At 34.9% G+C, this 121,050-nt stretch overlaps 15 protein-coding genes and 1 non-coding gene across 17 annotated transcripts; 7 read left to right on the top strand and 9 right to left on the bottom strand.

The window, feature by feature from the left end:
• Positions 1–6,365: 6,365 nt before the first annotated feature.
• LOC145603668 (uncharacterized) lies at positions 6,366–9,343 on the top strand. The gene is made up of 3 exons (XM_081659617.1): positions 6,366–6,505; positions 7,311–8,138; positions 8,844–9,343. Exons 1-3 carry the CDS (start codon positions 6,486–6,488, stop codon positions 9,154–9,156), a joined length of 1,161 nt encoding a protein of 386 aa, XP_081515743.1. The 5' UTR covers positions 6,366–6,485; the 3' UTR covers positions 9,157–9,343.
• A 259-nt stretch (positions 9,344–9,602) lies between these two features.
• Positions 9,603–25,557, bottom strand: LOC145603667 (uncharacterized). Its single transcript, XM_081659616.1, has 8 exons — positions 25,136–25,557; positions 22,583–23,302; positions 21,524–21,619; positions 21,351–21,434; positions 12,573–12,807; positions 12,315–12,475; positions 10,224–10,502; positions 9,603–10,118 (listed from the first exon to the last, which is right to left on the bottom strand). The coding sequence occupies exons 1-8, from the start codon at positions 25,457–25,459 to the stop codon at positions 10,062–10,064; spliced, it is 1,956 nt and encodes a 651-aa protein (XP_081515742.1). The 5' UTR covers positions 25,460–25,557; the 3' UTR covers positions 9,603–10,061.
• A 2,305-nt stretch (positions 25,558–27,862) lies between these two features.
• Positions 27,863–31,316, top strand: LOC145605007 (zinc finger CCCH domain-containing protein 24-like). The gene is made up of 2 exons (XM_081661012.1): positions 27,863–28,377; positions 28,748–31,316. Exon 2 carries the CDS (start codon positions 28,817–28,819, stop codon positions 30,929–30,931), a length of 2,115 nt encoding a protein of 704 aa, XP_081517138.1. The 5' UTR covers positions 27,863–28,377; positions 28,748–28,816; the 3' UTR covers positions 30,932–31,316.
• A 6,592-nt stretch (positions 31,317–37,908) lies between these two features.
• LOC145606190 (putative pentatricopeptide repeat-containing protein At3g01580) lies at positions 37,909–40,512 on the bottom strand. Its single transcript, XM_081662239.1, has one exon. It carries the CDS (start codon positions 40,510–40,512, stop codon positions 37,909–37,911), a length of 2,604 nt encoding a protein of 867 aa, XP_081518365.1.
• A 482-nt stretch (positions 40,513–40,994) lies between these two features.
• Positions 40,995–44,272, bottom strand: LOC145605390 (putative pentatricopeptide repeat-containing protein At1g26500). 2 transcript variants are annotated; one of them, XM_081661432.1, is made up of 3 exons: positions 44,118–44,272; positions 41,819–43,488; positions 40,995–41,433 (listed from the first exon to the last, which is right to left on the bottom strand). In XM_081661432.1, the coding sequence occupies exon 2, from the start codon at positions 43,481–43,483 to the stop codon at positions 41,975–41,977; it is 1,509 nt and encodes a 502-aa protein (XP_081517558.1). In that variant the 5' UTR covers positions 43,484–43,488; positions 44,118–44,272; the 3' UTR covers positions 40,995–41,433; positions 41,819–41,974. The 2 variants fall into 2 exon arrangements, 1 of the variants encoding a protein (XP_081517558.1); XR_014105066.1 differs by lacking the exon at positions 41,819–43,488.
• Positions 44,273–47,186: 2,914 nt separating this feature from the next.
• Positions 47,187–51,151, bottom strand: LOC145603577 (protein DETOXIFICATION 42-like). The gene is made up of 13 exons (XM_081659502.1): positions 50,466–51,151; positions 50,151–50,272; positions 49,563–49,769; positions 49,294–49,475; positions 49,002–49,137; positions 48,817–48,913; positions 48,624–48,724; positions 48,380–48,543; positions 48,126–48,197; positions 47,884–48,000; positions 47,693–47,788; positions 47,485–47,606; positions 47,187–47,377 (listed from the first exon to the last, which is right to left on the bottom strand). Exons 1-13 carry the CDS (start codon positions 50,540–50,542, stop codon positions 47,335–47,337), a joined length of 1,536 nt encoding a protein of 511 aa, XP_081515628.1. The 5' UTR covers positions 50,543–51,151; the 3' UTR covers positions 47,187–47,334.
• A 2,756-nt stretch (positions 51,152–53,907) lies between these two features.
• On the bottom strand, positions 53,908–57,654 carry LOC145603560 (dicarboxylate transporter 1, chloroplastic-like). The gene is made up of 3 exons (XM_081659483.1): positions 56,370–57,654; positions 55,303–55,524; positions 53,908–54,506 (listed from the first exon to the last, which is right to left on the bottom strand). Exons 1-3 carry the CDS (start codon positions 57,471–57,473, stop codon positions 54,144–54,146), a joined length of 1,689 nt encoding a protein of 562 aa, XP_081515609.1. The 5' UTR covers positions 57,474–57,654; the 3' UTR covers positions 53,908–54,143.
• A 3,055-nt stretch (positions 57,655–60,709) lies between these two features.
• Positions 60,710–65,577, bottom strand: LOC145606189 (protein neprosin-like). Its single transcript, XM_081662238.1, has 5 exons — positions 65,518–65,577; positions 61,906–62,064; positions 61,669–61,722; positions 61,432–61,569; positions 60,710–61,081 (listed from the first exon to the last, which is right to left on the bottom strand). Exons 1-5 carry the CDS (start codon positions 65,575–65,577, stop codon positions 60,710–60,712), a joined length of 783 nt encoding a protein of 260 aa, XP_081518364.1.
• Positions 65,578–68,349: 2,772 nt separating this feature from the next.
• LOC145606188 (protein neprosin-like) lies at positions 68,350–71,042 on the bottom strand. The gene is made up of 6 exons (XM_081662237.1): positions 70,944–71,042; positions 70,701–70,790; positions 69,899–70,054; positions 69,416–69,574; positions 68,869–69,006; positions 68,350–68,727 (listed from the first exon to the last, which is right to left on the bottom strand). Exons 1-6 carry the CDS (start codon positions 71,040–71,042, stop codon positions 68,350–68,352), a joined length of 1,020 nt encoding a protein of 339 aa, XP_081518363.1.
• A 3,431-nt stretch (positions 71,043–74,473) lies between these two features.
• LOC145605577 (transcription factor MYB83-like) lies at positions 74,474–77,991 on the bottom strand. The gene is made up of 2 exons (XM_081661648.1): positions 77,403–77,991; positions 74,474–75,871 (listed from the first exon to the last, which is right to left on the bottom strand). Exons 1-2 carry the CDS (start codon positions 77,717–77,719, stop codon positions 74,998–75,000), a joined length of 1,191 nt encoding a protein of 396 aa, XP_081517774.1. The 5' UTR covers positions 77,720–77,991; the 3' UTR covers positions 74,474–74,997.
• An 8,714-nt stretch (positions 77,992–86,705) lies between these two features.
• LOC145604957 (uncharacterized) lies at positions 86,706–92,279 on the top strand. The gene is made up of 10 exons (XM_081660951.1): positions 86,706–87,126; positions 88,137–88,211; positions 88,306–88,359; positions 88,482–88,560; positions 88,689–88,816; positions 88,933–89,016; positions 89,403–89,486; positions 90,285–90,436; positions 90,904–91,054; positions 91,563–92,279. Exons 1-10 carry the CDS (start codon positions 86,758–86,760, stop codon positions 91,899–91,901), a joined length of 1,515 nt encoding a protein of 504 aa, XP_081517077.1. The 5' UTR covers positions 86,706–86,757; the 3' UTR covers positions 91,902–92,279.
• Positions 92,280–92,873: 594 nt separating this feature from the next.
• LOC145603789 (uncharacterized) lies at positions 92,874–101,873 on the top strand. The gene is made up of 12 exons (XM_081659773.1): positions 92,874–93,367; positions 94,028–94,098; positions 94,431–94,514; positions 94,606–94,899; positions 95,479–95,618; positions 96,358–96,445; positions 96,711–96,893; positions 97,669–97,830; positions 98,633–98,826; positions 99,894–100,044; positions 101,024–101,189; positions 101,321–101,873. The coding sequence occupies exons 1-12, from the start codon at positions 92,956–92,958 to the stop codon at positions 101,401–101,403; spliced, it is 2,028 nt and encodes a 675-aa protein (XP_081515899.1). The 5' UTR covers positions 92,874–92,955; the 3' UTR covers positions 101,404–101,873.
• A 303-nt stretch (positions 101,874–102,176) lies between these two features.
• LOC145603790 ((S)-8-oxocitronellyl enol synthase CYC2-like) lies at positions 102,177–103,730 on the bottom strand. The gene is made up of 2 exons (XM_081659774.1): positions 103,534–103,730; positions 102,177–103,399 (listed from the first exon to the last, which is right to left on the bottom strand). Exons 1-2 carry the CDS (start codon positions 103,570–103,572, stop codon positions 102,254–102,256), a joined length of 1,185 nt encoding a protein of 394 aa, XP_081515900.1. The 5' UTR covers positions 103,573–103,730; the 3' UTR covers positions 102,177–102,253.
• Positions 103,731–108,067: 4,337 nt separating this feature from the next.
• Positions 108,068–112,165, top strand: LOC145605866 (aldehyde dehydrogenase family 3 member F1-like). Its single transcript, XM_081661931.1, has 10 exons — positions 108,068–108,247; positions 109,115–109,183; positions 109,386–109,482; positions 109,587–109,793; positions 110,197–110,321; positions 110,443–110,547; positions 110,658–110,824; positions 111,119–111,209; positions 111,321–111,470; positions 111,743–112,165. The coding sequence occupies exons 1-10, from the start codon at positions 108,068–108,070 to the stop codon at positions 112,001–112,003; spliced, it is 1,452 nt and encodes a 483-aa protein (XP_081518057.1). The 3' UTR covers positions 112,004–112,165.
• Positions 112,166–113,832: 1,667 nt separating this feature from the next.
• LOC145605062 (origin of replication complex subunit 1B-like) lies at positions 113,833–120,481 on the top strand. Its single transcript, XM_081661077.1, has 16 exons — positions 113,833–114,732; positions 114,997–115,132; positions 116,123–116,275; positions 116,354–116,506; positions 116,592–116,743; positions 116,817–116,916; positions 117,014–117,136; positions 117,213–117,374; positions 117,457–117,514; positions 117,661–117,839; positions 117,953–118,067; positions 118,302–118,372; positions 118,605–118,700; positions 119,013–119,089; positions 119,720–119,803; positions 120,127–120,481. The coding sequence occupies exons 1-16, from the start codon at positions 113,915–113,917 to the stop codon at positions 120,188–120,190; spliced, it is 2,541 nt and encodes an 846-aa protein (XP_081517203.1). The 5' UTR covers positions 113,833–113,914; the 3' UTR covers positions 120,191–120,481.
• On the top strand, positions 116,183–116,260 carry LOC145606481 (small nucleolar RNA snoR28). Its single transcript, XR_014105347.1, has one exon. It is a non-coding gene; the product is annotated as a small nucleolar RNA snoR28 (small nucleolar RNA).
• Positions 120,482–121,050: the final 569 nt, after the last annotated feature.

Here is a 121,050-nt window from a genome sequence, read left to right as displayed (position 1 = left end):
GAACGACAATATTTGTTCAAATTGTTCAAACTTTGTGCTTTTACATTACAGGAGTGGGTGAGAGTGAAGCATATCTCAAGTGATTAGAGCTTCCCTCCTAATTTCTAGAGACTTTGGGATCGATTCTCACCCTGCCTTTGTGGCTCTCTAAACACCCATATTACAGGAGTAGGTTCCTTCACTGTTACTTAATTGGTCAAATCGGCTTAAAATTACGAATTTGGTATCTATGGTGCAATTACTTATAAAAGCATTTAATTGATCCATGTATGTTCAAAAATTGACATGTATGTTCAAAAAAGTGGCGGGTCAAAAATTTACAAAATTGAAGGCTATAATCCACGCTTTTTGAGGAAATTTTGAGGTTTCGGGGTACGATGGCAAAAAGCCGTGAAACCCTAAGGGATACATCTCGGGGTCATATAATGCCGTTTGAAACCATATATGATCATTATATGTTGTCATAAACGTCTTTGGTAGGCTTGAGTTAATCACTACGAGTTGTGAACAGGTAAAATGATCGTTTAAGGACATATTGGATGGGTCCACCGACCGAATTTGACTCCCGGAGGATATAAGGGACCAAGGCTAACATCTCGGCAATTTTTATTTCTGGGCGAAAAAAGTCAAAAAATTACAAAATTGAAGGCTATAATCCACGCTTTTTGACGAATTTTGAGGTTTTGGGGCCCGGTGGCGAAAAGCCTTGAAACCCTAAGGGATACATCTCGGGGTTATATTATGCCGTTAGAAACCATAAATGATCTTTATATGTTGTCATAAATGTCTGTGGTAGGCTTGAGTTTACGAAACTACCACAAGTTGTGAACGGGTAAAATGACCGTTTAAGAGCATATTGGATGGTTCCACCGATCCAATTTGACTCCCGAAGGATATTAGGGACCATGGTAAACATCTCGGCAATTTTTATTTTCGGGCGAAAAAAGGTCAAAAAATTACAAAACAAAGGCTATAATCCACGCTTTTTGAGAAAATTTTGAGGTTTCGAGGCACGGTGGCGAAAAGCCTTGAGACCCTAAAGGATACATCTCAGGGTCATATAATTCCATTTAAAACCACATATGATCATTATATGTTGTCTTAAACGTCCATGGTAGGCTTGATTTTACGAAATCACTTCAAGTTGTGAACGGGTAAAATGACCGTTTAAGGGCATATTGGATGGTTCCACCGACCCAATTGGACTCTTGGAGGGTATTAGGGACCATGGTAAACATCTAGGCAATTTTTATTTCCGGGCGAAAAAGGTCAAAAAAATTACAAAATCGAAGGCTATAATCAACGCTTTTTGAGGAAATTTTAAGGTTTCGGGGCACGGTGGCGAAAAGCCTTGAAACTTTAAGGGATACATCTCGGGGTCATATAATTCCATTTAAAACCACATATGATCATTATAGGTTGTCTTAAACGTCCGTGGTAGGCTTGATTTTACGAAATCACTTCAAGTTGTGAACGGGTAAAATGACCGTTTAAGGGCATATTGGATGGTTCCACCGACCCAATTGGACTCTTGGAGGGTAATAGGGACCATGGTAAACATCTAGGCAATTTTTATTTTCTGGTGAAAAAGGTCAAAAAAGTTACAAAATCAAAGACTATAATTCACGCTTTTTGAGCAAATTTTAAGGTTTTGGGGCGTGGTGGCGAAAAGCCTTGAAACTTTCAGGGCTACATCTCGAGGTCATATAATGTCGTTTGAAACCATATATGATCATTATATATTGTCATAAACGCCCGTGGTAGGCTTGAGTTTACGAAATCACTACAAGTTGTGAACGGGTAAAATGATCGTTTAAGGGCATATTGGATGGTTCCACCGACCAAATTGTAATCCCGGAGGGTATTGTGTACCATGGTAAACATCTTAACAATTTTTGATCCTGGGCGAAAAAAGGTCAAAAAATTACAAAAATGAAGGCTATAATCCACGCTTTTTGAGGAATTTTGAGGTTTCGGGGCCCAGTGGCGAAAAGCCTTGAGACCCTAAGGGATACATCTCGGGGTCATATAATTCCGTTTGAAACAACATATGATCATTATATGCTGACATAAACGTCTGTGGTAGGCTTGAGTTTACGAAATCACTACAAGTTGTGAACGGGTAAAATGACCGTTTAAGGGCATATTGGATGGCTCCACCGATCCAATTTGAATCCCGGATGGTATTATGGACCATGGTAAAGATCTCGAAAATTTTTATTTTTGGGCGAAATAAGGTAAAAATATTACAAAACTGAAGGCTATAATCCACGCTTTTTGATGAAATTTTGAGGTTTCGGGGCCCGTTGGCGAAAAGCCTTGAGACCCTAAGTGTACACCTCGAGGTCATATAATGTCGTTTGAAACCATATATAATCATCATATGTTGTCATAAACGTCTGTGGTAGGCTTGAGTTTACGAAATCACTTGAAGTTGTGAACGGGTAAAATGACCATTTAAAGGCATATTGACGGTTCCACCGACCCAATTGGACTCCTACAGGGTATTAAAGACCATGGTAAACATCTCGACAATTTTCATTTCCGGACGAAAAATGGTTAAAAAATTACAAAATTGAAGGCTATAATAATCCAGGTTTTTTAAGACAATTTTGAGGTTTCGAGGCCCGGTGGTGAAAAGTGTTAAGACCATAGGGTATATATCTCAGGGTCAAATAATGCCGTTTAAAACCATATGTGATCATTATATGTTGTCATAAACGTATGTGGTAGGTATGAGTTTACGAAATCACTTCAAGTTGTGAACGGGTAAAATGACTATTTAAGGGCATATTGGATGGTTCCACTGAATCAATTTGACTCCCGGAGGATGTAAGGGACCATGGTAAACATTTCGGCAATTTTTATTCCCGAGCTTAAAAAGGTCAAAAATTTACAAAATTAAAGGCTAAAATCCACGATTTTTGAGGAAATTTTGAGGTTTCGGGGCACGATGGCGAAAAGCATTGAAACCTTGAGGGATACATCTCAGGGTCATATAATGCTGTCTGAAACCATATATGATCCTTATATGTTGTCATAAACGTTCGTGGTAGGCTTGAGTTTACGAAATCAATTTAAGTTGCGGGTAAAATGATAGTTTATGGGGCATATTGGATGGTTTCACCGACCCAATTTGACTCCCGGAGGATATTAGGGACCAAGGTAAACATCTCGGCAATTTTTATTTCCGGACGAAAAAAAGTCAAAAAATTACAAAATTGAAGGCTAGAATCCACGTTTTTTAGGAATTTTGAGGTTTCGGGGCCCAGTGGCGAAAAGCCTTGAAACCCTAAGAGATACATCTCGGGGTTATATAATGTCGTTTGAAACCATAAATGGTCATTATATGTTGTCATAAACTTCTTTGGTAGGCTTGAGTTTACGAAATCACTACAAGTTGTGAACGGGTAAAATGACCGTTTAAGAGCATATTGGATGGTTCCACCGACCCAATTTGACTCCTGAAGGGGATTAGGGACCATGGTGAACATCTCGACAATTTTTATTTTCGTGCGAAAAAAGGTCAAAAAATTACAAAATCGAAGGCTATAATCCACGCTTTTTGAGAAAATTTTGAGGTTTCGGGACCCGGTGGCGAAAAGCCTTGAGATACTAAAGGATACATCTCGGGGTTATATAATGTCATTTGAACCATATATGATCATTATATGTTGTCATAAACGTCAGTGGTAGGCTTGAGTTTACGAAATCACTACAAGTTGTGAACGGGTAAAATGACCGTTTAAGGGCATATTGGATGGTTCCACCGACGCAATTTGACTCCCGGAGGATATCAGGGACCATGGTAATCATCTCGGCAATTTTTATTTTTGGGCTAAAAAAGGTCAAGATATTACAAAATCGAAGGCTATAATCCACGTTTTTAATTAAGGAATTTTTTGAGGTTTCTAGGCCCGGTGGCAAAAGCCTTGAGACCATAAAGGATACATCTCAGGGTCATATAATTCCATTTGAAACCACATATGATCATTATATGTTGTCTTAAATGTCCGTGGTAGCCTTGATTTTACGAAATCACTTCAACTTGTGAACGGGTAAAATGTCCGTTTAAAGGCGTATTGTATGGTTCCACCTACTCAATTTGACCCCCGGAGGATATTAGGGACCATGGTAAACATCTCGGCAATTTTTATTTTCGGGCGAAAAAAGGTAAAAAAATTACAAAATCAAAGGCTATAATCCACGCTTTTTGTGGCCAGGAAATTTTGAGTTTTCAAAGCCCGGTGACGAAAATCCTTGTGACCCTAAGGATACATCTCGGGGTCATATAATTCTCTTTGTAACCACATATGATCATTGTATGTTGTCTGTAACGTCCGTGGTGGGCTTGATTTTACGAAACTTCAAGCTGTGAACAGGTAAAATGACCGTTTAAGGGCATATTGGATGGTTACATTGACCCAATTGGGTTTTGGAGGGTATTAGGGACCATGGTAAACATGTAGGCAATTTTTATTTCCGTGCGAAAAAGGTCAAAAAATTACAAAATTGAAGGCTATAATCCACGCTTTTTGAGGAAATTTTAAGGTTTCGGGGCACAGTGGCGAAAAGCCTTGAAACTTTAAGAGAAACATCTCGGGGTCATGTAATGCCGTTTGAAAGAATATATGATCAATATATATTGTCATAAATGTTCGTGGTAGGCTTGAGTTTACGAAATCACTACATGTTGTGAATGGGTAAAATGACCGTTTAAGGGCATATTGGATGGTTCCACAGACCAAATTGTACTCCCGGAGGGTATTAGGTACAATGGTAAACATCTTGACAATTTTTGGTTCTGGGTGAAAAATGGTGTAAAAATTACAAAATTGAAGGCTTTAATCCACGCTTTTTGAGGTTTCGGGGCCCGGTGGCGAAAAGCCATGAGACCCTAAGGAATACATCTCGGGGTCATATAATTCCATTTGAAATCACATATGATACTTATATAATTACATAAACGTTCGTGGCAAGCTTGAGTTTACGAAATCACTACAAGTTGTGAACAGGTAAAATGACCGTTTAAGGGCATATTGGATGGTGTCACCGACCCAATTTGACTCCCGGATGGTATTAGGGATCATGGTAAACATCTCGAAAATTTTTATTTCCGGGCTAAAAAGGTCAAAAAATTTACAAAATTGAAGGCTATAATCCACGCTTTTTGAGGAAATTTTGAGGTTTCGGGGCATAGTGGCGAAAAGCATTGAAACCCTAAGGGATACATCTCGGGGTTATATAATGCCGCATGAAACTATATGATCCTTATATGTTGTCATAAACTTCCGTGGTAGGCTTGAGTTTACGAAATCACTTCAAGTTCTGAACGGATAAAATGATCGTTTAAGGACATATTGGATGGTTCCACCGACCCAATTTGACTCCCGGAGGATATTAGGGACCATGATAAATATCTCGACAATTTTTATTTTCGGACGAAAAATGGTCCAAAAATTTCAAAATTGGAGGCTATAATAATCCAGGCTTTTTAAGGAAATTTTGAGGTTTCGAGGCCCGGTGGTGAAAAGTGTTAAGACCCTAGGGTATATATCTCGGGGTCAAATAATGCCGTTTGAAACCATATATGATCATTGTATGTTGTCATAAATATACGTGGTAGGTGCGAGTTTACGAAATCACTTCAAGTTGTGAACGGGTAAAATGACTGTTTAAGGGCATATTGGATGGTTCCACGACCCAATTTGACTCCCGGAGGATGTAAGGGACCATGTTAAACATCTCGACAATTTTTATTTCTGGGCTAAAAAGGTAAAAAATTTTACAAAATTGAAGGGTATAATCCACGCTTTTTGAGGAAATTTTGAGGTTTCGGGGCACGGTGGGGAAAAGCATTGAAACCATAAGGGATATATTTCGGTGTCATATAATGCCGTCTGAAACCATATATGATCCTTATATGCTGTCATAAACTTCCGTGGTAGACTTGAGTTTACGAAATCACTTCAAGTTGTGAACGGGTAAAATGATTATTTAAGGGCATATTGGATGGTTCCACCGACCCAATTTGACTCCCGGAGGATATTAGGGATCATGGTAAACATATCGGCAATTTTTATTTTCGGACGAAAAAAGGTCAAAAAAATTACAAAATTGAAGGCTCCAATTTCGTCTAATTTAAGTTCATAGTTCATACGGAGTACTACTCATCGATTTTGTTTTGAAAACAACTCATGATTAAACTTCAAAAACAATTCTCGTTTTATTTTCTTCAAAAGTTCAATTGAAAGTAAAAATATTTTCATTGGGTCAACCTTGCAAAAGCCCATAACTTTTGTTAACATAAAGCCCATAACATTGAAACTTAAAGCCCATTCAATTAATAAAGACTCTGAAGAACACGAGCTCCTGGAAAACACCCTAGAAATCAGCAAGAAATACACAGGAGAGAGAAACTGTTAGAGAATAAAGAGAGAAAATTCAAGGGTTTCAGACGACAAATTCCCAGAAATCTAATTACGATGTTTTATAACAGAGGAGGGTAAGTCTATTTAATTTGATTTATTTTTCTGCGAAATATTTGATTTTAATACTATATGATTTTTAATTTTTTTGATAATCTTGCATTGATTTTTGCTTATTTTACATTTGATTATGTTCTTAGTGTTTTGTAACTTAAAATTTGAGTATTTCGTAAGATTTTTCTTGCTGTTTAAAGTTGGGTATCTGAATGATGTTACATCGATGCAATTGATATATGATAAAAAGAAAAGCTTGGGAACTTGATTGATAAAATTAGGGTTGATTTATTGTTATTATGGTTCTTTTTTGGGTATTTTTGAAGCTGAAATATGGGAAAGAAGCTACCATTTGGTTTTATTTTGGTGTAATTTGATTGATTATGATCTAGGGTTTTAGCACTGTTATGTGCTTATAATTGAAATTGCAATTTATTGAGATTGAAATGAGAGGTAACAATTAGCTGTTTTTGTGAGAAATGCGATTTCACGGTATAAATTTGTGCGATATATTTTGGGGAATCTGTAAAAAATACTTCGTTTCTGAAGTAGTAGCTTACTTCAATTTAGATATGTAAGCGCGACTGTGACTTCTATAGTTGAGGAAAAAGATTTGATTGTTGTAGGTGATTTATATGTCCTCAGTGAAGATGGAAATGTCCTTGTGTAGTTATATTATAGGTAACGTTGGCTGGTAATGAGTTGATAGCTAGATCCCTGTAATCTGAACTGGAGCTACTTTGGTAGCTTACTGAAGTCATGGCGAAATTTGAATGTATGTCTTGTTTCTTTCTCCGTTGCTTATACATGGGTTTAAATAATGATTAGATATGGAGATTATGCTGATGGTCGAGAAATGGGTCCAAAGAGACAACGGTTGATGGAGCAAGGATCTTCATATTACGGTGCATCACCTGGCTATGGGGCTTCACCTGGTTATGGGGCTTCACCTGGCTATGGGGCCTCAACCCCCTATGGAGCTTCACCTGGCTCAAGTATTATGTATAACCCTCCTCCATATGCTGGATACGTCAGCCAACTTCCCCCATTCCCTGTTGTCCGACTCCGTGGTCTGCCCTTTGACTGTACTGAGGCAGATGTTCAAGAATTTCTTCGTGGTCTGGACCTTGTTGATATCCTATTTGTTCATAAAGGGGGTCGCTTTTCTGGGGAAGCATATTGTGTTCTGGGCTATCCTATGCAGGTGGATTTTGCCCTCCAGAGAAATAGACAGAATATTGGCCGGAGATATGTAGAGGTTTTCCGAGGTAAGAGGCATGAATATTATAAAGCTATTTCAAATGAAGTTTCAGAGGCTAGTGGTGTTTCTCCACGTCGTGGTTCTAGAGCAAAGTCATATGATGAAGGAAAGGAACAGTTGGAACACACAGGAATATTGCGATTGAGAGGTTTGCCTTTTTCAGCTAGAAGGGAGGATATCAAGAACTTCTTTAAAGATTATGTTCTTGCAGATGATGCTATTCATATCACGTACAATTCTGCTGGTAGGCCATCTGGGGAAGCTTTTGTGGAGTTTCCTGGTCCTGAGGATTCTAGGGCTGCAATGGTTAAAGACAAAATGACTCTTGGCAGTCGATATGTTGAGCTATTTCCTGCACTTCGGGAAGAGATGGATGACGCAATTGCTAAAGGAAGGTATATATATTATCTTTTCTTCCCCCTCAACTTCAGTTTGCATGCATGATCTATGTGTTTCTTTTTAACCAACCTATGCCCATCATCCTATATGATTTGTGTTAATGAAATCTCTAATTACAATTTAACGGCAGCCTTCCAGACCGCTTTGAAGGGTTTTTTTTTTTTTTTTTTTTTTTTTTTTTTTTTGCAAATTGCTAATTTTATTCACTTTGGCTATCATCCTTTTGGAAATGGACATGTCCCCAAGATTCTAAGAATCCCATTTAAAGTTGTTTTTTGATGGAAAAGTATGTACTTCCTCTCTTTCTTAAAGATGTACCCATAATTTTGAAGGGTTTTTTATTTTTATTTTTATTTTTTATTATTATTATTTTTTTTTTTATGATGTACCCGTTACAATATTTACACTTTCTGTCTCACTCTACACCCACCATTTTTTTATTTTCTCTTAATTTATTCACCTTTTTCTTACACCTACTTAACTCTCTTAGAAATAACAGTCCGCAACAAATAGGTACATAAAATATGGAGGGAGTATAACCGAATTAGTGACTTCACATGTCATCTGGTTTGATTTGAATTTTGGATATTTGTGTTTGCTGTAAGCTTCTGTGTAATAAACCCATTATTGTTTGAGGGTTTACTCAATACAATGTAGTTCATAGGTTGATCAAAATCTTCACTTGTTTCTTTAACAAGCAGGGCAAATTCTCAAGATGACCTAAATGAGCCAGTGAAACATACTGGAGTCTTAAAATTGAGGGGATTGCCTTTTTCAGCCACAAAGGAGGACATAATAGAATTTTTCAACGGATTTGTATTGTCAGAAGATTCAATCCATATTACATCTATGTCTGATGGGAGGGCAACCGGCGAGGCTTTTGTGGAGTTTGCTAGTGCTGAAGATTCAGAGGCTGCAATGGAAAAGGACAGGAAGTCCCTTGGAAGTCGCTACATTGAGCTCTTCCCCTCATCACAGGAAGACCTGAACGAGGCACTCTCGAAGGGACGGTGATTTTACAGTCAGTTAGTCATGGCTTTTCTTTTTTTTTTTTTTTTCTTTTCCATTTTATGACATCTTCCAGAATCCAGAATAATTTAGGGGCACTTTTAGATGCTTTATATGTGTAATATTTCAGATTAACTTTGTATTATCAGAGCATGTATTTGTGAATCTAATTTTTGTGAAAACTATTGAAGCACATTTCAGTCTTAACTTCATGTCAGTTTTTGTTAAACTTCCTCACTCTCATTACCAGCTTTGTACCAGGTCATAATCTTCCACACTAATTTAAGAAAAGACAGCCTGATAATATCCCCAAGTTAAGGCTTCAATGCTCACAGTTTTACATGTTTTAAAAATTAAGATTTGATCTATCATAATTACAATTTTTCTCATGTAAATCCTCATTGAATGAATTGATTCAAATCGGATGATACAGATTAATAAAGCAACTTGCGGGCAAAAAAATATAAATCCTCTTATTGCAAGTACAACCATTACAATTATTATAAATTACAATGGCAAAAACCTCATTTACATGGCCTGTAATCTTAGAACAATCTGTCTCACATGGCTCAAAATACAGCTGAGATTAATCTCAAGAATCTAAGCAAAACAATGTCTAATCTACAACAATTTTCTATAATAGACCCTATTCAAAGCAGTACTGAAATTCTAGGAGCTTTAACCTAGAATGCTGCAATGCCTTTGCTACTTCTCAACTATGAACCGCCCCATCCCTTTTGTTTTTCAGATACATTGCATTCTCTGTGCTGAGATTCAGCAAATTTCGAGGTCTGAGGATGGATGTATCGTCTGTTCTCCCAAATTACTGGACATAGGGCTACAGACTGTTACTAATGAATGTGCAAACTCTTGAGCTCTTACACCAGGGCCTCTTCGTAGCCAAAGAAAGGCTAGGTAGAGTTGTCACAAAACGGCTTAGATTGCAGCAATGCAGTTTTGACACGAAGCTGCAAAAAAAGAAGGGGGGAAACATAAAGAACATAAGTTCACATAAAAATAATAGAAAATGTAACTTGGCCCAGATGCTTGAAGTTGTGTTATATATAATTCACCTTGACATCAAGGCAGGAATCATTTGCCATGTTTTTTATCGAAGTATATACACCAGCATTACGTAGCTTGACAAGCCGACCATAAGCACCAGGGCTGCTGGGAAGAGTTAGATTTACAACAGTCCAAACAGTCGCTGTGCGTAATCTATTGTCATTGCTCTGCAAAAGCTTGATCAAAACGGATGGATCATCGCTACCAGCTGGTGGGAGGAGTTGCTGCAGTACTGCTTCTTTGTGGAATTCATTTCCAGTTGCCACATTGGCAAGTACATACATTCCCTAGCAGGAGAAAGCAATTTATGACATTAATAGCTAAAAAAATAAAACCGGTTGAAGGAGATAGTCTGAGGAAAAGTATATCAGTGCCAAAATTAACAAAGGCTCTGTCAGACCACAATGATACTATATGAACTTAGAATTTGATCCTTTTCACAAATTGCTAGTAAATATTCAGCAAGTTCTACCATGAGCAGCAACTACAGGGAAAGGACTCATACACAAGCAACATCTATGTATCAGAAAATGAAAGGATGAACCATTCTTGCCAAAGTATATAAGCGGGTGAACAAAAAACTGCAAGCAAGCTAAAGTGAATTCATGCAGTACAATTTACCCAAGCTCCAAACTTGGAATACAAAGCCCTTTCAGTGAGTGCAGTAATCATCTACATTCATGCCAATTGGTAAACTGCCCACTTTCTTTTACTCTAATCAACACAATTTGTAACAATTACTGTCATTCAAGAAAGAACAGTGAAACTGATACATAATTTCTGAGATAATATACTGTAGTAATGTAGTCATTAACTGAATTACGCTATGGTCCATAGCAATTTCAAAAGTTCTTCCGCTTCCTTCTATCAGTACCCTTCCAAAAAGAAGACTCTTAAGACAACTTCTTGGGTTGTGGGCGGAAAAAGCGGACGTTACTCCCTCAACCCATAATATAGTACTTTCTCTTTGCAGGTGTCCCAAAATGGTGCACCCTAGGAAGCTCGGACTCGGGTACGGGTGTCGGACTCGGGTATGGGTCCAAGTGTCAGACTCGGAATATTATAAAATTAAGGATCCGCAGACACGTTTTAAAAGAGTCCATATTTTAAATTTGGACTCAGGGAAACGGCAATTTAAAAAATATTAGAGTTGAAGGTAAGTAAAAATAGGTCAAAGTAGAAGTTTAGAGTAGTACTTATTGTTCAGCTTTTAAAAAAAATATAATAGTAGTACTGTAAAAAAGAAAAGAAAGAAACAGTAAATAAGATTGTAAATCACGTGAGTTTTCCACCCACCCCCACATTCACTATTTCAATTTTCAAGACTGCCTACCCCACCCACGTTTAAAAAAAAAATAAAAGAAAACAGAAATTGCAGTTGAAGTTGAATGGTCGAGAACTCGAGACTCAAAGAACCAGTTTTCCGTCGCCGGCAAAGAAATCCAGCAACTTCTTGGTGTCAAACTGCTCGTTTTTCACTTTCGATCAAAAACCTTAAGGTTTAGGCTCTTGGTTTGGTGAATCTGTCCTCCTATTTTAGATCTAGGGTTCACAATTGAAGAGTCCACTTTTTCACGCAAGGGTCCGACCCAGATTTCGTGTCCGCACCCGGGTCGCGTCGTGTCGACACCGATACGGCTGGGTGTTTGGCCGAGTCCAAGCTTCGCAGGGTGCACCTATTTGGAATCATTCCTAATACATCACACTATTTTGGACAAACTTACCCTCATAATTGACCTAACCTCTGAAAAATACCACACTTTTATAAAAATAAATAAAAAAAAAAAAAAGAAAAAATAAATAAAAAGTCCCACTATTTAATAATCAATAGTATACAAAGAAATATGTACCAGAAAACTACTTCATTTGATGCAGTTTAAGGAATCTTGCTACTCCCTCCATTCTCCTTAAATTCCCATAAATAATGAGAAATGGACACAATATATTGTGGGACGGAGGGAGTACTATTTTTCTTATGAAGGATAGCATTTTAAAAGGTGATTCATCCATCAGCCTAATAAGTAAATAACATATCAAGAACAAGCAAGGAACATAAACCACATTTTGTCGATATCCTTACAGCTTGCAAGATATCTAACCTGAATGCAGACTTCAGGATTGGATGTGTTCCTCAGTAGTCTTACAATGGCATGTAATATGATAGCTTCTTCAGTGAATATATACTCAATAGAGTCAACACATCCGTCAACAAGATTGCGAACAAAACAGATGGCTTGCTCTTGGACAGACGACTCATGATCTGAATGCACATATAATGTGGTGAATCATAATATGTAGATTTAACTATTATCTTATGTGAAAATTTTCTTCAATAACTAGTTAACAGCAATTATTACCACATATGAGACTCCACAATGTGGCAGGTGACAGCTCCAAAAATATATCCCCTTTAAACTGTTTTTCGGCCAGGAAAATCAGATTTTTCAGAGCCCGTACGGCATTTAACCTGACAGTAGAATCCATTGATGTTGACAGATGAACAAGTTGTTTGACACCTCCATGTTGAAGAAAGATGGATTTACGCGTTGTGAATTCCACCACTACATTACATAAAGCACTGAGTGCTGCAATCTAAACAATAGAGAAAATAATAGATTGAGTCATGTAAACATAACTATTAATAAGGAAGACTCCACCATGGCGTCCACCCAAAGTTCATCCATAAGCAACAAATTAAAATAAAACACCCCTGATAATTTAGTCTGACTTTTGTCAAAAACAGAAGGCACAATCAGATTCATATTAGACCCCATTAAAAAGACAAATAAACATACTTCATATGCAAGTAGGCATTAACAGCTTCCACTTTATTTAAAAAGTCAAAAAAATGATTTTGAGTGTTAGCAATAGGCTGGAAACAGCATGTGTTGAGATACAAACATAGTCATACCACACCCACTTTATTTAATTTCTCAAACCTTAAGCAAAGAGATACTGCCTAAACATCTAAGAAGATTGTATGTATTCCCACGTTATTTATTGATGTTGTAGTAGGTTTATCATGGTTCAAAATCAACTTACATGACCCCGGAAGAAACCCTACCAACTCACTTCATTTTTGAAAAATTCTTCCAAAATTAGCTACTTTTCAAGACTAGGAAAAGGTGCTTCCCATAGACCCAACAACACCTTGGGTAACTACCAAATTAACCATATAACTTGTGTGTTCCTTTATTAACTCAAGGCAAACACGGGACTTTATACGACCGACTAGTGGTTATATATGGTTGCAAACATTATTATATCACATTAGGATGCATCCACTTAAACCCCAAGAGTTTTCGACACCAGGTCATGAAACCTCCAAAATAGGTCAAATTTTATGTATAGAATTAGGTTTTGAACAACTTTTAACTATTGGGACCAGAAAAGGAAACAAGTCATGGTGCTTTTCTCATGGACCCCAAAACTCCGGGAGACCATTTGCGTGGTTGAAACCATCCACTTAGCCTTCGAAGTGTCAATCCAGTTTTTTATGCACACGCCTCCCTCAATTACTCAAGGCCACTACATGTTTTTCTGTGACCAACTGCTGGTCAAATATACTTCGAAACAATGTAATATGACCCTGAGAAGCATCCATTAAAATTTCGGTAGTTTTCAACACCCTGTCCCAAAATTTCCGAAAATGATCAAATTTTGAGTATATAATAGCTTAAGGTTTTGGACAATTATTTAGTATAGTAGACACAAGTTGAGGAACTTCCAATGGAACCCACAACATGTCGAGAGGCTGTTTTTAATGGTTAGAACCTATGTTACTCGGACACTCCATTTTTGGCCTCATACACAGGTCGGTACGACCCGACACGGACCCGGGTATGAAATCCGTTCCGAATACTCCGATTGGCTCTCGGGTACGACTATCTTGTGTAGAAGCAGGGAAGAAGATGGAGTCACAGGAGCCATTGAAGAAGGGAAGGTTCCAGAGAGAGCATGGAGGGAAAAACGATAAAAGACTGAAAGCAGCCATTAAAGAAGATGAAGGGTTTTATTTTCTAGTTTCCATAACACCCCGTATTTTTGGTGGAATCCAAAGAATGGGTATTAATCTACATTTTGACACTTTTATTTTTTCAGAAAATATTTTTGTGAGCCCCAAAAAGGGAAAATACAGGAAAAAAGACGGTAATTGGAAAAATATGAAAATTTGCTGAAATAGTGCAGAAGATGGGGAAAAGGTTGGAAATTAGAGAGGGATGGGTTTTTAACACTTTTTACATCCTATATTTCACTTATTGTGCTTTTTTCGAGGTTCGGGACCGACACCAAGAATATGGTGATTGACCCCAAAACAGGGTGATTGGGGACAATTTGAGTTGTTGGTGATTGTTTACATGATATAAGAGATATGATACATTACAAATCAACACACATGTGAATAGTAACAATGAATAGTCACTATTCTCCATTACTATTGTCAATCAACACACATGTGAATAGTAACAATGAATAGTCACTATTCACCATTACTATTGTCAATCAACACACATGTGAATAGTAACAATGCATAGTCACTATTCATATCAATCAACACGCATGTGAATACTAACAGTGAATAATCACTATTCATGTTTGTAATGTGTTCATTTCCATTACTATTGTCAAATCACATCATTATTATGGTTAGGTTACATTACATCACATCACATCACTATTTTACCCATATTATATCACTTATGTAGCATAATTATACTTTTATGACATCATTATTGTAAAATCATGTCATATTATGACATCACATTATTAAAATTTATTTTCATAATGTGACATCATTATAGTTATATGACATCATTATAAATATATGACATCATTATAGTAAAGTCACATCACTTCAATATACTTAACATCATTATAAATGTATGACATTACTATAGTCAAGTCACATCACATTATTACACTAACATGACATCACTATAGTCAAGTCACATCACATTATTACACTAACATGACATCACTATATTTCATGAATTTCAAAATAGAGACAAAACTCATTCTTGGTACTTTATGGACATCTTTATCGGTGTCTTATGATATCAAACCTCCTTATATGACCCCAAGAGTCATCCAACACATTCAGTTCATTTTTTAAAAAAATGTCAAAAATTGATCCGAAATCATGTATTATAGCCTTCAATTTTGGACAATTTTTCACTTATTTTGACCCGGAAATAAAAATTGCCGAGATGCTTACCATGGACCTTAATACTCCCCGGAAGTCTATTTGTGTGGGTGCAAACATCCAATATGCCTTTAAACAATCAATTTACCCATTCGAAACTTGCACCGATTTCGTGAACTCAAGCCTACCACGGACATTTAAGACAACATATAATGGTCATATATGGTTCCAAACAGCATTATATGACCCTAAAATGTATCCCCTGAGGTCTCGAGACTTTTCGCCTCCGAGCCCCGTAACCTCAAAAAAACCTCAAAAAGCGTGGATTATAGCCTTCAATTTTGGAATTTTTTTGACCTTTTTTCGTCCGGAAATAAAAATAGCCGAGATGTTTACTATGGTCTCTAATACCTTCCGGGAGTCCAATTGGGTGGGTGGAACCATCCAATTTTCCTTAAAACGGTCAATTTATCCGTTCGAAACTTGCACTGATTTCGTGAACTCCCTACAACGGACATTTTGAAAACATATAATGCTCATATATGGTTCCAAACGTCATTAGATGACCCTAAGATGTATCCCCTACGGTCTCAACACTTTTCGTCACCGGGCCCCGTAACATAAAAAATTCCTCAAAATACGTGGATAATAGCCTTTAATTTTGTAATTTTTTTTACCTTTTTCACCTGGAAATAAAAATTGTCGAGATATTCACCATGGTCCCTAATAAACTCCGGGAGTCCAATTGGATGGGTGAAACCACCTAATTTGCCTTAAAACGGTCAATTTACTCGTTTTCGTACACACCTCTTGTATAGTCTATAAGCTTTCCCCTGTACGTAGCCGGATAATGGTCATATATGGGTCAAGATGCATCCCGTAATGTTCCGAATATGACCTCGGGAGGCCGGGATGCATCCCGTAATGTTCCGTGAAATTTCGACAACACCTCCTAAATCACTCCGATTTCGTGTATTATAGCCTTCATATTTTGCTTCCGTATATCATTTTTTCACCCAGCAAGATTATGCATCCAAGTACTTCCAAGGGTTCCTAAATGGCTTGGGAGTCGTTAATAGTGCCCGGAACCATCTAATTCATCCTTAATCATCATATTTCATGCCTCAACCAACTAAGAATCAAGGGTTTGACGATACACCATTGTGGAGTCATGTCGAAGTTTTGCAATTGTGTACTGGTGGAGGTGGTACCAGGAAGTGGAGATGCAAGTATTGCAACAAAGAAGTCAGTGGTTCTTACTCTAAAGTGAAAGGGAATTTGCTTAAAATTCCCAACCAAGGTGAAACACCTTGCAGAATCGCAGACGACATATATCGCGAAATTAAGAGGAAAAATGATGAAGCTGAACAGATTAAAAGGTCTCGTAATTTAAGCGTCAAACAAAAGCAGGATTACATTTCTATCTCTGTTCCTGAAGGTGTTCGGATTTAGCTCATTTAAAGAAAAGAAAAGGTGCATTGGAGTTATCCTTCAATGTGTTAGAAAGGGAAGAAGCTGACAAAGAATGTGCTACGATGTTTTATACCGTATGCTCTCTTTCAACTTTGTAAGAAATCCTTACTTCAGAGAATTTTGTCAAAGGCTAGCCAATGGAAACTTGCATGGGTTTGTTCCTCCTACTTATGAAAGACTCCGAACAACTTTACTATTTCAATTGAAAGCTTAGTTGACAAATTACTCCAACCAATTCGAGACAGTTGGGTGAAGAAAGGAGTTTCAATTTGCTCAGACGGTTGGCAAGATCAAACATCAAAGCCTTTGATAAACATAATGGTTGCCTCAGCTGCTGGCCCTATGTTTTTTAAAGCTTTTGATGCAAGCGAAATCCTTACGAAAGACGCTGAATATCTGGCAGGTTTGTTCTCTGAAATAATTGAAGATGTAGGAGAATCTAATGTTGTTCAGATTGTAACTGATAATGCTGCCAATTATAAAGCTGCTGGTCGTGCAATTGACAAAAATATCCTAAAATTTTTTGGACCCCTTGTGATGTTCATTGCTTAAACTTGGTTTTGAAATCTATATGTGAGCCTAGTGAGAAAGCCGACCATTACAAAGAGTGCCTATGGATTTCAGATTTAGTGAAGCAAGTCGATGAAATTAATTATTTTATTCAAAATCATGGTTTGTCCAAAACAATTTTTGAATGTTATTCTGATTTAAGACTCTTAAAGGTTGCTGAAACTAGGTTTAAGTCTAAGATAGTGATGGCAACTAGGCTAAGAAAGTAAAGGATGCTCTTGAAAAAACTGTGATGGATGCCGACTGGAAGAAATTTAGAGTCAATGGGAAGGATTCTGTTGAACTAAAGGCGAGGGAGGTTAAGGATTTGTTGGTGAGTGATGGATGGTGGGATAGACTTGATTATTTTCTTGAATTTACACTACCTATGATGAACTTCTTGAGGGCCGTTGATACAAACTCATGTGTCTTACACTTGGTGTATGACATGTGGGATACGGTGATCGAACAAGTGAAAAAAGTTATTTTCAATCATGAAGATGCTGATTTTCTCACAGGGCAGTCTCCATTTTATGATGCTATTCAAAAAAGTCATTGCGAGTAGGTGGAACAAAAGCAATACCCCTTTACATTGCTTGGCACATTCTTTAGTTCCTAAATACTACACTCAAGAATGGATTGTCATTCCAAACATGTTAAAGTGAAAACATAGCATTTGGGATTTTTTGCTGAAAGAATAAAAGTGCCACATCTTTTCCAAGCTTGAAGCTTAAGTTTCAGTGAATAGTTTTCTTCATTAGATGATCAATAACCTGCCAACCAAGTAAAATTAGAGTACCTCCTAATGAAGATGAAGAGGTTTCAAGAAATAGAAACGCGTGTTTACAAAGGCTTTTCCCAAATGCCGATGATGCTCGAAAGTCTTTCTTGAATATGGAGCTTTTTCTGGGGGTTTAGGGTTCTTTAATGAACAGCAAGGGCACATGAAGATCCCATGTCATGGTGATCAAATTATGGCTCAGGTGCTCCAATGTTGCAAAGCCTTGCGTTCAAGCTGCTATCACAACCCGCTTCTTCTTCTTGTTGTGAGAGGTATTGGAGCACATATGGGGGCATCCAAACTATCAAAAGAAACAAGCTTAATACTCTACGCTTGGAAATTCTTGCCTATATTCACAACAACTTATGATTGCTCTCTAGAAAGCAAAAGGATTACACTAAGGGACCAAACAAATATTGGGATATTGGTAAGTTGGTAACAAATATTTATTTATTATTTTCATGTCCAACTTGTAAATAACAATGTCTCCTTTTATTTATTTTAACTTTTGTTGTTTGCATGTTTTTAAAGGGGGAGATAATATTGATGGAGATAGCTTGTTAGAAGTTGCTGACCTTTTCCTCAATGAACCAGCATTTGAAGCTATATCATCTAATGACCTTTGAGAAGAAGTGTTTTTTTAGTCATCCTTGAGCTACTGAAGGAATTTTGGAAGTTTAAAACTATCGGAAGTGAAGAATTGATGAACATCTTTTGATATATTGTTCAGTTTATTTGGTCTTTTGTTATGTAGTCTGTATTGTTTAGGATATTAAGTTTTTATTCTAAGACTTCTTTTGTTATGTGTTTATCAATTTATGTAATCAAGTTTCATGAATATGTTTAATTTTATTGAACTAATTATCCGGTTTTGACCTTAAAAAATTTATTGCCGTATTTGTACCCAAGTCCAAAGTTAAGCCGGTGTCCCCGTGTCCTAAATTTTTAAAAGACGTATCGGACACTCGGATCCGTACCAATATCGGATACCCGTACTCGTGTCAATGTAAAATAGGTTGGAACTATCCACGTTGCATTTAAACAATCAATATGGTCATTAACGTACGCGTCCCTTAATTAACTAAAGGCCACCACAAGCTTTTATGTGACCCAATAGTGATCATATATAGTTCCAAATAATATTATACTTCCTCTGTATTTTATACATGATTTACTTCATATAGGCACAAATATCAGGGAAAAGTTTAAAAGAAAGCTAAAAGACCATATTGCCGTTACCTACTACCCCTGCTACTAACCAAACCCTCCTACCTTTCCCGTCACTGTCACCATTACCATCACCACTACAAGTCTACAGCCTCCACCACAAAAGCAGCCCCTGCAACAGCCACCACCAAATTAAATAAATGAGGAAAGAGTAAATACCACCGAATTCAACCACTCTACCTTAAACCCTGAGAGTTTTCTACATCGGGTTCAAAACCTCTAAAATAGGTACAATATTGTGTACTAGCCTTTAGTTTTGAAGAATTAAATACTACTTTGGAGCAGGTTTAGAAATAAGTCGAAGTGCTTATATGGACCCCACAACACCATGGGAGGCCATATGGATGGTTGGAACCATCCGCTTTGCCTTTAAACACTCAAATTAGCCGCTCACGTACACATCTTTCTTAGTTAACTCAAGAGCGCCCCAAGCCTTTATGAAACCAGTGAATATTATTATAATATAAGACCCCGTGATGCATCCACTTAAGTCAAGAAAACATTAACACCGAACCTAAAACCTTCAAAATTGTTGAGATTATAGCCTTAAGTTTTCCACAATATTAAACTATTTGGACCCTAAAAAGAAACCCGTTGGGAGGCTATTTTAGTGGTTGGAACCATCCACTTCCATTGAACATTTAATATAGTTGTTGTGTATAGGCTTCCTTCGCCTTTATGCGATTGCCTAGTGATCATATATTGTTCCAAACAACATTATATGACCTCAGAGTTACATGCCCTACCATTCCCAGAGTTTTTGACACATGGTACCAAAATCTTTGATACTTGTTTGATTTCGTGTATTATAGCGTTCAAATTTCGACACTTTTCTACTTTTCTAATCCTAAAATGAAAATAAGTCGAGGTGCATTAAATGGACTCCAAACACCCTAGGAAGTGGTTGAAATTGTGTGTTTACCTTCAAATTGCCAAATTAGCGATTTACAACTGATGCCTTCCTTCATTAACTTGGCCACTAGAGGACTTTGTATGACCCAATAGTCAACATATATGGTTCAAACATTATAATGACACTTGGATCCATCCACCTAATGGCTAATGCCAAGTTCACCCTTCGTCATCATGGCTTAAGATGCCTTGTCTTGGCCTTGCGATGCCTTGGCTTGTATTGATTTCCCTTCCTAGGCCTTGCATTCTCTAGTTTTAACATAAGACAAGCCAATACACTACCCTCAATTGCAGAAAATAGGTTTTTTTAAGAGTAAGGAGATGTGCCTTGGCCCCAAGGGTCATGGGCAGCAGCATCACCATCCAACACCCCCACACTAAGGCGCTGAGCGTTGCCAAATCCCATACTTAGCATTTTTTAGCATCAAAGGGTGCATATCTACCCTCAACTAGAAAAATATAGGTGTTTTAAAGTCAATCTGCCACTTATAATACACTGTCCAGTTTATGTCATTTGCAACCCATTCGTAGGAAATAGGAATTGTATTTTAAGGCGGCCTAGTCGACACGTTAAGCCTCTACTGTAAAATGGCAATCAGACAACAGGCGCATGCGTCGCCCTAAACCCTAATACAAAGTTAGAAAGAAAAATTAAAAGAAAAATGGAAAAATTAAAAAACACAAATTTTCACATTAGAAATCACAGTCTCTAACGAGAAGGTATCACACTAAAAAATTGTGTGAATAAATAAATTTACTATCAGATATTTAAACATGATCGACTATATCTTATTCACTCCTATCCCATTCCCATTTCTCAAGCTACCACATGTAATCTAAACTCAAGAGTATCTATAACAAGCCATACATCTAGCTGGAACAGCTACCACAATGTCAAGGGGCCAAAAGGGTAATTAAAGATTACTTCATAATCAACACCAATGTTAGAGTCATAGACAAGAAAGTTGTTAAGTTACATTGTTTGGACGTTGAACTCTACTGCATATTTAACATATTACATAAAACATTGCAAATAGGATAGAGAAGTACCTGGACAGCAGTCGAAGCATCATTTAGAAGCTTTATCAACGGAATCACGATTAGATCATTCATGAACATACCTGCACTCAAATTCTGAAATAATGCAATATGAGATAATGTACTAAAGATGGCAAATATACAAACACAATACAATCTTTCTTACAGATATCAAAAGTCCAAACCTTGACTGAGCGAGAAACACTTCGCAAACACATGCAAGCTGCAATACGTACTTCAGAGCAGTCATGATTTAATGCCTCAGCTACTAACTTGAGTACCTATATCAACAAGGTAAAAGATTATGCATCATCAGTTTATTAACTGCGTTTTTACTTTAACATGTTTAAGTACTCCGACATTACTATTTGACTATTCTGCTATAGATTTTGGCATGCCTCAATGACAGTACAAATAAATTCTTTAACCAATTAATTTCATTGTTTCACTATGAAGTATAAACTTTTGGTGATATCCCCTGCAATTTTTCTCATTAATTCATGAAAGTCCTACTTGATGAATCATTTTGTAGATATGCCACCCTAAATAGCAGTAATTGCTGCTCTTCTAGTCACACAACAAAAAGATTACATATATATATATATATATATATATATATATATATATATATATACACACGTTAAGTAGGAAATCAATGATTGAGGAATGCATATACATATGAAATTCCTAATCTCAGCTTATTCTACTAATATATAAAAAACAATGTACAAGGTCACACTCACAAACAAGAGGCACACATAATATTAAAAACAATGCATATACATTGCTGCTCGTTGCACTCTACCTCTGTTTCCAAATGATTTTAACACTTTCCTTTTTTGGTTTGTTTCTAAAAGTTCTTAACACTATCACTTTATTTCATATTTTAGAATCTTCCTTTAATACATCACCCCTCTTACCTGCATTATATTCACTTTTCCATTCACTCTTTATTACTTTATCAGTTTATATCCCCCCCCCCCCCCACTCTTACCAATTTTCTTAAAATTTGTGCACATAGTAAATGTTATGATCAGATCGAAACAAAGGTAGTATTATCTATTGTCACACACCACGCTCTAAGAAAGGTGACCAAACCCTCTCAAACAATAGTGACATGAATTGGAAAAAGATACAATATCAAATAAATTAATACATAAAAAATAACTGGTCGGTTGATCCATATAAATACACATCATCACAACTATGTTTCAAACAAGGAAAAACTAATATATGATACAAACCTCAAGTGATAAAAGATTTGCCCTGCAGACTTCCAACTTTGAGCAAACATCAGCAAGAGCCAAGAATATCCCTTGTAAACGTTTAGCTGGTAATGGGTCTTTCTTTAGGTGCTTGCTCATTTTGCCAATAACATCTGCTTCAAAAGCTAATTTTTGCAGGTCCTCTTTTCCAGCAATCAAACTGGACAAAGCAAATGGAGCTTCATCACCAACTTGACTAGGATCATCAAGAAGCTCAATCAGTATATGTATCAGCTTTGATCTGAGCCCAACATCTTGTAGATGACATGGTGAAGTGTTCCACAAAGCAATCAAGCACATGGAGGCCAGAAGCCTTGTCCGGGGATACTTATCCTTTGCCAGTTCACATACAAGCCTAAAAGCTCTTCCATCATTGGCTTCAGCAAAATCTGAACAAACATCAGGATTGTTCCTACTAACAGCAGCTAGAGCCTCCAAACTAGCATCTCTCTGGCTAAGGGAACCTTGCAGAAGGTCTAAAAGCTTCTTTAAGATGCCAGCCTCATACAACACTTTCTGCTCTGCTATAATCTGACAAGAGTGCGTAATAATAGTAGCACCAAGTCCTGTAAGATTCTCACTCTCACTATCCAATAGCGAGATAAGGAAGCACATGTTTTCCTTTGAAAGAAAATCATACTTGGGGGCCAACTTTGACTGGTATATTATTTTTAGTGATCTAGCAGCAGCATCCACAACCTGCATAGCATTAAGGTTTCAAAATCTTTAAGAAAAAAGATATTTCTTGATTATACTGCAAAAGACAGATAAATGCAGACATAAAAGCAACCGCATGTGAAGTGAAATAACTATTTGCTCCTGTATATGCATCGATAACTTAAGGTACACAAGGCAAACCAATTGATAAAAAACCTTCACAAGACTTGGTATATGAGGTTGATTCTTCTTTAAACACTTCGTGTTCAGTGACCACAGTTACGTAATATAATCGACAAATATATGCATATTTTATACCAGTAAACCAACTTAAATTCTAGGTTTAATCATCAAATGTCACCTTGCTACCCCAGAGTAAAAATACAGTCCAAGCAGTGGCAGGACTAGACATTAATAGATCTAATATTGGTTTTTGTTGCATCACTGTAAAGGGCCTAAACTGCTAAAGGTATATTTGAAAAGCTCACAGAAATCAATCACAACGTATGTACATCTTTGTTAACAACTGAAGGCTTCAAATTGCATCACACTTAGGTGGGTTCTAACAAACTATACAAACAAAACCTACCTTCATTATTTATAAGCCAACACACTATTGCAAAGTTGCATCCAGATGAGACTCAGAAATGATCTTTGGGTGGGAAACCGCTTTCGCTAGTACAATGCACATTAATTGGGACTGCAAGAGCACCATTTCACACAGATTGAACATCTTAGTTTTAGCAAATAGATAAAAACCATAATATTTGCTAGATAACATCCATATGAAATCCTTTAGTTTGTTTTTATTGGTCAGCATAAGAACAGTGACATGGATATACCCAATATAAGCAGCTTATACCTATCACTAATAGACACAATTCTCCCCTTCACTAGCATCACAGCCTTTTATACATAAAATGGTTCAGATCATCTTAGATTAGCTATTTTTCTTCAAACTGCTCCCCTATTTGACACAATAGAACAAGCTCACAAACTCTAAACACTCCATCAATTAAATTAAATACAGAACTTTTAAGCATTTACTCAGTTACTCTAGAAATCCCCTGTGACTGACACAAATTCTGAAAAATTCATAATTCCTTACAACCACCTCATAAATCAACTCTATTTCAAAATTCCCCTCATACACCCAATTAACCTCAAAACCCAGTTAAATTTTCAGAAAGAGCCCATTCAACAAATTAAATAAGAGCTACAATTCTAGAATTCTGAACTCCAGAATTAACACACGCATAGTTCTATCTAATAAACCTCAAAACCAAATTTATTTTACATGTCAGCCATCCTTCAATTCAAGGTTGAACTAAAATCAACAACCCTAACTCAACTAGGTAAGTAATACTGAACACAACGCCGTGTTTCAGTTCCCCTCAACTTTCTAATAAATCAAACAATCAAATCAAACCTTATACAACCGTATTACATCAGTTTGTCACACATCAATTTTCACATGATCCCAGTAGCTCAATTCTCACAATACAACCTTCCATTAAACTGAATTCCGGCAGAAAATTCGAAAAGTATAACTCTTTTACTACAAATTACACCACATTCTATTACCAAGCTTCAATTCAACCCAAACTCCGACTATTAAACATTCAAATACAAAATTAATCAAAACAATAGCCTATCCTATCATCAAAATTATCAATAATTTCAACACCAACATCACCTAATCAATTAACATTCTCCTCATACAACTACAACCACCTAAAACCCACCTCAATTTTCACAATTCACCATTTCATCAAATCACAATTTGACCTAAAATTCAAAATTTCCAACAATTCCAATTCACAAACACAAGCGCGCGCACAATTCAATCACATAATCCACCAAAAATCAAATTACCTTAGCGTCGGAATGAGAAACAAGACCTAAGAGGAGAGAGAAAGCGCCGGCATCGAGCACAGCCTTAACACCAGCATCAACACCACAAGCGAAGCTTCCGATAACAGCCGAAGCTTGAACGATGACAGAAAAATCACTGGAAGAGAGAGAATTGACTACAGCAGGTACTACGACGCCGGATTTGATGTAGGTTAGCTTCTTGGTGCGATTTCCGATGATCTGATTCTTCAATTCTCGAAGTGCTTTGAATTTTGTCTGATTTTCCGGCGATGAAAGTCGGCGAATTAGGTCTTCCGGGCGGTTGATCGTCGCTGATGTCGGCATTGCCTCCGCCGGCGGCGGGGGTGTCACGGAGGACGAGAGAAATTGTGGGAGGAGAGAGAGAAAGAAAAAGGTGTGTTTCTTCTTGCTTTTTGGGTTTTGTTTTGTTTTTTTTTAAAAAAAAAAAAAAAAAATATTTTAGGTTTTTTTGGGTGGTTTTACACTTTTACTAGTCTAATCTATTTTCCTATTGAAAATTCATACTTGTATCTAGGGGTGCTTATCGAGCGAGTCGATCACGAGCTGAGGGGTGCTCGACTCAACTCAAAAACTTTTTACATGTGCTCAACTCGTGCTCGCTAAAGTTTCGAGCAAATAAAACCTGCTCGACTCGTGCTCGTTAAAGTTTCGAGTCGAGTCGAGCAGCTCACATTCTGCTCGTTAAAATTTTGGTCCTTCTATTATTATATGCCTTTATTTATTTTTTGTTCAATTAATATTGTTTTCCTTATTATATATAGATTTTATTAAAAATTTACTCTTTCTTTTTTTATGATATAAATTAAGGCTTAATAAGTGTCAAATTTGTTTAAAGATAGTAACTTGTTGTTTGCAAATTCTATATTAATATTATATTATCGAGTTGCTCACGAGCTTATCGAGTCGAGTTAGAGCTTGCTCAACTCGTGCTCGTTAACATATCGAGTCGAGTCGAATTCGAGTCGAGCCAACTCGAGTCGAGTTTTGACCGAGCGTTGACCGAGTCGAGTACGAGTTGCTCGCGAGCTGCTCAACTCAATTAGCACCCCTACTTGTATCATTGTATGAGTTTGTTAGTGAAAAAACATGGGACCATGGGAGCAATCACTTTGAGTCTTTGACTCTTATATTATGAGATGTGACAAAGTTTTACCTTGGCCTAAGTGTTTAACGTAACCCTCCTTTCTTTATTCAGTCTTGAGACTGTCAACGGAAATCTATTGACAGAGTTGGACCATGGGAGCAATGGTTTTCGAAATTTCGATAGAGTCGATCATTAATGATCTGATTTTAAAGTGTGTGATCTGATTCTGGACACATCAAACTTCTAAATTTCAAAGCAAACAAATAAAAAAGGTTTAAAGTTTAAACTTAATTTGAGGAATCCAATCTCCATAATTTGAGTTTCATGGTTTAGGCTTGAAATCTTGAATTAAAACCCGACTTAATCTATTATTACGTTGTGTTTAGATTTTTTCAAGAAATGAGGGTAAAAACTGCCAACATAGACCATTAAGTGAAGTAGTAATCTCAAAAACATTGAAAATATTGGCAACTTGAGATCTTGCTCAAGAAACTGAACGGACTCTTTGAGCACTAATTTCATTACAAAGGAATATTTTATTTTAATCATATTGCTTATATTTTCATTCATGTAAGATGTGGGACATCACATACTTATAGCTTTGAAATATGAGATAATGCAAACACGACCTATGAAGGCAACATCGCTCTTTATTGCTCCCGACGTTAATGGGAACTAGGAGTGAGTTAATGGATTTTGATCAATTGTAACAGGCACATCCGCACATGTATGGAGGTCGTAGTCTAGGAAATTTAGGAAAATATTGGTACACAATAGTTGCCAAGAAATTCTTTTTTGGAACAGTCTCAACGTCCTCAATTATTTATTAATAGGGTCGTGTAGCAAAGGGGAACTTGTGACGTGAAACCTTAATGCGACTACAATCGATTATGAAACTGAACAAGCAAGAAGTATGCAACTTCATTGCTGCATTTGTTGTTGCGATGCCATAGAAGGTCTTACCATATTCCCTAGGAGCAGAGAAGGCCCTAGGTTGCTCAGGTGCACCACCAACCAACCACCCTTGAGTTAAGTATGCTTTATAATAAAGAATATGATCCCCCATGACTTGAAAATATGATACGGAGTTTTTGAAATCTATTGATGTAGAGCTCCATGTTTTGAAGCACTTTAGCCGATAGCTCACTACTTCAAACAAAATAAAATCAAATAATTTAGGATAAATTCGGGATAAAAAAAATCTAACAACACTTAGGACCTGTTCTCATTGACTGAACTCAGCTGAACTGAACTAAGCTGAACTGAACTCAGCTGAACTGAACTGAGCTGAACTCAGCTGAACTGAACTGAACTGAGCTGAGCTAAAATGAATATTTTATAAGAGAAGGAAATTAGGAGCTGAACTGAACTAAACTTAGCTAAACTGAAGTTCAACGTAAGAGAACAGACACTTACTTCATACGAAGTACAAGTCAAAAACAAAACATAACCAATAGTCCAATACACTCATGCTTAAAGGTGTAATTTTTGACTAGAAATTGACTAAAGTACCCCAAAATCTCCCCTTTATATCCACACTTCGGACACCAAAGGAAACCCCCAAATTCAGTTGAATTTTCAAAGTGAAGTCCACTGAAAAATGGTCTACCGCATTATCCGGTTACCAAAGCAATGCCCTCAGTAACCTACCCCCTATTACACTCACCGCTTCTTCCGGTTCCCCATTACCCCCACTCTTCTTCCTGCAAATTTAAACACTCTCCCATTCCCTCTTTCTCTCTCTTCCCCCCTCTTTCTCTCTCTTCTTTTTCATCTTCTCTCTTCACTCTCAAACCAATTTTTAGGAGAGAGAAAGTGAGAGGGAATTCATTTATTCATTTGTTCATTCAATGAATAATAATAATCAAATCAAACTCATTTTTATTTAATTTTTCCCCTAAAGTTCCAATCTTTTTATCTTCTCTAATATTACGTTACTTTTTACTGTGATTAATTTGAATAAGAAGTGCAAAAATGGTGATTAAATTCAGTTTCTTTGAAATGGGTTTTTCTCCATTTTTTATGGGGGTTCGAGCTTCAGTAGATCCGTGAATTTGTGATTTTAGTGGGGTTTCTTGAATTCAGAAGATGAATATTCAGTTTGCTGTTCACAATCCAATTAATTCATTTGAACTCAGTAAGTATTTCTTGTTGTTACTTTGATTATTCACTTTAATTTATTATTTCATCTATTTTTCTGCGTTTGTTTTTTAATCTTGTTAATTATTTTTTGTGGGGTTAATTTGTGAAATATATGTAGTTTAATTATTCATATATGCGTTCTAAGCTAAATCGAATTCTGGCGTTTTTCTTTTTAGCATTCGTTTGATTATTTTTTTTACGGATAAGCTGTTGTTAAAACTGATATCCTGTATTAAAGTGAAAGTTTTTGTTGATTTTCTGCATTAATTTGCTGATTTTCTGCATTAATTGATAAAAAAAATCGAATTTATATATGTGAACAAGTGATTAATGGCTGATATTGAGGGTTGATTGGTGATTATCAGATTGATTTTCGGGTTATCGACGCGTGTATGTAGACCCTTGAAGGCTAGAGCAAGTAAGGTTGACCTTTTATGTCAGTTAGTTTTGCTGTGATCATGGATGTGAATACGAGCAATTCTAGTGAAATCTTTGAGGCTAAGATTAGTTTTTCTGAGCTGCTTGAGCTTGCAGCTGATAATGACGTTGAAGGGTTTAAGCAGTGTATAGAGACGAAACCTAATGTAATCGACGAGATTGGTTTATGGTATGGCCGGCAGTTGGGTGCTCGGGGGATGGTATTGGAGTACAGGACGCCGTTGATGGTTGCATCTATGTATGGAAGTTTGGATGTGATGAAGTTTATTCTTTCTCTCTCGGATGTGGATGTTAATTGTGCTTGTGGCCCTGATAAGTGCACTGCCCTTCATTGTGCTGCTTCTGGTGGATCTGTAGATGCTGTTGATGCAGTGAAGCTGCTTGTAGCCAATGGTGCTGATCCGAATATAGTTGATGCCAAAGGGAATAGACCATGTGATGTGATCACTGTTTCGCAGATGCTTCCTCAGCTGCAAGTTGCCCTTGAAGATATGCTTAATTGCCATGGTTCTACTGATCAGAAAGATCTCCGTGATTTAGGCAATGGGTTGAAGGTTGCTCCTTTGGTTATCCCTACTCTTTCAGAGAGCAAATCTATCTCCCCTGGATTAGAGGCTCCTTCATCTCCTATGTCCGCAAAGAAGGAATACCCTGTAGACCCATCTCTACCTGATATAAAGAATAGCATTTATGCTACTGATGATTTTCGAATGTACTCATTTAAGATTCGACCTTGTTCACGAGCTTATTCCCATGACTGGACCGAATGCCCCTTTGTCCACCCGGGGGAGAATGCTAGGAGAAGGGACCCCAGGAAATTTCATTACAGTTGTGTCCCTTGTCCTGAGTTTCGTAAGGGTACTTGTAGACGTGGTGATATGTGTGAATATGCTCATGGTGTGTTCGAATGCTGGCTACATCCGGCACAATACAGGACTAGACTTTGCAAGGATGGCACGAGCTGTAATCGTCGTGTTTGCTTCTTTGCACATACCCCTGAGGAACTCCGACCTCTGTATGCATCTACGGGATCTGCTGTTCCTTCACCCCGTTCAGTGGCCTCTGCAGCTGCTGTTATGGATATGGCTGCTGCCCTTAATCTCTTTCCTGGTTCACCATCTGCAGCATCTGCCATGTCACCGTCACCATTCACACCACCACTCTCTCCATCTGGGAATGGGATCTCTCACTCTGCAGGTTGGCAGCAGCAGAACATTCCTACCTTGCATCTTCCAGGTAGCAACATTCAGGCCAACAATATCCAAAGTAGCCGTCTGAGATCATCTCTAAATGCAAGAGATATTCCAGCTGAGGAGTTGAGTATGCTGCAGGACATGGAGCAACGTCATATCCTTAACGATATGTCTTGCTTTGCACATGGGAATCTCTCAGCTCGCCCAAAATCTCTGGCTCCATCCAACCTTGATGAGCTTTTCTCTGCTGAGATCTCATCCCCTCAGTACTCTGATCCACTTGCAGCATCCGTGTTTTCTCCTTCACGCAAGTCAGCAGTTTTTAACCACTTTCAGCAGCAGCAACAAAGCATGTTGTCACCTATTAATACCAAAGTTTTTTCCCCCAAACCAGTTGATCATTCCCTTTTACAGCCTTCATTTGGGCCATCTTCACCTGGTATGATGTCTTCACCTCGAGGCATCGAGCCTCAGTCTTCTTTCAATGCTCGTTTATCTGCACTTGCCTTGCGTAACAAACACCAGCAGATGCGCAGTTTGAGTGCACGTGATCTTGGTGCTAATCTGCCTCGGGACCTCATTCCCGAGACTGGTGGGATATCTGGTTCACCTGTGAGTGTTGGGTCATGGTCTAACTGGGAGTCTTCATCCAATGGAAGAGCTGATTGGTCTATCAATGGCGATGAGTTGACTCATTTGAAGCGATCTTATACAGTCGGGAATAATGGTGAGGAGCCTGATCTTTCCTGGGTTCAATCATTGGTCAAGGATTCACCATCTTCCGAAAATAAAGAGGTGCCGAACAATGCAGTATCTGGTTCAATGCTCTGTGCCGATGGCTCAAATTCTAACTCGCAGGAGCAATCCGTAGACCATTCGGCTCTGGGGGCATGGCTTGATCAGATTGCTGCTCAGTAATGCTTGCTTGAACTGGAAAAAGTGAAAACTCAAGTTTTCATCTTTATTTTCCAAAATCAAGGTCAGAATTCAGAAGACTACAGTTAACAGTAGGAAGGAGTTGGAGGACATTCATCAAGAATTTTTTTTTACCATATATTATTTGATTATTTATTATTATTACTACAGAAATTAAAAAGAAAAGATAAATGAGAACCTATCTGGGCTATTTGCAAAGTTGTTGCCCAGCTAAGGTGATTCTTTTGGTAATTTTTTTTACATTTAGTCAATTAATCAAATTTCTATGTAATATTTCTTTTATTCATGAATCTTGATATTATTATTATTCCTAAGACAATTCATTATCGAGTACCAAATGAAAAAAAAGCCCTTGATACGTATCAAAAACATGTACGATAAGTCGATAACTCATACAAGTAATATATTATCACTGAATATATGAAATTTTGCATGAATTTTATTTATTTATTTCTTATTCTTGCACTTGCACAATACAAGATATATATAAATTTATAAGGTACTAAAAAATAAAACTAGTTTTTTTTTTTGGATAAAATGAGGAAAATTCATGCGGCTTCTTTTTTCTCCGTATACAAAATGAATTATTGTAGGGACTGAAAATGATGGGTGGGTGGGGGCATTTGGTTCTTAACTTCTTATTGATGTATAAACATTAAATGAAAATTTTAAGCATAAATTGTATTATTTGCTTTAAATTTCTAATACTGTACCTCTGGTCTAAATTTGGATGGTTTCTGATTCATTATGCTTCCTTTATTTTTTGTTTGTACGTTTCTCTCTCTCTCTCTTTCCATTTTTCATGAAAGCATGGAATCTATGATGTGGATCCCAATGGTAGATGATGGTGGGTGGAAACTTTAAGATGTGAGATAGAGATGGGGGGTGGAAAGGGAAAGGATGTTTCTTCGAATATGATTTTACCACTCTCATTAAATTTAATGTACACCCGAATGTATTTCGAAGAAGATGCATTCCAGATAATGTGTGACGCATTTAGAGTCTATGGATTATGCGTTGCTGAGTTGTATGTTCGCTTGAGTGTAGAATAAATGCCTTGATAGATAAAATGTTACTTTGTACAAGCTAAAAATCAAACTTAGAGAGGGTCTTGAGTTGTATGTATGATCGAAGCCTCGAGGGTAAAGTAGACGTCCTTAATAATAATAGTGTTACTTTGTACAAGTTACAATATAAAAGTCCAATGATCTTATAATTTTATACAAGTAGATTGATCTCATTCATTGTGGAAAGAGCTTACGTTTAACAACATTTGTCGTGATATGTTTTTGTATAATTAATTAGCTTGGAGTCATATTTATTCAATAAAAAAAATAAGAAGCTTGGAGAGTTGGAGTCATATTGATTGTCTTTATAACAAGAGTTGTGAGAGATCATATTGGAAGACGAGTCATGATAAGCTATACACTTATTTCATAAATGAGCAAAAACATCCGATATCATGAATTTTAATATCAAGAAAAGGTCCAAAATACTCTTAAAATTAAGTGGAATACTTTGTTTAGGCATAAAAGTTCAAGGTATAATGGCCAATGAACCACTTTGATGCCACCCCCACCTAAACCTTATATTGTTGGTTTCTTTTTTGAAGTGGAGAATATTAAATATCCCTTACTACTTTCTTTGTGATTTAACTAATAATAATCTATGCTCAATTCACACCATATAATATACAAGTATATAATATACGATCAATACTCTAATTTATAACAGATTTTTCGCATGGTGGAAGAATCATTAGCAGTTTTTAAGGGAACATTATCACCTTTGTAACTGTGTTTTGGATGCGACTTTGATGGATGGATTGTTTAATTTAGATTAGTTATTGAAATTTGGGTGCTTCGAATTTTGAGCTAGTCTTAGTATTGCTTAGAGGTTTTAATGCTTCTAGTATATCTTATAATTATAAAATATTATCGGTCTCTCTAACTCAATATTAAATTACTTATATGGGATACCCCGTTAAAAAATTTACGATAAAATCATATATCAATTGGCAATATTATGTAAATTAATATTTTTCGGAAATATTTATGGGCTGTCCAAATCATATGGTTGATGATGGGTGAGTGGTGACTATCAAATAAGAAAGTAATAAGCATTTAGACGGTTGATTACATCTAAAGGATCACATGTAAATTTAACAAAATCAAACTTTGAAATTATAAACATTCCTTACTTCTAGATCTTGCTTTGATAGAAAAGGGTAGCCAATTCTCTTACCCCTATACACATTTTGATTTTGGTTATTCATTATATTCACAAAGAATAAGTAATTGAGATAAGATTCAATCTGAATCTCAAATCTAATTTCTTCTAAATCGACTAGTTTTGTTGATATTAATGTTTACTCAACAAGAATAAGGGTAGTTATCTTTCTTTTTCTCTTTTAACTTCAAAGCATTAATAACCTAGGAAACAAATTAGGGAAAAAGCTAAGCTACAAAGTATTATGTTTGATTACCATGCGTAGCAACATTGAAATTTCATACCAACTTTTTATTGGCTTAATCGTCATAATTAAACATATTGAAATATGTAAACGATTATGGATAATACAAGGAAGTCGTGCAAAAGTACTTAGTTATATTTCACGATTTATATTAAGTGAAAACTAATAAGTAATTACATATAAGGGGATTTAAAATTTAAACCCTACGTAGCCAAAAGCGTACACAAAGTTCCAGTAATATGCCATCTAACTTTTTTTAATCTAAGCACCCTTTAAACATTAGTATTTTACAAAAAAAAAAAAAAAAAAAAAAAAAAAAAACCCTTTGTTGCATGTATTTTTCAAGTGATCACAATTTTTTTACATATTTTTTATTTTATTGGGAGAAAACTTCGGACGAGTAATTTATTAATTGAAATTGAGTTCCGCTAAGGTTTTGATACATTGAGGAAACAAATCAGTACAAACATATTCGAATCATAGCAAAAGAACCAAACAAATAGAAGCCATCCCATAAAAATCATGGCATGAAATAGACAGCACATTGAATTAGGTATTTAGGTTAGCAAGGTACCTGTACATCTCCATATACAAAGTATATTTTATATATCTGCAAATTGGAATTAAATTCTGATATCATTTAAGATGTAAGCTTAGTACGTAGTAGTAGTAATTTATTGTTTATCATTCATAGATTGCGAAAGATAACTGCTTTAGATAGCATTAGTTCATTATTGTATTACCAATGACGAAATTATGAACCGAATAAGCTACAAATTGGTTAGGTTTTGTCAATTTATTATCAATGTGCTACGATTAATGACAATAACATTATTATTTGAAAAACGTGAATGAAAGCAACTATTTTTTCAACCGTGTCCATTCATCAACTAATTGTAGATGATTTCATTCCAACAAATTTGTAACATTTGTTTGAGCTACAAAGGATAAGCCCACATCATCTAACCAATGTTATACGCAGTAGAGTCGATCAAGTCCAACAGGATCCGACTAGATTGGTTGGGTGTAGAGGGTCATGAATACGCATTTTTAGACCAATATAGTCCTTCACTCAATCGTTACATTTTATTTAGGGGTGACTATATTTGTGGTTCGATCCAACTTATGATCAACGCTAATATTATCATCCCAAACAAAGAAGCCCCTAAAAAGGACTAATGAAAGTATTTTGACTGTGCTCTAAAAATCCTATGGTATGAATCTAAGAGTGACCCATCATCGGTCCCCTAACAGGTATTCATAATTTATGGTGTTGGTTGTTGCACAACCACCTTCTGATATGGTAGTTAGATTTTGTTAGTGATATTTGGATTGTAGGACAAGGAGAGTAGGGCAACCAAAAAGAAATTAAAGTGAGATAACAAGGAGGAAAACAATATCAATAGAGCATCTCCAAACTTTAGTATATTAGACGTTTTTTCTAAAGATAGTGAGATTGCCCTAAATCATAGGGTTACACTTCCCCCATAAAGTTGGCTTATATGATGTGAGATGGGGAAGCAATTCAACAAATTTGGTTTTAGTCCAAAGGCTCTATTCTTCTCATTATTCTTCTCAACCTGTATCCCCCCTTACCTACAGGAGACTTAGCGATTCATCCGATTGTAAACTAACAAAAAATGTGTATTATGTTCCGATTTTATATTATACTTCTATCTCGGGATAAAAAGAAGCACATCATTTAAGAACAGAAGTAGTAATAGGTATGGAGTAATCAGTTATAAAAGGGCATATTCTTTTGGGACGGTGTGACAATTAATTGTAGACGAGATAGGTAAATAAAGAGCTACAGGTAAATAGGTTCCTTATGTGTGTGTATGGAGGAGAGGATGGGGTGGCTGAGTGGGGCACTTCTTCTAGCTGGAAAACAATCTCCCCAGCAAAACCAGGAGTAATATCAGCAAATGTTTAGAAACATTATTAGAGATAAAACAAGATTATGCAATTAAAATAATAATTTAAAACATGATGGTTTCAGAAAAGGACATTTAGAAAGATATAGTTTTTTGGAATCGCACAAACATGATATGTTTCCCCTTGTCAATTGTCATATCTTCTTAGCATGTCTAATATAATGGATGGACTAGATACACTAGAACATTAAAGTACAATTCAGTTGGATTTTTCTGATTTTAATCAAACTTTATACACATACATTGTATTGGCCAAAAACAATAAACTTTTAACAAATATTGTATCAGAACAAAAGGAGATAATGTTGGGCTAACTTTCAGATGAGGAGAATGAAAAGGAAATTGTCACACAGTTGTAAACTAGTAGAGACAGTAGAACATTCATGTAGCATAAGCAGAGTTACGCACTCCATAATTCGCAAATCCCTCCACGAAATATGATCCAAGACATGCAAATTGGTACATTGACGCACATTTGGCCTAGTTAAACAAAACTAGGTAGTTAAACAAGACATACCAAAGCGTAACATGAAATTAGTAACACCGAGCAGATATTAGGATCAGGTAAAACATCTAAATCGACAAAGTTTGAGTATTGAACTGGGAAATTCATAATCTCCTTCACATTCAAACTCAAAAAAAATAATGAAATAGTAAGACTACCTCTACTTAATTTGTCATCTTAGAAAGAGGGCAGACTAAGTCTCTGTTTCTTCTGCCCAATCCAGTTATATATATAATGGCTGAACTATAGCCTTGACTATTTCTGTGAAGAGCAATTCAACCGGGCAAAATACAATAATAAGGACATTACACAATTTCCGTCTTTTAAGAATAATGAATTCTTTAAATCAGTTTAAAGCATATGATTACAGTACATGGCAGCATGTAGGATGACTAGATAATCAACTTATAGGGGAAAAATTGTAAGAGCTATGATGCTTGATCGAAAAATTTGTGTAACGGATCATATAATCATATATTTAACCAAATATTTAAGCAAGGCGCGCGCAACTCAGGTGCAAAAGGTATGACTCCTTTACTTAGATTAATTAGGGGTAAGATTGCATAGATACCTCTGGACTAGGGATAGTGAGATTAGGGGGTGGCATTGGTGTAAAGAGAGAGACTACCTTCAGTGAGACACAGGAAGAAAAGTGTTTAGCGTAACATTTGTAAACCACTCGTTTCTAAACAATTTTAGAGGCAGGGGCTGGGGGGGGGGGGGGGGGAGGGGTAAACTGGGCCTGTGTGATCAGCATTTGCCACTCAGGGCATGCCTAAGCATTGGCTCTGCTGCAACTGAGCCAAGGTACGCCATGGCTTATGCATGGGCACTGCCGCTGCCTCCTAGCCAAGGCATGGGAACTGTTGCTGCTGCCCAACCAAGTCATGCCATGGCTAGGCATAGACACTGTTGCTGCCTCCCAGCAAAGGCACACCAATGCCTAGGCATGGGCACTGCTGCAAAGCCAAGGTACATCAGGGACTAGGCATAGAGCATGGGCACAAGGACAAGGAATTAAAAGCACTTCATCCCTAAAAAAACTATGTATGGTTATAAAGGGATCTTAGCTAACCTTAGGGCTGAGGCAAGGGCAAGGCAAGGCAAGACAACACAAGGCCAAGGCAATCTTAAGACATGATATTAAGGGATGGGTCAAGGCATGTATGAGATGGTTCTAGGCACCAAAAGTAGTCCTCCTAGGGCCCTTTGGGAACCCCGGGAAGCATCTCGATGCCAAACGTTGCAGGGTCCGAAAATGTTTTCAAAAGCTAAATTTGAAGACTATAACCTTTCATTTTGGACTTTTTTAAGTCCGGAAAGAAAAGAGGTCAAGGTGCTTCCCATGGACCCCACAACACACTGGGATGCCATTAATATCTTATTTACATATAAATAAATATTTTGAAAGTACATATTGAGACAAATCTAACAAGACTCCTACACTAACATATAAATCACAAATTACGCTTAAAGAAGTGCGTGTGACATTGTAATATTTTTAACGTTGTGGTTAACCCTTCTTTCCCCAATCAATTTGCGGTCTTTGCCACATTACCGGCTCATGATAAGACCCAAACCTCAAAAATGTGCACCAAGGGACTCCTCAGGAAGTCGGGAATCAGGACCCTTCCTCCTCCCCCCTTATTACCCTATTTTTCCTGTTTTTACTATAATTAAAGAATATTTTTCAAAAGGAACATAACCAATAGCAGAGATAGAAATGAAAGAGGTTTATTATATTTATACAGTGAGGTGATTATGTACTTACTCATATGTGCTGCCAATACTTCTACAAATCTTAACGTCCAAAGACAATTTTGCTACCTCTGGCTGTAGGCATAATCTCCATCCAACAGCATCCTAGTAGTTCATATTTCGATTCCTGGAACAAAGTGGCTGGCTGGCAGCTGCAATCATGAGGCATTGAGGCATCAGACATTAATATTCATGAAAAGCTATCGACAAACAACCTGATGCTCAGGCCATAACTTTCCCAATAATTCATTGCCCATTGATTTAACGGCACTAGATCTAATTTCAGAGATTAGTCACAAAAGTAACTTTCACTGTGGGCAAGAGCACCTCTTTCATCCTCTTCCTCGTGTACAGTCCACCAAAGATCAGGGATGTACCCGTCATCCTTGAGTGCAAGCAATAAAGAGTTCAAGGTTGCATAAACTTCAGCAGCCTTGAAGCATAACTGATCTCCAGCAATAAAAGAGTGAGCCTTATCTCGATCAAAAATCCAACTAGTCCCTGGATTCTTCCTCAGACCCTTTTCCTTAAGATGCATTCTTATATCTCTCACCTCTGACCAACGACATGCATCCGCACAGATGTTTGAAAACATAATATAGTTTCCGGCATTGGTAGGTTCTACTTCCACAAGTCTCTGGAAGACAAATTTAGCCAATGTCAATTTAGAGTGGGCTCCACAAGCACTAAGAAGAGCCCTCAAGACAGAGGCATCTGGTTCAAATGGCATTGAATCGATAATTAATTTTGCTTCATCAACATATCCAGCACGCCCAAGCAAATCCACCATGCAACCATAATGAACAAGTATCGGGGTCACACCAAAATCATAAACCTTAGATTTAAAAAGCTCCAAGCCTTTCTCCACCATACCAGAATGGCTACAAGCAGACAACAGGGACAATAAAGTCCTACCATTTGGTCTGAACCCATAGCTTAACATCTGCGAGTACACACACAGAGCATCAGTTACTTGACCATTCAAACCATAGCCAGCCACCAAGGCATTCCATGAGCTAATGTTTTTCTGTTGCATGCTTTTGAAAATTTTCTCAGCATGCTGCATACTGCCACATCTTGCATACATAGATAACAAGGCATTTGCAAGTGACAAATTCAAGCCTCCAAAATAGTTTTTACGAATTGTGTAAGCATGTAGGCATTGACCTAGAGGAAGACTAGCTATGTCAATGCATGATGAGAGAATATTAATCATTGTTATAGAATTGGGTTCTGATTCTAAGATCATTCTCTTGAAAAGTGACAGAGCTTCATGAGCCAGGTTATTTCTCACATAACTAGCAATCAAAGAATTCCACAATATTACATCTCTGTTTGAGCATCTATCAAATAAATTTCTAGCAGCTACCTCATCAATACAGTTCATATACATTTCAATGAGTGCGGTACTTAATTCTATATTTACTTCAATCCCATGCTTCATCACATACCCATGTATTGATCGACCAAGATTAAGATAAAATTCATCCTTACAAACAGTAAGAACAGCAATAATCGTGTGCATATTAGGCTTAATTTCCAAATCTAACATCTTCTCAAAGTAGTTCCAAGCATGATTTCTTAATCCATTACCAGCCAGAGCAGAGATCATAATGTTCCAGGACACTACATCTGGTCTAATCAGCTCGTCAAATAGCATCATTGCATCGTTAATACAGCCATGACGTGCATAGATTCTCAAGACTGCATTCACAATCGATGTATTATTAGAAAACCCATTTCTAATTAATTTAGCCTGTAAGGACCTACTGACTCTCAATTCACAACCCATTTCTAAACATATAGTTAACAGAATAGTTATTGTAGCTTCATTTACTCTGAATCCTTCTAATTGCATCCTAGAAAACAATTTCCAGGCCTCCTCATGCCTTCCGTACTCTAAGCAAGCTGACATCATTGAATTCCATATGGCAATGTCATAAACAGGAGCAGATTCGAATATCCTACATGAAGATTCTAAACAACTAGTTTTCACATACAAATTAACCAGTGCACTAATGATATGTAGGTCTTGAGCATACCTAAACTTTATGATCAGTTGATGAAGTTGCATGCCCACATCCAAACAACCAAGTTCAGAACACGCCTGTATGGCAGCCAAAAGCGAAACTTTATCACACACTACCCCTTCGATTAACATTTTCACAAAAATCTTCAGCGATTCAAGTTGCTCACCAACACCTTTATAGGCTTTCATCATAATATTCCAACTAACAACATTCTTCATAGGCATCAAGTCAAACACAACACGAGAAGCCCTCACATCGAATCTCACATAAAACCCAATTAAAGCAGCCCCAAGATAGCAATTTGAAGGAAAAACACCATTCCTCAAACAAAACCCATGAATCTCTTTCCCTAATCTCAACTGCACGAGCTCCCCAGACGCGATAAGCAATGCCACCAATGTCACCGAGGTAGGCTGTAAATTCTCAACCCGCATCCGCTTAAACAACAACAACGCTTCCCTATACAAACAGCACCCTACATAGCTATTAATCATCACATTCCACAACACAACATCTCTTTGAGACGTTTCATCGAACATTTGGCGGGCATCTTCAAGTAACCCACATTTGCCATAGAAATCGACGAGGGAAGATCGAACCCGAACATCATTTATCAAATTCTTACTCTTGATCTTAGAATGGATACTTTTGCCTGTTTCAATGGCATTAAGCTTTAAGCAAGCCTTCAAAATCAGAGGCAAAGTAGTGGAATCAGGTGAAATGTGCAAATTTTCCATCTGGGAAAATGTATCTAGGATTGCTCGATCATTTTTAAGTTTGGCTTGATCTTTTATCAATGAATTCCAGTGATTTGGGTCGATTTTTGGGGTATTATTGAGTGAAGAACAAAAGCTGTGAAACATTTCAAAGTGTTAGTTATACAGTTGATATTTGGCGGGTATTCTGAATGTCGAAGTATACAGTATACAAGTAGGTTTATTTATTTATTTATTTACAAAAGTAGGTTTTTTTTTTAATTTTTTTTTTTTAATTTTTAATGCAACATTAATTGATACAATATATATATATATATATATATATATATATATATATATATATATATATATATATATAAGTAGTATTAATATGTGATTAAATGGGATAGGTCGGTGTGACATGCCCATTAGATATGGATATGAGTTATGACTAATGCTAGCTACTCTCTCAACGGAAAAATTACATCAATAATATTTGTATTACCAGTAGGAAGAATTTTCCCCACAAAACACCGTAGGCGGCTTACTAACCATTGAAACCTCTTAGACAAGTTAAGCGAAACTTCCAAATTTTGTGCGGAGAACGTAGTAGATCTACAACCAATCTATTTTTTCACTACTTTTCTGGGAATTGATTTTTATTTTAATTTCGAATAACTTTTTACATTACATTCAATAATTCAATCAAACAATTAGTCAGTCACTCAAGCTCACTATAATATGTACAATTCTGTTTCACCAACTAAAAAAAGTATTGAATACTCAAAGTCTTGCTACTTTTAAATTAAAGTTTTGAAAGTAACAAAAGATGGCTACCATGGGATTAGGGAAGGAACCAACATATAGGAAGTGCATATTAGGATCCTCTCCATTTCTATGTCTGCCATTCCTGTCTCCATGTCATGACACCGAAACCCCATCATGCATAGCCAACAGCTATGTTACTTGGACACGGGTACGTGAAGTAAAATGAAGAGTCCGAGTAACGTAGGCCAACAGTCAACTGGAGAAACATACTCACAGAGGATCTTGTTCCAGGAAAAGCTGTTAACGACCACCATCCACCTCCTGAAGAAATAAAAAAGAGCTAGAATTAGAAGTTACCTCCAATAAGTTCATAATTTACAGGAAGGGAAATGAGGTATGAAATCAGTCCACACAGCAGTCAATTTTCTGCATGAATTAACCATGGAAAAGGCCTAATACACAAAGTCAAATGCTCTGACATTAATGACTTGGAGCCATAAAATCACAGAAACTGGTTAATTTCCACACGATCCAAGCAAATGAACATGTAAATTATAGAATAAATGACATGTGCTGGAAATGGGAATGGTAATGAGCAGCTTTATCAATATTATCATTCAAAATCAATAGAGAACTCTTAACATCTCAGCTTTACAATCCACCCTCTCCCATTGTTAAAAAAATAGAAGGTTCTAAAATCACTCACTTGTAAGTAAATGGGGGCCAAGCCGCCAATTATGCAAAAATACCCAGCTTCCGTACTAAGAGTAGACAGTGACAACTAATCTCTGAACCCAGACAGGACAGAATTGGATTAGAACCAACACCAATGGAAAATGCATAGATGTCAAGACATCAGTAGCTACTCAAATGCATCTCTAGTTCTTCTTCGATCTCTAGTAGCCATTTTCTCCCCATATCTCAAAAATATGTCTGCTAAGTCAAATAATCCGACTTCTCTCAATTTCTTCCCTACTTCCTCAAACATGTATACACCTTCCTCATTTGAGTAGTAATGCAAGAATTTATTATAGTCAAATCTCGGCACCTGAAGGCCTCTTTTCAAGGTTCTTTCAGTGTAGTTGGTGGCTTCCAGAACTTTCCCTGCTTTAACTAAACCCCCAACAAATATGGAATCAAAATTTACGAGGGGATCATTCCCCTTTCTTCCTCTCTTTCCTAAGTGCCCTTGCAACAACATGATATAGGTGTGCATAATAGGTTCACATCCTTTTCTTATCATAAGCCTAAAAACTTCCGTTGCCTCACCTGCCTTCCTCAACTTAAGAAGTCCCTTGATCAAGGCATGGTACATGCATATATCTGGTTTCTCAGCATTTTCCACAATCAAATATGCTTCTTGAACTCGATTCTTTGATACAAGCCCATATATTATGGACGCCAATGTTGCATCATCTGCTTGGATCCCTCTCTTCTGCATTTCTTCAAACACCAAATAAGCCTGGGAAAGCTTGCCCCTTTTACACATCCATTTGATTACAATACTATATGTTGAAAGTCCAACTTCCTCCATCCTTTTTACCCTCATAGTTTGAAAAAGCTTTAGTCCTTGATCAAACTGATTATTCTTGAAGAACCTCTCTACCATCGTATTTACAGCATCTATGTCAGCTTCGATTCCTTCATCCATCATCAAATTCCACAATTTCGAAGCCTCAATCACATCCCCAACATCACAAAACCCACAAATTAAGTGCTTATAAGTAGCCTGATTCGGCTTGATACAATCTTTCAACTTCACCACAATAAACTTAGCCTCTTCAACCAGTTTTTCCTTACAAAGGGTTTCAACAACCTTATTTAAAGTATCCAAACTATATCCATACTCATGAGAATTCATCAAGTGAAAATACTCTACACATTTCTTCAACTCCCTAGCAGCAGCCAATGTTTTCAAAGCAATCCTAAACGTCTTATAATTAGCCATTTTTTGCTCCGTCACTTCACGTAATAATTCCCAAAACAGATCAATATTTCTGGACTTACCAATCACGCCAAGCATCTTATTAAAGGAAACAGGGGTGTGGGTGAACTCAGGGCAGGTCAACGTATACTTATAGAAACGGTAAACTGGCCGCCATGAAAGGGGAAATTTGTTGCATACTTGGAGGAAAAACTCGTGATTAAGGCTGAATTGAGTTCTTAGGAGGTGCATTCGGAGATTCGATTCTGATGCATCTTGTTGCTGGAACAGGATTGTGCACACTTTAAGGAGATGGTCCGAATTGACAGGAGTCAATGAGTTAATTAGCAAAGGAGTTTGAGTTTGAGTGGTAAATCGATGTAGTGTGTGAGTGTGAGTAAAGAAGTTAATTAACGGCCTGGTGATTATGATTCTTCTAATGTTCATCTGACCTGAACAAACCAGACATACAGCATATCAGGATTCCCAAGGGACTAACAGAACTTTTTTTTTTCCGGAAAACTAATGGACAAAGTATCCGAGAGTACATAGGGAGAAATGATGCGCAACATTAAGGGACAACATAACGAAAGGCCTTAATTTAGCTAAATGATGCGCAACACTGAGGGACAACATAACTTTGCTAAAACATATACGAGTAGATTAGATATTGTCATGTTATCAGCAGATATAGGTAATTTCATATTCAATTATCACATAATTTTAGGGATATACGAAGTATAATTCAATAATCAAATTAGGCTCATAATTTGGGTTATCTTAAAATCTAGGAATTTTCATGTTATCAGCAGATATAGGTAACTTAACTTGTTCTAGGCTTCTAGCACATCATCCAAATCACATCGGAAAGAGAATACATACAAATATAAAAGAGGTCTAATTTCATATTCAATAATCTCATAAATTTAAGGATATTTGATTCAATAATCAAATTAGGCTCATAATTTTGGTTATTTTAGAATTTACAACCAAAAGTTGAGATTTTCAAACCCTACACTTAATAATTAAATTAGATTGTGAAATTGATTGATATGATGATAACAAAAACCAAACAACTTACCTCAGAAGCTGCTTCAATGGGGGATACAAGTGTTAGATTCAACGGAGAACGTCAATTGTGCTTCAATGAAGAACGTTGTTGAGTGCGCTTCAATGGATGTCAGAGAGAGAGAGAGCGCCTTATTACTTTATTAGAAGCCATGACCCGCCACAGTAAATATGGGTTAGATTTGTCTAATAAATAAATGGGGCGGGTCTTTATACGATCGTTTAACGTTTAATTATGGGGCATGGCGGGTCTTTATACTTTTTTTGGATTTTTATTTTATTTTGAAACAACTGAAATTACATTAATTAAATCATATACGGAATACAACAAACGGAGAGAAAGTAAAGTAACACAAGTTACTATCGGCATAAGAAGCCCTTACATAACACCAACTAAGACCATTAATGACATTTACCTTTAAGCTATTACAACGAGTGTGGACAATGCAAATGAGGCTTACCAACTTACATTTAAACATGTAATGAAACATGGAACTATTGATAAAATGGGGAAAGTTGGTGATGATGCTTCATATGGTGCAAGACCTTTTTTGAACATTACAATTAATAGTCGATGAATGTTGCTGAGACGATAGAAAATGCCCAAAATCGATATGTCTTACCTTAAGAGGGTGTTTGGTAAGTGGGAATGGAGGGTGAGATTGGGAGTTTTTTTTTTTTTTTATGAAAGAAGAGATTGGGAGTTTTAATCCTAATATAAAAAATAAGCCTTGTTTGGTTGGTGAAAATGGGAATAAAAAGGGGTTTGAGAATGAGATTATTTATGGGTGAATTTTCACCATTTTATTACCTAGGGAGGGTAGGTGATAAATGGATGAGAATGAGAATAGGGGGAAAATGACATTTTTGCCATTAATGATAAGAATGAAATAATAATCTTAGTAAGGGTATTTATGTAAAATTGTTATTTATTCCTTATATATTCCCATCCACTATCCAAACAAGGTATTGGCATATTTTCATGTATTCCCATCAATTAATTCTTAATCCCATTACCACCTTTTAATCCCCAAACTCCCATTCCTACAATCCAAACGCCCGTAAGGGATGAAACCATTTCCCAAGGATTAAATTGGATAGAATCATATTAAGATCTTTGCTTCATGTAATCATGTCAATCACTTTTCCTTGTGATCTGACAAAACATATATATTAGAAATTTTCATGGTACTAGTAGATATATAAGGTATCTTAACTTGTTTTTGCACAAAAAGAGAATACATATAGTATAGTATAAAATCGAGAAGGAATGGTATCTCCAAATTTTATCTCCAAATTTTTTAGAAAACCTCGACTGTAGCTATGCTCACCTTAGCTCATTTTTGCTACTTTAACTTATCTTTGGTGAACTTTTGCTTAATAAGACTCCTTTTTTTTTTTTTTTTTTTTTTTTTGTTTATTGTCAATGAACCGAATTTAACTTTAATGTGTTTTTCTTTTCTATTGTGTTTTTCTTTTTTATTGTTGTTTTACTGAATTTCTCTTATTTTGCTAAAATTTAATAAATTGAGAACAAGTATAATCCAAAAATTATTCCATTTTGCCTATTCTAATCTAGCACCATAAAAATCTACAACAAATGTAAATGCCGTACAAACATCATGCCCTCGGAGCGAGCCAAAAGTGTTCCCTCAAAATTTATCTGTAACTATTTACCTCTTATATCACTCAATTAGCAACTATGAAGATAAACACCTCACACGCCCCCACACACACACAAGAGACTAAGAGAAACTATTCAGCTTTTTATGCACTCGATCTACTTGATTTGAATAACTAATAAAAAAAATTCCCGAATTTTTTCCCAACTAAAACTTCCAAAATTTTGCACTTAAAAACGGGGCAAGTAAATAGGATCATCTCAAAAAAGAAAACGGAATAAATAAATTGAGATGGTAAATACTAAATACATATATTCATCGGAAATCCATAAGGGTCATAACTGAAATAACATATTTTTGAACCAACAATTATAAAAAATAGAATCCCATTAACAATTATATCTAACAAAAATACATTGATATTACAAACTAAAATACTAGAGAATGCAATCAATAAAAAGATCAGATAAACAAATGTCAATGAACTAATCTATAAAAAAACAATAGCATAAAAATTTCAATTTGAACGAAAAATTGATAGTGTATTTGTGTTGAATTCAATATGTACATCAATTATAAACAAGACCTTATAAATCAAATAGAAAAGATTGTTGGTCAATGGTAATAGACACGTCTGGGTAGCGACCTATTAAGCTATGTGATTATCAAGTATGATAATCGACTTTGTAGGTATTTGCTAGAAGTTGGAGTCGAACCTACGACCTTGTAGTTTACAGCCACGAGTTATAACCAACTTACTATTTCAGCTTTAATATGATAATCGATTTTTTTGGAGAAATTCCTTAAGATTTCCAAGACTATTCAGAAAAGAGATGAATTAATTATTTATTGTTTCCGATGCTAACAAAAACATCTCAATTTCAATAGGTTTTTATTGGAATTTGAACTAATATATCCATCAAATTAATATTACATAAACAATTTGAAATCTTCAAATTGATTTCTTCCATAATGAGTACTTGATTGAAATTATGAAAACCGTAATTTTTGAATTTGGAAAAATTGTAACAAAAGAACGACAAAAGGCTTTGATTATTGAACAAATGAACAGGGTGATATAATGGGTATTAAGTGCTTTTTAGGGGAAAAATGGATATAAGGTTTGAATAGAGCAGTTAACATGAACGGAGTCAACGCATGCCAAAAGTAGAGTCAACCCATTATCATAGCTAAAATTCAAAGTTAAAATTCAAAACAAAGGTTTTTTCTATCATTCATCACATCTGATTTTCCATTATCATAGCTCTCCTTATATAAGGAGTAGAGAATAGGAGTAGCAAAAGATGCTGGGACAAATGGAGGTTATTCTATGGACAATTTAAGGTTGCCCACATGAATAATTGATGTTACTCATGAGGGTTGAATGACCGAAATGTGGCGAGATAATTCTTCTTTGTTTTGGGTTTAAGAATAGTTTAGTAGATACTCTTCACCAAAAAAAAAAAAAAAATAGTTTAGTAGATACTAGATAATATACATATACCATAACCATTCTAAATTTCTAACTGTTTCTACATAGTACAAACATCACTTCTTGAGCATAATATACATAGTTGGGAAAATGTATCATATGTTATAAAACAGAATTTAACTCCTAAGGAAGCTCCAAGGTCCGGTTCCGGTTCCAATTCTGCCAAAAAAAAATAAAAATGTTAAGCTCATTAGATTCTTGATGATCATGAGAATTGTAAGGCAAGGCTTATTTCGAGCACTATGGGAGTGCTTTGATGGATATACCTCCAAAAACCAGCAAATGTGCGAAGGCTCATGTAAATAGTTAGAGCCACCCAGATACCGATGAAACCATAATGGGAGGAAAGAAATAGCAAACACAAAATGCTCACAACAGCAACCATAACCTGCAGAGATTGAGAGCTTGGATCAGATATTCGTCCCAAGATCAAGTTTATAACTTAAGAAAGAAAAGTAGTTATATGAAAAATACCATGGAAAAGGCTGAATATGCAAAATCAGATGCTCCAAAGTTGATGCCATCAAAAACAAAGGCCAACGCGTTAATGGGTTGAGTAAGAGCAACAAACTGTGATAAAGATAGCATAATTAGTTCAACTCCCTCGAGATTTAATTCATCTAAACAATTGATAACCGAACATATGAGTAGAAAAGTAGTCATACTGGAATGCCTATGGTTATCAGGTTCAGGACATCGACATCCTTGGTAAATAATCTTGCTGCAAATTGTAATCCAAACCCGAGCATGAAACACAGGACCAATCCTAGAACAAAGCCTAGCTGCACATGTAACACACGAAACCATAATTAGATTATGATGCTTCTGACATGATAGCAGAGATACTGGTTCAAAGATCCTATGTTTGTAATTGCAGTAAGGATCAAGAAAATATATATCAGCTTGCCTGCAAAACTCTGGAGGCAGTCGACGTTGCTCTCTCAAAGTCATTCTTCGCAAAAGCACTAGCAAGTATTGCCTGTAAAATGTGGAGAACCTCTAAGACTCTAAAATAGGCTTAACTCGGTCTATGACTAACAAATCTTCCACAGCATGATATTATACTGTATTCATTATCAAAATGTAGTAACTTGAACTTGCATATTGATACAAAACAAATGATCAGACAATGGACGTAGATCATGAAAACTGAAATGAAACCTGGCCAGCAACAGCGAGTCCATCAGCAAGAAGGGATGTCGCTAACCAAACTTGCAAGCAGACCTGAAAAGCGGCCATTGGTGTGGGCCCTAAGCGTGCAGCCATAGATGCAGCTAAGGTCACGCAGAATGTCACAGCTATGACCCTCATCAACAGAAGAAAACCTGCAGGAAGAGGTCAAACTCAAACACTTTCGAGTAGCATAAGTTGTGATAAGAGAACTTTAGATAACATATATTCTTACCATTTTTAAGAAATCGACCAAATTTGAGATCTTTCACACTGGGAGGTAGAAGATTGACTAGTTGAACCAGTCTCCAAAATAGTATGATTGAAATTAGGTACCTAGTAAGATAAACATAGCAAATCAAACTAAGCAAAAGATACGTACAAGTAGCACTTTAAGACATTTATTAGAACAATTGTGGTAAACTTACTGTGATATAACATGGGCAATTGCAGCACCACTAACACCCAACCGAAATACAAATATAAAAATCGGATCAAGAATTATGTTAGTTACATCCCCTGCCACTGTAAATTGCAAGAAAAAGAACCAGTTAGTGATAGCAAACCAAGGCCAGGCAATCAGTGAACCAAGTCAGTTAGCCTATAGGCTCACCAGTAGCATACAGAGGAGTCTTGGTGTCCTTAAAACCTCGAAAAATTCCTTGCATAGCTAAGGAAAGAAGAACGGCAGGTGCACCAAGTGACCTCAATGTCAAGTACTTTTGAGCCGGGGGTAGCATAGTTGAGTCCTGTTAGAGCATAATAATGTGGGAAATATTGGACTAAGATTATCAAATATAAAAGTCAGGCTATTTTGCCTAAGAATTAACAGAGGAATGGTAACATTTCAGTCTGCATTTCATCAAACAAAAGCTCTGATAACACATATATGCACTAGTTCTTACAGGTTTGACACCCATATAGTTCAATAATGGTTTTGCTAGAGAAATGAGAAAAATTGCTTGAAGAAGTCCAAGGATTGCACCAATAACCAAAGCCGATGAAGCAGATGGTACGTTCCTCCTTTTAGGCTTTGATCTTTCAACACTAAAGCTGCTTGTTTCGGCCTTAACACTCTCACCCGAACCTAACAGAAAATAACATTCCTAACGTTTAAAACTCACCAATGTCCAATAATGTAGCAATTTTTTAAAATCCATAAAAACGTAAATACCTGATTGAGGTAATAATTCTTTGGCTTCATTATTAGTACAATTAGATTCCAAACATCCTAACTCTTGTTGTTCGGAATTCACTTCTGCCACGGCATCTTCCTCGGCCACGAAAGAAGTTGTTACACTTACAAGAGGGAAGATTGCAATTCGAGATACTTGATTGAAAAGAGCTATAGATACCCCAACAGCAGCAAGCTCAATAGGTCCTAACAAAAGTTACATGCATAATACCTCTTAACTTAATAAAACTAGTTTCAATTTTACTTGGATAAGTAATATGTAAACTAGTACTCAAAATAATGCATGCTTACATTAACTTCAAATTGTATACATACACTGTTCTTTTTCAAAATAACAGACTATTTTCCTATGTACATCCCAAAATGAAATACTCGTACTTCGTATCATTTATACTAAAGTATATATATAAGTGTATTATATATGTCACGATAACTCAAATTGATTGATACGATCTCACATGATAATGTTTTTTCTTACTCCGTATATATAATATAGTGCATATAAATTAACTCGATAAAGAACAAATAAAAACGGAGGAATTAGAAGCAAAAAAGGGTACAACATACCAATTTGGCCAATGAAAGCTGTGTCAACTAAAGAAGCAATAGGATCAGCTGTTAAAGCCAGAGCAGCTGGTAATGCAATTTGTGATATTTCCACCCCAAGTTCATCCATCTTGAATACCATCCTATTTTACATACATCATATAATATATTAAAACTAATCAAATTTAAAAAAAAAAAAAATAAAGTTCCATATAACAATTTTAACAACATACGGACCCCTTATAATTTATATATGAAATTGAAAAAAAAAACAAAAAAAAAAATTAGTAGCAAGAAAAAAAATGGAAAAAAGAAGGGTAAAAAAGGAAAGTGTACCTAGCATTTTTGAAGAAGATGAAGAGAGGAATTTTGGTCTTAGTGTATGGAAAGCATAATCCATCTTCCTCTACCATGGCTTTGAACAGCTGAAGCTCTTAATGAGTTAAAGATGATGTTTTTTTTTCACTTAATAGTATAATGATTCCACAAAATTTGGTGAAATTAGTTAATTTTCAGTCATTGATATAAATTAATGATGCTAAATTCTATTTGAGGAGCTTAAAAACAGAAGAAAAACACAAGTGCCAAACTTTTTCCAAAAGAAAAATGAAGGAATAAAAAAAAGAGGGAAAGGATAACCAGAATTTTGGCTTTTAAGAAACAAGAATTTTGCTTCCTGTATTCTTTTATTTAACATGTAACGGGGTACGTGGTATTTTAGACTTTTAGACGTTCATATCGTGTGATGAAAACAGAGATGGTAAGAAATCATATACGAGTACAACGAATAAAAACGTTACTACACCATATATGAAATTTTCATAATAAAAGGTAAAGGTTACAAACTTACAATAAAACACAATTTTGTTTAACAAAAAAATCTGGTTAAAAATCTGGTTATTATGTTGGTTACATAAAACTGTTCACCTTAACCAAATTTATGGTTCATACATAAAGAAGATATAATGAAAAGACATGTTACTTAAATTATGAGTAATTTAAGACCTTTCTTCTTTAAGGAAGAAGGAGAAAGAAAGAGAAACATTTATGGGGTCAGTAAAGAAAAAGGAATGAAAGACATTTGGACTGACTTTTTTTGTTTTTTATTAATTTGATTGTCAGTGACTAGTGAAGGTTTAATTTTGACTAGTGAAGGTTTTATTTTTTTAATTTGCTAGTGAAGGTTTTATGTTGGACTGGTGAAGGTAACGTTGACGAGTGTCTCACTGAATTCCATGCACAGTAATTTATGAGATCCTTTCCTCAATTATATGAGCTATAATCAATGTGGCGGTGCAGTTTGAGTATGAAATTCATCATACAATCGGTTATACGTACCTTAATATGAAACTCGGTATATTTTTGTAAATTCTGAAAAAGGTAACATGAATGACTCTGCTGAATCAATACCTCTCACAGGTTAAGTCAATCTAGCTGCGTAGGTCAAAGCTTGAAAGAAGAGAAGAGAGGTAAGGAAATCCCCTACTCTCAAGCTTTGCTTGGTAAACCGTATTTTCGTGTTATAGTTTGATGTTGTCTATGTGATCACAAGGTACAATTACATGAATCAATTAAAATTATACTATACGCTTGATATAATCAACTGTATATTAAACGTTGCGTATATTAAACGTTGTTTAAATTGGAGAATTCGTTTGAATCATGGTTTGCTATTCAAAATCATATAGCATAAAATCACGGTTTATTGTGGTTTATGGTTCATGGTGTAGATTGCAAACCACATCAACCAACAGATATTTGTGTAGATTTCCTCCATTAGTCTAAGATATATTATCATGAGAAAACTAAATATTTTTTAATTAATAATAATAACGAACAACACATACTTAGTATATTGATAAATTCAGATTATCTACAATATTTATCGAAATAGAACCTTAAAATAGCAAAAGCATAAAGGTAGGTGTAATATGTAGGCAAAATTTAATTTTGAGCAACTACCAAAAATTTCTCAATTGGCTTCTTCCATAAGGTGTGGAAAGTGGAATGAGGAAAAAAACCACTTTCTAACAAGTTTCAAAAAGTGGGTAGCCCAATTGATCCTCTTAAACACGTAACACTTCAACAATATATTCGGCCTAATATATACTTGTATTTGAAATATGCATCGCCAATAAACCTAATCATGAACGCCAAGAAAATTGAAAAGGATAGGTACGTGTACACATGTTGTTAACTTGTTACTTGTCAGGTGATCTAAACTATCGCCATTCATACACGAAATAGCTAGCTACTACTCCTTCCGTCCCTTAAAATTTGCCCCATTTTCTTTCTTAGGTCATTCTTAATAGATTGTCTTATAGACTTGCACCAATAGTTAATGATCAAAGCATATGCATTAGACTATACTCGTAATTCTCTATGTATTAAAGGTTGGAATGTCGAATTATATTGTACATTGAATTTTACTTGATTTTGGGCACCTAGTTCCTCCAGCAACATGAATCTCTCAAAAGTGTGTCATACCATATATTGCACAAGATAAAATCTTTGGAGAATAATAATGATATTAAAGCTTAGCCTGCTAAAAGAGAGGCTAACAGTAGCAGAGAAAGAATGCAGATTCTTTGGAACTCAACATCAACTTTTAAGAAAAAGACTTGTTAAATATGGTCAGATTTATGGTGTAAAATTTATTTTGATAGTATCCTCACAAACTGCTCAAAGCAATTTTAATAGCCACAAATTAAAGGAATACAGAGTATGGATCGATAATTCGATATCTTCCCAGAAGACGAAAATCAGGGAGACATAAACATCAAGAGTGAACAAACTAGGCCTCAAGTTAGTAAATCAAATTAATGATTAGAAGTAAACCTTCAGAGATGTGTTCAGATGTGTGCAACCTAAATTCTAACATAATGGCGTGTTTATCGCCATGTTCTATCAGTGAAACGAAAAAAAAAAACCACTTATATATGAATGATAAAATTCTGGAATTATTAAACAAAAAGATACTTATACATACCAATCAATAGTTCCAATAAAATCAAAAGACAACAGGGTCTAACACTAAATAATTCCAGTTCTTTCAACCAAATGAAGAGTTTACATTTATAGTCATACACTTAATAATAGTTTCCATTGTCATCTTCTCAGCTTCCAGAAGATAAAAGCACAAAAAACAGAGAAAAATCAAGGGTTGAGATTCCATAACCCTACGTCGATGACAATTGTGGTCCTGAAAGGATCTCAAAACTTTGTTCACCATTGGTATTATATGCCTGTCACAACTCACTAGTTCCTATCAATAAGGTCCATTTGAATTTTTGCGTACATGGTTTTACTACAAACTATGTGATGTTTACATAACATCCCTACTTATCAACAACAAGGCGTATACAAAACCACAAGTTATCTGCTTTTCACATCCTTAAGAGTCTAAGTGGATTTCCACATAAAACCAAATCTATGGAATTTTCAGGCCTTAAGGGCCACTAATATAATGCACAAGAATACATTATCTTACGAACCACAATAAGCACATATGAAAATTCTCTACTCATGTAATTGTGGACTTCTCTGTTCAGTGAAAAATGATCAGAATATATATTTATTGACAATCAAAAAGCCAATCTGTTAGAAATCGTGGTTGGCACAATAGGTACTACCACCAGCCTATAACATCCACGGGTTGTGGGATTCAACCGATTCATTGCCTAAAGGAGGGAGGCCGGGTGGTTTGTTCTTAGGTGCCTTGTAGAAAGGCATCAAGTACTTTACAATTTTACATTACCAAAATTTTGAGAACCAATCAATTTGTAAGGAATTTATAGTATTTCTCGTGGCAGTACAACAAAGTTGAACTACTTAGCTCTTCATATTTTTTTTTCTGTTCCAATTCGCAGAGACAATGTGGGAAATAAAATATTCTTTAAATAAAAAATCGTAAAAAAAAATTCAGAGGCTACCTCTAGGAACTCGTATATAATAAGCAATATCTGCGAGAACTACTGAATTGCAGGGTCAGCGAATTCTTTGAGCACCATCAGGTTACCACAATCCAATCGCCTTCCACCAAATGCCTCCAACTCCAAGCCAGATTATTAAGTTGACTATTGAGCAGAGGAGACCATATCCCCACCATTGCGGGAGAGGAACATAATTAGCACCGTAAAAAACTGGGGCTGAACCAATACCGTAGTGAGTAAGGCCACCCATAAGATTGGAGAGGAATGAAAGAACTATGGCTGCCAAAAAAGGCGGTGTCCCTAGTGCACTTGCAACTGACAAGAAGGCCGTGAACATGGCACCTATATGTGCAGCTCCACTAGCAAAGAAGTAATGAGAGTAGAAGTAAAGAAGAACTAGAATACCAAAAGACATCTGCCATGAAAGGCCTAAACCACCAACAACCTGCAAGGAAAAACACATGTCAGGTGATACAAGATTCTGATCAGTAATTACACAAACATCCCACATAAGCCTTTATGACTATACATTATTCAACAAGGCACCTTTAGAGCAACTCCAATGGTTGCTTTCATGGGACTTAGCTTGCAATTTTTGTAATTTTCAAGCTAATAGCCAAACCATTGGAGGGATAATACACTAAAAAAGCTTGGCCAAGCAAATTTCCTTAGATATTAATTGTTTCTAATCAATATTATTATTTAAAAATTAGTTGAAAAAAAAAAATCAACGACAAAAAATTAGCTAGGAAAAATATAGCTGGAAAAGATGATGTGGCAATTCAAGCTAGAAGATAAAATAGCTTACCATTAAGTTGCTTTTAAAAAATGTAAGCCTCATTCTTTTTTCCAAAAATAAAATAAAATATAAGCCTCATTCTCATCTTGAGGTGTTTGATATAATAGGTCACTTTCTAAATTTAATGCACCAAACTTCTATTTTGTTCACAAAAATCCTTAATGATACCCCAAAGGTTCTAACTATAAACTCTAATAAAATACTACTTGTGGCATGTTGGTTCAACTCTTTAATAATGACCCCAATATTAAGTAGGGAGTAAAGGAAACCTTAACCACCCCCCTCACCCGCCCCTCTTCAACGAGAATACGATCATAATTCAGAACAGCAGATTTCAACACACAATTGCTGGGAAGATGGTCGGTTCAATCATACTTGTACAACTAGAGCAGAAGAAATATAGAGCAAAAAAAAATTCAGGGGAAGAGGAAAGAACACAGACCTTGACCACAGTTTCACTGAACCAGGAAATGAGACCGTACTTGTTGAGATAACCAGCCATGGCAATAAGTGCAGCAAACCATGTAAGGGTATCCCAAGCCACTGACTCTGATAAGCATTCTTTCCAGGTGACAACACCAGTAATGAGCAGCACAGATAATCCAAGAATTGCAGCAGTGACTGCATCAATATTCAAAGCTCCTCCGAAAACCCACAATCCCACCTGATGAAAGTATCACAAGGAAAGCATATCAATGCAACTTGACATGGTATCTTTATATTAAAACTGAAATTAATGCACTACAGAATGAAGATGTGCAGAATGGAAAATCAATTTTCTCAACGAATCATTGTATCATAATTGAAGCTCCTTAATGACCTAAACATTGCACAGCTATTTAGCCCGCAATTAATATCGAATTGAACAATTAATCTTCATAGGTCAAGCATATATAAGTTTCAATCAACTAACAACCAGTATACTATTGGTGACTGATACAGAAACTAGCATTGGTGTAGCTGATGCAAAACTTCACTAGGTCTTTTGCTGCGGGTTGTCATGGCAGATAGGTATCGATTTCTAATACTCCCTCCTTAGTCCTTACCAAAAGCAATTGCAAGTATTCAAAAGTCATCAACATTAGGTCAACCAACACTAAGTATGGTTAATCGAACAGCCGACCATAATTCCCAATATCTTAATCGAAAATGCAGGCATCGATTAAAGACTCGGATTCATAAAACATTTGCAAGCTAAACTGACAGCTAATGCAGCAAATGCATAGACAATTCCCAAACATACTAACCAAATTACTCCAAATTGAATTCATCAAGACTTGCAAAAAACTTCCAATGCAACTAAAACAGGGCAATACATTACCCATTCATACCATCAATCACCACTTGCAATCTAAACCAACAGCCTATACAACTAAAACCAACATCCAATTCAACCAAACAAACAATAACAATCATTCAAGACCAAACTTTTTGCATACTATAACCATAATCCAATACAACTAATCATTAAACACCTACAAAATCACCAAAAACGAATCGAAATCATACCGTGAGTAGCAAAGTAACAGCCATTATAGACTCATTCTTGGTCATAGGACCCATATTATCCAACTTCTCCTTGGCAAGGCGAGGCGCATCAGGACTCGTCTTGATCTCAGGAGGGTAAATCACATACAAAAGCAAAGGAACAACAATCAAAGAAACCAACCCGGGAACGAAAGCGGCTTTCGCCCAATCCATCCACCCAATTGCCTGACCAATAGTGTTAAATGTTAAGTTTGCACTCAAAGGATTAGCAGCCATAGCAGTCAAAAACATAGAGCTTGAAATCACAGAAGTTTGAAAACATGTTAACATCAACCAAGCCCCTAATTTCCTCTCACTTCCATCTCCCACATTACTCCCACAAGCAACACACAGAGATTTAACCAATGGTAAGAAAATCCCACCTGCTCTTGCAGAAACAGATGGAATTGCAGGTGCTAAAAGTGCTTCACTAAAAACAAGACTATAACCTAACCCTAATGAAGAACTCCCAAATAATTTCACAAATTGATACGCAATTCGATTCCCGAGTCCAGTTTTGATGAACCCACGAGCGAAGAAGAAAGCGAGCGCGATTAACCATGGAATTGGGTCACCAAAAGCGGAAAATGCGGCGGAAAATGTTAGGGATTTGGTTAGAACTGAAGCACCTAACCCCATTAAAGCAACTGCACCTAAAGGAAGAGGTTGAGTGATGATTCCAACAATGGTGGAAAGGAAGATTGCGAGGAGTTGCCAAGCGTTTCTGGAAACACCTTCTGGGGTTGGGATGAACCAGATGATAACCCCAGTTAAAATTGATGCGATTAAGGGTTTGATTGAAGCTCCCTGCCATGGTTGAGGTTGAATTTGAGGTGGGTTTGTTGCAGAAGCTGAAATGGGTTTGAATTTGAGAGTGTTGGGAAGAGGAAGAAGAGAAGGAGGAAAGAGAAAGTGTTTGTGAGAGTGAGAAGATGAGGAGGAAGAGGATGATTTGGGAGCGTTGGATCTGAGAGAAGGGAGGGAAATGGAGGGGTGAGATTTAGAGAGAGGTTTGAGAGAAGGAAGAGATCTGAAGGAGAGAGAGTAGGTAGTGGAAGAGGTTAAACTCAGAGCCATTGACGCCATTGTTGAAAGCTTCTGAGTTGCAGAGAAAATGGGGAGAGAAAGTAATGGTGATTTTTTGTTTGATTTAAAAGGTGGTGATTTTCAACGGTTTGAAGAGAAATCTTAGCCGTTGGATTTTGATCGTACGGTTATGGTGGAGAGTGAGGTGAGGCGATATTTTCTGAGTTAGTTTTTTTTTTTTTTTTGGTTGGTTTATACTCCACTTTATAGTGAGTGGACTATGAACTAATGGACAAGAAATTAATTGTTTTACTCGTACTTCATTACTTGTATAGTTGTATGCTTTAATACATCTTCCATACTTTTTTCTCACAAAAATAAAATACATCTTCCATATTTTAGTTGTACTTCGTATCACTTTTGTTTTAACTAGACAATTATTTGGAGTAGAAAGAGGTAGACAGAGGGAAAAAAAAAACCTTTTCAAGGCATAAGTAGTTCATACAAAATTAGGAAGTATTCAACAATTCAAGGCATAAGCCATAAATAAACCTTTTATATATTCCTACGAAGTACGAGTAGAACAATATTCAATTTCACTTTAATCACTTTAGCTAGTATTTGGGCTCGGACAATGCCCTACTTCACTACATGAGAATATAAGTACGATATAATTTATTACTCTCTTCGTGTTTAATTAAGTGAAATGTTTTGAGTATTCATCTACTCCCTCCGTCCCAAAAAGAACGACCCATTTGGGTTGATTACGCGAGTATTAAGGAAGTTAAGTAAAAAGAAGTAAAAGTATATTGGAAAGATAAATTTACATGGGGTTTGTAAAAAAATAAAGAGAAAAAAGTAATAAAATAACATGGAAAATCAAATTTTTATATGGGGAAGCTAATTTTGCACAAATATTGTAGCAAATTGATGGGTGTTTTAATGCAAATGGGTCATTCTTTTTGGGACAAAGTTTTGGCCAAATGAGTCGTTCTTTTTGGGACGGAGGGAGTAATTCATTTAGACTAATGTTTGAAATTTATACATAAGAATACATTTAATTATGTGGATACTTGTTGGAAATGTCTCATTGAATAGTTTATTAATATTCACTTGTAATAAATTTTAGTTATTGATAATTAATAATATTACTCCGTATCAGTCGATCAAATTTGTGCATCGGCATACGTGCGCTAGAGAAACGTTCCCTTTATTTAAAATTAACTACTGCTCGTAATAAAAACATATAAAATGTAAGTATTTTATTGAGGATTGAGAATTTTACATTTTATCGCCTCTATAATATATGAGTCTATGACCTTATATATATATATATGAAACACCAATAAATACACCATGTGAAAATTATTTGTTATTAATGTATTACAAGTGTCAACTTTTGTTTCGCCTAAGTAATATGTACTGTAATAAATGTGTTGATGCTGTATAAATGTGTAATGTGTATGTTTCCGCAATCCCTTTTTTATTCAAACAACATTGCATGGAATGGATGATGTGTAAATGTGTAATGTGTATGTTTCCGCAATCCCTTTTTTTAGCCGTGATTATTTTTAATTAGCTAAATTAACCACTACTAAAGCTTTACACTTTGTTCTATCTTATAAAAGGTGTTCACTTTCTTTTTTTGGCGAAGAAGTAGCTTTACACTTTGTTCCTTTCTTATAAAAGTTGTACACTTTCTTTTTTGGTGAAGAAGTACACAATATGAAATACTTTGTTTCATAACTCACGAAATAACTCACACCCTCAAACAATGTCTATGAAAAACAACGTTTGAAAAAAAAATTGGATCTCACAAGGCTCTGATACCATGTTAAATTATATTGAATAAAGTTCACTGTAAAATTGTCTTCCTCATAAACGGCCGCACACAAGTATATATAGACTAGGTTACTTGGAGGGCAAGACCAAAATAACCTAGAGATATTCACAAGAGACTCTAAGATATATTTCCCAAATATTCACAATATTATCTTTCCTAATATCTTGGGTGTTAATTTAAAGGTGGGCAACGTGTAATGAGATGATACTTAACTACTTAAGAGAGACAATTATGTAATGGTATGTAAGCTGTAACCTCTGTGAGGTAGAGCAATAAAGAGTAGAAGAAATGTATACCCTTTGCATAGTGCTAACTCCATTTTGACTTCGACCGATCAATTATGTTTCGACAATCAGCAAAGGTTTAGGCTTTAAGCTTGCTTAGGGAGTTAGGGCAATTCAAGTTGAAAAATTGCCAACATTCTAGCATCACGTAATAAAGAAAATTTTGTTATCACTACTTGTAATAAAAACATATAATAAGTAAGTATTTTATTGAGAATTTACATTTTATAGTCTCTACAATTTATATTTTTGGTGTTCCACCCGATTCATCCTTTAGGCTAATCCGGATTCGAGGATCAGTTATGAGTGGTTAGTTCCAGTCCCCTCCCAATTATTATTGTGGAGGATCGAACTCGAGTCCTCTTTATATCAAGTGCAGTCTCAATCACCACTGCACCAACAACCAATTGATATAGCCTCTATAATATACTTGTATGAGTCTATGAGATGAAATTAATATTCAAGGAGAATTAGGAGATCAGTAATTTTGTCACCTCTATGAGGTAGAAGATATGTATACCCTTTGGTTTACGTTGTAGGGCAGGCCTACTTATGGCAATGCAATGCAAGTCCGAAAAATGATAAATTATTGCATCGGCTCAAGTATTTTTTTTTTAAAAAAAAGTAAAAATATTCAATCTAATCTAATATATATATATAAAGGGGAGTTTTTTCCCGAGATTTTAGAGAGCCACGTAGGACCTAATTTTCTTAGCGCGCCATGTAGGATTATAAATCTTAGTAATAGCCAATTAAATAAGAGATTATTAATTTCTTTTAGAATTAAATAATTCAAATGCCACGTAAGCAAAATTGGCGAATGAGATTTTTAAGTTTAAAATAATTAAATGTTATCTTTTAATATTAGGAATTTTATCTAAATATATAACAAATTTTAGCTAATAAATACAAAAAAAAAAAAAAAAAAAAAAAAAAATCAAACAAACCGTGCATCGCACGGGCTTCATCTAGTAGTAAATCTATATGTGAATAATTTTCCTCAAAGAAAACAAATCTACTATATGATAATAAAAAAAAAAAATTAAAAAAACGCAAAAATAAACATTAGTAAATGAATATGAACAGGATAATTTTTTTTTTTTTAAAAAAAAAATAAACACAAAATCACTAGTAAATCTATATGAAATGGTCATTAATGATTGAGAATATTATATATGATAGCCTCCATAATACATGAGACGACCCCAGTCACGCTGATAACCTTCATCCAAGACATTGTACAAGGATGGACAATTAAATACTTTTTTGGTGTCTTGAGGTTCAACATTTTTAGACTTGTCAATATCAACAGTCACTTGTTTGAAAAATGCTGAATATTGTGTATCATAACTTGCCATCCTACCGCAACCCATTTCAGGACCTGGGCTAGTTGGCCCAGGATCATTGATCTCTCCTCCCCATTCAACTTGGTTTGCAACATCCACTAAGCTTGTAAATAGACTATTGGGCCAATATCCAACTGGAATTGACATACCGTCTTTATCATATATTATAAGCCACCAATTGTCGTCTTCAAAATGCTATATATAAAAGAAAAATTACACAAGAGAAATTGATTAATTAATCATCTAAATTTAAAGTATACGATCTAAGAAAGCATGATTAGAAAACATAAACAAAATGTACTTTGTAGTTGTTTGGAATTAGATGAGATGCTTATATACTTTCTTAACTTCTTCATTAAAGAAAGGACGAAAAAGGATGAAAGGTAAACAAGAAGTTAGGATACTTTATATACTTGATGAGTTGTATATCAGCCTTATTAACCAAGGCTCACTCATTATTTGATTGTGTTGATGAGCATTTTTAAACATACTTCGTATTATTTATGAAATGACAACAAAAAATTACTATAAGATTATACTAGTACCTTTCTAATAGTTATTTTCCAAGTATGTTGATCCCCACCTATTTCGGAATATTCATCCGGGATAGTGCCTAAAGGTATAGCTTTCGAAACTTGAACAAAACCATTATCACATTGATTTACACATATTTTTTGTCCTGCCTACAAAAAACATAGAATTATATAATTAATTAGCTTGGGTAAATAAAATGATACAAAATTAGGAATAATTTCAATGCACACGTATATACTCGCACTTACTATAGATCTTGCATAGAAGTGGGAATCATTATCGTTAAACAAAGTTGGATTTACCTAAATGACAATGAAAACACCCAAAGAAAAAACTATGAAACGTTATATTCTGTTTAAAAGAAGTGCAAAACTCTATTTTAGATAGAACGGAAGAGCATAACTTTGATAGAACTTGATTTAGATAAATAATATCCCAGATTCCCAACTCAACTAATAAAAGGAGGATATGAGGATAATACAAACCATCAATCCAGCTTCAATACTATCTACACCATTCGATAATTTAATCCGACTTGAAGACCATTGACCCTTTTGTACTCGAGGCTTATACAAGGTCATGGAAGCACTTGATCCGAAGAATTTCTTATTCGAATCAGCAATGTTTGTTTGAATAACAGCAACCTGCACAACAAATACTCCTCCAGTAAGATGAAATTTTCGTAAAAGCTAATTTTTTACATATTGTATGTATTGATGACTTTGATGTTATTCCATATTGGTGTTCACCGCTTAATGTATGTATAGGCCCATAGAAAATTGGTTTAGGACCCAATAATAACAAACAATTGGGGCCCGGTGATGGATTTCCCTTTTTTTAAAAAAAAAAAAAAAAATCTCCACATCCTTTCTTAGGGCCTGTTCGATTTACTGAAATGAGTTGAACTGAACTGAACAAAATTGATTGGAGCTGAATTGAACTGAACTAAATATTTAATGAGATTGAGGAGGATATTAGAAACTGAACTGAACTTAAGCTGAAGAGAACAAGCCCTTAATCATTCAAAATATATTTAGTAGGTTATGAACTTATGAATAGGTATTTAGTAGTATATATTATCGATTTTAAGGTCATTTTAGGATTTCACCCAATTTGATAAATTTTTCATACGGAGATAATTTTTCAAATTAACGTTATATTCACATAAATTAACGTCATATTGAACCGATAGATAGACATGTTTAATTTAAAAATATAACTCACACAATATTCTAGTGGTCCGGGTACAAATGATGGTCGGGGTATATGATCTTGAACATTAGTTCTTAAAATAGGAACGGTGCCGGATGGACAACCTCCATGCTTGAGCCCTATGCCCTTAGATTTCCTTTCATATGTAACTGATATTAAGGCTAATGCTACCTGCATGTATACATCATAGGCCCATGAGAAAAAGTATAATCTATTTTAGTTCAATTGTGTGTTATAAAATCAATTTTGGGCCGAGAAAAATAATTTACCAGTCTTTGAGCCGGTTCAATTCAATTCAAAATCCTTTGAGTCTTACTTGACTTATATTTTGTCTTAAATAAAAAAAAATAAAAAAAAAAAACTGATAAACTGACGACCTATATATAAGAGAATTTTGTAAAAACTATGCATAAAAACTTATACTTCATGTTTTTATTTAAATGCAATGAACACCTTAGATTTATACTTTCATGTTCATTTTTAAACATGTACTACTATATCTTTAATCATCAATTAATGAAATCATTTGACATTTGAAAATTATATTTCAACACGAATCACACAAGATTATGAGACTACCTTGCACAACTATATATATTTACTTGCGAAAAACCTACCAAATTGTCAAAGTATTTAATGTTCAACCAAATTAATATATAGTAAATGGGGAAACAATAATATTAAAAAAAAAAAATAAATAAAATGAATGGTGTGTTTATATGTTTACCTTGGAAATCTGATTTTTCAATGTCAAGTGATCTAAGGATGGTTGCTTATAGAAATCTACGCAGTCATACAGTGGTCCATTTGGAGTCTGAACTAATTATGATGAGAAACATTTAAGGAACCATAATAAATATATATATATTTAAAAAAAAAAAAAAAAACCCTTAAAAATTTTATCTAATTTTACACAATAACAATGAATAAAAGTAAAATAAGCTACAAATTAATCGAAAATGATCAAACACCTTAAGAGTTAGAACATGATGTTGAGATAGATAGTTTCCAAAAACACCTCCCAGAAGCATTGAAGAAACAATTAAACAAATAATTGCACCCAAATGCATTGTTGTGACGATGGTTTGAACAGATGTGAGATGTGCCATCTTTATGAGGTTAGCTTGATGAAAATTTGAAGAACTGGAATTTTTTTTAGGTAATTTAGATTATTTGAAACATTATTGGTCAAATAGTTAACTTAAGACATAGTTGTTTATATATCCCAACAGCTATATAATCATCCTCTAATGACGATTGCAGTTAGGAGTGAATAGTCAGACACTTGGCAAATTCTAACATGTGTCACAATTGTTGATAAGAATTTTTTTTTTTTAATTTTAAAAAAAAAAATTCAAATCAAAAAGTTTGAGTTATGAGAAAAAAAAAAAGGTGATTTGTTTCGCATGGATTGCAAGGTGATTTGTTTGAGGTATATTTTAATATTTTATTACCTCATCACGAGAGTGAGGGATAGCTCAAGTGGTTAGAGCTTTCCTCCCAATTCCAGGAGATCTTTGGATCGATTCTCACCCCCGTCCTTGTGGCTCTCTAAACACCAAAAAAAATATATATATATATCAACTAGTGTGTGGCCCCGGGCGATGCACCGGGTTTTGCTTTGAATATCAATACATATATTATTTGGGCTATAAAATCATAAACTATATTATTACAAAAAATAAGTGGACAATAATAATTAATTAAATTAAATAAACGCTCTCAAATTGATGTCTTGTAAACTACAATTTAAAGTATTTAGTGTATTATTATTGAATATGAAGCACAATAAAAAGATAGCAAAGTCGGTAATAACATTACTTTATTTGTTATTGGTCTTGTGTTCAAACCTTGTGATAAACATTTTTATTGCAATTGAAATATGTTCATTCATATTACAATGGATGAATAGATGATGTGGCATATTACGGTGATGTGGCATACTTCTAATACGTGTGAAGGGTGCCACGTGACACATATCTTGTATTAGGAACGCTTTTTAATATATAAGTATAGATAGATATCTCCAAGGTTTTTTCTAAAGGGAATTTCTCCTTAAGTTGAGCATGCAACTCATAAATAAGAAAGTCAAACTAATGTCAAGTATATGTATGTAGGATCATAAGAAGCACTAATTATACTGGTCCATCATAAATAACTATGTGTCAATATACGTATGCTATATGTACAATGTATATGCAATACAAAAATTATATATTAAATATAAATATGTATTATGTGTTCGAAGTTCATGTACACGAAGTATAAGACACTTTGAAACTCTTATATGTAAAATATATAAGACAATTTGAAGCTCATATATAAAAGGCAATTCAATTTGATATCACAAATTCACAATAATGAGCTACTCCGTACATCAAATGTGTATTTTTTATTTGTTGGCGATATATCGGTTGATCTTAACTCAATGTATTTTATCCCCAAGTGATAATGGTGAAAAACTCCAACAATATCTCCTGTTAAAGGTCACCATGTGAGAGAAAAGGTCGAAATCCTTATAATTTTAGGGGCAGTATATTGTTTAATAATACTCCTTGTCATTATTACTACAATTTATCGTTGTTTTTCGAATAGAAATTTGAAAGTTGTTCCGGATGAGTAATAATTTAGTGAGAGTCTACAGTATATGACGTGTATTGATATGTACCGTAAAAGTCATGTATTGACTTATTGTTATATACTGTAAAAGCATATATTTATATATGTAAAAATATAACTCTTTAATGATTTCACCCTGATTCTACGCTCTCCTTCCCATCTCTTTCTCTCTCATTCTATTTTTCTCCATAAATTTTTACTGGTGTCAAGTTTGACACGCTTGAAGCAAATGGTAATTTGAAGGAACAATACTTCGACAAACTTACCTTGAAGGTTTGATCAATCGGGGTAATTGATAGGTTTTCCTCGGTATTAATATCTCCCATCATTGATCAGAAAGCAGAAACCCTAATTTGTGTTTTTAAATATGAATCAATTAATCAACTGCTTTGATTTTATAATGTTCTTAATGTATCATAATAGAAACAAAGCTCATTAAGTTATTTTTGGATTAATGAAAAAATTGAGATTAAACAATTAAAATTGTTGATCCAAATAATATAGAAATCGATGTTAAGAGACTTAGATAATTGAAATTATATTCTGATATCATTGTGAGAAGTTATATAGTTATCAATTAATCTCATAGATTGTGATTGTTGAGACTTAAAGCATAAGCATGGCATTTTTTAAAAATTACTGGCCATAATAGTTTTCGTAATACTATTGGGGTGATTTTACATCTCCTTTTCTAGAAAAACAATTATATTGCTTTCAAAAAAAAAAAAAAAAAAAAAGAAAAACAATTATACAATATGATTATAGGTAGAATTCATATCAATAGCTTTAATTTGGAATTTATTTTGACCTTGACTATACTACATTATCTTATTTCTACATCATTCTTGACAAAATCTCCCTAATAGGGTTTGTACCTTTGTAATAAGCTTAAGGCCAGGTGTATCAGAGAACCCGTGTGGAGATTCAGTGTAGATGTGTAATATACTCCCTCCGTTACGATTTACTCACAACAAAGAGGGAGTTTGCGGACTCCTAGGCAAAATATCCTAAGTGTGATTATCGGAAAATAAGGAATGTGCTTAATATTAATCTAATAAAAAAAAAACACTTAACACCAAGCACCACGAACGGAGCCCAGCACCACCCAACGCACCACCACCCAGCGCACCACCAACGAGCCCAGCACCACCACCACCTGCGAACCCAGACCCACAACCCCGAAACCCACCACCACGGACCCAGACCCAGAACCCACCAACCTCCACCCCGAAACCCACCACCCACGAACCCACCACCACCCACCCCTGAACCCCAGACCTACAACCCCGAACCCACTACAACCCACCACCACCCAACCCGAAACCCATAACCTACCCCAGACCAACAACCACGAAACCCACCACCACGAACCCAGACCTACAACCCACCACCACCCACCCCGAAACCCAATTCCCACGAACCCAGGCCAGACCCACGACCCACAACCCACGAACCCAGATCCACCGCCCACAACCCCGAAACTCACAACCCACCAACCAGCACCACCACCTATCACCAACCACCCACCGTGAAGCAGCAAGGAAAGGAAGAGAGAGAAAAAGGCGGTGACGACAAGCAAGACGACATGGTTGCGATGGAGGTCGGTGGTAGACTGGAGATCGGGGGAGATGACAAAGAGAGAGAAATTCTGGGTAAATAGAGTGGAGATCCGATGGTAGTAGTGGTGGTGGTGGTGGTTGCCAATTAAGGTGGTGATGAATTTAGATGGAAGGAGAATGATTTTGGTAGAAATGCTTAAGTTAATCAATGTTAGGGTTTAAGTTAATAAGATAAAATTAGTTGTTTAATTAGGGTGTTTAGTATAAAAAGTAAGGGTAATGTTGTAAAATCACACAAAAAATTTGCCATAAAAGGAAAGAAATAAGTTTGTTGCAAGTAATGTGTAACGGCCATTTTTAGTAATTGTTGCGAGTATTTCGTAACGGAGGGAGTTTATTGAATTGTCATGTAAATGTTGAATGAATTGTTTTTATTATGATTGATTTATTTGATTGTAAAAGCCTATCAGCGCAAATGGAGAGCATTGTGCCTTGCACATAGAGGTATGTTCAATCCCTACATAGGCTAGAATTATAGGCTTATAGCATAGTGTGTTAAATGGATACGCCAATAAAAATAGGATACGAGTATTATGCATTCCTTCTAATTATGATGTGACATATATGAGTTATATCTTATTTATAGTTTAGTCAAAGTCCAATTTCTGGTGAGTGGTGATAGGTAGGGATGTTCATCGGTCCAAGACCGGACCGAAAATAAGAATTTTAAGAATCGAAGACCGGACCGATTAAGCTGGGATCAATCCCGAACCGGACAGAAAGAATTGGTCCAGAACCCGGATCGGACCATTTTGGACCGATTTAAATTTTGTTAAAAAAAAGAATTCTAAATTCTTAAAGGAAAAATCATATTTTAACGTCTATTTTTTTGTGTTTAGTACAAAAAAACACATAAAATCATATTTAAGGTTTCAAGTATATTTGTAATAAAAAAATCAGTCCCATCCAAAACTGGTTTTTATAGGGTTTTGGACCGAAGACCGGGGAAATAAATTTATAAACCCGAAGACCGGACCGATTAATTCGGTCCTATCCGGGGTCGACCCCGGTCCATTTTTTCGGTCTAGATGGACCACATTATGAACACCCCTAGTGATAGATAGGTGCCATTTGACAACAAAATTTTTAATTGGGTTGTTTTAGGCAATAATTTTTATTTTTTTTTATTTTTTTTATTTTTTTTATTTTTTTTTGTTTTTTGTTTTTGTTGGTGGTTTCAGACAAAATGGTAGATTTAATGAATGATTTTGTGACAAAATTTCCTAAATAATAATTTAGATACAAAAATAAAAGTCCTTTTGTATCATGGTAGAGCGGAATTTTGTCCATTAGAATTAAAGTCCGACATTACTTGGATTGTCAACAATTGTTTAGGATTTAGGCCTACTTATGATGATTCAATTACAAAATTTATAACGTTATTGCACGGCCGTGATCAAGAATGAAAATGCAAAATTAATCACTAGTAAATCCATATGGATTTTCGTTATTTTTATTGAGGATTGAGAACATTATACTCTAGTCATCAGTGTAACCTCCAAAATACATGAGACGACCCCAATAATCACCCTGATAACTATCGTCCAAGACATGGTATAAGTACGGACAATCTAAGACTTTTGTTGTGCCTTGAGGTTCAACATTTTTAGAACTATCAGTATCAACTGTCACTTTACGGAAATATGCTGAATATTTTGTATCATAAATTGCTATTTTACCGGAACCCATTTCAGGAGCAGGACTAGCTGCCCCAGGATTGTCGATCTCTCCTCCCCATTCAACTTGGTTTGCAACATCGGTTAAATTTGTAAATAGACTATTCGGCCAATATCCAACCGGATTTGATTGATCGGCTCCGTCATATAGAATAAGCCACCAATTTCCGTCTTCATAATTCTATGTACAAAGGAATGTGTAATATACACAAGAGAATAGATTAGATCAACAAACTTAAAAGATACAATCCAAATTATTCAATGTCCATTCACAGAAATATACTTTGTATTAAACATTGAGATTAAATTTCTAGAAATATACCTTTTCAATAGTTATATTCCAAGTATATTGATTCCCATTGACTTCGGAATACCTATCAGGGACAAGGCCTAAAGGTATATCTTTTGACACTTGAACAAAACCATCACATTGGTGATTTACACATACTCGTGGTCCAGCCTATAAACAAACAGAAATTCTTTTAATAATTTATTAATTAAATTATGTAATTACAATAATAAAAAAAAGCTAATAAGTCAATGTACATATATACAGGTACTTACTATAAATCTTGCATATAGATGGGCATCATCGTCGTTAAAAAAAAGCGGCTTTACCTAATAAGTGACTATAAAAACACCCACCAATAAAATGACAATGAAAACACTCAAGAAAAAGTAATGACACATTATATTCTGCATTATAGAAGTGCAAAACTTTATTTAGATTTCCTAAAAAAAAAAAAAAAACATAAATAAAAAAATTAAAAAATTTAGATAGATCAAATCACTTTAGTAGTATGTGATTAATTGATTTAGATACATGATATTTCGGCTAAAAAAAGGGAGGAAAAGGATATTATTCGAACCATCCATCCTGCTTCGATACTATCTACACCATTTAATAATTTAATCCGACTTGAAGACCATTGACCATTTTGTACTTTTGGCTTATAGGTGGTCATGGCAGCATTTGATTTGAAGAATTTCCTATTTGAATCATCTAGGTTTGTTTGAACAACAGCAACCTGGATCAACAAATAATACAGTAAAAATTATTAGTTTTCATATAGTGTATTTATTGGGACATTGATGTTAAATAAAAAATAAATAAATAAAAATTTAAAAAAAAAGTGGTGTGATTGGTGTCCTTAGACTTATTATTTACGGGCTTATTAATTTACGGGCTTATTAATACGGCATGGAGTAGTATGTAATAATAAATAAAAAAAAAAAAAAAAGGAATACTTACTCAGACATGCCTTTAGAAATTGAATTGAGTTAATTAGCTTAGCTAATACATTTTGTGCTAAATGTCACAAAAATTAATACTGTAGAGATTAAGTACTCACACAATGTGCCTTTGGTTGTTGAAATGTTGGTCGAGGTGGATCGGGATTTTGAACATTAGCTCTTAAAATGGGAACAGTGCCAAATGGACAACCATTCTTGAGTCCTATACCCTTAGGTTTATTTTCAGATGTAGTTGATACTAAGGTTGATGCTACCTGCATGTATAGACATTTCAAATACATAAGCAAAAGTATGATAAAATTAATTAGGTTTAATAGTAATTAGAGGTTTAAAAATTAGTTTGGATCCAGAAAAATAGATCGTATTGAAGAGGATCAATTTAGTTTTCGGGTAAAGAAATCGAATTTACCAGTCTTCCTTTTGGTTCATATTAAAATATTTGTAAAAAAACTATTCTTATCGGACCGATATTTTGTACTTGTATAAAATTGTGCAAGAAATTTATAATCGTAGTATGTTAATTTTTACCTTTAATTTTTAGGGACGTTTTCGTATATACTCTCTCGGTTTTATTTCAATGCAACAATTCACATTTTATATCCGTCTATTTATTTGATTAATATCTTTGATAATCAATGTTACAAATTATTATAAATTGATATTTGAAAAGTATATATTAAGAACTCATCACCATCATGCGTTAATATGTTTATCCTTACAAAATATATATCGATCCACCAAAACATGAAATATTTTAATGATTGTCCAAATGAATATCTAGCAAATGGAAAGATATATATATATATATATATATATATATATATATATATATATATATATATATATATATATATATATATATATATATATATATATATAAAGGAGTTTTTATATTTTTACCTTAGAGATCTGGCTTTTTATTGTCAAATGACGAATGAGGGACGGTTGCTTATAGAAATCAACGCAGTCGTAAAGTTGTCCAGTTGAAGTCTGAATCAATTAAAAAATATGTCAAGATACTGTAATAAACACTTAAAAAAAAAACTTAGTAAATTCAAATCTAACACATTATTTTCACTTATTTACGTTATGAAAATGAATAAAGAAAAATCTATGGACTCGTACTAATTGAAGATAAAATACCTTTAAAGTTAGAGCAGGTTGTTGAGATGGTGTTTTTCCAAGAACATTTCCCAAAAGCATTGAAGAAACAACTAAACAAATTATCATAACCATTTGCATTGTTGCGATGGTTTGGCGAGTTATGAGGTATGCCACCTTTATGAGCTTGGCTTGAAATTTATGAGAATTACTGGAATTCTTTTAGGAAATTAAGATTATTTATAGAATAGAATTTATTTCCATAATTAAGATTATTGAAACATTATTGGTCAAATTATTCAACTCAAGAAATAAATGTTTGAGATTTCAATATTAAAAAGAAGGAATAAATGTTTGACTATCCCATCAGTTAATCATCCTCCAATGACTGACTTGGGATGAAAGTGAATAGTGAGACAATGAGAATTACTGGAATTCTTTTAGGAAATTAAGATTATTTATAGAGTACTCCCTCCGTCTCAAAAAGAACGACCCATTTGGGTTAATTATGCGGGTATTAAGGAAGTTAAGTAAAAAGAAGTAAAAGTATGTTGGAAAGATAAATTTACATGGGGTTTGTAAAAAAATAGAGAGAGAAAATAATAAAATAACATGAAAAATCAAATTTTTATATGGGAAAGCTAATTTTGCACAAATATTGTAGCAAATTGGTGGGTGTTTTAATGCAAATGGGTCATTCTTTTTGGGACAAAGTTTTGGCAAATAGGTCGTTCTTTTTGGGACAAAGTTTTGGCAAATGGGTCGTTCTTTTTGGGACAAAGTTTTGACCAAATGGGTCGTTCTTTTTGGGACGGAGGGACTAGAATTTATTTCCATAATTAAGATTATTGAAACATTATTGGTCAAATTATTCAACTCAAGAAATAAATGTTTGAGATTTCAATAATAAAAAAAAGGAATAAATGTTTGACTATCCCACCAGTTAAATAATCATTCACAAAATTAGTAAACGAGTGATTAAATTGGAACAAGCCCATATCTGTTTTTGAACAGCACCATTACATGTAAATGGGCTTTGGATGGTTTAGTCAAATCGCTAAAATTTTGGACCATGCTTCATGCATTTCTTTTTTACTTGACCTGCTTTGATTTTTATAGTATTCATCACCTCTCTTTTGACCGTTTTTTGTGAATAATATACAAGGAAATATATATCCATGTTGAATCTTTTTGAATTCATCTAAGTACCATCATAATATATAACTTTTATATTTTTTACTAATAAAGAATTAAAGTTATTGATTGTTAAAGTTTTGTATTGACAAGCATGATAAAAGAAACATGTCAAGTAAATAAAGAACAGAGAAAGTATATATAAGTTTTGTTGAGCCTTTAAGGGCGACCTTGAAACGATACTCAACCTTTTTTTTAAGGGCATGTTCATATTTACTAAACTGAGCTGAACTGAACTGATTAGAGCTGAATTGAACTGAACTGAACTGATTGGAGCTGAACTGAACTGAGCTGAAATGAATATTTTATGAGAGAGGGGAATTAAGAGATGAACTGAACTGAACTGAGCTGAAATGAATATTTTATGAGAGAGGGAAATTAAGAGCTGAACTGAACCGAACTGAACTGAACTGATTGGAGCTGAACTGAACTGAAATTAAGTAAATGTGAACAGACCCTTAATCTTTGAAGACTTGTTAATCCTTCCTAGTAGCTACTAGCAATTAACAATTTTGTTACTCCGATTCCTATTTTTCTAGGTTCATATGTATGATATAGAGCAATAACAGAGCAAATGAGTAATTTGTACTAACGATTGTACCCTAGCATCATTTTTCATGTATTTATACCAATCTCAAGCTCTACTCGGTACTTAGTAACGTAATGAAGTTGGGATTATTGAAGGATATAAATGATAAACATATTAACGCTGTAATGGCTGACAACTAAGTTAATTGAATAATTGGTAATGCTTGAACGGGGATACCTAGAATTTAGAATTTAAGCCTTGTTCACATTTTTGCCCCCTTCTTTAATTTGATTCCCCATACACCAAAAAAATAGGGTAGTAGTCTCAACAAAAAAACTTCAATCTTATACACAAAATCTCAAAGGAGAGAAAACATTAACAAAAAGACAAAAGTTGTGTGATTAAAATTTAGTCACGTATGTTTTGATAATCCTTTAAGTTAAAGAATGAGATAGAAATCAATACATCCCCTTTAAAAATAAAATATTAAAAATAAACTTTTGAGGAAATATATATTTTCTGACAACCTTCTAATTTAAAGTATCAAATGATATGATTAAAGTGAATATCCAAAGAAACGTGATTTATTTATATCTTTCATATTATAAGATTGCATGAAGACGGTCCAAAACGGAATTAAGAAGTGAGTTTGGTAGTCTATTTTCAGTATAATTAACTTCATTTTTACGAAAGGTTTCATGGGATTTTATCAGCCTTCCTTTCACTATCTTAAGATTATTACAACATTCGAGATTTAATTTAATGCACAAAATAGTAATAGGACAAGTTAGTTATACACTACTCAAATTCTAAAAGAGTGAAATTGATTAAAGTTTGTTTGGTACTATCTTATCCTCCTTCATTGTCAATCAACTCCTTAAATTTTGAACTTTATTACTTACTTTCTGTCTGTTAGTAACTAATTTCCACATGTGATGTCATTAGCTTGTAAGCGCACTTTTCATTTCGTTTATCCGTTTAACATATATAAATGACACGGAGTTAAATAGGTGGTGGAAAAGTAAATTACTAAGTGGGGTGGAGTTTAATGAAAGGCGATGAAATGAATATAAGTTATTGGACATTTTATATAAGTTTTCAAACATGAATTCTTTCAATTTTTGAAATTTTGATGTAATAAATCTTTAAAAAAATTTACATAAGTTTTTAAAAATTTCATCAAAGTTATTGGACATGCATTTAAATTAGTTTTTGGGTGGACTTACGGTGAAACAAACTCACCCACTACTTGGTGGTTAGCATATGTTAGCTTAAATATGAGGCGAGGACACGAGGTTAGCATATGAAAGGCGATGAAATAAATATAAGTTATTAGACATTTTATATAAGTTTTCAAACATGAATTCTTTCAATTTTTGAAATTTTGATGTAATAAATCTTTAAATTTTTAAACATTTCATCAAAGTTATTGAACATGCATTTAAATTAGTTTTTGGGTGGACTTACGGTGAAACAGACTCACCCACTACTTTGTGGTTAACATATTTTAGCTTAGATATGAGGCGAGGACACGAGGTAGCTTGTCCATTATAAGTAATTCATTCACCATGAGAGCCTTTTGTCTTAATGAAAAGCAATGGGATTAAAGTTAAGTGCACCATAATTACTCCAAGAACCCAACTACCAAGGCCAATAACACTAAGTTAAATCACATCTTAGCACCAAAGAAAAAGGAAAATCCAATAAAATCACATCTCAAAAAGTGATTAAACACAATAGAAAGTTATCATGATGTTTAAGAGAGAGATAATGAGAGAGAAATAGAGAGTCTTCATTCACATCAATGTGTATTACAATCAACATGCAGCCCACTAATAACAAACTTAAATTCAGCCTCAACAAATTAAAGCATATAATATACTTTGAATTTTTGTACAAATGATATTCTTACATGACTAGGGTTCCTACCAACTACCCTAAAAGCTTTAAGTTTCTGTATAGCTTTATGACTATTCACATATCTCCTTCACAATTACATGAAACATTTATTGGTAACTTACATATAGTTTGATCAAGAATGGTAAAATAAAAATAAAAATAGAAACACCATATATGCCCTTTAGTTACAGAGTATATATATATCAAGTATATTGTAATCTATGTCTAACTATAACCTTTTTGTAGGTGATCTTATTAATTATGGAGCTTGTGACAAGTTTTGCCCCTCAATGGCTTAATTACAAGAGCTCGAACTGGCCGACAATCCAGTTCGTCCAATTACTGGAGAGAATCCTGATCCGTTTATATATGAGGCTCAATTGTTGTAAAATTTTCAAGAGGAAACGAAAATGACTTGGAATATTTGAAAAAAGAAAGGGAAATAATAAGGAAAGGATGAAAAGAAGAGGTTTGTCATTCAACTTGGTAATCAATGAAGGGGAAGGATGAAACATCCCTCATTAGTTCCTCTAAATCCCATTCTCCCAACCTCGAATCGTCTCCTCCTTCCCAATTGTTTCCAACACCGGGAACCACGGTCGCCTCGAATTTCTTAGCACCACTACTAGTAATGGAGTTGTTTAGAGGAGTAGTGTTGTTTGTGCCGCTAATTATGTGGTGGTTATGATCAAAATGATTATTGCTGTTGTTGTTGTCAAAATGATTATTGTTGTTGCTAATAGTAGTGTTTCTACCAAAAACAATATTTTCGGAAACTTGAGTATTTTCTTCAATGCTTATTGTTTCCAAAGAAGGAATAGAAAGCTCCCCTTGTAATAAACCATAATTATAGTTGTGACTTCCAAGCATCCCATAACTACCACACATCATACCATGATGATCATCACCATTACCCATGCCATGATGCATGGGTGCCATGCTCATGCATGATGATGCATCCATATACCCATTACCACATGAAGACATGTCAAGACTATTAGTAGTATTATTATTGCTATGATTTACCATGTTGGGCAAAGGATGATCCATAATACCATGATGATGATGATGATGATGATGACTTAGAGGAACCATGGTTTGCATGGATGATGATGTTGGCGAGGCAGAGTTGTTGCTCACATACATGGCCATAATGCTGCAGGGATCCTGCATAGCCATGAATCCTCCCACCATCCCATCTCTCGGCTCCGTTGACAATGATGAATCACTAGCATTAGGCGATGAGGAGGTTGATGAACTCTTCATCCTTTTCTTTACAGTTGAGTTCCAGAAATTCTTTATCTCGTTGTCCGTTCGTCCTGGCAAGCGAGCCGCGATTTGGGACCATCTAATTTGATCAAACAAAGCTTAGTCAATAAACAATGTAGTAGTAGTATATGTGACAAAGATGTTAGTAAATTGACAATAACTAGTATTACGTTTTCAAAATTGCATGGGTTCTTTTTGCATGAACCTAGAAATTTCAAAGGAAAAGGACTTTTGGAGTGTCTTCAACTCAAAGTGCAGATATTAGGAACAGAAAAATTAAACAGAAAAATTTGTGTCCCTTTCTTAAAGAAGATATAGTTTCACGCAAGTATCACAGACCATGTGCAACACCAACCAACATCATATGTATGGATAGGACATTGCTTGTTTTGTAGGGTCAGTCATTTCTATCAAATTAACTCATATAAATATATAGTACCCATGCTACTCATAGCAACTAAGGTGAAAAATAGAAGTGTTTGTCTATATTGCTCGGATGTTGGATGAGATGTTCGACACTCAGACATGTATAGACTCTTCATTTATGACAAAAACACTTTTTAAGTTTTTTCATAGAATAACACATTAGAACATTGTTCTCATGTGTTATATGTAGTATAAGATTCTATAATCCTGTCTTCCTAAATCTAACTAACATATGTCGATATTTATATATAACAAAAACATTAACAGACAAGATCATGTATGTCCTCATCACAAAGCATGAATGGAGCTGAGGTTGACTCCAAAAACTCTGGGTTGTCATATTCTTCAACCACAAACACCATATTGTACCCGAACTCAAAGGCGAGAAAACTGAAAGATCAAGAAGAGAGTTATACAGTACTACAACTCAAATGATTAGTGTTCTCATTCAAATATACTCCAAGGCGAAATTCTTATCTATTTCTAATCATCAACTTGAACACTAATTGACAATTCAATGCAAGAATGTTATTGTAAGCTAGACGTACAAAAAATCCTAATGACGGACACATATGAAAAGAATATTAAGGTAACAAAAGTCTCAGTTGCTTGTCATTTCTATTTAGAAGAAATAAGATCAAGTATCAGCGCAAATTTCGATTAATGAATATAAATTCAAAAGGTAAGTGGACTAACTATTAAAATGTGGGTTTAATTTTTAAATCAGACAACATCAAATATAGGTAAAAAAAAAAATCTTTTAATTAAAGATGGAAAAAAAATCCCTTGATCAAAATATATATCTAAATATTAATAAAGTACTTTGCTCAACTTAATACTATGCTCAACTTTAAAATCTTAATGATCATAACAAAAGCCTCCAAATGTTAACAATAGTATTAATATAATAATATAGAATTGCATTAATGAAAAGTTTAAAATACTTATCAATGCAATTATATGCTAAGAATCAAATGTTAAGACAAGGGAAATATTACAATGAATTAGGAAAGATTATGATAAAAGAAAAGTGTCTTAAAACATAAGTTATGTTTTTTACCATCAAAACATTAAACACATAATATTACTCCTCAAATCCAAACAATCACAAAAGAGAGAAAAAAAAAAAAAAAAAAAAAAAAAAAAAAAAAAAAAAAAAAGGCAGGGAAAGAAGCATAATCTACCTATTGCCAAGGAGGGAATGCAAATGGATGATGAGCTCTTCTTCTTGAGGGGAGAAAGCGCCGCGTTTAAGGTCAGGCCTGAGGTAATTAATCCAGCGAAGGCGGCAGCTCTTACCACACCTTTGCAAGCCAGCATTCCTAGCTACATCACTCCAACAACCCTGTCCATTAGTAAGCATATAGTTAACAAGTTTATCATCTTCTTCAGGTGACCATAAACCCTTTCTAAGCTTGATACCGCCATTAACATTACCACCACCGCCACCATTTCCATTAGTATTATTGCCCTTGGCCGCAGGATCAGCAGGCTTCCTCATAGTTAGCTTAGCTCGTATTGAATTAATCGTGAGCTACTCGATCTCGGCTTTGGAAACTCACTGATCCCACAATGAAAATCCCTTTGAAAGGGAGAGGACCAGAGTGAATATTTCTCCAAGTAGGGTGATGTACAGAAATACAAAGACTTTTATAGAGAAAGAGAAAGGTGTATATATGTATATGTAGGCAGGTATCATATAGTGGCAGTGATCTTCATCATCATGAGTTTGATGGTTGTGGGGTTTGCTTAGATTAAGAGGAAAAGAGAGAGAGAAAGACGAAAAGAGGGGACAGTGTTGGTTGATAGGTCAAGTGAAAAACGGTTTGTAGATCCTAAGTAAAAATAAATAAAATCGAGATAGATTATACTCCCTCTGTTTCATAATATTCTTCCCAATTTCCACTTTTCATTTAAACCTGTTCTATAAAGTTGTCTTACCCCAACTCGACCCACAATTTAAGAGAACGACATTTCTTATTACACCCTAACTCCCTTTATTTATAAAGAGATCACGTGTACCAACTTACATTACTTTATTTGTTATTTTTTATATGTATATCTACAGTAAATGAGAAGAACTTTATGGAACTGACGAAGAGAGAAAGAGTAAATTAACAAGGCCGGTCTTTGTCTTTGACTCCATAGCTTTGTCTTTTGCCAATACTATCTTTCTTCACTCTCACGGTAATCATCATTCATATCATCTATGGATCATAGGGCAGCGTGAGATATAAAACTTTGTTTTCTAACCAAGCCAAGATTTTTGCTTCCAAAACACATTATCCCTTTTTCTCTCTCTTTCTTTCTTTTTATTTATTTTTTTCCTTTATTTTCTCTCTCTCATGCATACACACGTGTATTAGAAGTTAGTGAATAAAGATGATAAACAGAAATAATAGCTTAATAAGATTATTGTTATACCACGCATCGAACGATCATAATATAAGTCCAGATCATCAGTCTTAGAAATGAAAAGTTTATTGGGTGAGTAATAATAATTCGAATAATGAAAAAAAGTGAGCCATACAAATAAATATGGTAAGCAAATTATAGCGAAAAATTCCAAGAAAAAACTGAAAAGATTGAAGAAGATAGAAATGTTACTCAATACATACAGTTGTACTGTTCGAATCGCAGAAAATCCATTGGAGGATTAAGTACAGGAGCACTTTTCGCGTTCATGGAGATCACAAATAAATCATCCCATCACCTGGATTATAATCAAGTAGTCATGAGGAATTCTAGGAAGAAATCAAGTATAAAATGGGACCCATTAATGAAAACTAACAGCCATTTATAATATAAACATCAGTCACTTTGCACTAAGTTAAGTGCAATTAGTTCTTATTGTTGTTAATTGATCTATACATAATTAAAGTGCATTATGATTCAAGCATGCAGTTATTTTAATTTTCCTTACATTTACAGTTACCTGGTTTAGCATATATTAATTATAAAATAATTATTAAGCATGAATAACATGAACTGAATTTGTTCTGAGAAGCAAATCAGTGTATGTTACTGTACCCTTAGTCCTGCACTGTCCTTGTATTAGTCAGTGTTACCTAATATGTGCTTCCATACAGAGTAATACAAATCCGACAGGCTCGCAATTCGCTACCTAGATTTGTTACACTAGTACAAAAGGCAAAAAACGTGCACCATTATTGTACGTAGTACTCGTACCAATAACTAACATGTTTCAGATTGTGGTTTATTGGGAATAATTATCGAGTTAATCAGATAGCACAGGAATATTATTAATCAAACACAAGAGGAATGCTAAAATTAAATGTAATGCTAAGTTTTGCAAAATACAATAGTATAATGATAAGATGAAGTAAAAAAAAAATAAACAGTTTGGTCCATGTATAATATAGGACCATTAATAGAAAAAAATGAGATGTACGAATTTGCATAATTACTAAGCAATTTCCATGGTGCTTCCACAGGACTAATCATAAATTATTTTAGGGAAATTGAATAGACAGAGAAGATTGTCACCTTTTTAATGTTAACCCAAAAAAAAACCTTGATAACAATATCACAAAGATTCTTCAATGTTTTTATTGAAACAAAAGCTAAATTGTCAAAATTTAGGGAACAAATCAGAAAAGGGCTGTATTCTGCATTTTTATATTTTTCTTGCTTTACTTTTCTGTAATCTAGCATTAATCTCTTTCTAGATGCAAAAAGTACTCTTATCTATTAGTCATCAGAGGAAACAAAAGCAATAATCAATTTACCCAATTAGCAAATACCCAGTACCATTGACATAATGATTAAACTTACTTGTGATTCTAGAAGAGACACGTCGTGTTCAGTTTGATGAAGGTGAAAAGAAAAATTAACAGTATATATTAGTATCTTGTCTAGTTTTAGTTGTTACGTTGCTAGTTTACAGTACTCTATCAGTGTGACGGTTAATTTTGTACCCAGGGAGTGGTAAATTGTGACAACCTTAGCAAATCAAAAGAGAATATAGTCGAGCATCCTAATGCTTTTCACACCAGCATATAGCCTCCAAATATCACATCAGAAAGAAAATAGTCATAAAGGGCTACATCATAAAACTAAAAACAGACAGTAACTGCTGCAGGAGACCTAATCATAGCAAGTTAATACAACGGGCGCCTATAGAATTTTATCACAGGTAGATCCCTTTTTTCATACTACCCTATCTCCTAAATCCGAAAATAATAAGTCACATTCTATATAATTTATGTAGAACTTTGCCGTATTACCCTTAATGATAGCTTCAAGTATAATCACTAAGAAATTTTACAAGACAAACAAACTTATGGCATGATTGACACATAAAACTCTTAATGGTGAATGATATATATGTTCAATGTTTACAATATTTTGACACAATACCGTACAAACTGATCCTTAATCGAATGTGGTTAATATTAGAGATATGGATCAAGTATAAAACAGAGATCGATGACTAACAAAGTTTTAAATTGAATATTCGAAAAAAGTGAAGGTGACTGCAACAGGAAGGCAACATAAACAAATGCATCTATTCATGAAGATAGAGTTGAAGACATACTGTAAATAGCTATAGACATGGGTGCAAAACTAATAAGATTGTATGCATAACATGCAAGCTACTCAATAGAATGAACTTTCCCATGCTTTCATTTGACAATAATTTATCACAATGCAAAATCAGACAATAAAAGAACTGAAATAGTACCAAAAAGAAAGCACTCCATTGCCTTTTTCTTCACTTTTTTTAATTTTTCAAATGAATACCACAAACAAAACCAAAAAACAATAAAAATTATTTATTAAATTTTTTTCTAAAAAAAAGTATAGATAACATGGAAGCTACTCCAAGGGAAATAACTTTAAGTCTGATGCTTTATCTTTACTGTAGTCTGGGTAGAGTCTTTATCTTGGGCAAGCAAACATGCCCTGTTCAAAAATCATGAGTAGCAGGCCCAATTGTGGAAAGAAACCTATATACTATATTCTATTCTTTGCAGGCCAGAATTATTATTGTCTTTAAGTCCATTACATTAGAATTCATTAGATAAAAATATAAAAAAAATTGAAAGTTTTAATTGAATGAATAAATTTAGAAGAAGTTAATTTGAATTTTTCATATTATAAGGACCACCTAGACAATTCTGAAATTTTCTTAGACACACAATTCACCTGGTAAAATAAACAAAGGGGAGTGCAATGATGCCAATAGACAAAAAAAATGACTAAAAGAGCAACCTTAAAATTAGGAAGGAGAAATGTAAACATTTTAGCATGTGCCTCTAATGATTATGTTCAATCTTTCACCAAATTGATGAATTATATAAATGGGTGCAAAATTAATTACAACAATCTTGCTTAGCTATATTTTATGAAGGTTAGAGTCGTAGACAGTGGCAATGTTCCAAGTTAAAAACTCTAAAATCGCAACCTAAAAATAGAAAACAAAAATTGGAATACAAAAATGGCAACCCAAAACAAAGTATCAACCCGATACACAATATGCTTCAACATTTGACATGACATATCTATCACTCTATCAGTTTAAACTACGTACGAGTTCACCCAATCCAAAATCACCCTAACAAGAAAAAGTCCATTATAACACTCACTGTGTTACGTTGATCATTTCTTGTTGAGAAACATGTATATTTAGACTAGTAAGTCATAACCTATATTATTATTGCTAGGGGGCGATCAGGTTTCCGATAATTGATTTGGTTGATTAAGTGTCTCAACATTGATTTTGAGTAATCCCTAATGCATGTAAAACCCCCAAAATCATAAAAGGGAGTGACAATTAAAACGTGCTTAATGTATCACTTTCACCCCTTTCTACCACTTTTTTTCATGTCAAACCCCTTTTCAGCATTAAATTATAGAACAAATTATGTCCATTATTTCCTCTCCTACTTTTGTGAATTTTCAGTCCAATAACGTAAAATTGCAGAATTAAACAGTCATAAACACCTAAAAAATCAACATTTACAAATTTCTACAGTGTAACCACACCACATTTTCAGCATGATTGTATCAGCAATCTAACATCCTAAGCAAAAAGGTATTTCACATTTCACAAAAGTATAAATCATAGGAAATCATACTTCATTTTCAATCAGATAATCAGATTACAGTATAAATTAAAACATTAGATAAGCAAATTGAATAATTAAACTTAAACCAATATATTAAGCAGGAAAAATGAGAAATACCTCACCAATTTACCGGAATGGATTTGAATAAATTTGAAGCCATTACGTTACAATTCTTAGGTCCGAGACTTGGTAGCGCAACGTTGAGAGAGTTTTTCCTTCAATTGGGCTTAACCCGACTTGAATCCGAATAAGTTGAATTTTTCCTTAATTACCGAATATGCTTGCATGAAAAAAAAAAAAAAAAAAAAAATTGAAGTTTGCAATTGGACAGCATAGAGGCGTGGTTTGAGAAATTGAGACTTAGTAACGCAACAACATTTGTTGAGAAAGTTTATTCTTCAATTGGACTAAACCCGACTTGAATCCGCATAAGTTGAAGTTTTCCTTAATTACCGGATATGCTTGTATAAAAAAAAATTATGAACTTTACAATTGGACAGCACGGAGGCGTCCGATCAAGCTTCATCGGGTGGATTTTTTTTTTGAAAAAAATACAGTATAAAGAAAATTTTTTTGGTTGACGAGTTGGGCTGTGAATTTCAGTTTGTCGAACTAAAAAATGGGCCAGATTTTGCTGAGCTACTGTTGAATTTGTCAGAGGGCCTGTTAGTGAATTATGTCTAACTAAATAATGGGCCAGTAGTAAAAGGCTAGAAGCTGTTTATGATATTTTGGGCTTGTGAGGTTTACTATAATTCTTTTTTCCGATCAAGGTTAGGGATGACAATTTACGGCATATTCTCTTCAGCTTAAGTTTAGTTCAGCCTTTTATTTTCCCCTCTCATAAAATATTCAATTTAATTTCAAAATAGGCCCTTAGTTTGAAATGATCCAATCTGATCCAAAAAAAAAAGAAATTGAGTCAAATTCAAAACAAAAAAATTGTATCCAACTTGTTCTGAGTAGGACAAGTAGTATACGAGGAATTTTTTTTTTCACCCTACCATTTATGGCTGGTTTTGTAGACCTTTGTGGTATGCATTTGCCGAATGACTATTATAAAAATGGTAATGATCATTAGATTAGTTATTGAAACAAATTGGTTAAAAATAAAACTACAAGAGTCAAATTGACCGGAGTTGAATGTTGGGATTTCTAGTTTGATTATGAGAATAGAATGTCGGAGTCAAAAGCCACCAATAGCTCGTAAAATCGGAGGTGAATTATACTTGAACAAGGAAGATAAAAATATTTTTTTTTTTTTTTTTAAAAAAAAAAAAGGAGTTAGCTGATGAACATTTATTGAATACTCAAGTTGTAGATAAAAAATCACACTTGTTGTTCATGAATACAAGGTTGCAACTTGCAAGTCAATTGCATGGATGATGGAAGGCAAACATCCTTCAAGATCACAATATAATTCAAAATTTTGCCACCCACTTTTTGTTTATTAAAAAGAGATTACCTTCAAAAACAAGTTAATTACTCCCTCCATTTCAATTTGTTAGTCTCATATACTATTTTGGGCGTTTCAAAAAGATCTACCCATATTGAATGTATTCCACTTTCAACTTAATTTTTATTTTCTATTTTATATATATTAAATTCTGATTGGTTAAATTCATTAATTGTGAATTGATGACATGACTCTAAGTAAAGAAATTATTCTCTTGAATTATGCAATTGTGTTTGACAGTTTCCTAAAACAATCAAAAAAATTTAAAGAAGACAAAACTATTTATGAATTGTTTTTGACTTTAATGTTAGATTCAAAATATTTTTCTTTTCTTATTTTATGTGATTGATTCCATATGAAACTATCATATTGAAAAGGAAGGAGTACTTAATTAATAAATTAGTTTAGGTGAAATGCAAATTATCCATTCTCATTCTCCTATTCCCCAAAATCAAGACTAGGTACATAATATCTTCAAATTAATCTCAGATTTAAACTTCCCTCTTCTAGCCCCCACATGATTACGTTGCCCTTTATAAAGTGGGTCCCATTTTATACAAACCATTTCATTTGTTTTTCTTGCTTTCATAGTTTCATTATATTTCCAAAGTTTGATTATCTTGCTTTATTTCATCCTTAAAATCTTATATACATATATTTTTTTTTTTTGTAACAAAGTTGGAAGATGTTGATGCTAGAAGCAGTAATTTCAGCAGTGCCATTGATATTGTTGATCCCACCAATGAGAAGATTTAGTATTTTTGTTATAAAATTTGAAGATCTTTTTCAAGATTTCATTGCTCAAACTTCTGTAATATATAATCGCCTTCAATTTGTAGGTTCTCTTATTTTTGATCCTACGTCCTCTCGTACTAGGCGATATCAATATTAAGCTTTATATATTATTGGCTTGGATAGTTGGATATGATGGTTAGTTTGTTGATTTTTTTTTATTTTTTATTTTTTTTGTATATATTAAAAAAAAAAAATTATAAAATAACAAGGAAAGAGTTTTCAGATCGTAGATTTTTATTGTTGTTGTAAGTCCATCTAATTTTTCAAGTATTAATTCAAACTAAACTTCCATATGATCATTATAGACTATTAATTTCCTTAGGTGTGTACGAATATATGTGATGATGAATCACTTATTGAAATTCCTATAGCATTTTTACAATTTTATCTAGATTTTTTAAAATGAAGTTACGTACTCCGTACAAAGTAAATTATTACTCCGAAGTATAAGAATGGTAAGTACACATTCGGTAAAATGATCTATTTTCCTTTAAATTTAATACACTATAGTTTTACATCATGTTGTGATTTGTAGTAAATTTTCAAATTTGTTGTGTGTTGTAATCTCCATCAAGGTGATTAATGGGTTGGATCTAAAAGATGGGTTAATCATTCACTTTTATATAATAGTTTGTAAAAAGGGCTTAAGTTACTAATTTTTCATTTGTAAGCAAGTTAAGGGACGTAACAATAACCGTATCACACAAATCATAGAAGTTATATCACATCATCTTTGACTTAACTTGCTATTGCGTTCTTTCTCACTTTGAGAAAGACATCACACATTCACACGTATTCTAGTTGCCAAAATGCCAACCAATAGAATGCAAATGTTGCACAATTGGTAACCTAATACATGTACCTTTTTTTTTTTGGAAAAATTGTTAAAAATAATCCCAACTTTCATCGGTTCGCTCAAAATAATCCCAACTTTGGATTATTTTTAAATAATCCGAACTTTGGGGGTTATTCGCTTTAAACGGTCCCAAGCGATACGTAACCGGTTAAAGAGGTATTTTTTTTTATTTGTTTAAGTGACATGTGTCACCACATGGTTGATTGAATTTAATTTTATTTTTTTACCTAAAAAACCACTTGAAAATCACCACCACCAACCTGGATTCTGGCTGCCTTCTCAACCGACCACCCAAATACCCCCGCCCATATCTGTCGCCAGACCTTCCCTCCCCTGCGCGCCGGTCCCCTAACCGTACCCCTGAACCACCTAAACCACCACCGTAAAACCTCGTTACCAAAACCCCGAAACCCTAAAAATAACACAGCCCCGCCGCAAAACCCCCCAATCGGCCCTCCCCCACCCTCGGAACCCTAGGCGGTGAAGGTTAGGTGATTTAGGGGAAGGAGGAGGGAAGCGCCCGTGACGAAGGAGGTTCTGAGAGTTGGGGCCGGTGTGAAGGAGGGTTGGTGGCGGTGGTTGGGGGCTCTAAAAGCAGCCGGCGGTGGTGATATGGTGGTTGTCCTAGGTGGGCTGTTTTATTTCAATTTTTTCAGTTTTTTTTATTTTTTTTAATTTAAAATTTTCAACCAATCATGTGGCGCCACGTGTTTCTGGAACCTGATGTAATAGGTTGGGTGACTGGTTGGGACCATTTAAAGCAAATAACCCTAAAAGTTCGGATTATTTAAAAAAATCTAAAGTTGGGATTATTCTGGGCGAACCGACGAAAGTTGGGATTATTTTTAACAATTTTTCCTTTTTTTTTCAATCCTCATTTTTAATGCATTTACAATTCCTCTTGCAATGAGGAACTCTTGGTAAATTGGTATACTCGGTCAGTTTTATAAGGGTTACTTTATTCTTTTACAAAAAATCACATGATATGGGTAACCACACACAAGACGGGCTACTAACCAATACAATACTTTAATCCCTACACCATTAAACACTCACATTAAGGCTAATTTTAGAAATGTTTTGTGAATCATCTCTATTTTTTGTTTTTTTAGCGGTTAGAGAGCCAGAAGAGTAGGGGTGAGAATCGATCCCATAATCTCCTGAACCGGTAGAGAAACACTCTAACTACTTTAGCCATCCCACACCCTCGATAATTTGAAGGACGGTGTGATTGGATAGTCCACACCGACACCGAGACCTTTTTAACGTCGGTGAAAGCCGTATAACCGTAACAGCGGGAAGTAACTGAAGCAAACGAGTCTACCCGCCGGAAAAACATAATGCTACTGAGACACAGCACCAGAGCCATGACCACTTTCTCTCTCCTCCCTTCCCTCTCTTTCTCTCTCCTCTTTTCCCCAAAACCTTCCTTCTTCATCCCTAAACCCTCCTTAAACCCTAAATTATCCAATTTCACTCTCAATTCTCGATCATTTTCTCTCTCCTCTGCAACAATTTCCCCAATTTCTTCCACCAATTCTCAAACCCTAGATTTCAATGTCGAACCTTACTTGTCGTGTTCGATGCCTGGTAATCGTCTCAAAGTTGCTGTTCTTATTAGTGGTGGTGTTGATAGTAGCGTCGCTTTGAGACTTCTCCATGCTGCTGGTCATTCTTGCACTGCTTTCTATCTCAAAATTTGGTTTCAGGTTTAATTTTGTTATTTTCTCTCTTCATTTTACCTGCATTTTGTTGAATTTATGGCTGAATTTTGGTGTTTGAATTGCTTAATCTTTAATTTGGTTTCAGGTTTATTTTGTTATTTTCTCTCTTCATTTCACCTGCATTTTGTTGAATTTTTGGCTGAATTTTGGTGTTTGAATTGCTTAATCATTATATTGCCTCTTTTTGTGTTGATGTGAATTGGTTTGTATTGCATTTTGGAATCGATTGTTCATATGTTTTTTATTTGTTGGATTGATTGATTGTTCTATGCTCCTAATTTGTTTATAGTGAATTTTGTGAATTGATTTATGGGAATTGAGCTGAGTCAATTCAATTGGCAATAATTGCCTGTTTATTAAAATGGAATATGGTTTCTATGCAACTATGCCTGTATAATATGGACATATGGTATAAGCTATAGTATGTCAACACTCAACAAAGATAAGAAAACAGAACTAAACTACTGAAGCCGCTATTCTTGGAGATTTTATGGGAGAGTGAAAGCGTTGAAATGATCAGTGAATTATATTAATATGAAGATGAGGATATAGAGGTCGAATTTTACTGCTTTGTTATGTGCTGATTTAAATTGGTATTTGGTAAAGTGATTTATGTTGAGATATTGTTGATAAAGATAATCTTGTAAGAGCCTATTCTTTTATGCTCTGTGTTTAGGATGTTAATAACCTGTGGACTTTTAGAAGCAATTTTTTACAAACGTGTGATTCTAATCAAACAAGAGGGATGTGGCATGATTTTGATGTGTTCGGCAGTAAATGTCCTAAATGACAAGCTCAATTTCCCTTTATACCATTGCTTATGTTATTTGTGACTAGCAATTCTGAAGGTAAATCAAGACTCGACTTCTGAAAATTCTTGTTGAGGATTCTTAAAAGTTGAAACATGCACACGTTTATTTTATTGCCTGATGATAAGTCACATAATTTATCCTTTTTTAGACTTGTGTTATTAACTTAAATTTCGATTTTTGTAGGAGGACTTTGAAAATTATTGGTCTGAATGCCCATGGGAAGATGATTTGGGATATGCTAAGGCTGTTTGCAATCAGGTAACTCTCTAAGTACTTAAGTAGTAGTTGCTGCAGTTAGCATTGGTTTCCGACTGAGCTGGAAAGACTTTTTTTTTTTTTTTTTTTTTTTCAGGTTGATGTTCCATTGGAAGTCGTGCATCTAACTGATGAATATTGGGAAAAAGTGGTATTGTTTTCTGTGTTGCATAGGCATGTTTTTTAGTTGCCATGTGTTTTATGCACACATCTTAGCCTTCTTTTTCTTTGCATGTGTTCTTAAGGCTTGAGACTCATGGGACTCTCTATTAGGTCTCTTACATTATTGAAGAGTATCGAAATGGGCGTACTCCTAATCCTGATGTGCTCTGTAATACAAGAATAAAATTTGGTTAGTAGCTTGAACTCTTTACCGTGCAAAGGAATGATTCTCCTTTTCATCAGTTCTGGAAATTGGATGATGGATATACTTGTTCAAAGCTGTATTATACTTACTGTTCATCTGCTTTCTTCTTTTAGGTGCATTTATGGATGCAATAAGCAGTATGGATTTTGATTATGTTGCCTCAGGACATTATGCAAATGTGATTCATCCATCGGCTGATGCACTGAATAGTCCTTCTGTTCTGGAGCTGTCAAGGGATATGGTAATTATGTCATCTGTGTTTATTCCGTTTTCTTCTTGATCTTATATTGTTAGTGCCAAGTGGAAGCTTCCGACAATTCACACTCAAATGTTCTTTTTGAATATCTGATATCTCAGGTCAAGGATCAAACTTATTTCTTGTCACACCTAGATCAACGTCAGCTTAAACGCCTTATATTCCCTCTGGGATGTATATCAAAGGTGAGAGTGATTGTTTGTTTGTGCTTACCAAAATGATTACTGGAGTTAGTACCTATCAATTTGGTGGTTGGTTTAACAAATAATTTAAGTTGATGAGTCTTTAGTATGGGGTAAATACAATTACAAGTGCATTATGCTATATACATCTAACCTTGTTGTACAATGTTGTAAGTGGCTGGTGAAGTGGACTAGTTAGTTGTTGAAGTTCCTTTGAGAAATTTTTGTTATGTAGCCATATACTTTAATACTTAGGAAGTACATTTATTCTGGAGTCTGCTGAATATTTACTGTTCACTACTTTGTTTTAGTATCCTGATCCTTTTCTTGTCTGGCATTTTGCATACTAGATTTGTTTTTCATTAATACGTGTGTTGACTTACTTTCAGGATGAGGTCCGTAAACTTGCCAGCGAATTTTCTCTCCCCAACAAAGACAGAAAGGATTCACAAGGGATATGCTTCCTTGGAAAAGTATGCTTAACAAATTAATATTATTGGTGAAGTTTTGGTTGCTGTACATTTGTATTTGAAGTCGTCTTCCATTCCATTCTTCAATGCAAACATGGAATTTAGATGTCTGATTTTTCTTGGCTTGAGTTTGTATACTTTCTTCTAGTTCTAATTCAACTTGAAATCTACTGTGTGCTGTCTTTTTCATCTTGACGAGTCACAAAATTTATTGAAATTTGATGTACTATTATCCTGTAATGTTTGTACAACATGCTTCCTTTAAGTTATATGGCTGTATCAAAAATATTTTTGGTCCTTGTCTATTGTGATTTTCATGGATCAATAATGTACTATTAACAGACAGTTTGGCTGGTGGCAGTAAATGGTGGTAATGAAAAAAGAGTTTGCACATATTTTAGTATGAGAAATCAATGTTCATTTCCGTGATTGTATTGGGTGGTAATGGATGATTATGGTGGAAAGCACAAGTTTGGGGATGAAATTGCATTGCCACGGATATTAGGATGTCATTGTGCATGTTAAATTAAATTTAAATTCCCATTACTACTCTTTGTGACTAGCTATCAAACAAGCCTACATATACAATATACAATTTTCCTTTATATACTGCTACGTACTGCTTTTGGTCCTCGTTTGTTTTGTTTATACTTTGTGCTTTGCCTGTATAGATGGAAGAGGAAACTCCATTGCTTTGCTATGTTGTATGTATTTTTCTATCATGTAATAGTGTGTCGGTTCTTGTTCTCTCTTGAGATTGTATCCTTACTGCTGCCTTATACAGGCTTCCTTCTTTTTCAGATAAAATTCAGTGACTTTGTTGCACGGCATATTGGTGAGATGGAAGGTGTCATGTTGGAAGCTGAAACAGGAGATTTTCTTGGGAATCACCGTGGATTTTGGTTTTACACAATTGGTCAACGCCAAGGCCTACGCCTTCCTGGGGGACCATGGTAATTTCTTGCCAATAATTCAATTGGACAGATTCATTATTCTTTTGTCGGGTTTACCATGGTAATTTCTTGCCAATAATTCAATTGTACAGATTCATTATTCTTTTGTCAGGTTTAGTAATCAGTGTGCAGATGAATTTTTTTCTATTTAATAGAAAAAAAAAAGATGTATCCCTGACTGTGTATTTGTCCAGTGCATACCTTTTATGGAAGATATTTTTTGGTTATATTTTGTGCAGATGAAAGTCTGGTTATTTGCCATTTTTGTATTGCCGTGCAAGTTTTTGGAAACAATTTAATAGCTGCATAATAGATTGATTTTTTTGACAGATATTCTTAGATTTTGACTACAAATGTTGGTCCTCTTGTCCCTCCCTCTAATTTTCCTTTATCCATGCTATCAATTGTTCTTGACATTTATCTTTAAAATTTACCTCTTTGACAACCTGTTTTTTGTGGGTGTATAGGTATGTTGTACAGAAGGACATAAAAAACAATGTAGTGTTCGTGTCAAGAAACTATTATTCAGTTGACAAAAGAAGGCGCATATTTCGTGTTGGATCTTTAAAATGGCTTGGTGGCTTTCCCCCAGACAATATGAGTGAGCTACAGTGCAAGGTAATGGCCTTGAAGCATATATTTTTTTTAATCAAACTATCATGTATGGAGTAGCATTTCAGGTTCCATGTTTGATTTATCATTGTTTATTAAGGGTGGCAATAGGCCCTTGAAAATGCCCTTTTTATAATTGATAGGGTATGGCTACATTCTTCTGTATTCCAACTTCTTCGGACATTAGACATTATCATAGGCAGAAGCCTATGCTCTGTATGGTTACTTTGAGAACCAGCAAGAACTGCATTTCTTAAGTGCTGAACAGGTTTTTAATAAAATCAGTGAAATTCCAAACTCTGGTGTTGCTGCTTTGAAATCATGAAAAACATTTGTCTTAGGCTTCATGATTATTTTATGAAGACCATTGTTATCTCCATTTTTGGTGTTTGGAGGGGGGGAAGGGTGGAGTAAGTGTGTGTAGTGAGTGCGGTGAATGGGTGGAGTCAATGAGGAATGAAGCTATTGTTAATTGTCTCACAGGTCATCTTACCCACTATATCTCTCTTTTTAGGTTCGACATGGTCCTAGCTTTTATTCCTGTAGTTTGACAATGGTATCTGGTGAAAACTGCAATGGAGATGTAGCTGTTGTCCATCTGTCAGAAGATGATCAAGGCTTGGCTGCTGGTCAGTTTGCTGCCTTCTACCAAGGGAAGACATGCATTGGCTCTGGTGTAATACTTGAGTCCTGGGATGAGGAAGGTTTCCCAGTTTGTGAGAAGGCTCTTGAAATCGCCAGAATGGAAGACAAGTCAAAGCTCGGAAAACCTGTAAAAATCAAGGTTAAACCAGAGGAACCTAAAGTGGATACAACGAGAAGGTGTAAGTATCAGTTCAGCAAGTGTGACTAGTAGATGAGTTGAAGCTGAACAGGGGGCGACTGACAGCCTATCGTCTAGTTGGATGCAAGAGCTGAAACACAAAATTTTGCAGTTTTAGTTATCTTGTCTGTTACTCCACAGGATGACGAGGTTTCAAATTTTGTATATGAAGTACTTCGTATAACTATTTATTATTATTATTATTTTTTTCCCCAGTTTAAGGGCAGTGTATTGAAGTTGTGCTTCACAAGTACAACTTGCATCTGGTACATGATCTTGTCTCAATGGGATTTTTTTTGGGCTGTCTGGTTGTTTATTACAATATCATCTTTTGCCAAGACAGCTGGAAAATTGGCTTCAAAATTACTAATTTGGATGTATTTGTATCATACTCGTATCTTTTTATCAGGTTTCCAACGTATATATAAATATACTGTAAAAATAGAATTGTATGATTAGCATCTGTTAATGAGCTTGTCAATCTTTGTTAGGTAAATTTTGATTGGCTTATAATCTCCTATTTAACGATAAATTGAATTGAATCCAATCACTCCAAGGTCACAGGTATAATCAATTGACTCGACAACCTAATAAGGTAAAATACTATTAATTCATCATCTCAACAACTATAAATTCATAGCAGTATTTGATTATTCCTTTCCATCACTATCCATCCTATCTTGCTAAAGAGAATACGGACTAAGAGATTTAGAGACCTTAAAAGATCAACTTATATGTTTTCTATTTCCACCAACTGGGGTTGGCGTGAGTGGTTAACTCTTGCTCCTTAACCAAGGTCTCGGGTTCAAGCATGCGTGAGATTAGTCCACTCGCCAAAGGCAGTGGGTGTGGGAACTCCTCGTAGTAGTACCAAAAAAAAAAAAAAAAAATCGTTTTCCATTTCCGAAAAAAAAAAAGAAAAACAATACGAATAATTTAAAAATTAAAATAATAAATATTAATTACCGCTTTAAGCGTACAAGGACAACAATGTAGAATAACTTCGGCTATCTATTCTATCATACGCCTTCTCATCTATTGAAATACAGAAGATAAACCCCCCAAAAACCACCAAGCTTCTACAATGGCGATTACCGGAAAAATGGCTGCATTTTCTCTCTCTAAAACTATCTCTCCTCTCCAGCAAACTTCTCGAAGTTTCTCTATTTCTCTCACTCTCTCTCCTCCTCAAATTTCTCCTTTTCGCTCCAATTCTTTCCATAAACCTTCTCTAAACCTCCATTTTCGACCTTCTGTTCTTCGCTCGCCGTCCAACAATGGCGGAATCGAAGCTTCTGGTGAAAATGAAGAACTAGAAAAAGAAGAAGACCATGATTATGATGATGAAGTTGAGGAGGAGGAAATTTTGGATTACGAAGGTTATCAAAGTGAAGGAAGTGATGAGGATTTCATCATCGATGAAGAGGAGCTTGAAGCTGAAGCTAAGGCTGTTGTTCGTGAATTTTCGACGTCTTTGTCTCTTGAATTAAAAATTGGTTCGTTATTTTGAAGCTCAATCAGTTGGTAGCTAATGTATAATTAGGCTTATTTTTTAGTGTTGATAATTAATTATTGAATTTCAATCTGAATTTGCTTTGAAATTGTTATTATTATGCTTGCTTAGGCTGAGGATTTGATGCCGATTTTTCTATCTAAAATTGCTTTGAAATTCTTATAATAATGTATACTTAGGCTGAGAATTTTATTTTTTTAATTTAAGTTATTGATTTTCAATCTGAATTTGCTTTGAAAATTCTAATTATAATGTATTCTTAGGCTGAGAATTTGTTGTTTCTATTAAATTATTAATTTTCAATCTGAATTTGCTCTGAAATTCTTATTAATATGTATACTTAGGCTGAGAATTTGATATTGTTATATGTGAGTTTTTAATTTTAATCTGAATTAAGTTTGAAATTCTTACTGTGTTGATTTTGTGCTTGTAAACGTTGGATTTAATTGTTATATATGCTAATAAAATGTGGAGTTGAATGCTTCATTTATACGAATAGAGATTAATGGATATAATTGTTGAATATGCCGAGACAAATGTGCAATCGATTGTAGCTAGAGGAAATTTCATTCTACTCACCTTCCTTTCATTGAGGAAAATTTGTGAATATATGGACTCAACTTTCTCTGTATGTTGATCACAGAGGAAGACGGGACGAATCGTGGTAAAGAAGCAGGAAGAAAACAGCAACGACAGAAAACTGTACCGAAGAATGTTAGTAAAATTACAACTTATTGTTTGTTTTCTACAACATTTTTGCATATGCCTGTTATTTCCTTGGTTAAATATGTTGTTTCACTTACTCTGATCAACTATACTTAGGTAGGGAGTGGTTGTTGTTGATGCTCTCTGTAAAGTGTTGACATATAGACCAAGAATATATGTATCTCCCGCCATTATGTCTCTTAAAATGATTTCAATTGACGTGCATTTACTATCAACACTTAGCTATGTATAATTAGGATTCATAGGACTTATTTTGGAGTAAAGTTCTTTACTGATATAGAAAGCTTGATGCATTTGTTTGTTTAAATATATGATTGCAGATACCTGACCATCTTCTTCCAAAGGTTGCAATTTTCGGAAGGCCAAATGTTGGTAAATCAGCATTGTTTAACCGTCTAGTGGGGGTATATCTAGCAACCTTTAGCTTGAGTTCCGTCCACTTTTTTTTTTAAGAAAAATTTTGTTCCCTGTTTGATTCCAATCTTGTTTCCATAGGGTAACAAAGCAATTGTGGTGGATGAGCCTGGGGTTACTAGGGACCGTTTATATGGAAGGTCTTTTTGGGGAGACCAAGAATTCATGGTCATAGATACTGGAGGAGTTGTGACGTTATCCAAATCACAGGAAGATGTTGTAGAGGACTTGAATGTATCCACAACTATTGGTATGGAGGGAATCCCATTGGCTGCTAGGGAGGCCGCTGTGGCTAGAATGCCTTCTCAAATTGAAAGACAAGCAGCTATAGCTGTTGAAGAGTCATCAGTCATCATTTTTGTCGTTGATGGTCAGGTATGCTTCTCCTCTATCCAAGTAATTCTAGATTCCTTCTTTCCAGTACTTTTTAAATCATTACCGAAGCATTTTGCTTACATTGTTTACTGGGCTTATGCCTTAGCCTAATTCTGGCTGGATCGTCCAACAAGACTTTTCACTCTCTCTTGCTTGGGAAGAATAGAATTTGGACGCTTCTCTTTCCCTCTTTTGAGCTTATGTCTTCCTTTTTCTCAAAGTTACTCTCTCTTAGCTCAAGTGAGTGACCTAGCTTGTTTTTAGTGGCGACTTATGCTAGGGTGATTTAATTTGCAAACCAAGAGTTCTGATACCTTTGCTCACAGCTCACTCAAACATCTAGATGATCCATAAGGCCAAACCCCCCACCCACCCACCCTCACTTTCTCTCTCTCTCTTCTGGTCTTTCTATTGTAAATTTTCTATTAGGACCCTGATGATAGAAAGATCAAGATTAATTGGTGCACAGACCTTTCATTCATTTTTCCTCGAGTTTTTATTTTAGCTGCACCACATTAAGATAAAGTTGATCATACAGTTTCCCTGTCAAGTAAATCTCATTAAGACAATTCTGAACAGGCTGGCCTAACTGCAGGTGATGTGGAAATAGCTGATTGGTTGCGTAAAAACTATTCAAAGAAAAATACTATACTTGCTGTTAACAAATGTGAGTCTCCCAGTAAAGGGCTAGCACAGGTATCGGAATTTTGGTCTTTGGGGTGAGTTTTACTTTACCTTTGATTATTTTCATGTTAATGCTTCACTATGGTCCATTAAATGCTTATGGTGACTCTTTGCCTGGTGTAGCTTCAAATAGCATCCTTCTGTGTATCTATGTTGTATATGTTGTATATCTTTTCCTTGAAATGTTACTGTTTCTGCTCTGCTGTTTGAATTATTTCCAGAAGGTTTTGTTCCCCAATTCTTTATTCCTCCTTTTTGGCCTTCTATATGTATATGGTATTTGGCTGTTTAGTTTCGGCTCTAGTGAGTTTTTTTTTTTTTTTTATGACTCAGCAGTGGACCATATTGACTAACAAAGAGTGAAAGAATCTCAAACTCATCTTTGTGGTCCTAGTATTTGCGTGCAAATGCAAGACAAAGACAATATTTGGTCTAATATCTAGGAAAGTTACAAGTGTTGAAGACTCTAATTTCTATTGAGGAAAATGTGAGAATGTGGGTAAGAAGTAAGAATATGCGGGTAAGGTTGTATCTATATTACAATTGTATCAAAAACTAGATACATGCCTGTTCAATGAATGTGGATATGGGTAGATATATGCTTGTCTGCATATAGCTTATATGTATTTGTTTCAGTCCTTTAGCCCTTTTATGTGGGTGAGATAAACATGTACAGCTGTACAAGCTATACTTAGGAATTAGAATGTCAAATGTTCACTTGTCTTCCGTTTTGCCTTTCTCTGAAGTGTTTTCATGTGCTGTTTGGTGATGTAGGTTATCTCCTATTCCTGTTTCTGCAATCTCTGGAAGTGGAACTGGGGAGCTCCTTGATCTCGTTTGTTCAGGGTTGACAAAAATTCAGGTAGCTGATAAATGTTCATTTAAAATTATAAAAAAAGTCCCTTTAATCTAATATAATGTACTCAGTAGGAAGAAGCTAAGAAAACCGAAGACTTCTTTATGAAGAAAAAAAGACTTAACTGCTTGTTTTCCACTTGGTGGTGTAACTGATGCCTGAAGCATGAACTGCTCTTTGTGTTTCCATTGTCTCCTTAATATTAATATCAATGCTAGTATATTGACTCATGAAGTGCACGTTTGACGTGTTGTCTATCTTGCAAGAATAGGATCCTGTTGATCTTGAAGAAGAAGAAAATTACATCCCTGCTATTGCAATTGTAGGCAGACCAAATGTTGGAAAAAGCAGCATATTAAACGCATTAGTTGGGGAGGACAGGACTGTTGTGAGTCCTGTTAGTGGTACTACTCGTGATGCTATCGATACTGAATTTGCAGCACCAGATGGACAGGTTGGACTCTGTGTATGAATATTATTTATTTCGCTCAATCTTTGCATTTCGGTGGTGGATAACTTTTAGATTTTGTGTGAAATGCTTGTGTGGTGTACTTTTTCTATTCCTGTTCAGCCTTTATTTTCATTTTCATTTAATTTATATATCATTTATTTTTGGTTGTATGAACAATGAACATGGCCATGAATGATTGGGCAACTATCTCTGTCTTTTGTTGAAACCTGTTCTCTCTCTCCAGATTTCAGAGTCTAACTTCAAAATGAAAACACTGTTGGTGGCAAGAACCACCTTTTTTAACCTCCCTCCTTCTCTCCAAGTCATAATATTCTCCTTGCCCCGTTTTATTGCCCAATGGCCCTTCAAAATGCTGTTGAAATGTTGAGGTCCATGACATTCTCCCAGTGTTGCATACTTGCATATTGGTGAGACCCCTGGAAGTCAGGCACCTTCTGGTCTTCTCCATTTTTACAATTTTTTTTTTTTTTTGAGGCTGGAAACAATCAGATTTGTAGGAAAATATTATCTTCTGTGGCCCCCTCCTTCACTGAATCACTGCCCCTCTCACTCTCTTTCTGCTTTACAGCCTCACAGCCGCCACCATCCTAATTCCCAAACTCCTGCTGCTTCATCGCATATCTGGTTACCGCTGAGCCCCATTTCTCTCCCTACCTCCTGCGGGTTACCAGTACTTCCCTCTATAGTGTGGCCCATTTTACCTGCTTGCTAGTGGACTCTGATAGTGGGGTTTTGTAACTTCTGACATGTTTTGCAGAAGTTCCGGCTTATTGACACTGCTGGAATCCGAAGAAAATCGGCTGTAGCATCATCGGGGAGCATCACTGAGGGCTTATCTGTTAATCGAGCTTTTCGTGCTATTCGTCGCTCTGATGTTGTTGCTCTTGTCATTGAGGCAATGGCCTGTATAACAGAACAGGTAACTTGTCTTTCAGTATCCTCATGGAATGTAAGGGTAAATATTTACATTTTTTAAAAACTACTTGTAGTTTTATTGCTTCTTTTGCATTAACAATCAGGGTGTTCCCCAAATGATGGATTTTATCTTCTTGCTGGGTTTTGGACCTTTGGTTGACAGTCAATGCTAGGCTTTCAATTTTCTGTTTTGTTAGGGGTCTGGGTTTGTATATATCAAAATTATCATGCCTTCAGATTCACTGTCGTTTACCTTGTGCTCAGAGATGGTGCCATGACACTGGCTGTCCATCTTTTCTTGCGTTTCAGCATTTGTGGATGCTGTGTATGTAGAGTAATAGAGTGTGGACTTAATTCTGCACATAAAATTTCAGTTGTTTCCCCTTTTCTTCAGGTGGGTTGTTTTGTGGCAGGGGAGGGAGTAATTTTGCAATATATTGGCATACTTTAATACGGTGTATATTAACATATTACCTTTGATTATCTTGTTTCCTTTGAGGCCTGAGAGGCTCTGGTTGGTTAGGTTCCTAGTAAATAGGAACGTTTTTCACATTTTGGTTGCTCAGCTTTTGCATAGTGCTTTGTTTTTACTTCCTTGTAGAATCATTCTGATATTTATTCCTCTTTCCAAACATAATCATGCAATGTATTTCTGTCTATTAGCTGGTGTTATCAATTAATTGTTTGCGGTTTTTCTGTGCGTTCATGTTGGCTGAAGGAAGAAGTGCATATGCTCCTTGACGGTCTATCTTATGGCTTCTTGTTTTGTAATCTGAGGGCTTGATACCTTTTATATTATTTTCCAGGACTACAAGATTGCAGAACGAATTGAAATGGAAGGAAAGGGCTGTTTGATTGTCGTGAATAAATGGGATACAATACCAAATAAAAACCAGCAGACAGCAGTGTTGTATGAGCAAGATGTTAGACAGAAGATTCGCAGTCTTCATTGGGCACCCATTGTGTATGCTGCTGCAATATCTGGTCAAAGTGTTGATAAGTATGAACTATCCCAATAGTTACTTTTCAATAAACATCATTGCAAATCAATATATCTCAAATCAAATTCCTATTATTTGGCTTTTTACATACATGTGAGGTGGATGAGATTTATGACTTAATGATTACTAATACTATTCCGCTTCTTTTTTATGTCTAAAAGACTTTCCTTGCCGACTCATAGGGTTAGGGTCCCTGATGAAATATTTATCTATTATCCGTAGCATTAGATTACTGGCTGAAGTCTGTGTGATAATATTTTGGTTGGAGCGAATTGGCAATTGAAGTCCTTGCCTAACTATGTACACGCCCTGTCCTCTAGATATTATCGTTTGTAATTTCTTGTTTGTTTGTTTTTTTTTTTTCCCCCTGAAGTTATTGCTCTTATCCTCTTTGCTGAGGGATTCTGAGCTTATGACATGTGGTATGAAAGCTGGTTTTTACTTGAAAAACTTACAGAGCTCCATGGTCAATATGACACCACAATAGGACGATGATTTGAGCTGTTGTGAATCAAAGTATGGTCTACATTCTTACTCTATTCCTTTTAATGGTCATCTAGTCCTAGTAAGTCCTAGGTAACACTATTTTGTGAAGTATTTCCAGTGAAAAAGTAGACGTATAGATTCCACAGTAAATTTCTGATATTCTAGGGTTTAGGCAGGGGATTGAGCAGAACCAAGATAGGGGAAACACATGGTGTGTATCTTGTGAATTTGTGATGAATGACTTTAGAAGAATTTAATCCAACAGAGACATATTTGAAATTGTAGGGGTAAGTATTTGTATATCTAATTCTCCACATTGCCATAGATGAGATCTTCATGATAGGCTCTATGCTATGGTTTGTTGTGGTGCAGGATTTGGTGATATTTTGTGGGATCTGTAAAAGCTTTCCACAATAAGGACTCTATTAAGTTTGCTTAAAGCTTCAATTTTATTGTTCCACGGGGTCTTGCATTTAGTATACATGAGTGCTACATCTAATTTGGACCCATCAGGAGATACATGCTACATCCAGTAGTTATTGTCCTTGCCGACAATTTGATTTTTTTATCATGTTTGTAGGATCATTGTTGCTGCCAGCATAGTTGAGAAAGAAAGGTCAAGAAGGCTAAGTACGGCCACATTAAATCAAGTTGTCCGAGAGGCGGTGGCTTTCAAAGCTCCACCAAGAACTCGAGCAGGGAAGAGAGGACGTGTATATTATTGCACACAGGTATTCTTTTGATGGTTGATTTTTTTTAAGATCACTGAAAAATCTTGCTTTCTATCTTTTGGAGCATGATTATTGGGTCCCTAGTGTCTTGCAGTCTCTTGAACAAGCATTTATTTCAGCAGATCTTGTCTCTTTGCCTATTGGTGGAAATATTTTTGTTCTGGCATTCCATCTTAATATCTACACTATATGAGAATCATGTGAGCTAATAGAATTCTTGGCTTGCATATATTGCTACAGACATTCAGCGAGCAATGTAGCCATTACGTGACAATTCATTGCTGAAATAATTTAGCAAGCAATTTATCCATTATGTGACAAATCATTTCTGAGATAATTCAGCGAGCAATGTATCCATTTTGTGACAATTATTGCATTAATCATTGCTGAGGGTGTCAGACTGTAGGTAGCTGAAATATCCTCGTTAAAATTAAAATTTTCATCCAGCTCCTGGTTAGTCAAGTAAAAGAACACATTCAAAGTGTGGCATCATTATAAAGTATATTGATTGTAGCTGGTCACTATAAAGTATATTGATTGTAGCTGGTCACTATAAAGTATATTGATTGTAGTTGGTCCTATGTAGTGCAATCAAATCATATTGGCATGTAATAGTAATTGATGTAGAAACTCTAGAAATTGGTATTAGGTGCAAAACTATTTTCTCTTAGTTAAGAGATAATAGTCTCATCATCCCATCCCCTCGACAGTAAAGGATTGACTATAATTTCAACAGTAAATCCTTATAATAGCTGTGCTATTTCCAAATTCGCTCTTGCTAAATCTAGAGGTTGATATATTGGGAAATTTTACTCTCAATTTCTCCACTACATCAAGGAAAGGGACTATGTTATGCGGTTATCTTCTTATACTATACTATTGTTCTAGTGATTATCTAGTATCAGATCTTTGTTAGGCCTATTTGTATTTGATGCATTGTTATTTGGAAGTTTCTCAAGGATCACATTTTGTCATATAGGCTGCTATCCGGCCTCCCACGTTTGTTTTCTTCGTCAATGATGCAAAGCTCTTCCCTGAGACTTATCGTCGCTATATGGAGAAGCAATTGCGTTCAGATGCTGGATTTGCTGGTACACCAATTCGACTTCTATGGCGCAGCAGAAGGAAAACTGTCAAAGATGCAGGTCATCATGCTGTTTCATTTATATATTTCGCTCATACTGAAAGTTGAACAATGGAAAAAAAATAAAAATTTAATCAATGCATAATCTTGCAGACTGCTCTGCTGACTATTAATACTTACAAAATTTTACAGGAAGTAGCCGAAGCACATCAACAAAGACTCGAGTAAAACCTCCAAACAATAAAAATCAAAGCAAAGAAGTTGCAACTGTATAATATTGTTCATTTGACAAGCTTTGGACATCCTTGGACAACTATCAGCATCAGTGAGCTGTATTGAAGAATTTTAGATTGGTGGTCCAGCTGAAGATCTAAAGAAAAAAACGACTGTTGAGTTGGTTCGAATCCTTACTTTCCTAATGGCACTATTGTTATGCCATTTAATGCCTCATGCATACATGATTAAGAAGCCTTTGATCGTACAGAAATTCTGCTGAGATCGTTAATGTTATCATGAAAGAGCGTATCGTGATCAAACAGTTCTGGTGAGGTACTGAGGTTGGTGCTGTGGGGAAGCTTATTGATGATGGTGTAGCTGTTATAATCATTTTCTCTGGATTTGTCTATAGCTTATGTTGTATAGTAGAAATCTGTCAACAATTTATTGTTTTTACAACTTAGAACTACCTTAAAGAGTTAATGTAGCATTTAAATGAGCCATATGGAGCCGATATAGTTGAGTTTAACTCCGATATTGAATACTCTCTTTGAGTTTAACTCCGATATTGATTACTCTCTTTTGACGTTAACAGGTTCAGACCTTTTGATGGAGATATCTGAAACTGAAAGTGAACCTCAAGGCTTGGGATAAATTTGGTAAGAATTAAGATGCATTATTACCTTTCAATTTTTATTTTAACAAGTTATCCAAAATGAAGAAGATACTGGCGCTTCGGGGTAAGAAACAAAAAGGCTTAAATTAAATTCAGTTTTAGGAGTCACATTACTCCTATCTTATTCTGATTACAGAAAATAATCATCACCAAAAGAAAGCGGAAAAAAAGCCAATTACAATAACTTATAAAAAAAAAAAAAGAAAAAAACATTTACATATTTTTCATTTTTTTCAAGGGATAATCTTGAAAGCCTTCATCTTATCAATCCAAGAAATGAAAGAATTCTTGGTGTTCCTAAACCCCAAAAATCCATGCTCCTTGCTCTTGTTCATGCTATCCAAATACCATTCTCCAGCAAGAGTTGCATCCACAAACCACCAAGTCCCTACCTCATTCAACTTTGTAGGCACCAAACTATTCTCCCTCACTATCTCCTCCCACACCCCTTCCTTCCCTTTCATCCTCTCCTCGAGACTAAATCCGCCTTCGTTCTCATCGAACTCCACGATCTCGACCTCAAACTGCTCCCCCAACACCCTCCATAGCTGCTTCCACTTAAACACATCTCCATTGCTACAATTAAACGCCTCGTTCTTGGCATACGGATCCACTGCAGCCCATATCTGATGCTCTGCAATCAAATCCGCATCAGACGCCTGGGAGTAGCTCTCCCAGGCAGTTTTTGTACCCGGGAACTGCAGTGGAGTCCCCTCATGCTTGCAAATAGCAGCATAAACACACAAACTACCAACAACATTCATCAAACTATACGGGGAAAACCCGAAAATCCCCCCAGGTCGATGGACAGACCATGTTAAATCCTCCTTCTTATCAACCTCAGCATACAATATATCCTCAAGATCATAATAAAAATTAGGCGCATTCAACCTAGGCATATCCTCTGTAAATGGAGGATCATGATGCTCAATCTTTCCCCAAGACTCAAAAGGTCCCAAGTAATGTTTCACCCCTGTCTGCAAACATATATGTTTCAGATTCGGCGCGTTCGGAATCACTGCATTAATAACATTCCGAAACATCCTGCTGTTAACCCTGCAGTTTTCAGCTTCAGACTCACAGTTTGCCCAACATACATAAAAAATGTTAGTAACATCAGTAAGCGGGGAAAGTTTCGATACAGCGTCGGTTTCATCTGAGACATCACACTGGATATACTCAATTGGATGATCCGAATTCCAGTTGGGCCGTGGACGTCGGGCCACGCCGTAAACTTTCCACGGCCCGCCCGGGGTGTCAGAAAGAGGGAGGATTTCTGCTAAACTGTTGCCAACGATCCCTGTAACTCCAACTACCAGAGCTACGCTCTGATAGTTTCTTGATGTTATTGCTACATAATCTGAATCATCGAGTTTTTTCTGCAATAATTTACAATTAAAAATCAGGATAAAACTAAATAAATTACAAAATAATGGATTAAATGATGAATAAAAATTGGATGAATTATTGAAATAGGAAATTGAAGAGGAGAGAGAAAGAGAGAATAGGTTACCTTAGCTGCACCAATGGCGCCTGCCCACCACCAGCTCATGGTTTAGATAATCTGTTAGAGAGAGAAAGAGAGAAATGAAATGGGATTTGTGATGAAGATGATGATGATTGAGGTGAAGAGAGAGAGAGAGAGTTAGGGGGGTTAGGTGGTATCGTGAGATCGTGAATAGGTGTGTAGATGAGAGTTTCGAGATTCAGATGAGGATTTTTTGTCCAAAAATTTACCATTAAAAAATTATTTTCGATATAAAAAATGTCATCGTTATAATTCGATAACCTACTATTTTCGGAAAATAATAAAATAATAAAAAAAAACCTACACATATTATTTTTGTAATAATTCAATAACCTATTATTTCTTTTTGTTGTTTTTTTGTATTATACTTTCTACTTGTACAGAGTATGTATAAACTCAACGTTTTGACTTTTGATACTTTTCTTATGAATGGTATATTTTGGTTTCAATAAAAAAAATGATACTATACCCTTAGCGCATAGCTATTATATACTATCTCCGTTTCTTTTTAGTTGACACGTATTCCTTTTTAGGAAGTTTCTTTTTAGTTGACACGTTTCCTTTTTGGGTAAATTTTTTACCTTATATTTACAAGCTACCCCACTTGCTTTTTCATTCTCTATCACTCTCTCTCCTCTCCTTAATATATGTGCCTAAATCAAACGCGTCAACTAAATAGAAACAGAGGAAGTATTTAGCAAATATATAGGATAAAAAATGTACCATTACATATATAATAGGTGACAGATGGTAAGTATTTTAGGGAAAAATATTCAACCTATAGAATGGTAAAAAGTATCACTACATGTATAATAGTACACAAAAAGTACTACTCGGACAACTTATACTCTAATAGTATATACATGCATAATGGTACATTATAATGTAATGTCAAAAGCAACGATTAATAAGCTAAAAATAAATTCATATTAAATAAAACTTAGAAAATACTAAATCATAAGTAATTGTTTAAAAAATGACTAGGATAAAAGTTTTATGTTAAGTAGGTCTAGATTTTTTTATTGAATTGCCATTCTTTTTATTATTAACCCGGGTGTGTATAAATATTTCAAAATATCATGTTATTTAATACAAATAACCAATGTTAAACACTTAGAGAGTATGGGGAAAACCGGAAAAGTAAGGAAAATCCCACCTCTCACTTTCCCATGGTGTGTAAAGTGTAATAGCTATATCGGTTATATGTCTTTCTCCCCATTAAATTAAGAACTTGAAGGTTATCTTTAACTGGGCTTGAGGGGTGATGAGACTAGTATAGTAGGGCTAGGATTTGTTGGGCTTATTCTTTCAAACTTCGTTATCTAGCTTGGTCCACTACATTTACAAATACTGTCCAAAATTATCTGAATGACATTATTTAAAAAAGGAAAAAAAAAAAAAAAAAATCAAGTACAGCTCTAATTAGAGTTGTGATCAAGTCAACCATAACTTCATAATCATCAACCATTAAAAATTAAATTTGGTGGTATGATATTCGGCAGCCTTGTCTTGATCCATATTTTTCTTGGAGCAGTAAATCAACGCCTCTTTGTCGTATGTCTTGTCAATTTATATGATAAGATAATTACTTAATTAAGTTATTAGTATTTAATATCTACATAAAGAAGATTGTCTGTAAGTTGGGGTACACAACTGTGGTGTCCTGGTTGATTATATGCTTGTGATTAGTCCTTAATTTAATGTGTACTAACAAGTTGCAACTTGTGGTTTCAAAAAAAAAAAAAAAAAACAAGTTGCAACTTGTAAACTCAAGCCATACCATGCTACCATTAACTAATATAATCAAGGCTGTGCTACCAAATCAAATGTACCAATTGTTAAACTAACAAGAGAATGAGGCGAAGCCTAAATTGTACATCATGAGTTGCGACTTTGGTTTTTTTTTTTTTTTTTTTTTTTTTTGAAAGAGCGACTTTGGTATTTACTAGAATTTATTGAATATACAACCGCTTTTTTTTTTTTAACAAGAAAGTGAGGCGAAGTATAAATTGTACGATCAAGAATTTATCAAACTTAGGGCTTGTTCTGATTTACAGAATTGAACTGAACTGTTTATGAGAGAAGGAAATTAAGAGCTGAACTGAAATTAAACTGATAGAACAGACCCTTATTACGGAGTAGAATTCAAGATACAACTTTTTTTTTTATTTACAATAAAGGAAAGTTGGAAGTATGACAAATAGGAAAGGAATTTTTTTTTAATGAATTACTTAAAAGCTTATTAAGATACCATAAATGTCATGTGGACGTTGTATGAATCGATATACTTTAAAGTAACCAATAAAAAAAAACTTGCATTTGGTTTTCAAAGAAAATAGGAAAATTTCTCTTTTTTGTTTTTTTTTTTTGGGTGGGTAGATATGATCGAATTATGTGGAATCATTTTTTTTTAATGCAAATTATGTGGAGTTATTGTGACTGCGTAGTTGGAAAAAAGTTATGGGTCAAAATGTCCAATTAAAAGCATGAACAAGTCTACAAGTAGCAACCAATGAATCTGATGTTGTCGAATCAGAACAAGATAATCAACACTAAACGCAATAATAGCTTTACTGAATTAGTTGGATCAATATAAGTACATTAATTTAATTATTGGCTCATCTAGATATTATTATATTTTCCGGGGAAAAAAAAAAAAAAATTCATATAAAACGTGTGTCAATTGTTATGTCATGAATTCATGATCATGCTTTTTAGCCCTTAAATGGAGGAAAGCCAATGGCAAAATCTGAAATGAAATTATTATTATTATTTTATATACTTCGTATCATACGAAGTCCATGAACCATGAATCAATCAAATGATTGTCTTTAATTTGCTTAAATTGGTTAGGAAACAATTCCAGACGTACGTCTTTCTTTTACGTTGGCGGTCCATTTTACTTGCAGTGTTTAAACACATCCATTCATCCAACTGGTATTTAAGTAGTGTTTAGTACCCGTAACACGTTTATAGTCGTGTTACTGTGTTAGTAAAGGTACGATAGCCAACAGCTGCGTTTACCAAATAGATGGTGCAGCATAATTATGTTGCAAATATTCAACAAAGCTCAAGAAAAGGAAAGAAAAATGACCAATAATGGGCATTACCAGAAATGCCGACAATTTTTGTGATTTGTGATTTGGTTGTGCATCGTGGTTGTTTACAAATAAACTTTTTGATAGATGAACGTAAAAATTATCGATTGTTGATTTGTTTGATTGTTTTTAATTATGACGATGGCATTATGTGATTTATGTCAATTAGCCTTAAGTAGATTTAGCTTTCATCTTGTTAATACATAGTGTTATTGGACTAACTTAACCAAAAGTTTAAGCTGATGATTGAAGCTTATGAATATGTTTTATACTCTATCACGTAGTATATAATAAGATAAAATGTAACAATCCTTATGCTTCATTTCGTCATGGACCTAGTTACTTTGGTAGTTACTTGTACATTTCTTGCTCATCATAAAGTCGTAATGTGATATAGTACATTTATGTAATAAATTCACGCATATGCACAGGCAAAATATTAAATGCCCACTTAATTTCTTAATTATATACGTAGTATATATTTTTTGAGAGGGCTAGGGCACGTGTTCATTTTGGTTGGAAAATAAATGAGCACAAGAATGCTCTTCTTGTATCCGGATATAATAAGTTTAATACTATGTATGATACAACTCCATACAAGTATTACATTAATTTATTACCAAGTAAGCTTTGACCTAATGGCAAGAATTGAGCCTTCCGGATCGGAGTTCAATCCCCACAAATGGCACTATGATGAGGGTAGCGATTTTTCTTATCCTTCTTCTCTAATCTTATAGTGTCTAGCCTACAAATTCGGGCCAACTTAACCTATATATGAGAGCTTTTGGTACCAATAATAGAAAAATTTACCACACCTACCAAAGAAAAAAAAAAAAAAAAAGATTATTACATTAATTTTCACTAGAATTTTTGAGAGTAATTTGATGATTTATTTAAATTATCTTACAAGTACTTAAAAACTATCCTATAGATTATAAAAAAATTAACTAAAATTATAATAAAATCACAAAAAGAAACAAAATAAACTCGCAATACAATTTATCATACTTTTATCTTGTTAACGAGTATACCTAAAGGTGTTATAATAATGTTTATTTTCCCTCATTTGATTAGTTTCACTTATTTAAAAAGAGAAAAAAACACTAATGAGTACACGTGCCTATATTGTACAGTACTCGGGAACAACTAAGTATTTGTACCACCCAAGCTATCATATGAAAGTCTAAGCTGAAGTATGAAAAAGACATTACTGCCACAGAGTGGTGGTTATTAGTTTAGAAAATTGTAAGAAATTGAGAGAAACTAATAAATGGTGGGGGGACTACAAAGTAGTTACACTGATAGATAGTTGAGTAATAAGAGTAATAACCCATACTGTTTTAAAATTTGTGACAATATATTTATAGAGACCTAACTTCTTAATATTAAGGCATAATAAACAACTTTTTTGTTAAAACAAAATGGAGAGAGAAGTTAAAGAACTTAGAGAGTACTTTAGTGCTGGAAAAACAAGAGAAGCATCATGGAGGAAGCAACAATTGAAAGGTTTGCTCAAGTTTATGAAAGAAAGAGAAGAGGATATTTTTAAAGCCCTTAAGCTTGATATTGGCAAGCACCCCGTCGAATCTTTCAGAGACGAGGTAAAAAATTCAAGTAAAAATTAGTATGTTTCGGAACTTGATTTGATAAATTTCTTAGCGGAACTTGATTTGATTCAATAAATTCCTTGTAGTCTATATTTTTCTATTAAAAAAAGAAAAAAATGAGAGAAAAAAGAGATTCGTGAAAATCATGCTATGTTTGGACCACTTGAGCTTTAATAATTAAAGCCTTTTCTATAGGCATCAATTTAAGATGCATACGATGAAGTAGCCATCATACTGGGTTCTTGGCATGAGATTGAGTATTAAAGTGTATATTTGACAACATTATTTTTGTAGGTAGAGATGATAAATTAGGTCATTAGTTGTTAGAGTTTTTAATTTTTTATGGTTTTAATTTTGAAGTTGTTATGTCTATTTAACATTCATCCCATGCATCCGATATCTACAAAGACTAGGATCGGTGGTCCAACGAACGAACCCGATCAATAGATCATGCGACAAACTTAGCCTTGACCATTCTATTTATTAATCGCGGTAATCTAAAAGATGTGTTAGCCTAATAGAACCACAGTGAACAACCCTGACCCAGGGCACAAATTGGCCTGGCCTAGTGTAGACTAGCTGCACGTACGTGTTATTCATGGGCCACACGAAAACTCGTGCAGTGGTTTAAAATTGAAACGTTGAATCATCTATAACTTGTTGGCTGGCCGGTCTTGAACTAAACCAGACCGACTCAGCTAGTCAGCCTGCCCCGCTCTAGCCAATAGTTTGGTCCCTCTCCTAGGCTATGCACGTTGGCTGTGGACGGACCGAGGATGAATCAATTCATTGATAATAGTTAGTTCGGCAAATACTGATTTTGTTTGATTGTTTGTTTTTGTGTGTGTGTTTATTTTGCAGGTAGGAACCCTGATCAAGGATATTAACGTAGCATTGGATAACTTGGATAAATGGATGTCTGGTAAAAAGGTCAGCTATTATTGGTCCTAATGCAAACAAAACATATATGATACATAACATTATTTCATTATTGGAACAACAATAGTAAAAAAAACATGTACACGAATAAACAATGTTAAATATGGATCTGAGCCGCTAGATATATACTAGCTTCAACATTAGGATAGCTCGATTAAATAACCTTTTTTTTTTTTTTTTTTTTATTACGCAGATTAAATTACCACTACTTGCATATCGAACTTCAGCAGAACTTATCGCCGAGCCTCTTGGTGTTGTCCTCATAATAGCATCTTGGAATTTCCCATTTGGTAAAATGCTTAGATAAACATATGAACATTATTTGGTAAGCTAGCCTAGTAAATGCAAATTAAAGCTTGGTTTGTTAACATGTTTATTATTTTCAATGGTAAAGGTTTAGCATTGGAGCCACTTATAGGTGCAATAGCAGCAGGATGCACTGCAGTGATCAAACCATCAGAATTATCCCCTGCTTCCTCTGCACTTCTCGCGAAAGCCATCCCAGCTTACGTCGATCCTGAAGCTGTTAAGGTCATTCAAGGCGGAATCGATGTTTGTGGCCAACTCTTGCTGTGTAAATGGGACAAGATCTTCTTCACAGGTCCAGTCTTTTAACTACTATCACTTATTTTTCCTTCATAGATCTACATTTCTTATTATCCGTTATTGCAAGAATTAAAAATTCACGGCGTGTTTGATAGATAGGTTGTAATAAATGATGCTACGTACGTATTGATTTAATAATGGTGCTTTTTTGTGTAAAATCAACTCGTTACCAATTTAGAGTTGGCCTTGTCCCTTGTGTGAGTGTGTGGTAGTGATATTTTAGAAAATTATAAGCACGTGAAATAAATTAAATTTTACTACTGTTCCTTGGATATTGGCACTAGACATTGGTTGTATAATTACGCAAATACCCTTACCAGTATTACTGCCAACTAAACGTGCCGTAAATACGAAATGTAGCTTAGCTAAGCTAACTGCAAATTGGTATATTTCCACAGGAAGTAGTCTAGTGGGACGAATTGTTATGGCTGCTGCTGCAAAACATTTGACACCAGTAGTGTTGGAACTGGGTGGAAAATGCCCGTGTATCATTGATTCGCTATCGAATTCGTGGTTAACAGAGGTAAATCATTAAATCAAATCTTAATTTGTCCTTTAAGTATTACTAGTGTTACAAGTGTTTAACTTGCTTAAATCTGTTTCATGCTGATTTTTTAAATTTTGGTTACTACAACAATCAACAGATTGTCATTAAGCGATTGCTAGGAGGGAAATTCGGAATATGCAATGGTCAAGTATGCATTGGAGTGGATTACATCCTTGTAGAAAGAAAACAATGCTCGAATTTGGTATGTTATGTTAAAGTAATACGAATTGCACGAGTAATTTGTTTCATTTTGTCTAAATAACAATTATTACGTACTAGTACTAATGAAGGTAAATTTGCATGAATGTTCAGGTTGAGTTGTTAAAGGATGGAATCAAGAAATGTTTCGGGGAAATCCCAGAAGAGTTTGTTGCAAGAATTGTCAACAAAGATCATTTTAGGCGATTAACAGGACTTCTTGATGAATCTGGGGTCAAACAATCTATAGTCTATGGTGGTTCATTCGACGAAGATAAGCTGTAAGTTAATTTAATTTCTTGCAATTTACAGTTGTTTCTCTCTATTGCACCATACTTAGTGTATATATTATTACTTGTACAGTTATACGAAACGATAGTGTTACGTTGATGTGAGTAAAAGAAAATAAAATCGTTAAATGAAACCCTATACAAGTATATATATACTACGGAGTACAGAGTAAAATTACTCAATTGCTATAATTATATCGATTGAAGTGTGATTATGTGATTATATCGTGAATTCCTTAGTTACTAGTTCTAGGGAGGTTATAACTTGTAAATCTTGTTAAGCAGGTTTATTGAGCCAACAATATTAGTGGATCCTCCACTTGATGCTGAAATTATGACTGGAGAAATATTTGGCCCGTTGCTCCCAATAATTACGGTATGTAGTAAATAAATAAAATCACTCATGCATTTTGACTCATAATAAATAAACGTTCAACCAAGTAATAATAATTAATCAAAACAATATTATTGTGATTTGTGAACACAGGTAGAGAAAATTGAAGATAGTATAAGCTTCATTAATTCAAGGCCAAAGGCGCTCGCAATATATTGTTTCACCAGCAACAATAAATTTATGCAACGAATTACATCTGAGACATCTTCGGGTTCACTCTTGTTCAATGACACAATTGTTCAGGTTTATACTTCATCTATTTTTTTTAATTGACACGTATATTTGTCAATACATGATATCAAACATAAATTTCAATTATCAATAACATACGGTGTTACTAAGCATTAATGATAAAAAAAAAAAAAAAACATACATAGTGTATTATTTGCACTATGTATGTTTTTACATTATTTTTTCAATAAAACATGCACTTCAATTCTAAATTCCTCGATCCACCACTAATGTTGATATAAAAAGTCGATTTGTAACTTTTATTCGCTATACACACAATGCAGTATGCAGCTGACACGGTTCCGTTTGGAGGGGTGGGAGAAAGCGGATTTGGAAGATACCATGGAAAATTTTCATTTGACACATTCAGCCATGAGAAGCCTGTGGTGAAGAGAGCCTTGTTCCCAGATTTTTGGTTCCGGTATCCGCCGTGGACCAATAAGAAGCTAGAACTCTTAAGAGCAGCATTTGCTTTCAAATACTTGAATGTCCTCCTCATTGTTTTGGGTTTGAAGAAGGCTAAGAAACTTCCCGCCAATATCTAAGCATTCATTAAACGTACTTCAAGTTGTGCTACCATTATATACTAGCTTAGCCTTAATCGTGCGACGAGTGAGGTGAAAAACTAAGGATTACAATATATATTACGTAATACTCATATGATGTGATCGTTATATTCAAGATCTCCTTAAATTAATTAATAACTTGTATAAGTATATGATGAATGGATTTTATTGAAAAGTGTAATACCTATTCTATATACATTGGTTGATTATATACTTAGACTATGTTCAATTCTATATAAAATGATATCAACTTATTAGAAATTATCAAATCAAATTTTTTCTTTTTTATTTGCGCTATTTTAATTATTTTTGTTGAATATCTTTATTTTTGTAATTTAAATTAAAATGAAAATTTCATATTTGGAAAGTACATACTTGTATTACTAAGAATGTGATGACATCTCATTTGATAATTTTTTTTAATCTTATAAATTAGTGTACGTCAAATTTGGTCAAATATGCAAATAAAAAAAAAAACATCTCATAGCAGATCAGATCATGTGAACTGAACATAATCACAGGCAGAAAAATCATAGCTAAGCAGGGAAGAGCCGAATCATAAAAAAATAATACGTACAAGGAAATAGAAAGTAACGGGTTTAAAAAAAAAAAGAGGAAATAGGAAGTAACGACACATGATAAGCACAACAAAATTGAATGATAAACTGTAAGAAATACTATGTATGTATTGACAAGTATCATTTAAACACGCATTATCAAGGTGCAACAATATACTTCCTCCATTAACTATTATTTACAACATATACTATAAATACTTTTTCCGTTTCTATTTAGTTGACGCGTTTGATTTAGGCACATATATTAAGGAGAGGAGAGAGAGTGATAGAGAATGAAAAGGCAAGTGGGGTAGCTTGTAAATGCAAGGTAAAAAATTTACCTAAAGAGGAAACGTGTCAACTAAAAAGAAATTTCCTAAAAAGGAATACGTGTCAATTAAAAAGAAACGGAGGTAGCAGATGCTAACAAATGTTTTTTTTTTTTTTTTTTTTTTCATTTTTAGGTTATCATTTTTCTCTATCTCTCTCCTCATCACATGCATCCAACTTTTTTTCTCTCCATTTTACACTCACAAACAACTTTTACCTAGGAGTCCGCAAACACCTCTTTTGTTGCAAAATAATAGTTAATGGAGGAAATACATCAAATTCCACACGTTTCATTTTAATGGTTACATTACACGGTACACCTATGGAGAATAAATATCGAAATTTTCGAATGAATGTATCATAATTCCACATTTGCCTTTCACAAAATCTCCAAAGTAGTATGGAGTAGTATTATGTAAAGTCTTATTAAATTCATTTCAATATAATTTTTGAGAGTACCCTAATTTCAATAATTTTATTACAATTTGTTATTATAAGTCAAAGGATGTGTAGAGAAAATCGTGGAAATATAAGTACTCATATACTAGCAATTATTTTAGTGAAACGGGAGATAAAAAACCGGGTGAATTAGTGACTATTGACTAGTGAGTGGCTAGTGAGGAAGACAAAAGAATACTCCCTTCGTCTCTAAATTACATTCCTATTTTCCTCTATTATGTAAGGAATAAATGCTAGAAATATGAATGAAATTGAGTGATGGAGGGAGTAGTGAACGGAAGTAGAAGAGGAGTTTTGGAAAAAAAAAAAAAATTTAAAAAAAGATAAAATAAAAAAAAGAAAAAAAAATCCACTAAATTTGGACTTTAGTCAAAGCCCAACGGCTCAATGTTGTAAAGGTAAGGCTTATATAAAAGGAAGACCAATTTTCCCGCCAAATTTCAGTCACTCAGTCTCTTTCTCCTCAGCTCTATCTCACCTTCTTCCTCCATTTTCTCTCTCCTAATTTCACATTTTTCTCAATACCTTCATTTGCAGAGCTTCAATGGCGGAAACTCCGATCAAAATCAATAAACCTTCAGATCTAAAAAGCAAATCAAAACCCCCAATTTCACCTTCTTTTCTCTCTCCTCAAACCCCTAATACTCAAACTCCATCTCGCCGTTTTTCTCGTCTTGTTTCATCACCAACTGAATCAACTCCACCTCGTCGATCTTCTCGTCGATTATCGCTTAATTCCGATGATTTTTTCCCAACCCCAGAAAAACCCATTAATCAATTACCCCCCAAAACCCTAGAAAAATCTCCCAAAACCCCCAAATCTGCTAAAAAATCCAAATCTAGTAGTACCCAGATAGAGAAGGTATCGACCCTTGAACCAATTCAACCAAAGTCTCCTGCCTTGTCTGAGAAGAGGAAGAGAAATGGAGGGGTTGAATCGGAAAATGTTGCAAAAACTCGAGCTCGAGCTCGAGCTCAAAATGTGCCTAAGAAAAGGGTCTATTATAAGAAAATAAAGTATGATGAGAGTAAATTTGCAGTGGGGGATGATGTTTATGTGAAGAGGAGAGAGAATGCGAGCTCCGATGAAGAGGACCCTGAGGTGGAGGAATGTAAGATGTGTTTTCGAGGCGGAAAGGCGGTGATGGTGGAGTGTGACGATTGCCTTGGTGGGTTTCATTTGAAGTGCTTAAAGCCTCCATTGAAAGAGGTTCCTGAAGGTGATTGGATGTGTGTGTTTTGTGAGGCTAAGAAATTGGGGAAGGAGGTTGAGCTTCCTAAGCCACCAAAGGGTAAGAAGAGGGTTAGGACTTTGAAAGAGAAGCTTCTTACAAGTGATTTGTGGGCTGCTAGGATTGAGAGGTATATTGCCTTTTAATTTTGTTATAGCATGGTTTGTTTAATGGTTTTTGTTTTTGTGAATTTGATCAATTATTATAGTATGTGGTATAGAGGTAGTAATTTGATGATTTGGTTTCTGAATTTGATCAATAATTATATGTGGGATAAAGATAAAGTTTGATGATTTTGGTTTTGAATTTGATCAATGCTTATATTTGGGGTTAGAATAGTAGTATGATGATTTGGTTTTTGAAATGTGGCTGAGCTTTTGGTGATATTGTGCAGTATATGGAAAGAAGTGGATGGAACCTTTTGGTTTCGGGCACATTGGTACATGATCCCGGAGGAGACTGAAGCTGGGAGACAGCCTCATAATTTGAGGCGAGAGCTTTATCGTACCAATGATTTTGCTGATGTAGAGGTAGCATGAGTTGGATTTCGAATTCCTGTGCATTTTTTGTTTCCTTTTGTTAACATGGGTCTCTAGTTTCATAGGAGAATGATGGAGTGTTATGATTTATGAAAGATCTTAATACTTGTATGAATCAAAGACAAGGAAGAGAGGAACCACTAAATTTGGTTCTATTTTAAATTTTCACAATGGCTACAATGAAAGCATCCAATATTGACATCATTTTGACCTGATTTGGGAATCAGAAGGATAAGCAAATTAGAGATGGATATGTAGAATCATAACTCACCTGATCCATTAGGATAAAAATAAAGTCGAATTAGTCATCACACTAATATAGAAGATGCCTGTTGTTTATGTTTGAAGATAGATGAATATCTTCTGGGATGTTTTAGTGGATTGAACATGTTTGGGTTCCTGATATTCTTCAAGAGTAATGCCAAAGTCACTACTCATAGCTTTCTAGTAAGAAAGTGATGAGGTGATTCCATCTCAATAGTTGCCATTTTTATACATAGGAATGAAATACTTATCTGATGTATTTCTAATGAGGCAGACCGTATAGCTTGTTTTGTAATTCCCATAGCTGTTTTGTAAAAGGTTTCATCTCACAATCCCTGACCTGGAAATATTGATTAGTGCTGAAACTTTAGATAAATTTGCCATAGTTCCCTTGGAATGATTTCTTGGAAAAAGATATTATGACTGATGAGTCCACTAAAGTCAATTGAAATACATGTTTGTATTGTGTCCCCAAGTCCAAACATTTTGTTTCTATGAGAGTGATTCTGAATTTCTGATATTCTAGCCAGTGTAGCATCCTATTTTGATCCATCTCTCTGATTAGTATCTAGGACTTATGCATAGTAGTTTGTATTGCTGCATTGCAGCCTCTCAGCTAGTGTATATAATGACTTTTATTTGTTAGTAAAAAGTGCAGACTACTTGGGTTTGTGTTATGTATTTGAGTCTTAACTTTCTGCTTAACTGCTGCTACAGATGGAGTCTATATTTAGGCACTGTTATGTATTCAGTCCAAAAGAGTACGCTAAGGCCCAAAATGAAGGGGATGATGTCTTCTTTTGTGAGTATGAATATGACATACGTTGGCATTTTTTCAAGCGACTTGCAGAGATAAATGATTTAGAAGAGGTAAGCCTTCAATAAGTTTGTGCCCAGTGGCCAGAGGCTGGTTGAAGCTTGACAGTACCTTATTTTTTCATTTTACAGGATGAAGATAATGATGATGATGATGATAGTGCTAGTGATGAAGATTACAAATCTACAAAGGACTTAGAGTATGAGTCAGAGGAGGATATGGACTTTGAGGAGGAGATTGAAAGGAGAAAACCTTCTGGACCATCGTCTCAAGAGTTAGCTGCTGTATGGTCAAAATACTCTGAACTAAATTTGCTCTACTTCCTACTTGAATTGAAAATTGAATCCATCTAATCCTAATTTATAACAGAATTCAAGGAAGGGACGCATCTTTGGACTTCAGAAAATTGGTACAAAGAGTATTCCGCAGCATGTAAGATGTCATAAACAAACAGAACTTGAAAGGGCCAAACAGACACTGCTGTTAGCAACCTTACCGAAGTCACTTCCCTGCCGCAACAAGTATGCATAAGCTGAATGTTTTGTTCCACTCTGTCTATTTTTTCACTTCTTACTGATATATGTTTTTACTCAGAGAAATGGAAGAGATCTCTGCATTTATAAAAGGTGCTATTTGTGATGATCAATGTCTTGGACGTTGCCTGTACATTCATGGTGTTCCTGGGACTGGAAAGGTAAAGTAATTGCATCGGCTCCTTTTCCCTTCTCTAAGATCTTTGATGCACCAAATATTATCACATCTGCTCAACCTTCACTTGTATCATGTTGCAGACTATGAGTGTACTTGCGGTGATGAGAAGCCTTAAGTCTGAACTTGAGTCTGGCGGTATTAAACCCTACAGTTTCATAGAGATTAATGGTCTGAAACTAGCTACGGCAGAGAACATATACAGGGTAGGCTGTTGCAAAAGTACCTTGATCAACATACCATACTTATGAGCTAGAATCTGAACTCAAAATTTCTTAACAGGTTATTTATGAAGCACTGAGTGGACATAGAGTCAGTTGGAAAAAGGCCCTGCACTTCCTCAATGAGCGTTTCTCAGAAGGGAAACAAGTAGGCAAAGGACAGAACAAACCATGCATTCTTCTCATTGATGAGCTTGATCTTCTTGTAACCAGAAACCAATCGGTAACTTTTGCATTTTAATATGTTCTAGTAGCTCTACTTTGTCATTAGGAAACTAATTTTTTGGCCATTCTGTTTGTTTCAGGTTCTTTATAACATTCTTGATTGGCCAACTAGACCAAATTCCAAGCTCATTGTGATAGGTAGAATTTTGCTTGTACTTGTCACTTCTCAGGGCTTAGACTTTGTTCTGATGTGCGAAATTCACTCCTTTCTTGTTGTAGTATAATGTCTCAAATGAGAGTAGTGACAATCGATACTCACTCGATAATCCATACCCTGCTTGCAGGAATAGCTAATACAATGGACCTTCCTGAGAAATTGCTTCCTCGTATCTCAAGTCGTATGGGAATACACAGACTCTGTTTTGGCCCCTATACCTTCCAGCAACTTCAAGAAATCATTATGAGCCGGCTTAAAGGAATTGATGCTTTTGATAAGCAAGCTGTGGAATTCGCTTCTAGAAAGGTCATTATAATTGCCTTGTTGAAAGTTGTCGCATCTAGATGTACTTTTTTCTCTATCATTGTATCTTCTCTATCGTATACTGTGGTGATATTCAAGTCAATCTTTGTAATCAGGTAGCTGCTATAACTGGAGATGCACGTAGGGCTCTGGAGATATGCCGCCGTGCAGCAGAAATTACAGATTACCGTATCAAGAATCAGGTCACTCCAGCTGATACGGCTTCTGCTGGTACATACTATTCCAAAATCAAGAATATGTGCTCAAAATTAAGATTATGAAAGATAGAAAGCTATGTTCTCTGTGATTTTTGGTTATCTTGATGTCCTACCATTGAATCATGTCCTGTATCACTTTGTCAAATGACCAAATCTGGCTTACCACTGGCTTTACTAGTTCATTTTCTTTTCATATGATCCTCATTGAATGACTTTTGATGACTTCATTATGTTCATTAATCTTCAGAGGAAGCACGTGTTGGAATGGCAGAAGTTGAAGCAGCCATACAGGAAATGTTTCAGGCACCTCACATTCAAGTGAGTGAAATTTAATGCGTAAATGTTGGACTTATTATTTTATTACATATCAGCTCAAACACATCATATATGGGTCATTTTCATCTTTGTCTGATTGCACTTCCTGAACTTGATGACCTCATATCCCCTTCTGCTCGCTGAGATGTTGGAGGAACCCTCTTGCTGCACCCTAAAGCATGTGAATATTCTTCTGATGACATTTCTTAACAATACTTTTGTTTTGGTTTAATAGGTGATCAGGAGCTCCTGCAGATTGGGAAAAATATTTTTGGCGGCTATGGTGCAAGAGCTTTACAAGACAGGAATGGCCGAGACCACCTTTGAAAAGGTTGGATTCTTCAGACCATTGACACCTTTTGTTATGTTGCTTATCCTCATTTCCTAAACATTGTTTTATGAGCTCTAAAAATTGTGATGTACAACTGCTCATTATAATAACTGTTGTTCTATCATAATATCTTTGAAATTGAGCCGATGAAAAGCCTCCTTACAAACAAACTCTGGATCATCCACACATTCTCAATCAATTTTTTTCTTCTCCATGGATTTATAATGACCATCTGTGAGAAATGATAAAACTGAAGGCAAGACACAATATAACCTTTCTGAAATGATTTATTTTTCTTCATTATTTATGCAGCTGGCTTTCACGGTTTCTTGCTTTTGTACAAGCAATGGTGAGCAATTTCCTGGATGTGATGTTCTCTCAAGAGTTGGGTAAGTACTAATATCTGTTGCTCATTTTATTATAGTCCCTTTTTCCAATTTGGCGCTCTGAGGATTTTAGTCCATGATATTCTTTGCCTTTTGTAAGTTGTCCAACTTAAACAGTCAGTCAGTCACTGCTGAATGATGAATTCTCAAACAATCTTGAACTACCTTGGAAAAGAACTAGTCAAACTATCCATTACAAGATTACCAAACATATATTCCCTATTTTTCTAATAGGCCACCTTCTAATTTTGGCCTTCCCAAAATAATAGGCACTCAATTTTGTATACTTAAATTTAGACATTCCTGTATTATCCTCAAAGATACCTTTCACCAAGGATTCCTTGAAAGACTATATTAGTAAGGTGAAAACATAATTGTGAATATTGAAGGATTTCCCCTGCTATGCAACCCAAAAAAAGAAAAAGAAAAAGAAAAAGAAAAAGAAATGTAGTGAAGTATAAATATAGAATATTAACTCAAATTTTTAGACTGAACAATCAATTGTGACCTGTTTTTTAGGGATGGAGGGGGTATCTTACTTGTAGAGGGACTGCTGCAAGACTTCTACTCGTTCCTTCTTTAAGTATACTGAGGCTGCTATTACCTTGACTAACTCTATCTGGTTTTACACAGATGTAAACTCGGTGAATGCAGAATCATCCTTTGTGAGCCTGGTTCCAGGCACCGGTTGCAGAAGTTGCAGTTGAATTTCCCTAGGTAAGTTTCAGTTATTCAGTACACATTGTCTAATAATATCAATCTACTGTTACTTGTTTGCAAGGCTCTGTATTAGGTACTTTCTGATTTTATTACAAACTATAGTATCCGCGTTTGAATTGCAATCAATTCAAACTCAGACTGTTAAATTGGTTTTCTTAGCTCCATAATACTCCCTCTGCTTTCGATATATAAGCTAAATACTAGAAGCAACACAGCATAAGTCATCAAATTTTTTTTTATACCACTGTAGTTTAAGTAAAGTGCAAATTACATAGCCTGTAAGCTTTCTAACCCGGTTTTTTTCTGCTTCTATTTATCAGCGATGATGTGTCATTTGCTCTAAAGGACTGCCAGGAGATTCCATGGCTAGCAAAATACTTGTGATTGAAGAGGGTGATGTATTAACAAAAAAAATGTTCGATATCCATTTTCCTCGGTGGTATTCAGCTGTGTTGCTTCTAGTATTCATCTTAATTAATCGATGGAGTATCGAGTTCTTCTGAACTTCAGCATGTACTTGTATGTAGTTTATGCATTGATTGGTAAACAAGAAATACAAAATTTTGTTAGCTTTCTAAGTTAAATAGGAAAGACTTACGAGTTTCACGGAACACAAATGTATCATTTGAGGTGTTAATGTACTTGAAACAAGGGATAATGAAGTGTAAAATTTGCTCCTTTTGTAGATTTGCTTAAATAAAGGATTGGTATCAAAATATAGTAAAATGCTCCGTTTAGTTCAAATCCCCTTCATAATTTCACCACCAGAAATTCCTAAGCTATCGTTGCAGATGAACATTTTCAGCGCAATATTATTATAATTAGTACGAGTAGTATTAGTAATATGAAATTTACATGGTACACTATGGTGCACCATGCTCATTAGTCATTATTCATCCGGTGTGAAAATAGATAGGTAGCTTTTGAAAAAAAAAGTCAGACAATTCACCTCAATTCATTTCATAGCTTTCAAAATTAAATCTCTCCATGTTTGCAATTTACTAATTTAATTAATTTTAGAGAGAAATTTAGTGTTTTTTAGAGAGAAACTTTGTAGACACCGAATTTGAGGAGAGAAATTTATAAAAGCAATACTAAGGGATCTTTTCCGACATGTATGAGTTTTTTTATTTTTCATACAGTAATATGAATAAAGTATACGAGCATTTCATAGGACAAAGAAATTATAAATAAAAAAGAGAAGTGTAACGCGGAACAAAGTGCAACTACTTAAGCTCAGCTCA

Source organism: Chenopodium album, chromosome 22 (assembly GCF_948465745.1).
Source record: "Chenopodium album chromosome 22, dcCheAlbu1.1, whole genome shotgun sequence".
NCBI classification, from domain to species: domain Eukaryota; kingdom Viridiplantae; phylum Streptophyta; class Magnoliopsida; order Caryophyllales; family Amaranthaceae; genus Chenopodium; species Chenopodium album.
The sequence above is the reverse complement of the archived record's forward strand: the minus strand, read 5'-3'. Positions and strand labels throughout refer to the sequence as shown.

Excerpts from the sequence above, each read along its gene's own strand:
- LOC145605062 (XM_081661077.1), top strand. The coding sequence starts at position 113,915 with ATGGCGGAAACTCCGATCAAAATCAATAAACCTTCAGATCTAAAAAGC. Across the intron at positions 116,917-117,013 it reads GTGTTCCTGGGACTGGAAAG|ACTATGAGTGTACTTGCGGT; the intron begins GTAAAGTAATTG and ends ATCATGTTGCAG. Across the intron at positions 117,515-117,660 it reads TTCCAAGCTCATTGTGATAG|GAATAGCTAATACAATGGAC; the intron begins GTAGAATTTTGC and ends CCCTGCTTGCAG.
- LOC145604957 (XM_081660951.1), top strand. The coding sequence starts at position 86,758 with ATGCTACTGAGACACAGCACCAGAGCCATGACCACTTTCTCTCTCCTC. Across the intron at positions 89,017-89,402 it reads CTCTGGGATGTATATCAAAG|GATGAGGTCCGTAAACTTGC; the intron begins GTGAGAGTGATT and ends ACTTACTTTCAG. Across the intron at positions 91,055-91,562 it reads TGAGTGAGCTACAGTGCAAG|GTTCGACATGGTCCTAGCTT; the intron begins GTAATGGCCTTG and ends CTCTCTTTTTAG.
- LOC145603667 (XM_081659616.1), bottom strand. The coding sequence starts at position 25,459 with ATGCCGACATCAGCGACGATCAACCGCCCGGAAGACCTAATTCGCCGA. Across the intron at positions 23,303-25,135 it reads TTTCTCATTCCGACGCTAAG|GTTGTGGATGCTGCTGCTAG; the intron begins GTAATTTGATTT and ends AATGCTATGCAG. Across the intron at positions 10,119-10,223 it reads ATTCCTGCCTTGATGTCAAG|CTTCGTGTCAAAACTGCATT; the intron begins GTGAATTATATA and ends CTTTTTTTGCAG.
- LOC145603789 (XM_081659773.1), top strand. The coding sequence starts at position 92,956 with ATGGCGATTACCGGAAAAATGGCTGCATTTTCTCTCTCTAAAACTATC. Across the intron at positions 94,099-94,430 it reads AGAAAACTGTACCGAAGAAT|ATACCTGACCATCTTCTTCC; the intron begins GTTAGTAAAATT and ends ATATGATTGCAG. Across the intron at positions 96,894-97,668 it reads TTGCAGCACCAGATGGACAG|AAGTTCCGGCTTATTGACAC; the intron begins GTTGGACTCTGT and ends CATGTTTTGCAG.
- LOC145606188 (XM_081662237.1), bottom strand. The coding sequence starts at position 71,042 with ATGCAAATGGTTATGATAATTTGTTTAGTTGTTTCTTCAATGCTTTTG. Across the intron at positions 69,575-69,898 it reads AACAACCAAAGGCACATTGT|GTTGCTGTTGTTCAAACAAA; the intron begins GTGAGTACTTAA and ends TTGTTGATCCAG. Across the intron at positions 69,007-69,415 it reads GTATCGAAGCAGGATGGATG|GCTGGACCACGAGTATGTGT; the intron begins GTTCGAATAATA and ends GTTTGTTTATAG.
- LOC145606190 (XM_081662239.1), bottom strand. The coding sequence starts at position 40,512 with ATGTTTCACAGCTTTTGTTCTTCACTCAATAATACCCCAAAAATCGAC.
- LOC145603790 (XM_081659774.1), bottom strand. The coding sequence starts at position 103,572 with ATGAGCTGGTGGTGGGCAGGCGCCATTGGTGCAGCTAAG. Across the intron at positions 103,400-103,533 it reads GCGCCATTGGTGCAGCTAAG|AAAAAACTCGATGATTCAGA; the intron begins GTAACCTATTCT and ends AAATTATTGCAG.
- LOC145603560 (XM_081659483.1), bottom strand. The coding sequence starts at position 57,473 with ATGGCGTCAATGGCTCTGAGTTTAACCTCTTCCACTACCTACTCTCTC. Across the intron at positions 55,525-56,369 it reads CTGTTACTTTGCTACTCACG|GTGGGATTGTGGGTTTTCGG; the intron begins GTATGATTTCGA and ends TACTTTCATCAG. Across the intron at positions 54,507-55,302 it reads TCAGTGAAACTGTGGTCAAG|GTTGTTGGTGGTTTAGGCCT; the intron begins GTCTGTGTTCTT and ends TTTTCCTTGCAG.
- LOC145605390 (XM_081661432.1), bottom strand. The coding sequence starts at position 43,483 with ATGAACATTAGAAGAATCATAATCACCAGGCCGTTAATTAACTTCTTT.
- LOC145603668 (XM_081659617.1), top strand. The coding sequence starts at position 6,486 with ATGTTTTATAACAGAGGAGG. Across the intron at positions 6,506-7,310 it reads ATGTTTTATAACAGAGGAGG|ATATGGAGATTATGCTGATG; the intron begins GTAAGTCTATTT and ends AATAATGATTAG. Across the intron at positions 8,139-8,843 it reads GACGCAATTGCTAAAGGAAG|GGCAAATTCTCAAGATGACC; the intron begins GTATATATATTA and ends TTTAACAAGCAG.
- LOC145605577 (XM_081661648.1), bottom strand. The coding sequence starts at position 77,719 with ATGAGGAAGCCTGCTGATCCTGCGGCCAAGGGCAATAATACTAATGGA. Across the intron at positions 75,872-77,402 it reads CATTCCCTCCTTGGCAATAG|ATGGTCCCAAATCGCGGCTC; the intron begins GTAGATTATGCT and ends TGATCAAATTAG.
- LOC145606189 (XM_081662238.1), bottom strand. The coding sequence starts at position 65,577 with ATGGGAGATATTAATACCGAGGAAAACCTATCAATTACCCCGATTGAT. Across the intron at positions 62,065-65,517 it reads CGATTGATCAAACCTTCAAG|GTTGCTGTTATTCAAACAAA; the intron begins GTAAGTTTGTCG and ends TTTGTTGTGCAG. Across the intron at positions 61,723-61,905 it reads GTATTGAAGCTGGATTGATG|GTAAATCCAACTTTGTTTAA; the intron begins GTTTGTATTATC and ends ATTGTCATTTAG.
- LOC145605866 (XM_081661931.1), top strand. The coding sequence starts at position 108,068 with ATGGAGAGAGAAGTTAAAGAACTTAGAGAGTACTTTAGTGCTGGAAAA. Across the intron at positions 109,483-109,586 it reads ATCTTGGAATTTCCCATTTG|GTTTAGCATTGGAGCCACTT; the intron begins GTAAAATGCTTA and ends TCAATGGTAAAG. Across the intron at positions 110,825-111,118 it reads TCATTCGACGAAGATAAGCT|GTTTATTGAGCCAACAATAT; the intron begins GTAAGTTAATTT and ends CTTGTTAAGCAG.
- LOC145603577 (XM_081659502.1), bottom strand. The coding sequence starts at position 50,542 with ATGGTAGAGGAAGATGGATTATGCTTTCCATACACTAAGACCAAAATT. Across the intron at positions 48,198-48,379 it reads GACTCGCTGTTGCTGGCCAG|GCAATACTTGCTAGTGCTTT; the intron begins GTTTCATTTCAG and ends CACATTTTACAG. Across the intron at positions 47,789-47,883 it reads TGATAACCATAGGCATTCCA|TTTGTTGCTCTTACTCAACC; the intron begins GTATGACTACTT and ends TCTTTATCACAG.
- LOC145605007 (XM_081661012.1), top strand. The coding sequence starts at position 28,817 with ATGTCAGTTAGTTTTGCTGTGATCATGGATGTGAATACGAGCAATTCT.